This window comes from Schistosoma mansoni, assembly GCF_000237925.1.
Source record: "Schistosoma mansoni, WGS project CABG00000000 data, supercontig 0187, strain Puerto Rico, whole genome shotgun sequence".
In the NCBI taxonomy this organism is placed as follows: domain Eukaryota; kingdom Metazoa; phylum Platyhelminthes; class Trematoda; order Strigeidida; family Schistosomatidae; genus Schistosoma; species Schistosoma mansoni.
This window is the reverse complement of record NW_017386070.1, coordinates 243,508-365,403: the sequence shown is the minus strand read 5'-3', so window position 1 is coordinate 365,403 and position 121,896 is coordinate 243,508. Positions and strand designations below refer to the sequence as shown.

At 35.5% G+C, this 121,896-nt stretch overlaps 3 protein-coding genes across 4 annotated transcripts in view; 1 reads left to right on the top strand and 2 right to left on the bottom strand.

Moving 5' to 3' along the window:
- Positions 1-14,237: 14,237 nt before the first annotated feature.
- On the top strand, positions 14,238-69,592 carry Smp_132920 (hypothetical protein; the record flags this gene model as incomplete). Its single annotated transcript, XM_018792705.1, has 15 exons — positions 14,238-14,247; positions 14,296-14,492; positions 15,997-16,254; positions 22,706-22,841; positions 36,965-37,102; positions 39,953-40,081; positions 43,456-43,597; positions 44,053-44,171; positions 45,297-45,449; positions 51,976-52,233; positions 54,236-54,552; positions 58,337-58,467; positions 60,281-60,423; positions 61,828-61,936; positions 69,556-69,592. 15 exons carry the CDS (start codon positions 14,238-14,240, stop codon positions 69,590-69,592), a joined length of 2,277 nt encoding a protein of 758 aa, XP_018644146.1.
- Positions 69,593-81,815: 12,223 nt separating this feature from the next.
- Smp_019640.1 (calcyphosine/tpp, putative) lies at positions 81,816-86,001 on the bottom strand (the record flags this gene model as incomplete). 2 transcript variants are annotated; one of them, XM_018792703.1, is made up of 4 exons in its annotated part: positions 81,816-82,388; positions 84,830-84,958; positions 85,553-85,633; positions 85,671-86,001. In XM_018792703.1, 4 exons carry the CDS (start codon positions 85,983-85,985, stop codon positions 82,287-82,289), a joined length of 627 nt encoding a protein of 208 aa, XP_018644144.1. The 2 variants fall into 2 exon arrangements, with proteins under 2 accessions (XP_018644144.1, XP_018644145.1); XM_018792704.1 differs by lacking the exon at positions 84,830-84,958 and having other exon boundaries at positions 82,287-82,388; positions 85,671-85,985.
- Positions 86,002-111,623: 25,622 nt separating this feature from the next.
- Positions 111,624-121,896, bottom strand: part of Smp_019630 (aminoacylase (M20 family)) — a gene marked incomplete at both ends in the record, with an annotated part of 10,607 nt that continues 334 nt past the window's right edge. Inside the window, 4 exons of the mRNA XM_018792702.1 lie at positions 111,624-111,965; positions 113,830-114,064; positions 114,954-115,327; positions 121,892-121,896. The exon at positions 121,892-121,896 is cut by the window's right edge and continues 334 nt beyond it. Of these exons, the coding sequence (XP_018644143.1) occupies positions 111,624-111,965; positions 113,830-114,064; positions 114,954-115,327; positions 121,892-121,896 (956 nt within the window). The remainder of the gene's footprint in view (positions 111,966-113,829; positions 114,065-114,953; positions 115,328-121,891) is intronic.

Here is a 121,896-nt window from a genome sequence, read left to right as displayed (position 1 = left end):
TGTTAGACTCTTAGATTATATTACTGGAATGAGTTGCTTAAGTATCTAGATAAAAACTGGGTTCTTTCCGGAAAGCATCATGACTTTAGAACACGTTTTTGATGCTTTATAGACTTATTAGCGTGCGGTGGAGGCTAGCATGCTCTTAAAGATCAAAACGTACCCGTTGATGTAGCTTATGTTGACTTAAGTGAGGCTTTTGATAAAGTTCCTCACAACCGGTTGTCATCTAATTGGAGTGAAATAGTGATTAAAAGCAACATATTTATATAGATAAAGGATTGCCTAGTAGTATAAATGAACTTCAGGTTGCTAACTATGACATTGTGCTTCGCGCAGTGCCTCAGGGTACAGATTTTAGGCCAGTATTGTCCTTCCTGTATTTAGATTACCTTTCTGTTTCCTTACTATAACTGGTTTCGTTACATACAGACGAGGCTGTGACATGGATAGCAATAAAAAATAAAGGTGGCAGATTAGAGCTTCGAACTGACCTAAAAAATCATCTAAATGGTAAAGAATTTGGCGTTTACCGATAAGTGGTTCTAAGTACGCGAATCGGTCGCCTAATACGTGATTGGAACCCAATCTGTCGATACTTTTAAAAGAAGGTTGGATTAAATTAGAGACCGCCATTGCCAGGATTAACGCAAGCCACCCAGAAACTTGAGTTGAACCAATACCCACAAACACACGGATAAAGACAGAATATACAGAAACACTTAATCGCAATTCAAAACTATTCTAAATATTAATAAGGAAGCAGAACATCAAAATTATAAACCTGGTTAGTTTTATTTATTTATTTATATTATTTATTTGAAATTACATGTTGGTACACGAAGGTGACATCAGTGTTAGCTTGAACACATAAATGTCCCAATTCTTCCATACATAATGGTTGCCTAGTTTATATTGCCACGGTAAGTGACAACCCTGTAAAGTAACAAGTGTTGCTTAGTGATTTAGCTTTCTGCTGTTCGTATGGCACAACTCAGGGAGATCGACATGCCACAATAAGATAGTTCCATCTCAAAACAAACTTTCCATTTGAAAACTATGACTCAGTATTAGAAATTTGTTAGCTGTGGCAAGTCGATTAGTTCGTAATTTGGTACCTGATTTCCAATTATACTAACCTGAAACGAGATTTATCGCAAACATGGCGAAGTCATGCAGCTTTGATTGTAAGTGAATATAAATTTAATCACAACCAAAAGAGAAGATAGAATATCTCCTTAAAGGTTAAAGGCCTTTCAATAAATTGCTTATAAAGGGGAATAAAACAGCTGGAGCTCAAAACAGCTAAATGTGGTTGGCTATGCTTCGGTGATACATCACTCAACCTTAATCTTACCATAAATGGGGAAATGTTATCTAGGTTACACACAGTAGTAGATCTAGGACTTAGGTACTCCGATGACTTGTCGTTTACTGAACAGGTAATGAAACAAACGTCCAAGTCTCAACGCCTTATAGGTTACATAACTCGAAACCTTCATAACAGCGAATCTCATATTCTAATGTACAAAGTCTGTGTTCGACCACTCCTCGAATACTGCGCGTTTCTCCTTAGTAGCACGCGCATAAAGGATAAATTAAGACTGGAATCAGTACAGAGACGATTTACATTTCGTACTCTTGGACCTGATAGTGTCTTGACATATAATTCGAGGTGTAGTAAACTAGGGCTTGACCCTTTATGGAAGGGGAGACTCAAACTTAACCTTATCTTCTTTTTCAAAATACTTAACAAACTCTCCTTCACATCCAGTCAGGCGATTCAATATGCTAAGGCTTCACATTACGACATTCGTAACTCCTTGTCTTTAGCGAAACAAACATATTCTAGATCTTCTCTCTATATGAATTACTTTACCTGTAAGTTTTCTAGACTCTGGAATAATTTACCCCAAACTATCCGTATGTTAAACTCTCTCCCATTGTTTGTTCGCTCAATTAATGCTTTTTGCTCCTCTGAAAATGCATTAAATGCTCTAGCGCCTGCAAGTGTATCTTACTCCACAAGTGAGATTATAGGAACTTTAAATGTTTAACCTCTTACTTGCTATCATTGTTTTGTTGTTCCGTGCTCTTTGCTTTAATCTTACTTTCTCTAGTTGTAGATAATTAATAATAACTCTCTCTGGCACTGGTAATAACCTTACAGAACAACGTTGACTAATCATCAGGCTATCCACTTGATGAAAAAATGACAAGTTCCCTGGTGTTGCATTGGCTTGCCATGATATATGCCATATTTAAACTGTTTATCAATTACTAAACCAGCAAACATAAAACTTTCTTATATTTCATGTTTGCTCTCTACATTAAATGTTGATTTTTATAACAATCTGATCATGCCTGTAAACTGGTGTGAATTCTGTAAATATTATTTTCAGAATATATTATTATTATTATTATTACTGATTACCAATCGGCATATTAACTTTCAATGTTTTATTTCAATCCGCAAGAAAATAACCTATGGAATGTTTCGTGATATATGTATTTCCGAGTTTTGCATCTTACTCGAAAACTATAAATGACTCAGAGACCGGCAATCCATCTGTTTAGATAACTAGGTATCTGAGCCCTGTATTTTCTTTTGTGAACACGACGGGCAATGGATTTGATTGTTTTTCCACTAAATATTTCGTCTTCATACAAATATGTTCACCAGTTGCACTTAAACGAACGATAAATCTTACATCACCACAGTTTCGGCCGCTTAGGTGAGTTGATGATACGATTATTTGCCTTGTTTACTGCTATCACAGTATCACTGATCCATGAAGATGACTAGCTAAGTTTCCTGTTTCGGGCCAATATACAAATTTTCTTAGCTTTGTTCCTCTATAATACAAAATTAACCTGATTATGATACTTCACCATATGCCTTCTAGTTTCGGTTAAAGACAAACCAAAGGCAATGCACACGATCCTGAAAGAAAATGGATATCCGGAGAAATTTAAAAATAAACATATAGCCAATGAAAAAGAGCATAAGGAACGCCCAACAGTGAAAGAAAAGCCCCTGTTTATTTGATTACGATTCAGAGGGGATGCGCCTACTGAAATGCTAAGAATAAAGTTAAACAGATCGATCCAATGAACTTTTAATGCAGGTAAACTACAATCAATGTTTTCCACACGTCCAATGATCACTCCGGAATCGAAAGATAAAATCCTAGACTAGTCACTTCTTTTTGTGTCTATCAATTCAACTACTCCTGTGGAGCAAGTTTTATTGGCAGATATTCTAGCAGATATTCGAGCTGTTGAGCACTTCCAAGCGCGTTTAAGCAAAGGTGTAGTTAAGACTGTCAGTAGCTTCATTTCAGCTCGCTTAATTGAAACGGAACATACAGACAACATGAAACAGTCTGTCAAAATAATATGGCGTGTTAATAGCAGTTTACTCAACTTTGTCAGATTGAGAATCCCTCAGACGGCTGAAGTAATTACTATTCGGATCAAAAAGCCAGGGCTTTGCATCCAAAAGCAATGTGTTCAGCTGCTTCTTTTACCCTGACCAACTTCGTCCCCAGCTAGTTAATGATCAGTTTTATGATATGGTGGCGCGATTTGACTAATGTTCATTTTTATATCCGAAACTTATCAACACATCTTATCATTCTCATTATTATTAGTTCACTTGTTAACCTTTTTGAGAAATTTGTTCATCACCCGTTCCAACCTACTAATTATTGCCTAATTTGTAATATTCCACATATTACGTGATCTTTGATTTGTAATTGCATTATTCTCTCCATCACCCTATGCTGACCGTATCTATTCTGATCATCTGCTACACAATTTCATCTCATTTATAAACTGATTCAAGCCAACACTTCATACTAGTCACCCCAACATTAATGATTTGATTTCATATGACCAACAATGCCCGATCCACATATCACAATTTTAAATGAAGTACTTTGCCTTAAACCTGATCAATTTTATGGATCATTATTTTGGATGTATAATTATCGAACCTGATTAGAAATTATTGAAAAGAAACTTCTATATTATTTATTATCATCCCCGTTTCCCTTTTTATTCTTACACGTCGTTCCTTTCACACCGTCTGCATCACCACTTAATTAACTTATCTACCTACTTGGTTCATGAAACAACCACCTTCTCTTAGCATTCGAATTTTGTTAATTTTTACATTGCAACTAACAAACTTCTTGTCCGGTAATGTGGTAGTTGTTGGCACCAGTGAACCCTACAGCCCTGAGACGAACTCACTGAGATAATATGTGAAAGGTTCTTTTATACATACTTAAGTTGGATTTCCAGTCCCAGAAAAATATACTTTATAACCTTTTGTGTTCAGTGTCTATCACGTTTGGGGCTTCCGAAAAACTTATTCTAGGGGCCAGTCCTTTCGTTCCTACCATTGTTATCATTTTTCCACTTTTAAAGGGACTATTTTTGTTAATCTTTCTGTGAGCTTACTCAACAAATTTAAAAACACAAACAAAACATCGTCATAGTAGACCCAAATGGTTCTTTCCAGTCGACAATGGAATAAAACGTGATGGCTGTAATAGTTGCCACCACAACGTGTGTATCAGACTCACACCGACTGCAGGTAAGAGATGCCGCAAACCGCTATCATTTCGGCTGAACAAAGTATGTTTCTCTACACAGTCTTTGCTGAGTCACTGAGTGACTGGCCTGCTAAATACAGCTAGAAAAATGGCCTCAGACAAATGGTTAGCAGCAAACGAGCAGCCGTCAGATTTCAATGAAGTAACAAGCGTCATTAGGGGTCCAGCTTTAGATCTGAATGAAATCATCAGGGTGTATTCCTGTAACGTAGTTCATGAAAAATACACAGATGTGGGCACGGTCACATTTAAAAAAATTACAGAAAGCTCTAAAATATGCGTATTGACGGTTTCATCTGCTGAAACCAAACAGATACCTATATCAATGTAAAGTAGACTCTGCAACTGCAAAGTCTGAACTTAGTAGGAGATTTGAGCAGGAAACAAAGTGAATGAAATGATTGACTCACAGTAACACGTAAAAAAATTAAGGAAAAACAGTTATACCACGACCAAAATCCTAACACAATTTTGCCGAGATTAGATCTGGTGTGTATCGTGGACGCGATACCCGTTTGGAAAATATTCTGATGAAAACACATTATATGTGAACGAATGAACTGCTATCAACTTTTATAGATTATATTTACTAAACAACCCTGCTTAGGATGTATACTGTGAACCAGCATATGTTGTAATTTGTAGAACATGCCTGTAAAATGGCGTGTAATAATAATAATATATTTCTGCAAGAGCAGGTACACGCCATTTTTACAGGCATGATCTACACGTAGCAACATATACTAGGGGACCCGACTAGGGCATTACATAGCGTGAGAGATAGTAAAGTTAACCTGACCTTAAAATGTCGATTTTTTAGATATGAAGTGAGCCAGCCAATTAGAGGTGGCTTGATACCCAATCGTTTGAGCTTATTGATAAGACATATATGATTGATCCTATCAAATGCTTCTGAGAAATCAAGATAAATGATGTCAACCTTCCCCTTGCTTTCAAGGATGGTTGTCCATCTATCCACCGAAGTCAGCAGGTTGGTTATACAAGAGTGACCCTTCCTGAGACCATGCTGTTGAGGTGAGAAGAAATTTAAGGATAATAAATAGTCATGTATACCATCATATATCAGGGACTACATCATTTTTGAAGGTATAAAGAGAGAGAAGGGATACTGATCGGTAGCCCGAGGGTTCGTTGCGTCGACCTCCTTTGAGAGTTTATGTGGTGTGAGTCAGCTTCCAAATTTCCGGTACTTTGCTTCAACTTAGCAAGTGTGAGAATATCAAGCCCAGCGATGTTGCCAGGATTGAAACTTCTTCCCTCAGTATAGCAGAATGAACCATATCCGGGCCATGATAAGTGTCTTATCTTAGGTGCTACAGTTTCCTGAGCACCGCGTCAGTGCGCAGACCCCGTGCAGTTGCAGATGAAGCCTTCAGCAGTATAGTTGATGTGGGTTGGTTGAAATATCCGAGAGTATCGTTCAGCCAAAAGATTAGCGGCGTCACCGTCGTTGATGGGCGGACCATTAGGACTTAGCAGTTGGGAAACTCCAGTTTTAGCTTGTCGAAGAGAAGCTGCATAACACAATAAGCTTTTCGGATTGGAGACAAATTTATCGATTAGCTTGATCTGGTACTGAACCCTGTCTCCTCTTATTGCCTTTGCGCATATGTTCCTCATACGTTTGTATTGCATGTACGCGCTATTGTTATCATTTAGTTTGTATTCTGCCTAACAGTGCCTTTTGCGACTTATCAAACGAAGAGCGCGATTCTTGATGATTGCATGTCGCCTGTAGCTTTTGGTGATCGTTTGAGGAACGGAATGCTCTGTAGCATACAAGAGCGTGTGCAGTAAGAAATCCTAATGAGTGTCCACTTCAAGTCGAGGGTAGTAGATAGTAGTAGATAGTCATGTAAAGTTGACACATTCAACCGTTTGAAATTCCAGAGCCTGTTGTTGGTGGGGTGTATTAGCTCAGTTTTGTTGATAAAACAGAAGGCTATGACAACGTGATCGTTCCTCCCTGAGGGGAGTCAGAATTGAGAGGTTTTCAACTAGGAGTTCTTCGTTTGTAAATACCCGATCTAAGCGAGATGGTATTTGACAATTTCTCCACAGAGTTGCCGACTTCACATTTTCGAATAACCTCAGATCGTCAATGAGATTGAAGAACTGAGCTTCAGTTGAGTTTTCACCTCCAATATAGGAATGTTCCGCGAAATCGACCTTAGGAAGATTGAAGTCCCTTAGAATTAGGATATAATTGTATCCGGGACAAACAGAACGGGATAATCCCTCCAGCATACAGTTGTTGTGTTCGATGTCAGCAGCGATCCTCTTGTAGATGACATCAACTAGACATCTCGAGGTAGTAGACAATCTTACTGAGCACCATACAGATTCGTCAAGAGTGATACACTTTTGGTTGTGCACTTGATGTACCTCCAGGCACGATCGTAGGTATAAGTCGACTCCACCCCCAATTTCTGTTTTCTGTCACTGCGGAACAAAGAAATTCCGAGTATTGCTAGCTCCTGGTCCATGAACTGAGAATACATCGAAGTTTCAGATATTCCTATCAGATGAGCGTTATTAGCATTGCTATGATCACGTAGCTCATCCATTTTATTTAATAAACTCGTGGCGTTAATTTATGAGTAGTTTATGGTTTCAATTTGAAACGCGTTAGCTTCTCCTTCCTGTTTATCTGTATCAGCGCTACGTCAACGTACAGGTAGCCTACCTATACAAGGTTTCCCGAGTTGATAGTCCCAGTCCTATACACGTTCTTTTAATGATCAAGACAGTCTACAAGTGGGATGGTCAGCTCCAACTTACCTTTGTGCTTGATCCTGGCGTTATATGGACTATCCGGATGCATGTGGATTCAACGTTGGTAAGTGCCATTTGTTGACACGAAGTGCTTCCAGAGTTGTAGCCACCATATGGAGGGATGAAAATGTTTCGTCAAATGCTGCGTCAGAATGTTTTTGAGCTTCAACGATTGCTTGATGAATTTCCATTCCCTTATATCAGAGTTTGTTTGACCAGGGTTCGTGTTTTCCGGTACACCTTGCACAATGATATTTCTTCCTTGAAATAACTTCTCGTGAGATTCCTTAGGGATGTCCCGGATGAGAGTGCGCTGAGAATACGGTATGTCCGGCAGTATTCTTACATTCTCATTAAATTTCAGTAGGTGACTAGTTAGTAGGATATCCTCTACGTCGGTAGCATTAGTGAAAGTTTCGTGAAGGGGTCTCGGGTGATTTTGATGCTTAGAGTCCTTTATCCGAGTCAGCCGTGTGACCGTCAAAGGTTCTATTCTGAGAAGTTCAGGCTTCCTGTTTAACTCTCCTCAGAGCATCCTGTCATTTTTGTCCTCCATCTATGCTGGGTAACCCATGTCTGCTGAGGGAGTTAATTACCATCGACGTTATGATGGTGGTGAGTTTTAGCATTTCATCAGTAGTGTTATTACATTGTCCATCGACAGTAGCGCTGTGTCTCTTCTCATTTTCATTGCACGTCCTTGTTTGTCTACTCGTTTTGTGACTGTCTTTTTTCAAGTTAGCTGACAACTTATGTCACAGGCCTGCCAATAGGACAATGATGTTACTCAGCAAAACTTTAGCATCCATGTTGTACATGACACATACCCACCTATGATCCGACTTACTGAGTCTGTTTTAAGCAGTTGCTGTTAGGTTTGTGCACGCTTCGTGGAACCAAGTTTTTCAGTTGTCTCATTGCATGCCAGATGTAACAACAAAACAGCATCCAGGTCACGACTATATTGACGTAAACTGTTATTTGGATGCTAGCAAAAGCCTAAGACCGTAAAAAGCAGTACATTGAAAACGGGAAAAAGGATAAAAACGGGTTACGATAAACTGAAACTGGCCTCTACATGAAAAACTGAAAAGCCGATTAGTAAGCTGAGGTAAATTCACAGTTAACTATTAAGTCGGGTGAAACTCAAAAAATAATCTGCCGAACGTATAGCTCAGAATAGATTCTTTAGGTCAGAAATGGTACTTTTGTTGCGTAAGAACACAGAAAAAGTTTGACAAATGCAAATCACGTTAGGACTAGACTTCTCGTTAGAAAAGCGCGCCTAACAATAACTACTAAACTGACTGGAGTTGCTAGCTGCCGAAACTGTAGATTGTTAGAGACCTGAAACCGTAATGAAATAATAATAAGCTCGTCACAAATATATTGGATACTGGAAATTCGGAGTGTTGGTAACTGGCAATATTTTAAACAAGTTAGCAACGGTAAGATAGGATCTACTATGACTCAAGAACTAGCGAATTGTTGGTTAGTTGGACCAATATATTTATTTGGCAAGTTTCAGATAGTTTGACAATAGAGGAGCGAGGAATTCATGCGTATCTCACAGAAGTATTCCCACTAACTTCTATATAAGTTGGAATATAAAGAGAAACTTTGCAGAAATTCTGAAGATCCAAAAAATATAGTGCAAATATAGGCGAATATGCATAAAATTCTCTCCTTTTTCCCCGGCCCGGGGATATAGTGCAAGTTTTTCCCGCGATTCCTCCCATGGGGGGAAATGTCTCGAACTTAACGCCTCAAAATGCTTACTCTTCGCCGAAATCAACACAAAACTGTCTACTTTTCTTCGATAAAACCACATTAAACAGTCATTTTTCACAAAGCCTGATGCTTTAGTTGACAACAGTTTGTATACTTAGGAAGTTCTCAACCAAATCATCTGCCCACACGACATTAATCGAATTGCTGGTTTACATTAGCACTATTTGTCTAAAAATTTCTACATAAATGTTTGTTGAGAATGTTTAGATTTGGGTGACAATTAAACGTTAACGTTGTAATTGACAGAAATTTGACAAATGTTTCCTCAAAGTTGGGAGATCGGGTATATATTCATTAAGAAGGCTTCTCAGCTCAAACAGAATATTGATGTATGCTAACGTTTGCCTTCCTTATCTGTTTTGTTCCAATGTAATCAATAGAAGAAAGAAGGTTGTAATAGGTTTGGAAAAAAATTGAATAACAAAGAATGATCCAACCAAAGGAATCTACCGCAAAGCAGAGTAGTTAGTGAGGAGCAACGCTTTAATCACTTGAATTATGAAGTAGTGCAATAACCAACATTTATGGGTGTTTTTTTGATAACGCTTAATACAAATTTGTTATAAAACACGTTAAGAATCCCAGTAATATTGTAAAGAACGTATTCAGGTGTTTAAAAAAGGAAAGAAAAGGTCAACTGGCATTTGATCAAGTTGGACACTGCAGCTCATCATTGTGCTTTTATGTGTTGAAAGTTTATTGGAGGTTACAAAAGGGGTTATGCATAAACTTAGAAATATATTACTACCATTAAAACTTGTTCATTCTCACTTTTCGCTAGTTTACCACGGTTTTGTCAAACGTTATAACGCTTAATCTTGAAAATCTGAATATACAGATGGTGATGAACTACGTAAACATTACTTAGCGATTGTTTTATGAGCAGTTGAAACATCCGGAAAGGCTAAATAAAATTATATATATATGTCTTCTAATAAACTGTGCTTGCAGTAGATACTGATGTAGTATTAACTTTAGAGTATTTAAACAGTTTTGGTGCTCAAAGAGTGACTTATCATGGATCTTTTTATTAGTTTCCTGACAACAACATACTGCTTATTTGCTGAGTAAAACTAGTAAGGTCCTGCTTTTTTATGAATTATATATTTGTTTGTGTAGCCAAGACCAACGATCTTCAGGTGTAGGTTGTGTCAAAAGACCAAAGCTGAATATTCCTGAGTTTAACAACCGGTTGTTGAGAATTTTTCAAAGTATTTCGAAAGATTGTACCTACCGTTTAACGATCTAAATAGGAATGTGCTCGTTGAGAAGAATAACCGATCTCATTAACCATTCTATCGCCTAAACAATCTATGAGCCGGATGTCTATGGTTTCATGTCCAGAGTGCGTTTATAATGTAAGTTGGTTGATCTTGGACACCTCTGAAGACTAGTAGCCCATTGGTTTCGCTTTATAACATGATCTGCTAATAAAGGGTGTGGTTGTTTCAAATGGGAGTGGGTTATCGCTTGAAGATGGATGTTGGCAGTGGTCAAAAATATTCGTCATTCTAAACTCATAGTACTTTTTACTTGAATGGATCATAATGTGTTGAGGTAGTTGAAAAAACTTGATTACTAAGAACGAATTACACAATGGCAGTATAACGTCTACATATCTGAATAAAAACACTAAAATACTGCTTTATCCCGAAAAACATCCATAATGTCATTGGTTAACGCGTTACTGTTTGAATGTATGAGACAAACTGAGTGAGTTAATAGTCTAGCGACGTACTTGAAGATATCAATTGTGTATAATGAGCTAAAACATTCAAGTACCCAAATGGGATGAATGAGGGCGCAAGATGCAAGCTGTAAAGACAGTATTTGGTTCAAATAGAGGCTCTCGGTACTGGTGGATGTCCTACCACATCTTATTTACGGACCATTTTCTCCAATCTGTTGGTATTTTCACAAGTGTTTCATTGTAGGTATCATGATTTTGGAAGGCATCAATCGTAAATGCTATTAGATCGGAAAAGTGAACAACACTTATATCAATGCTTAAAAGACATTCTTTATTATAAGAAACCCGAAATGTTAATCACTTTCACTTTTGATAGATATAAAATTCCGTTTTCAAAATAATTTGATGATTATTAATATAATTTGACTATCGCATTAAACCAGTCTTGAAAATAAGTTTATTTTAGTTACTCTTTTCAATTGTAAGAGGTAGTATAAATCCGTGATTATGGAGAATAGACAATCGGACAGGGACTAAGATAGTGCTTAAACTCTGGTTTGTACGGTGAATGATGTAGCATATATATAACCAAACTTGGGTTTTAATTTGATTTTATGAGAATTATTTCAAGTCCAAAGAATATAGAAAATTTGAACAATTGTTTATTATCTCAGTAATAAGGAATAACTAAACCTGTAGAACATTAATCAAAGGATCCGTTTAGTAAAATTGGGTTAAATCACGAAACTTGGTCCTAAACTAGTATTTGCTCGGATGTTGTGCTTGCATCCACTCTCCAAATGGACATACTCAATATTCGCCTTAGATAACAAAGAATATCAATTTTCTAGAAAATTGTTACTTCTGAAGATGAACCCGAATTCATTCATAATATAAGAGGTTGACATAAGGCTTTAGGGTAATATGTCAGAATGCCGAGACTGAGATCACTTATAAGAAAGTAAACAGGAAAAGTACTGTGATAAGATGAGGGATGAATCACCCTTTCAACTGAGAGGGAGAAGTTGGATTAAAATAAAAATCCTAGCAACAAGAGCAGTTTATAAGTCACTTAGGAAATGAACGGTCACAAATAGAGCAACAATAATTTCTACAGAATTTGGAGGTCGAGTAAAGGACATTGTGTTAGACCATAATAATCTAGTACAAGTGATTGAAATCCACATATTGCTCAGAATGCTCTTTAATATATTAAGGTTTTGAAACCAATCATTCCTAATGGACTTTCACTTACATTCTTGTTTGCTATTGGTTCAAGTTGTTAAAAGGAAAAGGAAATACTTCCTCGTCCCATATTCTGTTTCCCCTGTTAGTTTCTATATGTAGAAATAGTCATCTCATTTTATGTTTCTAACGATTTGTCTTTACCGTAAGAAAGAAACGTAAATATTCTAGCCTGCCGTAGTAGCCATTACGATCGTCAAAAACACTTAAAAAAGAAAGGAAAGCTATTTTATTGAGTGAATCTTAAAGCGGTGAGTGACTTAAAATAAAAAAAACATGTGCACTGATCGTGATGTGTGACTGAGTAGTTGGCGTTTAGTTAGAAAACAAAGTTAAAAATCTCTCCTCGTCTTATTTAATCCGAAAGTACTTCCAAATAAATAGGTTTTTGTGTTTAAAACTACACTAAAAACTCTCATTATGTAGAATACAACAATTAATACAAGCAAAAATTTTGTTTTCAGTTGGAGGTAGACAAAACCGTCGATGGACAGCTCTGTTTTGCCATACTCGATCATCATTTTCGTGTGACAGATATGACTCAATCATACCAAACGATCCATCGAATACCTTCACGTTCTCTCAGTGGGTTTTAATCTCATCTCTCACACTTGTCGGAAATTATGGAAATCTGAGCTAGTAACCCCATTCTATCATTTAGTAAATGTTTATAATACTCCTGTCTCTTCCTTGGTTGTAGAAAGATTATATTAACTCTACATACATTGTGGTTCACTTTTCTCATCCTTTTGTATCTCTTACTTATTACCTGTTTAATTAGGCTGATTACTCACACTTGATTACATAATTCTCACGACAATCATTTTTATGAGTTTATGTTCTCAGGTTGTAGTATTTATTCATGCTACTTCTGTTAATCTTCACCACTGCTAGCGTACTAACAATTTTATTACCAATTTTACTCTTTTTTTAACTATGAGCAGTTGTGTAATCCACCTCGTTATCGTCTCTGATTTATAAATTTCCTTGACTGATCTATTCTTCGTATATGTGTATAAATATTGCTGTAAGTGGAAATAGAGCTTGATGAAGATCTAATTGAAAAAAGTATTGCTCGCCTACATGTTTAACGATAATTTTATTTGATAAACAAGTCACTATCAAAACTCTGACTTTTATATAATCTTAAAAAACTTGTGACACATGACTACATATTGTTAAATAATCGTGTTTTCTGACCTAACTTTTAGTTCAGTTGCGTAAGCTGAATATTGCTATTCATTACTCTAAAGTAGATGTAGTTTATGGTAAACTCTGTGGATTTTACCAAATAAATTGTTGACCTTATTTGTACTGCAACTCAATAATTACACAATCTCAAGTGATTTTAGCGTTCTCTGTGATAAGACTAAAGTAAGATATAATTTGTAATAATCTTATGAAAAATGATTGATCTAGACTCAATCAATTTTGCAAAAATTACGATACAAATAAACAGTTATATCTTTGCTTCGGGATTTGAAATCTCGATTCCCGTTTGTGATCTAATTCTTATCACCATTTGGTGGGTGAGAATGTTAACTTGTCTCCTCTGGTGAGTCGTTTTGCTGATGAAATAAAAATGCGACCGTTTGACAACTAGAAAATCATACTTTCGTAAAAGAGCAACGTATTCAGCGGTGGTGTGGGATTTTGAGAACGAATCAGAATAAAATGTTCACGTCATCGATACTAAGTTCCACACAAACTGAATTTATTGATGTAGACGTTTCTTTCAGCTTCCGCATAGCTTTAAATAGACATTTGTAAACATATTAAGTCCTTAAATTGCACTGAAAAATGAAAACACGTTTATGGACACGTTATCTTCAATGAGCTATCTTACATATTTTGGTTGAACGTAACATATTTAGAGCTTTCCAAAGATTTAATACATTTAATAAGTTACTTCTTTTTCTTATTGGTAGGATATTTATTTACTACTTTTATAATGGTTCCTCAATTATACTTCAGAACCTTTAGAAGCATCCAGAACACTTTCGTCACCGAATAAGAAAATATAAATATCATATTAGTGTCACAAACTGCATAATTTCCAAATTAGGTTGATAATCAGTACCAAAGAATCCTACATGGCACCAGGTAAATCTAGGGATTTTTAGTAATCTATCACTGTGCTGCTTTTTATAGGTCCTGAAATTTCAAACTCTTTAGAACAATGGAATACCGATTTGGGAAAAAGTGCGATTTTACAATACGGAGTTGAACTCATCAGTAATACTGTAAAAGCTGAATTAGTTCCGCAACTGCTTCTGGATTCTATAAAGGAAATTTATCAAGATATAAATTCTAATCTTTCGAATTTGGATGCTATCGCTTTTAACGAAGTAATAGCCGAACATTTTTACTGATCTAAATATATATTTGATTGTCTTAATTATGTTAGAAATGTTCAGCTTAATGTTTGAATTCTGCAAATACGTAAAATATGTCTCAATAATTAGACGAAATGTTATTTCTTAAGTAATGAACTATCTATTGGATATATATATATATTCCTGACATAATTAATCTATTATATACTACTCGTGATCTGGATTTCCAGTTACTGAAAGCTTGTATAACCAAAGATGAATTGCAAATAAGTTCATAAAATGCAGGCTATAATCGGCATAGTAAAGCTGAACAGTTTCTATAACAGTAATATTGACTGACAACAGGTTTAAATTGTCACAGAAGAAATGTTCCGCGTTCTGTAGCCACTCTGGCAGATATAATAAATTGTCTTATTTTTTAGGTCATTATTTTTCCATAATCTAAAACAAATTCTAGCAGATAAGGTTATTAATTACATAAACAGACGAAATTAGTCGAGCTTGACAATAATGATTTGAAGAATCCAATGAGGTAAGTATTTCACGAGTCAGGATTTAAAAAAGTATCCAAATTACTTTAAAAAAGCGAATCAAACATATCAGTGACTTTTCTATTTTCATAATTTAAACAGATGAATGTCTATAAACTGGAAATCTGTATACTAAGTTATGTTTAAAAAGAGTAGAACAACAGAAGTACTGATGAGAAATCTACTATCCACATTTTTGTTGTTGACAAATCAGTAAAGCAGAATAGCTGAAAAATCCTTGAAATACGTTTAATTGTAAAAATATTTATGGGACAGCATTATCAAAATTATTGTGACAAAGCTATAGTTAGCAAAGATGGATGACGACTAGCAGTGGGATCCGGGACGTGCGTTTCGTCCCACTTGGGACTCGTCAGTTGGATGGAATTGCATCTTGGAGTTGATTTTCACTCCGGGATTCACATGTGTAAATAAGAGACTGATCAATCGCAGTCCTAAAAATCAATGGTAAGATGAAAACCAACAATACAAGATAAATTTGAAGCTATAGTTATTTGCTACTTCTAAGGTTCCAGAAGTCTTTCTTTGTCACTTTGCGAACCGAATTCAACTCGTTTCAGTAGTAGTGTATATGCATGTAATTTATTACTACATGAAACCTCTTTTTGAATGTCAGTAGTCGTAACTCAAACATTTCCTCCTCCTTCAACGTGAACTAGAATTCCTCACTTTTAACGTTTCCGTGTGAGTAGTCAATGATACTTAATTCGTCTACTAACAATAATTTCTCAATAAAGCATGAATGTAAATATATATACATAAAAATGTGTACCACTGAATATCTTTGACTGTTTGATAGACTAGATGGATTCACTTGTTTACTAGGATTCATTGGTTTACTTTGCGACAGATAGATGCTAAGTATGAGTGAATTATTAGTGAGAAATTATCTCTGAAAATCTTATTTTGGAAAAAATGATTGACACTGTTTATATTATTCTTCCATGTCTTTAAACAAAACACAGAAATTAAGAAATGGTACCACTCAACGTATTATACCCAAAGTAATCATTTCTGAATTAAATAAAGTTATTCAACCTAAAGAATTGAATCGACCAAGTGATTTACACCAACCTACAGTACAAAGATTTGGTGAGAAAGTAAATAACAAGGAAAATATTTGGTGTACAATTTTGGCAGATAGAGCTGTTAAAAATGCCTTAGCATTTGACATTCTTGAAAGTATTTTACTAGAACTAATAAAGTTTACGGTACCAAGTATTGTAAGTTAATTGTATTTTTTTGTATTCAACTTGATTTCTGCATAATCTAACAGTTTGAGTCATTAGTAATGCCGAAATAACCACGTTTACTAAATTGAACTTGATTACAATAGATAATTCTAGTTATTTTATTTGACTGAATCAAAAGTGTTAAATGTATCAGGATGAAAACACTAAACAAAACGATTCATCTAATGAACTTGTACGTACATATTTAATCGGTGTGACAGTCCGTATAGAAGTAAAATGTTAGACCACGACATCGATCCGTGATTATCCGGATCATGTGAAAACGGCCGTAGACTTCGTTGAAAGTGTTGTGGTCTCTGAGCTGGATAGTTTGTTAGTTTAGCCTTCATTGTTCTTCTGAACAACATCGTCATAACTCACTTCAAAGAGAAGTGAGCCATTAGAATTTTTTTGCAACTGACTAACAGCTTATTGTGTTGATCTGGATTTGGTTGATTGTCATCCAAAACTGCGTGGTCGTTGTTTTTACATTTGTTTTGGTTGTTTACTCTCCCGACCTGAATCCTGACCTCTTCGTCTACGTTTACATGCACAACAGTTAGTTGTTAAATGACAACATAGCTTAGCATATATCAACGCATGTGGACAGCCGTGGGCATGAGTTCGACTGCGGTAACGTTGAAATATTGAACAAAGAAAACACCCAACAAACCAGAGTTTCTAAACATCTGGAATTCTAATTAGGCGCCAGTTAATAAGCACATCGAAAGCAACCATACCTGTTGATTAATAAGAAAATAGATTAGAAAATGCGAGACTGGGGTTTAGGTCAGGAGAGAAAATAACCAAGAAGAAAGAGAAAGGGGGAGAGTAGACAGCCATGTCTAACACTGGTTCTTACTTGGAATGCATCGGCCAGCTGTCCTCCATACACTACTTTGCAGTTTAGTCCGTTGTATGAATCCCGTGTGATGTTGACGATCTTCTCAGGTACACCATAGTGTCGAAGAGGGTTCCATAATTTACTCCTGTCCACACTATCGAATGCTTTCTCATAATCGAGGAAGATGATGTATAGTGACGAATTCCATTCAATTGATTGCTCAACAATGATCGGTAATGTCGCGATTCGGTCTGTGCACGACCGATCCTTGTGGAATCCACTCTGTTATTCTCGAAGTTGGTCGTCTACATAGTGCTTCATTCAGTTCAGCAACACTCTCTGTTGAGAACTTTCTCTAGAACTGATATCAGTGTGATGTCTCTGTAGTTTCCACAATTTGCTCGGATCTCCATTATTTGGTATCCTGATGAAGTGTACTTCTTTCTAGTTTGTCTGTCGTCACTTGTTCCTTAGTACTTCGGCTGGTATATTATCGTGTCTTGCTGCTTTCCCACTCTTGATTTGTCTAATGGCCGTCTTGACTTCCTCGATCGTTGGTGGAGTGACATCTATAGGAATGTCTGTGTGAGCTGCCTCGATTTCCAGTGGATTTAATGGAGCTGGTCTGTTCAAAAGTTCCTCGAAATGTTCTACCCATCGGTTCCTCAGCTCTTGAATCTCAGTGATTAGCTTACTTTCTTTGTCCTTGATAGGTCTCTCTCTGGTTTATTACATTTCCCTGCTAGTTTCTTCGTTGTGTCATATAGTTGTTTCATATTCCCTTCTCTTGAAGCTTTTTCCGTTGTCGTTGCTAGCTCTTCCACGTATTTGTTTGTCGGCTCTAATGGTCTTCTTCACTTGCTTGTTTGCTTTAGTGTATTCAGCACGTGTGTTGACTTTCTCTGCTCGTGTTTGGCTGTTGTTAATTTCTGTTTTCTTGTTCTTCCTTTCTTGAATCCTGACCTGAGTTTCGATAGAGATCCATTCCTTATGATGATGTTTCTTGCTACCCAGAACCTCCTGACACGTTGAAGTTAGTGCTTCTTTGATTCCTTTCCAGTTGTCCTCCACCTCAGTTTCCTGTTCTTTCAGTAGATCTCGTAAAGCTTGGAACCTGTTGTTGAGAGTTGTCTTGGATTCATTGAGTTTGTTAGTATCTCGAAGGAAGGCTGTATTGAACATTTGTGAGGCTGTTTCTCCAGTTGTCCAGTGTTTCTTCAGTCTCACTTTCATCTTGGCAACCACCATTTGGTGGTGATCTGAAGCTATGTCAGCTCCTCTTCTGGTTCTCACCTCTTCCATTGTCCTTCGGAATTTTTGTTGATACAAATATGATCTATCTGGTTCTCTGTGGTGTGGTCCGGTGAGATCCCTGTAGCTGGTTTTGTGTATGCGTTTGTGTGAAAATATTTTGCTGCCTATAACCAATTTGTTGAATGCACATAGATTTGCAAATCTCTCCCAGTCCATGTCGTCCCATTATATCTTCATATCCTGTGTTGTTCACTCCGACTTTAGCATTTAAATCTGCCATCAGGATGGTGAGGTCCTTTCTTGGACACTTCGCTGTGATTTATTGCAGCCTCTTATAAAACTGATCGTTATCGTCGTCGTTGTTCTCAGTGATGGGTGCATAACATTGAACAGCATTCATGGTGATCCCCTTCTTCTTTGTTTTGAATGATGCTTTGATAATTCTGGATCCATGAGATTCTCATCCTACAAGTGCATCTTGTGCTTCTCTGGACAGCATCGGATCAAGTCTCTGAGTGTGTGGAGCATTTCTTCCTCGTGACCGGAGTACAGCGGCATCTCTCTAGTACCTAGCCTTTGTTGTCCAACTTGTGTCCAATGGGTTTCGCTGATTCCGAGTACTGCCAATTCGTATCTCCCCATTTCCATTGCTATTTGACTGGTCTTTCCTGTCTCCCACATTGTCCGGAAGTTCCATGTACCTATAAAAATTGTTGCTCTGGTTGTTCGAAGGGACGTCAGCCTCGTGACTTCCGAAGAACCTTGGCTCTCATCCTGAAGCGTCATAGTTCTTGCTTTAACGCCCAGGGCAGAGTTTAAATGTTTTGAATAATTTTTTCGGGTTAGCGTTTATTTTAGCGAGTTAGTTTTCTACGGAATGGGGTCGATAACCCCATGCCCAACCCTCCTCGTTTACCCGGACTTGGGAGCGGCAGTAACTCTAGAAGATCTATAGGTGGGGTTTTATTGCCTATCGGTATGTATTAAAATATAAAAAGTTGATCCAGTAAACTACTGTCCGACGTTCTACGTCGTCCCAACATATTTTTTCTTTGTTTAAAGATAAAAGATTGCAATTTATATAGTGACACGCTTTAATAGCCTTTTTAACTTCTTAATTCCTATTTAAACATTCCAAACATGACATTTAGGTAAGAGATCCCTTGTTAACGAATTTATTGTCAATATATATAATGTTTAACTCCGTGTATAAATATGGACGTAACAGAAACATTTTAATACTAGTTTGTGTAGTGAAAATAATAGAAATGAAAAGTTATGCAACTTCTACAGGATGTGCGCAAATGAACAAGGCTTGTAAAATTAATAGGCTAACCTTCGACCACAGTTTGGATGGAGTAAGATATTTAATAAGTTCCAGCTCCTATAATTAACATTATCGGAGAAATTTAGTTTAATTTAATTAAAGACAATGATAAGCGAATATTCTTTGTGCACTTAGCCAAGGCGTCATTTTATGGCTAGGTATAGCTTCTGCTATTTTGAGGAGTTGAATGCGAAGAAGTCTTGGTATATTTGGTCAGATTCTATGGATATCCTTAAAATCGACATGTGAATTAGTTGAGTTATTAGAGTTCGATAAATATTCTGTAATGGGATTCCTAACAGCCTCTCTCACCCTACTTGGGAATGTTCTCGTATCTGTGTTAAAGCGATCGTTAGTTACGCCCTATGTGTCTCAGTTCACAGTAGTAGATAAGCTGGTAGGTGGATTTAGAGATGACTAGACTGAAGAGTCTATCCTTCACAGATACGGAAAGTAGATTTCATTTCTTAACTTTAATAGCAGTTTTGTTGCATAGATTTTTCTCTTTAATAGTGAAGGTAAATTTCTTTTAAGTACATTTGAATTTTGGTCGGGTGGGTAGATATAGAAGGAATATAGAATGGAATTTAAGTGAACATTATCATCGCAAATGGCATACGTGTTGTCCATGTCTTTCCGTAAGATCTGAATTGTTTGATGACCGGACTATTTTGATTGTCTTCAAGCATAGACGTGAAACACTTTGGTATTCGTAGCTCTAACGGGATCCTACTTTCATCCCTTCCTTTTAATTTTATACTTCCTTTTTGGAACCTAATTAGATGTTGAAAATATGAAGTAACAATAGTCCTTTCAAAAAATTATTTTGCAAATTGAATCCTGTGTTGTGTGGGTTACTCTAGTCACAGATGTAGCGCATAGTGATCATTAGAGAGCAGAGAACTAACTCCAAGGAAGACACGAGTCTTTCAGAATTTGGAGGACACTTTTATTTAACACATCTTTCATCAGGGTAAATTATTAATTTCTTTTAAAATGAGATAGGGAATGAAAGAAATACATTAAAGTACAGTAATTTGAAACACTTCGGAAAGGAGAAATCAAGTACATAGTCGTTTCGACTAAAAATCGTGCGAATTTCTCGATGGGCTAATTTTAATAGTATCACTATAGTTGGTAAGCTCTGTCACGCTTCAGTTTAAATCCCTAGTCCCATTTTAGTTTAGATAAGATTCTGATGAATATTTTTTATGTTACAGATTAGATTGACAATGGGAGAAGAATTCGTTTTTATCAATATTTTTGAGAAAACAATAAGTGAAACGATCAAAGAGTTGACTACCAATGAATATAATCTCAGTATAAAATCTTGCGGATGAATCGGCTAAAAATGGTAATTCAGTAATCAAATAAAATTTGATTGTTTTTAAAAGTAAAGAAATAATGTGTTTGCTTAGTTGTATTATAAAACGATTGGATTCCAAGAATTCTATAGTTGTATTGCCGTCTTAGTTTATATGCTTTCCTAGGATTTTTCTTCCCATTCAATCTCAATTTAATTTATTCAAACGCCGAAAATAATCTAGAAGTCACGTTAGGTAGTACAAATCAGTTATATCTGTCATTACTTCCACTGAAAATTTCCGTTGGATTTCAGTAAACAAGTAAACGTCGTTTCGTGCGCTATTTCATTCTACATGTGTTATAGTTTTCTCTTTTTCCTTGTCGCCACTGTTATGATTTCTCTTATTACGACACAGCTATCCTTATTGCTCAGTATTCTTTGACACTACTTCACTCAACTAGTCCTCAATCGGAGCGCGGTCGAACAGGAAAGTAATTATATTCTAAGATGATAATGTTGCATGGAATTAGGAATCACAATAAAGAAAACCATAGTATATTTATAATTTTTACGTAAGAAGATTCTAGAGTCTTCTACGGGCATCCTCTAGCGCTAATTGGTTAAGAAATAATCAATCAGCTTTCCCACCACAATCCTGTACGGAACATGTTCTAATCCAATCTCTATCTCGGTAATAGCATGTGAAATCTAAATGAAGGTAGGATCCCCCTAAATAAAAAAATCGTCAACATGATCTAATAAACCTACATTTTCTTTTATAAATATTTCCAAACAATTTGGTATTTATCAGTATAAGGTTTTGCAGATTGTTGAGTTTAAATTGATATCATGAATGGATCAATGGTGGTCTGTCATGGATCCATTCATGATATCAATTTTAAAATTTGGTATCTGTTCAACTGAATTTTTTATACTTCAGTTGTTTTTTGATCAATAAATAAGAAAAAACCACGTAGTATAAGCATATGAATTAATATAAATATATATGAAGTTCTGTGGTAGAAAATGTACTTACTAAATATTTAAGAGTTCCCTAACCACAGTGTTGATCATTAAAGAGGTATATTATTACAGTACCAAGCATGAAGACTTGAAATTCTCCAAATGAGTATTATATTGCCGTAATATACATTTTTGTTAAAAATTTAGTTTCCTCAATTTAGAACCCTTGATCATTCTAAGATGTACCTTTGGTTTGAAACATTTGTATATTGTTAACTACATTCAAGAGATTTTGTTTTTACTTGTAAATTAAGCATTACTAATAGCATTTGTAGCTGTGTCAAGTAAGACTTACTTTTTGTATGTCATTCATGAAAAAACCAATTACTAAACTTTAACTTCATTATTTTAATCATTAACTTACTTTAGTCCAACTAAAATTTGTACACATCCTAATATGCAGCATTCATCGGTTCTTAGGTCGGAGCCATAATGAAGACATTACAAGCAATATATCCATCTCGCCATTGTCATTAGAATGAGTTAAAATTTTCAATAGGTATGAATAGATTTTGTTTCTTTAAATAGGTTTTTTACCTTCAGTTCCTCCTTCAGATAATTATGTAAAATTAAAAAAGTAAAACTATATGAGATATTACAATTGTATGATATGTGACGCAATGTTTTTCAACTATATTAACTAATAAATTCATATTATCACCCAAATATTGGTAAAAACTTATTGCAGATCGGTAAGGTAGCAAGAAAAAAGCCTGGTGATGTACTTGTCTCAATGGCTATTGACTCATTGTTATCACTTTCAATCCCTGGTCCAATTACTGGTACATATACAAAGAATCCAATTGAAGAGAAACTATTAGAAAGTTAGTTAAGTATAATTCGAGGTTGTGGTTTTATCGTTTATGATTTTGAATAAATTTTGCTAGCTGAAATTCATGTCAACGTTATGATCAATTGATATATTTGTAATTATATTTTATGGATATCATTTTATTCTAATATTTTCATATTAAACTGCCAGCCTATTATCTCTCAAGCTTAGAACATTTAATGAATATTTCACAAGAATATTCTAACTTGCCTAAAAATCCATATTAATGAAATAGATTCCGTTGGCCTGTGTTTAACAAACTTCAAGTTGTTTTCAACTAGTGAATGTGTCTTAAATTACTGGCATCTTTTGTCTAGATGGGCCATATGAATGCTATTCAGGAGCCTACCATACTCAATATTCTACTTGTTAACCTTTAAAACTGTTCGGAGGATATGTAAAGGGAATTGGTCTATGACATACTGGTACAAGGTAGAGATATTTAGCAGACTGAAATTAATATTCTTCAGATGGAATTTCGTATTTATCGGGTGAAAATTTCAGCTTATCTAACTTTGTTTCCTAAGTAATGGTTTTTTTACACAAATATAAACAGTTTTCATGAGAGCATCACCTCAGTTACGTAATTCTCTCAAATATCGTTGTTGTGACACGAATAGAAGACCGCTTTGAAATTTATTAGGGAGAACTCAGTTAGAGATATTTTATCCTTATTAATTTAATTTGATCACATGTCAAAATGATGAACAACATTTAAGATAACAAACCTCATAATCTAGAAATAGAGGTCTTCATGATTCCTTGTCTAACCTAATGCGAGAAAATACATCGTCACAGAGATGATAATTTCAGTTATTATACGAGACAGTGACTTTTATACTTAATTTTACATGAAATAACTCTGGATAGCTTCATTATGTGTTCTGCATGCATACAAATACTTTCCAACATCGAAAATTCGGTTCTTCAAGGGTATTCTACGAGAATTTACTGCCAACAAATGAAAAAGATCCTCATCATATTAAAAAAACATTTGGATCACTAATGTGTTCATATGTATAGTGCATTATAAGCTTACTATTTGTTTTGTTTGTCAATTAGCTTTGGTTTGTGACGTATTGCTGAACCGAATTTGTTCAGTCGATGAAGCTACCAATAGAGTCCTTGAATGTCTGCCCTTGGCTACGTATCACGACATGATCAGTGAGGATATAGTGAGTACATTTAATGGATTTATTTATTAAGCTATGAATGACACTAGACTAGCAAGAAAATGCATATCTTTTTTTCTAGTTTTTACAACAATAGCTACACCTTACTGACTGAAGCAGTAAAATTTCATCTCATGTGGAACAGTATTAAAACCCCCACCATCTACGCACATTTGAAAAATTTTGGTTCAAAACATGATACCGAAATTCACAACAGGCTGAGATATTCGTTACCAGTTTAATGTAAAGTGTTTTATCAACTAATTTACTTCACTGATTTAAGTTTGATATCAATTCGTTGTGCAACGTACTATGGGTTTCACAATTGATTGATCACTGGGTGGTGATCAATGTTATGTGTGTCAAGTCCTTTTTAGTGCTGATCGAATGCTATCGATCAAGTTGCAATGTGGCCACCAGTCTAGGTGGCTCGACACTGCGTGCACAATATATATTGGGATAAGATGGTGGTTTTTTGAGGTAGTCAACAGGAAACCCTGTACCCGGGTTTTGTGCTACTTGGCACTCGTCAGCAAGGTGTACCTGTAATCCTGAGGGAACTGATGCTCCCTGGCGGATTCGATCCCGTGTCACTCAGCTTCACAGTCAGAGACGTTACCACTGAGCTATTCGGGCCGCGACCGACCTCCTGTAGGACTGAGATGTAATTACAATTGATTGATCACTGGGTGGTGATCAATGTCATGTGTGTCAAGTCCTTCTTAGTGCTGGGTTTATTTTTTACGAAGGTGAAAATAAAATATGACTGTTACACTTTTTATTTATTTGAAAATAATTAGTTTTATTCTGAACCGAAACTAACTAATGAACTTCGATTACTGCATAATTTTCTAAACTTAGTTTACCCGTCAACAGTTTATCAAGATTAATAGTTAACTTAATAACTTGACTTTTAATTTATGGTGAATTGACAGGCGCATGTCTTAGATTTCCATTTTAAGACAATTCATTTATGTAATAAAAATCGTATTGAATCACTGTCTATCTACATAATAAATATTCTTTGACTATGGTACTTTAATCGATGAGATGGTTCAGGTTGGCTTGCCTAATTAGAGTTGTCAGATTTTGTCGTTGTTATGTAGTTCATCACCAGGGAGTAAAGAGATCTTATTGATTTAGGCGATTTACTAAATATAGCTCGCTTTGGAATTATTTTTGATAGCGAATTGAGATTTTATAAACCATCAAGATAAACATTTTCTATTTTCGAGGTTGATGCTAGTTACCGATTGAAATTAATTTCCAAGACATTCTTGTCATAAAAGGTTACGATATGTATATAGGAATATTTTTCACTACTCTAAACGAATAATATTTATAAAAACGTAAAAATATCTGTTGGATTCATACATATTGGTTTGAATCTCTTCAAATGTTGAACTAAAGCAACATTTTATCCGGTGTGGTGCATTGATACTAAAATCGCAGATTCTAACAACTTGAACTTGTATTTCAATATTATTTAATTGTTAAGGTATCAGAAGGTAATTTGGTTACTTGACTCCCGAATATATTGTTACGACATTCAGACGTTTGATCTTACTTACTTACGCCTGTTACCCCTTATAGAGGAGCATAGGCCAACCACCAGCGTTCTTCATCCATCCCTGTCCAGTTGCTATTCACCCTTTGCATATCTGCTCCCAACACCCGACACAGTGTGTTCTTTGGTCTCCCTCATTTCCGTTTCCCTCCACGATCCCAAGATAACCCTTCTCTCGTGATGAAGTTTAGTGATTTACGCAGTATATGTCCTATCCACCTCCAATATCTTTTCCTAATTTCCTCTTCAGTTAGAAGCTGATTTGTTCTCTGCTACAGTACTCTGTTACTGATGGTATCCAGCCAACGGACATTCAGTATCTTGTGTAGACAATCGCTTATAAATACTTGTACCTATTTGATGATGCTTGTGATAGTTCTCCAAATTTCAGCACCGTACAATATAACTAACTGTCTTGACGTTCTTATTGAAGATTCTCACTTTGATGTTGGCTTGCAGACAGTTGTTTTGAGTTTCATATGTTCTTCAACTATAGGAATGCGGTCCTTGCTTTGCCAATCCTCGCCTTTACACCTGCATCAGATCCTTCTTGTTCATCGATGATGCTTCCGAGGTACGTGAATGTTTCCACATCTTCCAGAGTTTCTCCATCAAGTGTGATTGGGTTGGTGTTCTCCGTGATTTTGTTCAGGATCTTGCCTCTTCCTTTGTGTATGTTGAGGCCTATTGATGCAGACAGAGGCTGCTGCTGCTGCTGCATTATTTGTCTTCGTCTGTATTTGTTCGTGTGTATGAGATAGGAGAGCTGGGTCATCTGCGAAGTTCAAATCGTCTAATTGATTATGAGATGTCTATTGTATTCTGTGCTTCCCGTCAGATGTCGAGGTCTTCATATTCCAGTAAACCATAAGAAGAAAGAGAAAGGGGGAGAGTAGACAGCCATGTCTAACACTGGTTCTTACTTGGAATGCATCGGCCAGCTGTCCTCCATACACTACTTTGCAGTTTAGTCCGTTGTATGAATCCCGTGTGATGTTGACGATCTTCTCAGGTACACCATAGTGTCGAAGAGGGTTCCATAATTTACTCCTGTCCACACTATCGAATGCTTTCTCATAATCGAGGAAGATGATGTATAGTGACGAATTCCATTCAATTGATTGCTCAACAATGATCGGTAATGTCGCGATTCGGTCTGTGCACGACCGATCCTTGTGGAATCCACTCTGTTATTCTCGAAGTTGGTCGTCTACATAGTGCTTCATTCAGTTCAGCAACACTCTCTGTTGAGAACTTTCTCTAGAACTGATATCAGTGTGATGTCTCTGTAGTTTCCACAATTTGCTCGGATCTCCATTATTTGGTATCCTGATGAAGTGTACTTCTTTCTAGTTTGTCTGTCGTCACTTGTTCCTTAGTACTTCGGCTGGTATATTATCGTGTCTTGCTGCTTTCCCACTCTTGATTTGTCTAATGGCCGTCTTGACTTCCTCGATCGTTGGTGGAGTGACATCTATAGGAATGTCTGTGTGAGCTGCCTCGATTTCCAGTGGATTTAATGGAGCTGGTCTGTTCAAAAGTTCCTCGAAATGTTCTACCCATCGGTTCCTCAGCTCTTGAATCTCAGTGATTAGCTTGCTTTCTTTGTCCTTGATAGGTCTCTCTCTGGTTTATTACATTTCCCTGCTAGTTTCTTCGTTGTGTCATATAGTTGTTTCATATTCCCTTCTCTTGAAGCTTTTTCCGTTGTCGTTGCTAGCTCTTCCACGTATTTGTTTGTCGGCTCTAATGGTCTTCTTCACTTGCTTGTTTGCTTTAGTGTATTCAGCACGTGTGTTGACTTTCTCTGCTCGTGTTTGGCTGTTGTTAATTTCTGTTTTCTTGTTCTTCCTTTCTTGAATCTCCTCCAGGGTTTCAGTAGAAATCTATTTCTTATTAGCATGCTTCCGGAGTCCCAGAATCTTCAAACGTATGGTCTACCGACGTTATATTAGCAAGTTTTAACTATATCTCTCTTGAGCTTGTGTATGAATGTACGTCTGTTTGGTGGGTTATTTTGTGTTAAAAAACACCCATTGATCTTTCGCTTTTGATTAAATTAATTTCAGTGAGCTCCGTAAATCATGTTTTTGTACCAGAACACTTATCAGTCTGGCTCCTTTGAGTACTGTTCTAAATGCTAAATTTACGGGACCCAAGGTTCGATGAAAATCAGTTTCTGAAAAATATAAATTTATAAGATAAATCAATACATAATTTTATTCAATTCATGTAGTTAAACAAACACAACCTAAAAGTTCAACACTAAATAAATTCGTTTTCATAAGTTTTTTACAGAGGGATTAGAGATGCTGAAATATCACATTGATAACGACCTTGAAGACATTGATCTCATGGAAACTCATCAAGAAACTAAGTCAGGTAAATTTTTATGGAAGATCCTGTAATTTTAAATGCTGAAATATTTGATAATTTATTTCCTTTACAGAAATTAAATCAACCCTTCTGTACCTGAAAGTCCTATCACACTTGAAATCGTCGCTGTATTTATACATATTTTTGTTTAATACATGTCTTCATTTGTGTATAACTCACAGTTCCTAGAGAACACTTAACAGTTTTGAATTTTGCTGTTTACAATTTTATAGAAACCCTATTAATAACTAGATGTAGTCACTCTTAAGATGATTGATTTTGTATCGCTTTCCTTATGACAAATTGTGTCTATCTACTCCAATGGTAAATCGATGGATGGATATTTTATTCATTAAGATAAACATCGAGATTGTATGTTTTCCGTTTTGAAAAATATGCTATGGATTTCTCTCTCTTTTTTCCTTTCGTTTAGAGAGGTTATGTACAGTGAATACAATCTGTAATTGAAAGTATAAACTTATTGTTGTTGTTCATATCTTATTTGTTTCCACTAACTTGATTTGACTCAAGCATTTGTAATGATCGATATTGGTCGCGGATGCACAATTTCAGCGACTTTTGGTGGCCCTTTATCTGAATCCAATTAGATCGTGTGATTATGGTTATCGATCCATACATATCATCAATCCTCGCATATTATTATCGACTTAACTCGTGTTAATGAATAACGGAATTAAATAAGTCAAATACGAGAATAAAGTTTCAAATACGTATATTTTGTACAATCGTTGATCAGAGCAAACAATCAGAGAGACGGAGCGAAGGAATTGAAGAGGAGAGAGAGAAGCGAAACCAAATGACACACAATGGAGGAGGAGTGTTAGCCAGCTCAACTTAATCAAGCGTAAATCAATATTTATAGACATACAAAAATAAGTCACAGACATGTGAAAAGTAAGATAAGAAATGTGCATACATGCGCTTACATAAAAACAGTCAAGGTTGACAAGCCAATAAGTGACAGAGTAAAAATGTGGCTTGAGAAGAACGAAGAGATGGATCTATCCAAAAGCTAGAATAACCCACGTGGGCTTGACATAGTATCAGCCCCTACAGACTCATAACCATAAATGAATGTAAATCAAAACATACCTAGTGATTTAATATTGTTTCTTGAGCATTATATAATACTATGCCTAGTTTTCAAAAGACCATGCAGGTATTTTTATTCTATACAACTATATTTTTTTTTTTTTCCTTTTCTAGTTTTTCATAAATACGGATAATGTTTTTTATGATGATGCTGATGCCGATGAAGGCTATTTATTCGTCAACTAAGGGTTAGTTTGGTGACCCCTATTTTCATAAAGATCTGAAGTCGTCATTGTGAGATGTCCGTAGCACAACACTGAAGTCTGTTATTTTCGGAAAACTTTTTAGCACAAAACTCTAATCGTATACACAGAATTTCAGTGCTACCATACTTTTCCGCTGTAAAATATAAGTTGTAAAATAATAGTAATCATGAATTTGTTTGTATTTTATTTAAAACAGTTTTCAGTGAAATTTAGCCTTTCATTTCACGAGGAATATTACCTTTTTAATCAATGGTAAGTTGTTTATTGAAAGGAGTGAGGTTTTCTAAATGCAGCGCGCAATTGAGTTTGATACCACAGTCCTTCTTCATTGGCTGATATTCAAGAGGACCCCGAAAGGTTCTGTATGTATATGCACCTATTCATCGTTCCTTCTCGAGTGAAGTAGTAACAAAAATTCTGCTTTCCTCTGTTTTCTTATTTGCTGGAGGCTGGATAGAGAGTCTTTAGAGGTAAATTACTAGTTCGGTTGAACAAGTGGTTGACCACTGAGTAGTAACCACTGTCATATTTGTCTATCCCTTTTATTAGTGCTGGGCGAATCCTACCAATCAAGTTGCTACGTGATCACCAGTCTAAGTGACTCAACATCGCACACACTTGAGATATTAGGTGGTTGGAGGTAGTCAACAGGAGACTCTAGACTCAGGTTTTGTGCTAGTTGGCACTTATTAACAAGGCGTACCTATAATGCTGAGAGAACTAGTGGTCTTTAATTGATCCAATCCCGTTTCACTGAACCTCAGAGTTTGCATAGTTACCACTGAAATATTCGGGCTATAAATGACCAAACGGACCTGGTTTTACCACTGCTCAGTGATGAAACTATTGTAAATGTCTCTGTCCCACGAGAGGTTGGTCATATCCGAACATTTCAGTGATAACTATTCAGACTCTAAAGCCGAATGAAACGGGATTGAATCCATTAAGGACCATCAGCTCCCTAAACACCATAGGTATGCTTCGCTAACGAGTGCTGACTAGCACGAAACCTGGGTATAAGGTTTTCTATCGACTGCTTGCAATCAACTTACATCCCAAAAAAGTTCAGCTAAAATTTATTTTGGGTTGACTAATGCATTTTTTCGGATTAAATAAATTGAGGTGGGTCTCAGTGAAGCGATTACTTAATAATAATATGCGTCATTATGTCTAGTTTCTAGTGTTGACTATGACATAGATTTTTAAATGTTTAAAAGTTTCCTTTTTAAGAATATAGGAATAGATAGATTTTAAAATCATCAATTTCTGAAGATTTAATAAATCGTATATGTTTAGCGTTGAAGAGCCCAGGAAACAGAGATTGTGATTATTATTTTTTCCTTAGTTTGTAATCATTTACAAGCTTTTTCACGAATCGTCTCAAGAATAATAAAAGATATTCTTCTTCTAAATTATATTTATATATCTATAAGATTTAGTATTGCTATGAATTAAATATTTGGTTTATTTTCACAAATTTAAATGTAGTGAGAGGAGAATAATTATGATAGCTATCAAAACGAATTAATAGTTACATGTTTTCAAATTAGGAAATGAGCACTTTGTTAGATAACTGTTATTAAGTCTGGAGCAGGGGACGAAATATTTGGGAAATCAAGTGCAAATAATTTAGATCTTGAAGAAGTAATAATCGATTATTTGTGGCAAGTGTGTAGTAAGTGTGAGAAGAAAATAAAACGATACAGGCAAATTTGGGTTGACGTCGTAGATTTCGAATTTTCAAATATGAATATTGAGTATTTTTTATCAGGAAAACTAGTTACTAGCTACTGTTTCCAGAAATGAATTGTAACAGTTACTGCTACGTGGGACAAGTTTTTCAACGTAAAATAAGTATTATTCCTTCATCGTTTTAGCACATTTGAGGAACTGTTGTCTTGTGCTGTATCCGACTGTGAAACAAGCTTCCTATACACGAGTCCGATCTGCTAGATTAGTGAAAATGAAGCCATCATTCCCATCCATGTAGTGCTTGATTTCTTAAAAAAACGAAGCCACATCTTGGGCAGTCGCTTCAGCTTATCATTTAGCAGATGCCTTATTGGGCAACTGTATTAAAAAACATTAATAAAGACGCATCCAATTAAATAATACAAATTAAAAATATAAATAAATAATGCAAATTAAAAGCCATTTCACATGCTTTTCTGTTAGTTAAGTTATAGTCTTTACATAATATTATAACGGGATAATGCTAGAAACTACGGAATACATGCTGTATACAACCTAAGTAACTAATATGCACAGCAACAAGTAAACTTGTAGATGGGTGTCAAGGTTGATCAAAACAAAAGAATGTCTCAAAAATCATTTGTCGGTATGTTTATGTCATACAGCGCTCAACAAAAAGGCAGTTATTTCTCAAAAATGAAGATTTCAGCTTCTTTAAAATTCTTGCTAGTATATTTATCTTTGAAACCGACATTCATAAAAATAAGTCTTTGACAATGTAGGGAATCGTCTTTTATGATAAACTTGGAGCTATTTAATATATCTCCAAGTTTAATAATTACTTTTAAGTTAATTAAGGTGGCTTAAACAATATCTACTTTTTTCAAGCTTACTGCTAAGCATTACTTACCCAGGTATCAGTATAAGTTCACAAATCTGTTAACAGCTTTATGCACAGATGGTCGATTTTCGGTCACTAAAATTTCACCAAGGCTACTTCCAGTAGATTTAAGGATTGCTAACCTAAACGTTTGCCTAGAAGTACCATTCAAACATTTAATAACTACCTCACTCAATCAGCATTTTTCCTATTTCTTAGAAATATTCGTCACATTTTATGATGTTTCATTCACCATCGAGTTAAAATCAGAGTTCACAGGTCTACGAAATATGCTTTGAAAGCTGTATTGTTTATGTCTACCCAAAATGATAAGAGTGAGTAACATTATCATAAAGATAAGTCCTTTGTATATAAACATAATATCTAAAGAATCTTAATCGCATGACATTGTCGAAGCTCAATGCGTAATAAGTTCTTACAAGATATTCCATTTTAACAAACTTCATTTTATTTAAGTGGAGTAGCTCCCTGAAGTAAAGTGGATTATCTCCGAATAAGATCGTTGCACCGTTTCTGTGAAATATGTCACAGTAAAGTTTCACTTGTATATCGAGCGTAAATATTATTAGATACTGATGTTGAATATTGAATGCAGCTGATGAGAGACCATGAAATAATATGAATCTAAATTATCCTGCCTTAACTCCTATATTTTGCCTTATTCGAATATTGCTGGTCTTTCCCGAACCCATTCGTCTGTCAAATAGACTGAAAAAGTAATCCAAATCTATCCTCTGACTTTAAACATTGTTTCTTGTAAGCAGATGTCGAATATCATAACAAAGGTTGAGAATCCAATTTTATTTGTTTTTAAAGATTTGTATTATTGGTTTTCGACATTTATGACTGAATTTGTCAATTATTTGTCGGTAATATGGGGTCTTTTAACAAACATCTTAGTAGTTCTTGTATTTACAAGTTAATTGTATTTTAAATAGTAATTAACGGTGTCATCAAGTAAACATGCTCTGTCATGTCATAGTATAATTGTAAAGATTTCATATCTCAACCGAAACCGATCAAATTTCCGTAGCAAATATCATACGCATTTAGCAAGTCGATGTTTATAATGATTCGTTAGCCTTACAAATAACACGTTAGTGTTTAGAACGATGAACATTGTGGCTCTGGTCAATATTAACATTCACACTATGATCCAGGTACAATCAACCAACGAATCATTCGTGGAATGGAACAGAATTCACTGATTTCACTTTAAGCCACCATTAAAAGTGCCGCCAACTTTACAATCCAATAGTTGATACAGTGTTATGCGAATTAAACATTACTGTGAATTGAACTATGGAGTTCCCGTAGAGTTAGTAAATCAATACATGTACAGATAAAACGATCAGAAAAATATCTAAATAATTTCTTTAATAATTGACGAGTTCACCAATGAATTATTGAAAATAAACGTAAACATGGACCTGTGTAGTGTTAAAGGATGGTAAGTTCACGTTACTGTGATAATTTGAAGTATTTGAATTATAGTATAAAATAGTAATCCCAGAAACAATGCAATTTAATCAAGAAGTATTAGATGAGCACGAACAAATGAACTGTATTTGGAATTCAAAATTAAAACAGTCATCAATACAAAGAAATCATTGGTTCATATAAACACCACAATTACAAAACCAGTAATCTACTAACTGAGCACTCAAAAGAAGCTGATACCTACGCCATGGTTTCAGTTCAATTGCTAAGTATTATCCCCAACTGCCGCATAAATGAAAGAGACATAACTGCTCACAAGTCATCCAATAAATCAATTAATCACCTACTACTAATCAAATTGGATTGAGTTAGGGATAAGAAGAAACTTATCTCATAGGGATTTGACTGTATGATGAAGCCTAGATACGTTCATATCAATGTAAAATTGCTTAAAATGCCATATGAATATATTCAATCCACTTCATCCGATTAACACTATTATGACTGAATGAAAAGATATCTGGGTAATTTTCTCTTGTATTTCCAAAGATAAACTCGTTTATCAGGAAATTAATTTGTCACCTTGAACTAGTTGAAGTAATCTGACTATTAATAAGTTAATATTTAGAGATAAACCGTGTCGTGTGTGAGGTATTTACCCACTGAAGACAATGAGAGATGGTCACGAAATGTCATGAACTGGCTGAGGTTATTCATCAATGACGTTAGATGATGGCTCAATGGTCTAGAGATCAAGTGTTCGTGCTCGTGACTGAAGGTCCTAGGTTCGATTCTCACATTTGCGATCATGAATTCTCACTGTTGAGGAGTCCTGTTTCAGTATGAAGTGGCCATTAAGTGCTTTTAGGGTTTTCAGTGGTGGTCTAACTCAGATCGATTCAAAATTTTCATGAATATTTAGAGTTATAACTAGAATCCAGGCACTGGACACATCTTCATTCCATCATTTATTTTCAAATAATGTATTTTGCTAATGGACATTTAAACTTTTACCCGATAAATATGGGCACAATGCTTAAACATTTATCATCAGTCAATCATTGCGGAATAACTCAATTATAAGCAAATAGATAAACTCTGTTATAGAATGTATGAGGTGATATTAATAACTTTTTATATTGTTTTACAAAACAATTTTATATTGTTACAGGCGAAGAACAGGTCACCATCACCTCCCTTATTTAACCCACGTATCCATAACAATTTCATTTTGATAACTTTTTGTATTAGGAATATCTATATAAGTATGGATAACACTGATATATTCGTCATAAATTACGTGTTGAGAAAATGTATCATGTATACAACATATGGTGGATTACCGATAAATGTCCTTGTTGTTGGCAAGTTCACACTAAGTTTATAATTCAGTTTTTTCTGTTTCATCTATCATTACTTTTAAACACATTTTGATTAGTTTAATTGGGACTTACCATTATAATTCATTATTTGGTTCGTATAAAAGCTTAAGCGCAGAATCCATACTTCATATTTTTATCTAATCTGTTTATCGTTGTATACATCAAACAGAATTTTATTTTTTTTAATTATCCGGATTATCTGGAAATGAAAATTTTCTTCTATGGACATTTACGTTAACTGTTAAAATGTTACCTTTTGAATTGGTATGCGTATATGTTTTACTTCTTTGTATCATCATTCTGAAGTCCAATATTGAACATTCAGCTTTGATCATACTCGCTACTTCATGGATTACTGATAACGATGGGATTACTATAATCCAGCAAGTCCATTTAATTCAGAAACAACAAAACCTTGATATAGGCAAGTTCTGCGAGATCTTTACTCAGATCAGAATATGCATGCCTTTCGTTACTGTTTTCTTTCAATTATATGTCCATGAAAAAATTATGATCCAAAATCCAGGATCGCTACAGAAATTTTTAAGCATCTTTAAAGATGAGTCTAGCTCCCTTCAGACCCCACATAATGACTGATTAACCCTGAGTTTAGTAGTTTGCGTTTTAATCTTAGTCAGCTAGTTAAATGACTTTAATACGGATAACTTTTGGTAAACACTATTTTAAAACCACATTTCTACTATCTTACTATTACCTATTTTACAATCATATAGTGGGACAAAAACTGAACACCACTAGGTTGGTCGGGTATGAGCTGACACCACGTGACTCCCATAAATTGAATAACAGCTAATGCGATTTCCAGTTTAAGGGATGGAAAATAGATCTCTAGAAGTTCATACTTTATGAGTATCCAAACAAGATATACTGAACAGCTCCTAGTAATCTTTCATAAATTAGATACTACAGCATTTTTTATGTCTATGAAAAACATGATAATTCACGAGGGTAGTTTACTTAGAGATTTTAAATGTTATTTGATTATTTATAACTTAATGTAGAATGTATATCAATTTTCTAGCCCTTCTTAGATGTATTTGGTTTACATCTGATTTTCTGGTTAGGTTAAACCCAACTCAGATCAGCGTAATCTTTTGAAGTTATACAACTGAGAGAAATAGATTGTAATTGTATGGTCTAAATTGAGGAAAAGTAATTTTTCAGTGGTACTTTGACTTTTCATTGATTCTTTAGCTGGTTAAAATCAGCAACTGAAACTGAACAAGTTTCCGCTAACCGCCTATCTATTTTTTGTTTAATTAATTTCAACATACACTGGAAACTTTAAAGCCACTAAGGTTATAATATTTCTCGGCGAAAAATGAGAATTTATGTTTGTTCATGAACTTCTTAACAAACAATAGTCATAAAACAAGAATATTTAGTAAAAGGACACTGAAACGTTTTCTTTTGCGTTATTCAATATTATCAAAAGCGATATGTCATCTAGGCTGTTTTCTAGTCATAGAACCTTTTGTTTTCGTTCTCATAAACGCATGATGTTTTATTTCAAAAGAAAAATCAGCTTCTTTTTGAAGAATAAGAAAAGCAATATAAAGTGAATAGACCTATCAATACTATCCCTTTCAGTAATGTTAGTTATAGTAATAATAATTAATAATAGTAATAATGACTAAAGTTATTTAACCTATGCATATATATGCAACAAACATAGAGAAGTACCAAAAGAACGGATTGCTAAACAAAGAGAGAGAAAGTCGCAAAGTATTCGCTCTTTTGAGTTTACAGATATGGATGATAACCTCGAGTAATTAGTACTCAATTATATATTATATTCAACCATATACACAAATACATATTTGCATATTAGAGTATGACTTACAAGGCAAGAAATAATAGGTGGTGGACTAGCTAAACTATAGGGGAAGATAGTAAAAATGATTGTTGAAATATTCAGGCAATTACTTTTGTAAGTAAATAAGGTTTACAGTTTACTAGAAAGTCAATATAGGCTTTTGATTTTCTAAATATAAAAAGGGCAAAAATTTCAGTACCGTTTTATTCGAAACTTAATTCGCCACTGTATATATACATATACCACAAAATTAAAAAAACATACTACTTACCACTTCTGCACGGTTCTGTACTTCATATTTTTAACATAGGATACAGCTGAAAATCGATCAAAAAATATTTATGCCAGTCTTAAACAGATCTCTGTACTACTACATAATAATACTTTTCACCGTTACCTATTGTAGAAGTGATCATCTTTCATTTCTAGGCAACTGCCAAAGTCACTCAGATGATTATTGTGAATCTCATATACGGAACAGTATTTGTAATCGAATTAAAAATGATTGCTTCTGTCGACTAGGCTTCGTAGCAATTAGAGAAAATAATGAAATCGTCTGTCGACCAAGTAAGTTTATTTGATTAAGTGTCTTCATTTTGGTTATTAAATGTTTATGTTTTTGAAATATTTATCTTCTGTTAAACGTAGAATTTGTTTCTATAGTAATAATCAAGCAACCTCTATTGATGTAAGCCATCTTTTCATCCAAGATCTCTATATTTATGATTATACAAACAGTTCTACAATGTTTTGATTCAAGCTGTTGATAACATTTCATGAAGTATTCCACAAATCAGCTGTTAGGGAACAGACCGATTGTCTGTTGTCTATCTGAACGCTGATTTAAATGATGTATTCCTAAGAGAAGTTACAAAAATTAGTTATTCTACATCATGAAAGCCTATTTGAAGTGGTAAATTCAGGATTGTATTAGAAACAATTAAAAATGAAAGTGATTTTAGGATATTTGACAAACGTAGACGAAGAATACTCTTTTTAATAAATTCTCATCAGGTTCTACAGTTATGAGTTAATCATACTAATGAACAGGTAAGTTTGTGGGAAATACATAATCGCCAGAAGTGACTGATGGAAATAACTGTTCATTTCGAATCCTTTTAATAACATTTCGTCAGTGTCAAATTTTTCATGCTTAGAGTCATAATTGTTAGAAATAATGATTTTCATATCTGATACAAAAGCAACATTATCATACTCTTGAGTAAAGTAAACCCTTCACAATATCTCCTTTATACTGCTCATCTATAATATATCTGTTTTAAAAACTGCTAATAGACAATTCAGTATGTATCAAAAGTCATTCAATAAATTAATCACTCATACACTAGTTAATGTCCTTGATGCTAATCTAACATTATGAAGAAAAAAGCTCAAAAAATCTGAGTAAGCATAATCCGCTGATTATAGTAGAATAGTGTATTAATTTGTGTGTCAAAACGTGGGTATGAAAAATGTATACATTTGTAATATGATGTAGTGGATTGGGATTGTGTGTCAAACACATCTGACTTTATTTTTATTATTTTTACCCACACACACACGTACACACAATCCCAACAGGTCATACGAATTCACCTTGACCAAGTATAACTTGACATTGACATATTCAGACCTATTATGAAGCCGTGACCAGTGGAGTTCTACCGGGTATGTTGTGAGATAGTAACTTACTGAAGACAATAGTAGATAATGGCTCAATTTCGTGGATTGGTTGAAGTTAGACAATAATACCGTTGGATGCCGGCTCAGTGGTTTATAGGTTAATCGCTCGCGTACGAGACTGATAGGTCCTGGGTTCGAATCTCGTGAGGCGGGATCGTGGATGCACACTGCTGAGGAATCCCACAATAGGACGAAACGGCCATCCAATGCTTACAGGTTTTCCATGGTAGTCTAACTTAAATTTACTCATGAACTCAACTATTCAATTACTGCAATCTCCGTAAAACCCCGTTCTGATAATATGGTCTCGATTGTGCTAAAAATATTTTGCATTGTTTCATTTGTACTTTTTAAACTTGTGTTAGTTTAATTCGATTATTTATTTACTCTGAAGAAGTGGCTTACGTTAAGTCACGAAACATCAGAAATATAATTTTTCTACTCATTGGGGTATAACAAAAAATATATTTAATAATGACTACGTAACGTGTTTAAAAATCCTAAATTCACATGCTATAACTTTAAACGATGCATTTTGCCGTAAACCTGACCACTTTTCGGACTACTGATTTCAATATATAAAAGTAAAACCTAAAGAGAATTTATTGAAATGCTTACTTTTCATGTATATATCGGTCTTTAATATGATAGGGATTTTTAAACAAATAAAAGAATTTTAAAGCAATTAGTCTCTTTGTGGTGTTGTATAAGTGTAAAAAGGCGTATACTATGGTTTATTGAAACCTTAGCCATACGAAAATTCAACCCCCCTTTGTGTATTAAAAAACAGTTTGTTCTCACCTTAAACCAACCCTGGTAATATTAGCTTATTATCCAGAGTGATTAGGTTTCAAATTGTTTTCACATTATTATTATTATCCTTGTCTCCTGTTGCCCCCCATTTCCAGTCTAGTTGACCTTTTATTTTTATATATAAATGTTCTTAACAAGTATATGTGTGATCAGATTGTTCGAAATACATTGTGCTAATATATCATCACATAGTTCTGATAATCTTCGTCTTCTTATTACACTATCGAAATAAAAGAATGTCTTAAATTTTAAGAAACGTAATTAATGAGACGCTGTACGTTATTAGGTCAGCAAGGGGATGATCTCAGTTTTCTTTTGATCATAGGAGTGAACATCAACTCTGGAATGTAGGTACATCCAGCAGACGAGTCCCAAAAAGGACAAAGCTAAGTTAATTGTTTAAAAAAGCGAACATCTAGCCTAAGCTTAGACATCAAAGTAAATAGAATTGATCACACAATATTATTTCCTAATAAATAGATCTTTAATAATTAGAGATAATTGATACTTTAGAATATTTTGTGACATTGAGTCATTCAAACAAATTGTTTACACTGAAGTCTTCCGTATTGAAGACTAGACAAGATGATGTTTTCTACTTTGAACGTTTGGTTAATTTACTGTTCTAAAACAAAGTATAAAATTCATGTGTCTCTGTTAATCGCATAATGAACTATTTTTGAGTATTTCAGAACTGTAACTTGACAGCTTCTGTATTAATTTTACCGAATGTTTTTAAATACTGATTAAACTTTTTGTGTTAAAATTTGGATTCTCGTGTACGAATTCACTTATAAAGTAGTCAAACGCGAACGACAGTACCAGACAAACTAATCGTTCTTTTCTTCATTTTTGTATGAAAAGGTTGTCATTAATCATTTTTGTTTGACAGATTTTGTTTTATTTTTTGTTCTCATTAAGTTCTAACTGACCTTCCATGCCGAGTCGATTCAGACTGCGTACACGTGGATTTAAGTGTATGTCATCCTGGAGCTGGAAGATGTATATGTCCTGGAAATACAGTTTATGTTACACATTTACATGCTTGCAGTAAGTAATTTTAAAGCTTTACACTTTGAACCAGCTTTTTAGCACTGCAACAGTAATTTATACAAAATTTCCAGGTATTCCACTGCTAGTCAAGTTACTTCTCGACGAACAGTTTAATGTCAGAAGGGGGGGTTTGTGTAGATTTCAGTAATTTTATAGTTGAAATCATGAGTCAATTGAAGCTAGACCACCATGGAAAACCTGGAAGCACTGGACGGCCGTTTCTTCCTATTGTGGGACTCCTCAGCAGTGTGCATCCACGATCCCGCCTCACGAGATTCGAACCCAGGACTTATCAGTCTCGTGCTCGAGTACTTAACCACTAGATCACTGAGCCGACATAGAATGTTAACTTGTTTATTGTACTGGCTTTTATGTTTTTGAGTAGTAATCTGTATAACTCATATCTAATGGACAGCGTGTTCCATTCGTCAAATTACACTTTACTTATATCATATATAAATATTGATTCCAAGAGGAAAAGATATGTTTGTCAATAGTAACCAACAATTATGAAAGATAACATTCATTAAGTTAAAGTAACAATTCTGTTATTTATTTTACTCAGCAATACTATTTGATTTAAAAATAAACTCACACAGTATGTCATTCAAAATGTCAGGAAGATGTTTCTTAATTATTCATGGAAGCCATTAATAATGATAAACTTTATCATTACCATTCATGAAGTAACTAAGTAGCCTGTTACAAATAAATAAGTGAACAGAATAGTGTTGTAGATTTGAAGGAAAACGGACCAAATGTTCGAACAGAGTTTAAACTTGGCTGAGCATATAATCAGTCTAAATCATAGTGTTAAGTCTTCAATTTGAACCGTTTATGATATCAATCCAGAGAAGGTTAATCATCTCAGATACAGGTGATCTAAAATAACCACTACCAGTCGTTCCTGTCAACCTGTCATCAGGAATTAATAGAACCTTTGGAAATGATTGCCTGATACAATAATATTTTAATAGTTTAGTTGCCATCTAGAAGTTTAGATGGATGATCTGTTTTACTGAATTCTATTTGCTTTCAGTTATATAAATTTATCTCTTGATAATAGTTATGAAATGCCTAAGCTACTGTTGCCCAATGTAACAAAATTTTATCTAAAAGATAACATCTAAATTGTGAAATAAACATAAACTGTGACTATAGTCAATATAATTGTAGTATAAATGATGGCTTGTGATATTTATCATGAACGTTTGTGAGCGAAATTTGTAAAATCTGATTAATAATCAATGATAAAGGAATTCGTAGTTAATAGATGTTCAGAACCTTTGTAATGTTGTTTTTGTCGAAATCTAGGCAAGACAATCAACTAATCGATAATCTTCAAACATGTAATTAATTAGTTGGTTCATATGTGCCTACAGTTATGCATCGTAAATATTTCTACGTAATCAAATATAAACACAACAAAGCTTTTAAAATAAAGTGCACATACTAAAACAAATGAACGTTGACTCGTAGTCGTGATAGTTAGAAAGAACTTCAAAGCATTCATAGAGTGAAAAATCCGTTTGAAGACATAGTTTCGCATATTTTTTGGATCTTTTCTGAACTAAATTTTGAATCTGACAACAATTGGTTGAGTATTTTACCTTAAGAAATAGTCCACTTATCAAACAGATGTTTTATTCTCAATTTCGCTCCTCTCTAGATAAATAAATAGCAAATAGATTGATATCATGAATAGATCAATATTAGACCACCATTAAAAACCTGGAAGCACTGGACGGCCGTTTCGTTCTAGTATGGGACTCCTAATGATACCAATCTAAACTCAAAAAACTCCACAACCCTATATTGATAATTATCATATGCTCACTAGTGAATAGCTTCAAGATGAATTTCTTGGAGTTCTAGTGAGAAACTGTGACCATTGGAGTTCAACCGTGTCTGTTATGAGCCAGTTACTCACTGAGGACAGTGGTGGACGGTCGCGCCATATCGTGGATTGGTTGAAATTAGACATTAAAACCATTGGATGCCGGCTCATTGGTCCAGAGTTGGGCGGTCGCGTGCGAGACCGAAGGTCCTAGATCCACGTTTGCGCACTTCTGAGGAGTCCCACAATAGGATGGAACAATACCCAGTGCTTCCAGGTTTTCAATGGTGATCTAACATTGATCCATTTATGGTATCAATCTAAACTCGACAGTCTCCACAACCGTATACTGGTAAATAGAAAATAATTTTACTATTTCTAGTGAATCAAACTTAGGTTTCTTTAGTGGTGTCTCTGCACAAATCGTCATGAGAATAACCAGTTAATGCCCATTTTTTTAAATCATAAATTTTACAATTATTTGTTACAATTTTGAAGATATTTATTTTAGTTGTTTATCACCCGATTCAAAAAAGTGATTTTGTCCAATTAAATCAACCTCTATAGCCCATCAATCTAAAAGTAAATCAGTGGCCATCGGTCAGTATTTTCAAAATATGGTTTTAAAAATTTTAATGACAAGCTGCAACCAGGATGGTAGTGCGTTAGTCACCTGCTGATGGGATTAAGGTAGTTCGTCTTATATCACGAAATGATTGAAGTTGAGAAAGTAAACCAGGGAATTCGGATTGCATAGGCTGTATGTATTTTGCTTGTATTGAGACTCAAAGGTCTTGGGTTTCAACGTATGTGTATATTTAAACGAGGAATCATCTCATAAAACAGCTAACTAATCAGATAATCCACACTGGATGTTGACGTTTTTAGTTGTAAGTAATTGAATCTAATTTAGCTTAGAGTATTCAGGTAATCATCTACCTCTTTCTTGGTAGTCCATCATGCAAATGGATTGCTTGTACACGCTTTCTTCTACCAAGGTAAAGAATTTCACAACTACCTGCTGTTTCCCTCGAGTAAGTGTACTAGTCAAAATCCATCAAAGCTCGTAAAAGTTTTAGAGTTATGAATCTTTTGATTTTGAAGTATTCAGCTTTCTACAAGTAATATCTAACTAAATAAAAACAACCAATTGCTCCTGCCTTTTGATCGGATGCCGAGAGAACAATCTTAACAGAAAATTTCAATGAACTACTCAGTTTAGTACTTCCGGCGGGAATAGTGACGCTAACAATTTCCTTCTACTTCAGAATATAAATTATTTAAAAGAAACATTATCATAAAGAATTTCACTATATATATTTAAAAACAATTCTACTGTTTTAAACCAGTTATTTGAACAACTGATAAAAGCTATGTGGACTGAACACCTCAAATACTGCATTTTGAATATATCAGTAAAATGAATATAACAAAGTAGTTTTTCCGTCAGTCATTAGTTTATTTTTCAGTTGTTGCATCATTTATCTAAACGAGTTTTATGCTCAATATTTGTTGCCTTATTTTTTTAAATTAGGAACCAAGTTGTTTCATCAAAATTATGATGCTTGCAGAATGTGTGATACAAATCATGTGTGTCATGAAATAATGTCGAGAGATCTAAACCGTGTAAAGGATTTAAATATAATAGTAATAAAACTGGATGGTACTCTAAATAGGTAAGTTCTTTGTGTATACGGACAAGAGGATCAGTTTTAAAGCTACAAAGTATGTATATACTACTTTCTATTCATGGGATAATTTTGTTTTAATTATTGACATATAAGTTTAAATGCACCACACAGCTGAACCATATCAACCTTTAATTAAGTGTTCTCACATACTGATTTTCAGTGTTTGTTATGCCCGAGACATGTAAATTTATAAGTTAGAAAAGTTAAGTGACAGAGTGAATAACTCTTAAGAGTTTAGATCTAATCCATACTTCTTATCGGCCTGTTTTTAAAGTATCATGATTTCTGCGTACGGAGATTGTGTCCGCCTTTCATTTAAAGAGAAAGTTACTCAAATTAGTTACAAGATGGTGATAACATAGTAGATGTATAATATATTTAGTCAATATGGAGAAAACATAGCCTTTGAAGTAACAATACCTTCTATAATTCATTTCCAGTTCAAACGAACCTGCGTTTGTTGGGTGTACTTGTGAATTTAACCCCGTTTCAAATCCGACGATAATACCAACTGGTTCTCAAAACCCAGAGAAAAATCATTTATGCTCCGTGAATCTGCGTAAGAACTTTTCTCTTGTAATTAAATATATTATTCATATCTAGCGAGTAGTTTGTTTTATATGCCTAAATTTCACTGAATACTCATCTTAAATGCATGATAGAATTAAATAAATTTTCTGTTAAATCTGGATAATTGCTTTCCGCTGAAGCGAACGGACCTTAATTTTTCAAAAATATTATGACAAGCGCTTGGATGGGACACAATTTTTTTCATTCTAAGCAAACGTAAAGTCAAATATTATTAATTCGTACACTACTTCGATTTTGGGTATATTCGAAGTAAAGTAGCAATATAATTTATGACATTCAATTTTCTTCGTGGCGACTAAATGAAGATCTATGATGATGTTTTGATGTTGGTAGTAAAGCCTATATTTACCATTTTTCATCATCTAAGGTCAGAATCCCAAATTCTGTTGATATTCATCGAAAAATTCCACTTATAATTTTTTAAATGTCTATGATAATCGCCCACTACTGACATATTGACTGCTCACATAGCTATTTGAATGAGGTGTTTGGATATATCTTGAATTTTAGTCGTCACTTAATTGGTAAATGGCTCTGCTAAGAAGTGTACATGTAATGTAAAAACTTTGATTAGTATCGTAGGGTCTCTGACTACTCGTAAACATAAACCAAGTGAAGCAAACCGAATAACAGCTATCTGGATTATTCAACTCATAAAAAAAGTAAATATAAGCAATCTAATGGTTTCAGAAGTTTCAACAATCACAATACTATCGGTGATTAGAATATATTTGTCAGGTACGATCAATTATCGTGGAGCCTCGCACAGATGTGCTCTGGCTTAAGTTCTCATATCTGATTAGCACGATGAGGTGATATTGGCAAGACAAATAGCAAAGGAACATCGAATTCACGTGGTTAAAATGCCAATGAAAAGGACTTAGTATTGAGAATGTGGTTCAAGAAAACAAAGTGAAACGGTGTATATCAAGAAGTGCTGGTCTAAAGTAATTCATCTCTAAGAGTATACATTATCATTTGTTGATGAATTCAATTCGTTCCTATTAGTCTTCAACTTTTATCCATCATATTTGTTCACTGTTGGGACTAAAATTTAGACCCACAATTCCTTTCTAAACTGTTTTTTTAATAGCTGATATTGGCGAAGCTTGTGGTCATTCATATTTAGTGTGCAGATCACGTTCCGCTCAATGTGTTTCAGGTGATTTACCCAACACAAAGGTTTGCACTTGTCCTGAAAACACAGTTGCAGTTTACCAAACATTCCTAAACTATTTTGAATGTTGTAAGTCTATATATATTAAGTATTATTTCGACCGAACGTTAATGTCATTAAGATAAGTATTGCACATTTTCACTCTTAAATATTGTTTCTATCTGATTTTTCAAAATATTTATTCTGCTTTGCTAGCGATGAATACTATCAAGGTTTAAATAAAATTAGTGAACAAAACATATAATCATAATCCTTTCCATTAGATAGGTCGGTCGTCTAGACAATATAGAAGTCATGATGATTCTCAGTTACTTAGTATTCTGCATTAAATAAAAAATTTCGGTGTAACAATTCAACTAATCTTCGGGTATAAGGATGTTTATGTGTATATAAATGAGACCATTTGCAGTCCTAAACATCAATGGGAAGATTCAAACAAACAATACTAAATGAATTTATACTTCACCCCATCGCACAAGCAAATGGTTATCAGGACTCAGTAGCCGAGTTGATAACGCGATGGCGTTTGAAGCGAAAGGTACTGGGTTCGAGTCCTAGAGTGAACATCAACTCTGAGATGCAGGTACATCCAGCTGACGAGTCCCAAATAGGACAAAACGCGCGTCCTGGATTCCACTGCTAACCACTATCCATCTTTGCTTACAATGCTTGAGAAAACAAAATAGTTTAAAATTTCCCCTCACTACTGGACTGCTTGAATCATATCAGGAAACACTGCAGTAAGCTCATCCAACTCCTTTATTATTTGTCTATTCTCTGTAATTTAGATATTTAACCCACTATGTGAATTTATGTGTGAGTCTGATTGAGCTCATTTCTGCACATCAATATTTATCTATTCTCCCATTGGTTGTTAACACAGACAATCAATAATTTATCCACAGTTGATTAACGCTCGTAAATATACATGGACTTTTAACACACATACTAACGCACACACTCACTGGTTTCCCTGTGTGCTTGCTTTTTTCGCGGTTGCATATCTTTTCTAATCATTAACGATAAACTATCTCTATGACTGATGTTCTGACTTGTGAATAATCTCGAGTAAATTCACAATACTATTAGGAGATTTAGCTTGTGTTAAATACTCAGTTAACGGAATACGATTCATTGGATTCATATATAGAGAAATTAACCTCTACAAAATACTGTTCATTATAAAAAGAAGTTCCATTTGAAAAAGGAGTCGACGTAAACCGCCTGTATGAAGAATTGTTTTGTTGAATGTAGTGCGTTCATTTAAGTTTATGTACAGAGAAAATAACCAATTAGTTCTGTTGTACCAATTTTATGTCCAAATTCAAATTTCGTAGTTTCGAATTCATACTGTTCAAACGAAACATTAAGTATGGAATTCCATCTTAGTTACTCATCAAATTTAGGTGATCAAAAATTCAGTCAATAAGCTGACTTTCTAAGGGCGATGATGATATCAAAAAAGTAAAGAAAATGATGCCGGATGAGATTAGCAATCAGGCACCAAATCTCCGACCCGCACAATATAATTTTAAACCAAAACATATAGGAATAGGTAAGAAATAATTATCTGTTCTTCATTTCACAAACATCAACCAGAACTAATAGTTTCCGTGAGAAAGATCATATTAGTTTGGAAAGTTAAAAATTTCACTAACAATTTTGTCCATAAGTAAGGTTTGTTTGTGTCCATTGGCCATAGTGACCAAACATTAAAGTTTTTGTTTCTAATGTGATCACATATTCTATTGTAGAATATATATATATATATATATATATATATATAAACTTAGCGAACTTTGTTCTAAGAGAATATATCTGATTCCCTTTTTCTTAATATAGAAATATTTTAGTAATTGATAACAGTTTTGCAGATTAAAACACAGTACTATGACGGCTTAACTCCACCAGTAGATCTAGGGTTAACTGACGGTCCAAAACAAGGGTAAAGGAGGGAGAAAACAACCGTGCTAAAAACGTGAAAAAAGATTAAACAAATCAAATCACTTAAACTCTGTCCTTGGAGTAAAAGGATCTTCTTTCAGAAGAATTATGACACCTCATGGTGAAAGGCGAGATTCTTTTCAATTCATGGGGTCGATGCCTCTTCTAACAATAAAAGCAAAAATTAATATAGCTTCATGGAATGTTTGAACAATCGCTGTGGAAATGAGCAGATATAACTTATTGGTGCTCGGAATCAGTGAAACCCATTGGACACAAGTTGGACAACAAAGGCTGGGTACTAGAGAGATGCCGCTGTACTCCGGTCACGAGGAAGAAATGCTCCACACACTCAGAGACTTGATCCGATGCTGTCCAGAGAAGCACAAGATGCACTTGTAGGATGAGAATCTCATGGATCCAGAATTATCAAAGCATCATTCAAAACAAAGAAGAAGGGGATCACCATGAATGCTGTTCAATGTTATGCACCCATCACTGAGAACAACGACGACGATAACGATCAGTTTTATAAGAGGCTGCAATAAATCACAGCGAAGTGTCCAAGAAAGGACCTCACCATCCTGATGGCAGATTTAAATGCTAAAGTCGGAGTGAACAACACAGGATATGAAGATATAATGGGACGACATGGACTGGGAGAGAGAAATGAAAATGGGGAGAGATTTGCAAATCTATGTGCATTCAACAAATTGGTTATAGGCAGCAAAATATTTTCACACAAACGCATACACAAAACCAGCTACAGGGATCTCACCGGACCACACCACAGAGAACCAGATAGATCATATTTGTATCAACAAAAATTCCGAAGGACAATGGAAGAGGTGAGAACCAGAAGAGGAGCTGACATAGCTTCAGATCACCACCAAATGGTGGTTGCCAAGATGAAAGTGAGACTGAAGAAACACTGGACAACTGGAGAAACAGCATTACAAAAGTTCAATACAGCCTTCCTTCGAGATACTAACAAACTCATCGAATTTAAGATAACTCTCAACAACAGGTCCTAAGCTTTACAAGACCGACTGGAAGAAGAAAGTACTATGGAGGACAACTAGAGACGAATTAAATCAACGTTAACTTCAACGTGTCAGAAGGTACTGGAACGTAAGACGCATCATCATAAGGAATGGATTTCTACCGAAACCCTGGAAAAAAATCAAGAAAGGAAGAACAAGAAAACAGCAATTAACAACAGTCGAACACAAGCAGAGAAAGTCAAGGCAAAAGTAGAGTGCGCAGAAGCAAACAAGCAAGTGAAGAAGAGCATCAGAATCGACAAGCATAAATACATGCGAAAACTAGCAACGACGGCGGAAAGAGCTGCAAGAGAAAGGAATATGGAACAACTATATGACACAACGAAGAAACTAGCAGGGAGATGTAGTAAACCAGAGAGACCAGTCAAGGACAAAGAAAGCAAGCTAATCACTGAGATTCAAGAACAGACGAACCGATGGGTAGAACATTTCGAGGAACTTTTGAACAGACCAGCTCCATTAAATCCACTGAACATCGAGGCAGCACACACAGACATTCCTATAGATGTCACTCCACCAACGATCGAGGAAGTCAAGATGGCCATCAGACAAATGAAGAGTGGGAAAGCAGCAAGACACGATAATATACCAGCCGAAGTACTAAGGAACAAGTGACGACAGACAAACTAGAAAGAAGTACACTTCGTCTGGATACCAAATAATGGAGATCCGAGCAAATTGTGGAAACTACAGAGACATCACACTGATATCAGTTCCAGAGAAAGTTCTCAACAGAGAGTGTTGCTGAACTGAATGAAGCACTATGTAGACGACCAACTTCGAGAATAACAGGATGGATTCCGTAAGGATCGGTCGTGTACAGACCGAGTCACGACATTACCCATCATCGTTGAACAATCAATTGAATGGAATTCGTCACCACACATCATCATCATTGATTATGAGAAAGCATTCGATATTGTGGATAGGAGAACATTATGGGACCTTCTTCGACACTGTGGTGTGCCTGAGAAGATTGTTAACATAGAGGATTAACAACGAAATTTTCAATATTTGTACGATTGAATATAACGTTTATATTTAATTCCGGTGCTACAAATTATCCAATAAGTTCAAATTAACAAAAGTTTGTAAACAAGTGGTTATTCTTTTATGGTTTACGAATATTAACAATAGAATCAATAAAAATCCCAGTGAACTGAATAGCTCATTTATTCGTATTCTCGACTCTATCCCAGTTTAAAGATGGAGATATTATGTCTTGTGTTTAACCTTTTGCCGTTCACCAACTTTTCAGAATTAAATAGTTCATATTTATTGAATTGTGGTTCAGAGTTTTCGTAAGTTATAGCCTGATTGATTCCACAAGCCACAATGATGTATGAACTTATTTAAACTTGTGATAAAATAAGCGAAAATGGAAAATGGCTAGCAGTGAAAACTAGGACGTGCGTTTCGTTCTATTTGAGACTCGTTAGCTGGGTGTACCTGCAACTCAAAGTTGACATTCACTCTGGGACTCGAACCCAGTACCGTTCACTTCAAACGCCATCGCGTTATCCATTTAGCTACTGAGCCCTGGTAGCCGCCTGCTTGTGCAATGGAGTGAAGTTTTAAATTCACCTGGTGTTGTTTACTTGTCCTTCCCATTGTTATTTAGGACTGCTAGCCGCCAACCATCTTTGTTTATAATGCTTGCGAATTAAGGCAATATCCAGGCAGTCCGCACAGGATGCACATCTGCCAACAAGAGATCGATCAATCGCAGTCCTAAATAACAATGGGAAGATACAAGTAAACAACACCAAGTGAATTTTCCGTGATAAAATAGCCTGCATTTAAGCGGAAAATCAATATTCGGCTAAATGATTTTTTTTTGAGAATTTATAGATTTTAAGTTGGTATTCATCATGAATTTCCAGGGTTTCCTGTACAACTTATATTTGATATTGACAAAAAGGATTAAAATTGTCAAAACCTTAACCAAACGGCTCTCCAATATTACCTGCGTTTTAATGATCAGTCAATCTGTAACGCATTTGAATTTATCTCTTCTCCATAAACAAAGTAGATGATCATTACTTCTCAACACAATTAAATTTTATTTTATCCTACATGCTGCTTATCATATAATCTTTAGGAAACTGAGTAAACGAATAAAACAAAGTAAGTAATGGATAGATGCTAGTTGTTAGTGCGAAACACGATGTTGTATTAAGAGAATTAGTTTACTTACGAGTACAAAATACTCACAGTATATGTTCGTATAATAGTTTGAAATCCCAGTGTGGTGTTTTGAAGTATAAACAAATACAAGTTAGTAGCAGAATAAACCGATCAATAATTATGACATACGAAGACAATAAAATAATCATTGATGAGACTTTATTGAAATGCATCATTCCTTTCTGTGAAACCAAAACCCTACCAAGCAAATAAATAATTATAGAACAGTAAATAATCATTCTACAATAAGACTTTCAAGAAGCCTCGAGAAAGATGATAAACAACCAGATCTGTTCAAAAATGTAAAAATGATTGAAATAAAAACTGAGATTTATGTTTTCGGTTGAATATTTTGTTTTCATTTTCGATTAGATCATCAGTGACACTTTAGAACTATGCGATTTGTTTGCACATTCCAGTTAACCTGAATAATAAAGTAAATATATGTAGATTCACAAATATCTAAATGGCAAAACAAAAAGCTTAACTTTTACACTCGTGAATCAAACAAAATAACAAATACCTAATTCACATAGTTTCTTACTTCAGTAATATTGATTGTATTTAGGGTATAATCATCAGAGTTAATAATAATTAAAGATAAAGTAAACGTATATGCATTCAGCGAACTTTATACAGACTGTAGCGAATAATCTTCTATTCTGAAAACAACTTCTAGTTTCTATCAAATAAAAGTATGTCTCAACCGAAGTATAATTCAAAAGTTTGATGAAATCAATTTACAAGTTAGTGGATATTTAGGATTTTGGGGTTTCAATCACATTTAGAACTGATTGTATAGGGTAGAAATATTCCAATAGAAAAAGCATTTAGGAAACGTACGTTTCATACCGTTCAACACCGTATGAAACGGTGTTGACTTTGAAAGCTTTAGACTTTATGAAAAGTATTTGAAAGTATTCGTGTCTATTTCGGAGTGAACATATCCCAGCAGAATATAAAAGGTTGCATAAATTACTTTTGAATTTTCATCCATTTTAACAGAATGTTTACCTCAGTTTTACTTGGTGAACGATTTAGTCAACATAAATGCCTACTATAGCAGTATTGTGGTGACCTGTTTACTTTAGATGTAATTGAAAGCATCCATTTTTGCTAGTGTTAATGGTGATATTAGAAGATAGCTTCAAAAACCGAAAAAAAACAAATTTGAAACTAAAAAATCCTACATATTAGGTTTCATTGAGTTCTTTAACCGTTAGCATACACATATATGACAATTTTTAGTTATTAGTTTAAACCATAACTGGCAGCTAGTCTGTGCATAACAATGACTTATCACTTCAGATATCTTTGAGCTTAAGTGTTTATTTTGCAACCGTTTGTCCTTCATTGAAAATAACTATTAGTTTTCATTTAAATTCAAAAATTGTTTTCAGTTCCTGTCGTAAATAAGTCAATTTCTCACCTAACAAATACAAAAAATGTTGTAAGTGATGATTGTCAACCTTGTCAAAAAATTAATGGAACATGTTATGATCAGAATAATGATGGTATACCAGATGGATGCCAATGTCCACCTGGTAGGTCGTTTATTTATAAAGGTGATCAACATGAAAACTCACGAAACATAGCTGGTTCAATGAATCTTATTCAGTACAAGGACAAATTAAAGTTTCCTTGTGAATTGAAACACAGTAAGTGTTCATTTAACTGATGAATAATTTATATATTTCGGTTTTCCAAAGGGTTTTTGTTAATAACAAGTTTCCTTACTTTTGCTTCCTTGATTCAAAGTCAATTTGACGTGTACCCAACAGTTTATAGAATTTAACCGATAGAATTCTTTCAAGGAGTTTGAGGAGGGGAAAGTGACTTTTTGGATTGTTACTGAACACATAAACCATTGTGTATTTTTCCCCCAAAAAATCCATCAGTGTTTATTACCAAAATTTATGAGGTAAAAAATACAATTGTCTTTTTCAGTAGTATGGTTGTCAGTACTCATGTCTTATCTATTTTATGTATTTCCAATTTCACAAAATAATAACTTTTGATAACTACGACTAATTAAAAATATAATAGAGGCATCGCTGAAAAAAATTAGTGGTTTAGATATCATGTGTATAGCGAATAAAACTAAAGCAGTTAGATTGAATACGCTTAAGATACTGATGAAAATATGTTTAAGCAACTATTATTTATCATTCTCCACTTAGTTCTTTCAAGATGTATTTCACTGTACCGTACGTCATAGTACTTTGTCATCTATATCCTATTCTTGGAACTAATAAAAAAGATGAAAAACTACTTAAGTTCAAGTAAACATAAAAATGTATGTCAAACTGCTATCGCTTCAATGCACCCATTTAACTAAGTTACGTAGCTCATCTTGGTGGTTTCAATTTACTAGGGTTTTATAATAAATTTATTCGACTAATTTTACATATCCAGTCTTAGTTATATGAAATAAGGTAAGTTATTGTTTAATGAAAGGCTAGTGGAAACTTTAGCGTTTTTCGGTGATATAAACATTTGCTCAACATAAATGTACAGAGTATAATTTTTAGTCTATCCTTCTGGTATATTCAGATTCGTTTTTAAATAGCTTAATAGGTACCAAGAGGTTGTCTTCATTGGAACTCCAAAATATTCCTGATATTTATTAGTGACTGGTCCAATTTAGAGGTACAGTAATTAGTGAATAACTGATTTTCACACATTTATTAAACCTTATTGCATTGTCTACGCGAGTGGAATGCCAGCATTAAGAAAAAATCAAAGGAATACACAGTGTTTAATATGCCAGTGTTGAAATGTCAGTCCTACATTTGGTGACCACACATTTGTCTGTCCATCTCCAGTAATTTACGTAACGATCTTACTCTTTGAACACAAAAGTATGATGACCAGTTATATTGCTTTTATTGGATGTCACTAATGGTTGCCTTTAAGGTTATCTATCTCGGAGTAATCAGATGAGATTCTGGCTCGATCTTCTTACTGAAACCTAAAATCAGTATCACTTTGACACCCAGATGATTATCTATTAGAATATTGAATTATAACAATATTAGACAGAGTAGTAATTATCAAAAAAGGTTAAAACTTCCTACTTCTTATTTGAAAGATTGTTTTTAATAACCCACTACTCATTGTACGAAATTCGGACTATTTCCTTTTAATATATTTTCGTTGCTACAAAAATAGTACACAAGAATATTTTCAGTAGAATTGGATGCAACGTGTCGAACAAAGTGATTAAAAACTACCTTAATAAGCAAATGAAATAACTACTGTGACATAAATTCAAATGTACCAAAGCGCACATTTTACTTATATCCCATCACAAAACCGATACAACAAAACTAACTTGAAAACATGTTGTAAACTTATGTAAGCATACGGTACGTACTTGTTAACAAAAATCATGATGTATCATCATAATCTCTTACAACTAGTCTGATAGCTGAACGTCGATAATTAATCTTTCAACTTATTCTGTGAATTCTCTATTTTAGTATAACTTGATCCGATCACAGAATAAACTGAGAAAAAACAACTACATTAAATCTTAATGTTCTGTAATTATCTGCAGAGACTATCAGACACTGCAATTTGTTTGTTTTAGACCTTCAGTAAAGAAGTATTCACCCTCACTTAAATTTCTTTGACAAAAATTGAAATATTTCTTTCTAGCTGAAACAAAATGTGATGAGCGAAAACTCACAGTCTGTTATTTACCTCATTCTTCTGGAAGATTTCAAACACTACCTTACTACCTTCAATTAAATATGGTTCACGTTTCACTTGTGCAGTCAATGTATGGAGAATCGTTTGATCGTGAGCAGTCTTGTTCATTAAGCTCACAATTAAACCGAATATCAAATACCTTGGTTGCTAAAAAAATATATCCATCGAAATTCGAATGGTACTGCATTACATTGCTCAATGATCAATTATTAATGGACACTTGCAAAGTTAAATTAGATGTTGACTCAACTTGTAGTGAACTTGTAAGTTATTTTAGAAATAACATGTAATTATCACCATTCCTAATATTATTGCTTGGATGTATTCTGTAGTGTCACTGTTTCAAGTATTTGTGTTTCGTGTGCATGTCGGAATACCTTAGATAATCAAAATAATACGAACTTTGAGAAAGCTCTTGAAGTTATAATGTTGTTTGACGAGAATTTAAAAAACAACCATACTATCAATATTAAATTTGAAAGTGTCCGGCAAAGATACCTGTCAAACACCTGGAATCTGATTGGATTGAAAACGTTTTAACCTAACTGTGATCATATGTATCTGTGGTATTATGGCAATATTCAGCTTCATAATTAGGCTAACTTCAGTTCAGTGACTGATAATGTAATTGTACACACTAAATACTCAAAAAGCTTACAACCAGGTTTAAAACAACCCAGGACGTCTGTAGAGTTGCTTGTTAATTTCAAAGCTTTAATTTTGTTTGTAAACCATTCATTGTGGTGGACCAAAAATGTATACTAACTCAAAAATAGCAATAAAGTTATTACGTCCAAAAATCAATATAATAATATGCAACTTATAAGTGATGAGCACAAATACAAGTTAAGGGACGTTACTTAAATCAGCTGGCTGGTGCGTGTTCTGTTGCGTTTGGTACCAGAATCCACAATTATAGATAATTAATAATCCCAGTGAGGTTGATATGACTCCAGTAGTATAACCGAACGTTGAACGTAATGTGAATGTTACAACAGTCTATAAATATAGATGATAGTTAATTAATAGTTTGGTTATCATAGCCACAAGCATTGTAAAACGAGAGGCGTGAGTATAAAAGTGTATTTATTTATGTGCTATGTGGGATTCAAAAACGGAAGTAAGTAATCAAGGTCATACCCTTATGCAAAAAATACAATCGTTTAATGATAAATGTACAGATTGTGAAAATTGACAAAATAAATGCAAAAGATATCGAAAACTATTAACAAAGTAAGTTTATTAAGCCTATATCCACATCATCATTGTTCTACGTAAATTACTGAATTAAGACTAACTTATGTAATCGTTAAGCAATGTTTGTGTTGACTACTCATGTCGATGGAAACAACAAGGGTGTATATTCACAGGGATTTTTACATATAACAAATATTTGACAAGAAAATGATGTTTAGCCTGTGAAACTTACATGAGATCAAACCCAGTGATGAGCTGAAAAAGTAAATGTCAAAAAGATAAAAGTATAGAATGAATAAAAATTGTAATCAGCAGGACCTTTTCAACTATACCTGCTTTGCAATTCTTACATTCTTGTTCTAATGACGAACGGTCATAATACTAATAATATTAAAGCTCTATTTAATTCCGTCCAATACTTCCTTCTAAACTAGCGACAGCTTATAGTATTAGTTTTAAAAATCTTCTTAGCTCAGATGTAATTTTTTTCTCTTGAAGTTCGAACGAAGTTCACAAACATTATTAGATAGTAACCAAAATACCTTGGTATGAGTTGGCATATTTTATTGTCAATCAATTCACAGTACGAAACACTGTGCCTTCAAATTCGATTACAATAACCTATCACGTTTTCAATAGTTTCATTTTTCATATCACGTTCTTCACACATACCAATGTTTTAAGCGGACATTGATAATCCAAGCAATAGTGTTATTCTTACAACTTTCAGAACTGCTAAAACTTCCTAGAAATAAACGAAAACCAATCCTTTCAATTTTAAGAGTCAAATAATTAGTTCATGTCAAAAATGCTAATGTGGTCCGAACGAGCCGTAATCGATTTCCGGAAACTCTAAAAAATTCTAATTACCTAATTTGTTGTTTACTTCTGTTTCGAAAGTTCTGTTATGTGATTGAATACTGTATGCTGACTTTATTAGTCCTTTGAATTTGTAAACAATTGTATTTAAAATAAACAGCATACTTACAAAACAATTGTTCAGTAAAACAGTTGCGATAAAAGTATCTGATAGCTGAGTAAACAAAAAGCTTATATATATATATATATATATATATATATATATATATATATATATATTCTGGGAAAATCTTATACTTCCAGTTATATCTTTCTTAAAGCTGAACTTTGAATTAAGCTGTTCGCATTGTGGTGTGGGAAGTCAATATGTTATCACGCTTAACTTATTCTTGTTGCTTATGTAACACAGTCAAGACACCAATCCCAACTAATAATGCGTTCTTTCATTTATTACTGTCTTCCAGATAAAAACAGACTGAATATAAGTTTTATCGATAAACTGTAAGGATACTACTTCAGACCTATCATGATACGCTTCCTCAGGAAGTTTGAATTATCTGCTGGATACGTAATCTAACATTTGTAACTGCAGTTAATACGTAGGAAAATTATCCAAATGAGAATCATGTTAATGATCTCGACATGTAACATGGTCATGCGAATGATAAATTTATGTTGTTGAGCAGAATTCTACTCTGGCAAAAAATAGTTTACTCAAAAAAGGATTTGTTTTTATCCGTCCCTTGCCTTACTAAAGTGATTAGTGGCAAATTAACTGACTTATCAAGAATGATTGTTTTGTCACCGATGCGATGTATTACATCTTGTTATTGAAAAGATCAAAATTACTTCCTTGATTATCACTGAAGCTAATTTCAATCATGTGCAATATGATGAAATAAAAATTCTATCTCTAAAATTTATTGTGTATTTTGATAGCTTTAATAAATAATTTGTTTATCTCTGAAAAGTTAACTTGACAACCAAACAAGTCATATGTAATGAGGGCGTTTGTTTGTCTACATTTCATTTTGGAATAGTTCGGTTCATAGGGTTTCAACTCTATCATATCAATATCGTCCTAATTTCCACGCAATATTTATTCGTAGGATCGATCTATACTAACAATGACACATTATGACACCTACTCAAATGGAATAATTGATTATCCTTAATTTTTGACACCGATTGATGGTCTCTAACGTATCACCGTATCAAAACCAAGGTAGAGAGTTATTTCTTCTACATCTAAGTTTAGCATCATAATAAGTTAACAGTCTGAATAAAAATTATATCTGGGTACAAATACCTATAATGGCTTGGCTTCGAGATAATTTCTTAGGCTTCGTACATCATCCACCATGATAACCGTTATTAAATAGATCTCAACCGTATTTGGATTCAGAAAACAACACGAAGCGCTGACTACAGTTTACCATTAGGTAGCTCAGATAATAAAGTAACAAGCACACTAAGCGAACTCGATCAGAAAGGCTAATGAGTTCGAGTAAGCGAATAAAGAGATGAATCTAAAGTTGAATCAATCAGTGAGAATCAAGCTGATGTATATGGAAAAGCGAATGAATCATCGAGCGATATTTAAGCAACTAACGTTTAAGTTATGTGCGTAGACTATCACATGTAATCAACCACACACGTTCATACAGATATGACAGTAATAATAAAGATACAAGGATACAGACAAACTATCGCATAACACTGTTAAATAAGTTGATTGAAAGGCTTGACAATATTAACCGTAAACAAATTTGGTCGATTGATATTGAACCAAATTTCGGTCACGGTTGGCAAATACGTTTCACACACATTTGAATATTTAAACGGTTATCTTTAATAATCAACTGATAGAAATCCCTAAAACAAAGCGGGTCTAAGGTGTTCTGATCTATGGGAATACTATCTATAAATTCTTTATGCCTTGATTAAATAAGTCGTTTGTTACTTGGGTACAGTATCTAAAACTATACACTACTTTTGCAAATAAATCATCTTCTGCTTTGATCTTCTTAGACTAACACACAAAATCTTCGATATTCTGGAAGTGTATACCTCCGCCTAAAGAATCAAATCTATCCGGATGACAAAGCAATACTTGAAATACCATGGACGTGTACGGCTAAAAGAATATGTAATTTGGAACCGTGAGTGGTTTCAATATTTCAACTTAATATATATGTATATGCAGTTTTTCAACGGACTCAATTTTTTTAAAAATTATAAAGATATTATTTAACTGTTATTACCGTGTATCACTACCACATTGAAAAGATTTATGGAAAATGTAAAGATAATCATTTCTTTTCAAAGTAGCTATGAGGACAAAAATAATTTAATCTACCAAAGTACGTTTTGTAAATTATTATGGAAAAATACCAGTACTAATTACCCCTCATAAGCTTAGGTTGTTGTGGTAATCAAAGTTCTAATATTTTGTTGAATAGAGAACATTCACTGTTTTCTTTGATGATTGTTTGAAATTAGTGTTTAAGAAGCCTATTTTCAACGCTTTATTTATCTGCGCTCACCAGCAAGATACGTATGGACTTTCTAGGGATTCATATAAAGTAGAAAAGAAATTTATAACGCGTTTTCAATGCAGGTTATTTTCCGTAAGTATTATTTTATTTAATGGTTAAACATTGACTACAATTACTTACTTACGCCTGTTACTCCCAATGGAGCATAGGTCGCCGACCAGCATTCTCCAACCCCGTCTGTCCTGGGCCTTCCTTTCTAGTTCTATCCAGTTTTTGTTCATTCTTCTCATGTCTGTCTCCGTTTCTCGGCGTAATGTGTTCTTTGGTCTTCCTCTTCTCCTTTGGCCTTCAGGATTCCATTTATTGATTACAATAAGTAAACTTATAAAGTTGAACTCAATCATTTTTATATTATATGCTATTCAAGAAAATTATATATCGACAGGTAATTTTAAAGGCTGTTTGGGATGCATTTTAATAGCAGTATGACTGTCTAACGATCTGTTTGTTCACGGTCAAAGTAACAACTAGGGAAGAAAATTTACTTTTCAGTATAATTTGAACCGCACACATCCGATTTATTGGTCATTTGTGTTTCAGATTATGTTTGTTTAAAATTAGTTAACAGTCAAAGAGCATAATGATGTTTCAACCACGTTAATTAAATGACAAACAACAAATGATTAATGGTGTGATCTTCGAAGTCCAAGAAAACTGGTGCCTAGTAGATAACAAGTCGATTCCATAAATTATGAAACTCTTAAGTAAACGGATAGTTTTTTGATTCCGTTTTACTTCAGTATTCTGACAGTGTGCAGTGATTATTTCACATCTAATGTCTGAAATTTATTGGTTTTTTTTATTTAATATGTGGCATAAAATGAAGTTTGGGTAACTCTAGAACACCTAAAAGGAATAATGAAATATAAGTGAGTTCGGAAAACTTAATCAAATAAAATGACAGTTTTTAAAAACAGTTGTACATAATTACTCAACGAATTAGCTACTGAATGTTGATTTTAGTCATGTTTCGGTTCTCGATATTGACCAAACTGTGTCTATTTTGGAAAAAAATGGACATAACTTTCACGCCACTTCAGTAGAGACTTCTGGGAATTCAAACAAAAGTCATAGATCTGGACTTTTTGTATTTTGAAATACTTCAGTAAGGTGTTATTATAGGTTAGAGGAAAGTTATTTTCTTTTAAACTATCAGTTAGATGCTTTATAAAGCTTTCTATGATCTGAATCACTTGGCTGTAACAGCACAAATTGTAGTGAATTTAAGTTGTAAAAAAAGTACGACTCATGGTACTGATAATGGTCTGTCCTGGTGATTTCTAGTAATCACGATAGTGTCTAACCAATCACCCACTAACCATCTAGTTATTTTATGCCAGCCTGTAAAGGTTGTCTAACTTTATTTTATATCAGTATCTTCCGTCCAACTGTTTACATGTTTTTCATCATTTCTAAGCAAACCAATCAATAAGATAACAAATCAACAAGTGGAAAATAATTTGCGACAACTGTATGTCATGAATAAAAACAATGAGATCACTACAGAGACTGGTGAAGGGGAATCGGTGTATTTAGAACTTATATCTAAGTATGAAAAGTGTAAGTTGAAATTCGGTTTATATCAGTATAAAATGATTGTAAATAATAACTAGTTAATTGCAAGTTATGTATAGTATATATTTAAACTATCTCACCTTAGACTGAAGTGGATACTTCATTTGAATTCCTACTGTTATTTACTCTGTTTCTGAATGTTTTCTATTCATTAAGTTTGCCAACTTCTTCACTGTATGATATGTGTATTGTTTTCAATCACCTGTCATTATAATAAGCTTGTGTGTAATTAAATTTAAAGGCAACTCACTCTATGGATAGCATGTATTTAAGAGAAACAATTCTTTAGTACAACACACTTTCTAAATAGGTTTTACTTGTTCTCATAGCTTCGAACGCACGACTTTTTTTTAATTTGAGCTAAATAGATTTAATTAAGAAATAATAATTTTGGTAATTTCTGGAACAAATACACATGAGTGAGTGTGATCAACATGAAACTCACAAGTCTCACCATAATATTAAATAACTGAACCATTACAGAGGTAAACTAGTTTAACTTTCCAAGATAGTTTAAAATTAACAGTCTCATATACATCTCTGTTGTTTAAAAAAAAAGTGGAAAGATGTGGATGTAACCTGAATCTGGATAACTGTCTCCTCGTCAGGATTCCTGAGTCGAAAAAGAATTAGTTTCAGTTAACTGGTTGTTTTGCACGGATGGTGAGTATGAAAATTACTCAATTATAGTTTCGTATGCATTAGTGAGTTACATAAATCTGTCAAGTAGTCAAAATTATCTTCAGTAATACAATTCAGCAAACTGACTTTGATGCAGTTTTAGTGGTGAGAAGTTCCTTCATTTTATATGTTACATATTTTATTTTTAATGCCGCTTATGTCTTGCACAATTTAGTTAGTTTAAGTCACGCACGAGTTATTTCATACAATCCATCGAGTCCAATTATTCTTATTATTTGTTAGCACGAATAAACAGAAATAAATTTCGATTGTGTGAACATTTCTAAGTAGCATATCTTTTGTCCTAACATATAGTTCATGCAGGGCGTTACTTTCACCTTTTTAAACGTAGTTTCTGGTGTACAATGACAGAATATGTGTTCGTTCGGAAGCAAAATGGTAACTGAAACCATTTTACAGACTAAAATAGATTACTAATAGACTTAAAGCATTTTCAAATAGTGAACAACTAGATTTCTACATATTCTAGGACACTTGAGGCTAGTTATTGAGGGTTCCTACAACATACTTCGAATTCAAAGAAATATTCTGAGTGACGTTATAACTTCATTGAGCTTTAAAACTTAATAGTTATTTAACCCTAATTTTGGAAATTACAATTTAAAATTTGATATTTTTTCTGAAATTTCACATATACAAAAAACATTTTGGTTCAGTACTGACAGTAAATGTTTTCTTTATTTACAGTTGCCATAAGCACAAAAATGTGCGCAGTAGCCAGCCTGAAATTTCCAGAGAGCTTCAATTCTGAGTCAGTTATTGACATTCACTTATGTCAAGCATTTTACCACTTCAAGTAGGTTGTTTTTTGAGTTTGTTAATTACTTATTTGTGGAAGTAAACTGTATTTTTCTGCTGAACAGTAACTAATGTCGTGTACTTTGATTTTTACTGTTTAATCACACTCATCATTCAAATGTTTGGTATACCAACCAAGTTATCTAACATCTAGTCAAGCTAAACTGAATTTGTTGTTTTAGATTAAAAACACAGAGTCCAATGACAAAACCTTCTTTGGATTGGAGGGTGTACTACAGAACTATGCATACAAAATTCTCTTAGGACAGGGAGGCAGGAAATTAAATATAATCGGAGGATCAATTGATATATTGAGTTCGTTCTTACAATAAGCCAATGATAGAACCCATCAATCTTGGGCTAAATCTGCGGGTATAATTATTCTTGAGGTTGTAAAGATATACCTCTGGCACGTCTCAATAAACTTGAAATATCTGTGTATAGCTTTATGCTTGTTGACAGCTAGCTATCGCTAATAAAACTGGAAATTGTTCGGTAAAGTGGGTAAATATGGCTGTTATATCTCCAAGCTAAAATATCTAATTCGATTGACCACAGAAAAGTATGTACTCGTGAACAGTAACTTTCTATTCATGTTGTGAGTTTTATACTGAGTTCGTCGAAGACTGAGTAGCTCAGTGGTAATGTTTTTGAAACGATTCTTCAAAAAGCATGTGAAAGAGAACAATATTTATCTTAGAGTCATAATAATTATTATTGATAAGTGCAGAAATATAAGTAAGTTTATTTGAAAGCTCTCTATTAATCTGTCACAAATCCCAGTTTAACTAGAATCACCAACTGTCAATTTCTTAAGTGTTTACTGTTGCAACTATAGAATTCCACAAGTTTCCATAAAAATCTCATCTTGGTATAAACTTACTATTGCTAGGATGTTTTCTTACATTTTTTGAGGTTTAGCTCTTTGATTTGAAATTTTGCTAGATTATTGTCTGTAACCTAGCACAGAAGTCTTGAAATTTCGATTGTAAGGAGGTCCAGTAAAAGCATTTCCAAATGTTGAGTTAAACTTAAACCTTTTGATTAATTACGATATATGCTTTGATATTGTTTGTAGTTTTGTTTCTCTCCATATACATTTGTCATTCTCTGACAGGTTGCTAGTCTTATTGCAGCTATTTTCTACTAGGACTGTGTTTTCATTTTAGTCTCAAATATCAAAGCTATGATCAATTTTCTTCCCTTTATATTCTTATCCTTTATTTAATGAAGCACAATGGATAGCCGAAAGATTAAACAATAAATTTATTGGGTCAAGCATTAGAATCACCATGAAATATGAATAACTCACTTATTCTTATTCAATATATTGTTTATTTATTTAAACACATAAATAGTGGTACAAAGGGGCACCAGATATATATGCGCCCCGCACAAATCTCATTTGATTTGTGTGAGGGCTGTGATACTGCCCAGGTGCTCAAACTGAAGCAGGTGGTTTTCTTAGGAGACCACACCCCGAGCCTTTGACCGAAAGATCTGATCCACAAGGTAGTGGAGCATCGTGAGGAGATGCAGTCCCATGGTAGCCGGTGACCAGCGATTGATTTATACGCCATTTGTTCCTTCAGAATACTGGAGCCCATGTGCACCATTGGTTTGGAATCAGGGTTTTCCAACTCCCCTGAGGATTTTCCGTGTCTACCAACCCGGTTAAGGTGCCGGACATTCACTTTTCGTTCTCTCAATTTTGTAAACAACACCCACGCCACGAGAAGGCAGTGAGTAGTACTTCCCTGGCAGAGGCTATATACGCGTGGCCATGTGAGAGCATTTCGAGAGGGAAAGCAGACTCTCCCCACTCTCGACCGTATCAGGGCATTCGGGGGTAGGAAAACTGTCATTATTCACTAGGACAGCTAAATGAAACTTTGTATGACCTCAAATTCTGTTTAATCAGTTCGATGCAGTTCACATAATCGATGACATTCAAACAGTTGTTCGTTTGTCGTCAGCACTTGCTTAAACAATTAATGTCTAATTTCACAATAATTATGCTATGTGAATGATTTATTGATAAAATATACTTGTGAGACATGAGATTTATAAAGAAAAGCATGATGAGTCAATGATTAATAAAATATGTATTCATTTCACTTAGAGTGATGTTGTTAATCGAATTAAATGGTGGTAAAACACAAAAATAATCAAGCAATCTAAGCTTTAAATGATTGACTTTCGCGAACTCGAAACAAGGTTGGACTCATTGAAACTCTACAAACTCAGACTAAGAACAAACTACTAGGCCGTTGTGACACTTGGTTGATTCAGTTCTTTAAAACGATGTCATTTGTAAACACAAAAGTGTTAAGTGAACCTAAAATTCACGTGATAATGAAAAATACAATGTGACAGTAGTTTAATGGGTTCGAATCCCAGTAAAAATGACAAGTACCTCTTTTCAACCTTAAGAGTTAATATGGTTATGCTAACGATATTCGTATGATATTATTTTAGTAAAAGTTACCTATCTTACAAATTTATAGTAAATACCTCTATTGGATGAAAGGTTTCCATATAACAACAATTATCATTAAGTCATACCTGTAGACTTGAAGATAATGCCTTCTTGCTGTTTAAAGTTTTATTGCCAGACTATTCAAACCTGGTACTCAGTAGGATGAGATCGGTTAAAAGAACGAGTTTTTAGAATATCTGTAGTTCGGTTGTATATCAACCACTGTGCACAAGATCTGTTGTTTAGATGATCAAGGGTTTTTATAAGTTTAAACTAAAATTTGAAATGTCTTCATTTAGGAATGATATTCGAAACGCTTCAAATGTTTCCGAGTAGATTAAAGTTGTGTGGGCGAATAATAATAAGAATCAGGTTAATTAAATAACATACTGCTTACTCTTGACTACATTCAGCAGTGACCGGGGTCAGAGTACACTTTGCTCATTTCATTTTGTTTAAATTCTGTTTTTAAGTTTTGGCATCAAACTCAGAGCTCCATTCATGTCATATACACAGCATTATTTAAAAGATTAATGGACCGCCTTCTCTTCAGTGAATTTAATTTGACAAATTTTAGTAGGAGCGATAGCACTTCATAGACTGCGAACACGCAGCAGATGTAACAGAGTAAAAAATAACGTATAGCGAATATTGGGAACATTAAACCTACCTTTCAACGCATGCTGATTAATTCATTGTCTAGTGTTTTCAGTCTACAAAGACATGAAAATTTGTTAACCAAATACCTTGTATATAATTATTATCATGAACTTTTTTAAACCAATTACGTTCTTAGATATATTTTTCCTTTCATTTAGATATTATGTTACAGATCAAAGCACAGTTAATTCTTACAAGAATCAAACAATATTTATAAGTGATATCCCTAGCCGAATTCAGAACAACAATACGTCATTCTATCGAGAAAGTGAGATATTTCGAGCTTACCGACTTACTCCCCAACAAAATACTGTATATTATATTTGTCACGTTCCTCCATTAAACGCATCAATGGGATATCGCATCAACAGTAGCATGATACGAGTAAGTATTACAGTAAATTAAACCATATATATATATATATTTAAAAAAATATTTCTCAGAAATTAGGGTCATTTCTTATTGTGTGTTCCTAATCTAGGTTTTAGGGTAAACTCCCATTTTGAAAGTTCCTATCATCTTTATTATTTTGGTATCCATAGTTCAGGTTAATTATTCATTCAGTTTGTAGAATAACAATAGAAATAGTTAACTAATCCCATTGTTTTGGGAACTAATAGCGTCGTTTCCGTAGTTTTTGATTACAAATAGAAAATTTCAAGTCACCAATTATCCAATTGATTGTATTGATCATTCTCTAAAACTGTCTAATACAATTGGTTAAAAGTTCAGTTGTGTTTGAACATTATTAGCGGAATTCGTTAAGATAATGAAGAAACCTTACAGCTCTTCACATAATTAAAATAACCCATTGTGTCATTGAATAAAAATAAAGGAGTATTCACTGAAGAAAATTTTCTTTTCGATGAAATGATTTATTTAATGTGTATATTTGTATTTATAATTATATGGAAAATATATGTCTATAGAAGGATAGAAAAGATTGCGTCCTATCATGGGACTCCTCAGCAGTGCGCATCCACGATCCCGCCTCGCAATTATCTAACATGTAAATTATTTCCAGCCTTATATTCTTCTCTTAACCTTTGATTATTGCGTAACCTCATTTGGTAATAAGAGTCTCGAATCAATTTATAACGCAATCTTTTCTATCCTTCTATAGACATATATTTTCCATATAATTATAAATACAAATATACACATTAAATAAATCATTTCATCGAAAAGAAAATTTTCTTCAGTGAATACTCCTTTATTTTTATTCAATGACACAATGGGTTATTTTAATTATGTGAAGAGCTGTAAGGTTTCTTCATTATCTTAACGAATTCCGCTAATAATGTTCAAACACAACTGAACTTTTAACCAATTGTATTAGACAGTTTTAGAGAATGATCAATACAATCAATTGGATAATTGGTGACTTGAAATTTTCTATTTGTAATCAAAAACTACGGAAACGACGCTATTAGTTCCCAAAACAATGGGATTAGTTAACTATTTCTATTGTTATTCTACAAACTGAATGAATAATTAACCTGAACTATGGATACCAAAATAATAAAGATGATAGGAACTTTCAAAATGGGAGTTTACCCTAAAACCTAGATTAGGAACACACAATAAGAAATGACCCTAATTTCTGAGAAATATTTTTTTTAAAAAGATTATTGATGTTAGTGATATTCTCATGTAGTTAAATTATGTGAAATGAATGAGAGTTGATATGAATATTGACTGGTGAATGCTCATTGAACGAAATGTTTTGTTTCTAAACGTAAACTATTAAGGTTATTGTGAAAGCTAACCTGTTAAGTACACTTTGTTTTACTTAAAACAAACGACTTTTACAAGGGTTAATTATGTTAACTAGATTTCTTATTCATGACAATAAAATTAATGTAAGCTAACAAGATTAATTTTTCAGTTACACTATATCGCATGACTGAGTTGATTGTAGGGGAATTAGAAGAGGGAGCTAGATGACAAGACGTATTGGTGATAATCTCTAAATGTTTTAAGCAAATTGACACGGCAAAAGTACTTTAACATACTTTCCATGTACTACAGGAGACGAATCAGTGTAAGTAAAGAAAGTTTTTCAAGTCTGTTGTCTTTGTCATTGAAATATTGTAAGGGTTTACAAAGCCTTAACATAGATGCATACTGAGATAAGCTATTTAATCATATAATCAACAAGCTTCGAAATTAGAATATGAACAAATAAATATCAACAGAAGAAAATAAATTCTTTCTGGAAAATAAAATGGTGTCTTATAGTGTTTAAATGGTATGGTTTGCTGTCAAATTCAGTCACCTAAACAAACGTCTAACGCTACCTTGAATCAGATGAAACAAATAGACGGCTTAGAAACCGATATTTCCCGGATTCTTGAATAGATAGTTTGTATTTACAAGAGGCCACGATTAGCCAAACTGTGAGAATAAGGAAAATGACCTTTGTCAAACAAAGAATTCAGTTAGTAATTAAAGCTCTTTTACAAAGACACGAAGACATAATAGACGAAAGACTATTTCGACTTCGATAAATACTCATCAGAAATGCCTCCTCACCCAGTTTTATTATTAGAAATTTAACACTAAGACAACAACCTGAAAAGTAATCGAAAATTTGAATGAAAGCTCTTATCATGAATGTAAAACATAGAGGTACTGTCGCGGAAATCTTGAGAACATGAATTTCAACATCTCTCATAAAAACTTTCCATTCTTCAAAGCGCCGTACTGTCTTATCCAGATGTCTGATCATTCATGGATACGTTAAGAAAAAGTTTTAGCTTTGTGCCACATTGATGTACATTTAAAGGTTAACTTGTTCTTGTGAGGCAGGTTACATTGGCCAAAAGCAAGAACACTTTGCAAACGCGTATCAGAATACTACTCGAAGTGAATTTAGAGCGAAATTCAAAACAATCAATAGCTCAATACAGAAACATCTGATCAAATATGGGCACGTTTCTTGACCAGAATCATCGTTCAAAATAATCTACGCTGTCGAATGAATAGAATTGAAAACTTATACATCACCAAGGCAGTAACATTTCAGTAGTTCAAGCCCGAACTCAGTGTGAAAAAGCAACACATGGAATCGCTACTTCTCCAGTGACCTTAACAATCCTTGCAGGATGCTTTTTTCTCTATTATTGTTTTACTTTTGAGTCCATAATCGGTTACTATTACCTTCTAAGAATTTTTCATACTCATTATTAAATTATTATTATTATCACCTTTAAGTTTTTCTTTTGTTCTTCATATCTGCTATGTGGACAAATATCTCTCGTATTTCCAATTATTTAATTATTTTAATCTTACTATTTTACTCTAGATCATTATGTAGCCTTCTTTTGATACTTGAGATCTCCGAAGAATTCACAATACAATCCATTCTCTTTTTCTATAGACTCATAAGTTTATCAAATCACTACAAATATAATTGTGCAGCTATTGTAAATAGTGTCAACGTAAGGAAAATTTTCGCTGAATTATCTCTATTCTCTGTTCGCTGGCATGATTAATTTCCCTCGTTAATAAAAACATACATTCACTGAATATTTTCATATCAAAACCGAAAGGATAAGATTTTATGTCCGATTGCGTTCTATTACGTTGGTCTACGAAAATGAAACATAAAATTGTTATCCTTAATTTGATAATCTACCAAAGATTATGAATTATTTAGAGTTTAATTTTGAGTACAGATTTGCCTGCAGATTAGGTGGTCTTTTTTTGCAATTTATTGACTAATGAAATACAATTGTGAGTTATTTAAACGTACCACAATGAAACTGTTGAGAAATTTTATCCTCCAGATTACCCCTATTGTATTTTTTCATTCTTTAAAATATTATAAAATGGTAACGATAGTAGATGCAGAATGAATTATAGTATAACACCAATATGTTTCTTTCTAATTTACTCAGACCATTTCAAATGTTTAATTCTTAAATGTTCGCATTTATTCTAGGATTGGTGTGATATATCAAACAAGCAAGTAAAGTTATCAGCAGCCGATCATTTATTTATTACGAAACTGATCATAAGAAATTTAAGTTCATCTCATTACAGTAAGTTATTGCATTTTCGATTATGGTACATCCGCTTGAATCGTATTTACCTCAGTTGATTAAAACTATCGATCAGTTTGCGCGTGCATATATGTTGGTGCCAGAATGTGAACACTTTGTTAATCCTGAAGCATTTTGTAGTGTAATTTGATATCAGTTGTAGGACCACACATTTAACTACATTTTTATGGCTAAGATTATAATATATAATATATAATATAATTTCAATAATTAGGCTGAAATCTAATTCAGCAAAACTCAATCCCGCATATCTTGAAACTCCAGTCTATGTAAAGTACAATTCGATCATCATTAGCTTTGTCATGCCCAACTTGGGAGATTTTAAACGTCTCTTTTTCTTATGAAAACTTAAAGATATCAGCTTGAAGTCTTGTCACTAATAAGCTTTGTTTAATTCAATGTTTTATTTAGGATTTTGGTTTTCAAGAAAACGGTTAAAAAGGACTAAATTTCTCACTTGTTCTGCACCTGTTTCAGACTTTATTTTGACGGCATTTGTACACATAAACTATTGTGACTTGATTAGTGGAATGACGATTTTGCGTCATCAGTTATAATATTCACCTTTTTACCTACATAGTTTACCAGTAAAATCTTAGTTTAAAATCACAACCTTCTGGTTACAAGCCGAATTTTAACTCAGTTTACTTCCCTTCAACTATCAAAATAGTAATGAGTAAAGTCCTGTAACTCACTGACCAATACCAAATGCCAAGTCAACAAACAGAATCTGAATTCCAGGTTGGACTATATCGCGTCCACTATTTCCTTGAAGGCATAGTGTCCTCAATTAGACTAACTACCCGCTTGACCAGAACTGCTAACCTTGAGTCGACAACCCCTAGTTGGTCTGTTATCTGCAGGCCATTCTTCATACCCTAAACTGAGTTCGAAATTATATATTCATGCTCCACACAGATGTAGTTTATATACTGACGTTACGAACCGCTTCACAAAGTAAAATAAAAAAATATCAATTATAAACTAACAAGCCAAAAGTGGCTGTAATTAGAGGAGACTGTAAGTAGTCGACTGAAAAATTAAGAATAATAAATCATGTAGTCGTACTCAGTGGGTTAACCAAAAACCAATAATGAATGAAATAAATACATAGTAATCTAGTTACTTAGTAATCGTACAATGAAATTGCAATTAACGATAATCCGAAAAAGCATTTCCAATTTTTACAATATCTGTTCCGTCATCACATAATGTGAACGAGTAACAGAACTTGTGAATTACAACAGTCAGTTATAAGTGTCACAGAGCCTGTCACATGTGTGCATCGGCTCAAAGTACCACACTTCACATCAGAATGCCCACTTGATATCAACAAGTTGGACAGCAAAGTGGTGGTAATGCCAGTGATAACAAAAAAGTTAGGCGAAGAGAATAGGAGAAGTAATTTACACACAGAATAAAGAGTATATAATAGTTTCGGAAATCAAAATCTATGGATAGGCGTATAAGAAAAAAGGGAACAATAACGAGTAAAAATTAGTGTATGATAACGAAATAACAAAGGTACAACCAGAAATTCTTTTAGTTAAAGAAGTTACATCCATTTTTATGAAGAAAGTAAAATAAAGTTACAGCAGGATCGCCACTGGTTTCCATTCTGAGCCATGTCTGATAACGTCTCTAGTCACTGTGTTGTACCACCTCCAGAACCACAACCAGGGATTCGGGAAGGACTAACAAAAGTCAGTCCTGTACAGTCTTCTTTCATGCTACGACACCATGTCATACACTGAACACCTCTCCGCTTTTTCCAACCGATCCCAGCGTCTTCAAATAATGCACGGCGTGGAATTATCTGCGATGACACTCGTAAGACATGTCCAAGCCACTGAAGTCAATGTTTCAAGATAGTGACACCAATCAGATTATCATCGCTTTGCACGAACACACGATGGCGAACCTCTTCATTGTTAACATGGTGTTGCCACTGGATTTCCGTAATACTTCGAAGACAACGATGGTCAAACACAGAGTCGTCTAACATCCCCAACTCGGAGAGGCCAGGTTTTACAAGCATAGAGCAAAACCGTTCTCACTGACGTGTTGTAGATCCGACCTTTTGTAGTCAGACTAACATCACGAAGGCGCCAAAGATGGCCCAGATTAGCATAAGCCGCTCTGGCTTTCATTAGACGTGCATCAATCTCATCACTCACGCCACCACCAGCACTTATGTAGCTACCTAGATACACGAACTTCTCAAATACTTCAATCTGCTCACCATCCAGGGTGAGTACAGGATTAGAATCCTGCCAGTCTCGTAGGAGTACTTTGCACTTGGAGGGTGCAAAGCACATGCCGTACCTGCGGACACTGATTGCCAACTGATTAAGTGCGGATTGCATGCCTTGGGCATTATCACACAGTAAGACAAGCTTTTCGAAGTGACAAATGGAGAGCGAATTCGTATTACTTCACTAAAGTCTTGAATACGAGTCTCGGATAGACAACAGACGTCGATATTAGGACTTTCTAAAGACATAGCCAGCCCTATGTGTTGTCCAATCTGCATTAGTGGGCGAACGTTGAAGGAAGCCAGTTTGAATCGTATATGTGGTTTCAGAAAGACTGTTTCAGTATTCGTATTAGGTAGTAGCATTCAACTTTTGATCAGTCAATGACTAGAGGTCGTTTAGATAGAACAGGGTTCCCACCATAGGCGAGCTGATGTATAAGTTGAAAAATAAGGATACACAAATTGATAACTGAAGAGAGTAGATAAGTGAAGTAGTATATTAAAAAAAGAAAATTGAATGTTATCAAATGGATGTGAGTTGTATGAATTTTAATTGGAGCGAGAACAATATTACCAGTAATTATTGTCAGTTTATTTTATTTGTGTGTGAGGTGTAATACTTCCCGGGTGCCCTGGCTGAATCAGGTGGTTTTCTTAGGATACCCAATCCGGAGACTTTGACCTAAAGGTCTGACCCACAAGGCGATGGAGAAACGTCAGGAGATGCAGTCCCATGGTGGCCGGTGACCAACAACTGGTTCATACGCCATCTGTTCCCTCAGGATCGTGGAGCCCATAAGCACCATTAGTTTCAAATCAGGGTTTTTCAACTCCCCTAGATGGACCCTCCGTGTCCGCCATCCCGGTTAAAGCGCTGGACATTCTCTTTTCGTCCTCTCAATTTCGTAAAGAACACCCCAGCCGCAAGAAGGCAGTGAGTAGGACTTCCCTGACAGTGGCTGTATTACGCATGGCTAGGTGATAGCGTTTCGAGGGGGAGAGCTGACTCTCCCCACTTTCTGCCGTACCAGGGCTTTTCCTCTGGTTAAATATGAATAGTAATTAAGTGTATTCAATAGGATCTTTATGATTATCTAACGTAGATCAGTTCATAGTCCCAGTAAAGTTTCATTCTCTCTACAATTCTATACTAATAAATATCTTTATTAACCAGTATGCAACAAATTTTCAACCAAAAATTGATCTGGATCAGGTAACTGAAATCTAGTTTAAAATAATAGTTTTTAGTAATTTTTGAAACTTGTTACGCTTCGTATTACAGCTTTGAAAATGGCTTACGGGATTTTATGAATGCAACGCACTGTAAATAAATCTTGAAATGAGGAATATTAGTGAGCTTGTTCTAACCGTTCAAAAAAGTTGTCTTTCTAAATAGTAAGGTATAGTTTACACAGCGTCATACTAAGAAATAACCATATCCTATTTTTCCATCTGAAAATAGTGCTTTTCCTATGATTTTTAGATCTGATTCTCAAGAAATTTATGAATGTTCATTGATTTTTCAAACATTTTGTTCGAGATATTATCTACACGATCAACTAGATCTAATCAATTCATTCGTCTAATGTTTCTAATGATAGATTTAGGTGATGGTTTCTTGAATAATAGTTTTAAAAATGTAGTTACAATGACTAAGAGCGGCTACATAAGACAAGAAATTGCATCGTTTAATAAACAGCATATGAGTGACAGTTGAAACTAATTTCTATATAAAGCAACCTGATAGTGAACATGACAGTATGGTTTTCACATTTCACTCACTGGTATTCTTTGCCATATCGCCTCGTCACTGAAGAGCCCCCTCAATATTACAGATAAAACATGGGTTCAGAGTCACTTACTATCAAACAATGTAAAAATTTACATGAGCCCAATAAGGGATCGCGCAACGAACATTATTCTGTTTTAAATTGACAAATGAATAAAAATAATTTAATCTATTGGGATGATATTGTTCAGAAAACACCCAAAATTAATGAAAACATTTGAGTGTTCATATCACCAGTTATATTAGCGTATTGTGCCTATATCATAAATTTTTAATTAAATCTTATACATGGAATGGTGACCTTTATACGCCTATCTGCCCGTTTATCATGTTTGTTGTTCAGTAGAACTATGGTTACACATTCAAAATGATGAAGAATATTAACTTATTTCCCAAAATCATACTTTGTTTAGTAGGATATTTTTCACAGTATTATTTTCGAGATCATGTATTTAGGTTAGGCTTACTAGGGAGAAATTGGAATAGTTTTAAAAAATTGAAGTACTACATCACCTGACCACTTGATCGGAAGGGTGTTTTATGATATAAAATTACTTAAAAACGTAAAAGCATGCTCAATCAAATGCTACAGAAAACTTGTAATATTTAATGATGTTCAGTCATATAGTTCGTATAACTGAAAACCTAGCAGTATAAAAAGCAGTTACAATGAATACATGTTTGATAGTTTATTTCTCATCGAAATAGAAGGGATGATGTTATCGTAAATTACATTCTTACGTAACTATTTTTCCGTTTCAAGTTTTAGAAGACTCCGTCCTTAATGAAAATCAAAGTTAAACACAGGCTTTAAAATAGAAATTAAAAGTATCAGTAAACTAATTAATCAGTAGTCATTAATCATGTAAAGCTGCAGTATGGCCACCAGAGTAGTCGAATTTATTTAATAACCTAAAAAATATCAGTAAAGTTAAATCCAAAATTGGTAATGGTCTGTGTAGATGATTAATAGCATTAACCTTTTTTATAGTTATTATGACTGTACAGTGAATAAAATACACATGATGAAACAGCTGGGAAAGTGTTAATAATCAAGAGTGATATATACTAGAAAACAACAGAAGAACAACGACACTTAGTGACACATAAAACTATGACTCTGAAATTACTTATAATTTGACTCATCTAATGTCATTATCTTATGTAGTCATAAAGAGAAAGAGCTTTGACTAATAAAATGCACTCTCTTAATACTACACGGTGCGTTGCTTTGTAGATTTATCACAAAAGTAAGTTCAAACTAAGTACACTAATGTAGCCTTATTTGCCTTCGTGAACTAACATGAACTGAATATACAGAGCAGTGCATTGGATAGCTGTCATACATACTTCTTGATTAATTACTGACAATTTGCTTTACTGTCATCAACAAACCGGAACCATCAGGTTTTTTCACTAACACATTACGACTTTTTCATGTATTCAGTGATCGAGCCTTTAGGCTGGGATGAGTGAATAATAAATAACAGGCTTAGTACTGTATTTATCATTTTGTAATGACCATTATATTTATACTACCAAGAAGATATCTACTGGTATATAAAGTACGGAATGCGCAGAAGAACATTATTTTGTCATAAATAAATGATTCGTGCTCGTTTGAATTGAACGGCATATGTGTTTCTGAAAGTCGATTACTTCTTGACAGCATTAATTTGTGGAAGAATAATGATCGGAATAACACCTAGGTTTTCTGTTGAGAAGATAAATTGATCGGGTAGGTTAAGAATTCTTCTCGGCTGTTGTAATTAGTTGTTGCAAATGGTAATGGCAGCTAAACTCACTATCTGTCAACAGCTGAATATTCCGAGTGGTGTATACACGTCTTTAAACCAATACGGAGAACGACCAACTTTTTGTATTTCAATTTATTCACTGAATTCTTCAGAATAAAAGTAATGTGACTGAAAATCAACTTTTTTCAATAAAACTCTATTTTCCTCGCAAAATTTTAACATCCAACTTTTGAAGTTTGTGTACACCAAATTCTCCTACTGATTTCATTTAATATTTTGTCGCGTTCTAAGTGATATGTTTTAAAGTAAGTGACTAGTTAGTAAGCTATTATAGTGCGTTAATCTATTCAATTATAACATGAATTCGTTTGGACTAAATATTAATAGATGTGGATAAAACGATAAAAAGACGAAGATTATCGGAATTATGAGATAAATGCAATTCAAACAGTTTGACCATATATATTTGTTAAGACATTATATAAGTAAAAATAAAAGGTTAACTAAACAAATGACGAAGTACACAGTGTGAAAACCACGCCTGATTTCAAAAAGTGACTTCAATAGGCTTTTACATAGAAAGTATAACTGAGTATAATCAATTTTCGACACTAGGGTAATATAAGCAAAAATGGATAGTGGCTAGCAGTGGAATTCAGGACGCGCGTTTCGTCCTATTTGGGACTCGTCAGCTGGATGTACCTGCATCTCAGAGTTGATGTTCACTCTGGGACTCGAACCCAGTACCTTTCGCTTCAAGCACCATCGCGTTATCTACTCAGCTACTGAGTCCTGATAGCCACTTGCTTATGCAATGGGGTGAAGTTTAAATTCACTTAGTATTGTTTGTTTGAATCTTCCCATTGATGTTTAGGACTGCAACTGGTCAGTCTCTAACTAGGGTAATATATTACAATATTTTATTAAAATATAATCAGCAATAAAATTATGCTATGAAACAGCAGCGAAGTTTAGAATTCATGTTTGGTGTTTATGACAGATATGTTACAATATAGACTACCAAATGACTCCAAGCTATATAAACGTACAAACAAGTGAGGAACGAATTTCACAGAACAATTTAGTATTTTTTGTCATCATTGATATTACTATTGTGAAGTCATATTTTTATAAGGTCACCTACCGTAAATATTAGTAGTTCTTGTCAAAAACTTACAAACAGTACTAAACATCAATTCTAGTTATTAGTTTGACAAGAATAACTTATACTTTGGAATAATAGGTTGGTTTATATTCCGTTAAAAAAAAAGTAATAAAAACCCCGTAGGAGAGTTAATGAGCTGAAAACAGAATGGGTAAGGTCAGATAAAGATCCTGAGTATTTAAATATGACTGTTAGTCTATACATTTCATTTACTGATAACCGTATCATCCTTCGCAGGAAGATCAACTTAAAATTATTTCTGAAAGGAGTGATATATATATATATATATATATATATATATATATATATATATATATATATATATATATATATATATATATATATAAACAACTGTTGGGTCGCACTCAGTTGAAGTCAGATTTACAAGTTGAACGAACTGTCTCCAACTAAGATGCCGGAGTTAGGTATTCTGCATCCAGCATATCCTAATTAGGCTTAATGAATTTAAACTTTCTATCTAACATCAGATTGTAAGAGAAAAACTGGAATGTTTATTTCTTGCAAAATCAATCTGTTAGTAAGTTTTTCTTTCTAAATAAGTTTAACCTTTTACTGAAAGTTTTCCTCACTGTCAGCCATAACTTATACTACTGATTTTATCAAGATTATTAAACCATTGAAGTATACAGGCTATAGCGTTTACTTTCATACTTGAGTTTTCAAAAACTAATGAGATTGTTGAAAGCAATTAGTTCCTTTGATAAATTTCGATAGTGTAATAAGAAGACGAAGATTATCAGAGCTATGTGACATATTAGCGCAGTACATTTCGAACAATTTGATCACACATATACTTGTTAAGAACATTTATATATAAAAATAAAAGGTCAACTAGACTGGAAATGGGGGGGGTAAGAGGAGACAAGGATAATAATAATAATAATAATATTAATATTAATAATAATGTGAAAACAATTTGACACTTAATCACTCTGGATAATAAGCTAATATTACCAGGGTAGGTTTAAGGTGAGAACAAATTGTTTTTGAATACACAAAGGGGGTTTGAATTTTCGTATGGCTAAGGCTTCAATAAAACTTACACTTTTATACAACACCGCAAAAGCTAAGTTAAGATCAATCTTATGGCCTTTTTCAATTGTATGTTTGGAAACAGAGGATGATGAATATTTATCCTCTATTCTTATTGGGTTATTTGATTCTATTTGTTTCTGCAACCATTTTGGTACTTGTTCACACACCCTAATTTTGAGATCACGATTGCGCATCCTTATGGATGTGTGACCACATATACATCTAAATTGGTAAACACAGTGGGATGTGACACAATCGTATTCATGTCTTTTAGGTTTTGGATGAAGCATAGACCTCGTTCTTTTTTGACCTTCGCTGCACAATACGTTTTGTTGATGACTGATTTAAGCCTTTGTTTCAATAAAAGGCTATTTGAATCACCTCCAAATGGTAAGGTGATGTAGACGGGCTTTTTTTCCGCCAAGGCTACAGTAGGTCTCATTGTACCATGAACTTTACATCTATTTATGAGTTTAAGTGGATAACCATTCCCCATTAATGTCTTGTTTAACAACTTAACATCATCAGTAGCGTCAATTGAGCAAATACTATCCTACCTGTTAAATGGGCACCTTATCAAACCCCGTTTGTATTGTACAGGGCAATAACTATAATAACTAAGGTATTGGACTGTCCAGGTTGGCTTTCTAAAAATGGATCTTTTGATTGAACTATCTTCTCATCTACTTAGAAGTATATCCAGGAAGGGAAGTTGGTCGTTCTTCTCCTCTTCACACGAAAGACCGATGTGGTTTTGAATAGTGTTAAGTTTATTCAATAAACAGTTCATATCCTCCTCGGGCGTGATTTGAAACTGTGATCTAAAGGTTGAAAACCGAATATTTCAACGACTAGCGGCCATCTAACTATTAGGCTAACGGTAAAGATGTCTTTTTATTTTATTGAGAAAGAACAATGATCTAAACCGAATTCCTCTTGTAAGGTTTTAGAGTTTTCCAAATAGTGAAACAGAAAGAAGTACTACACAGCTGCAATGGTATGTATATTGTTATCACCAAGCATGGGGGAAGGAAATAGGTGAAGGATAAATAAAAGTGGGATAAACTGCACTTAAATGAATCGTCAAGGGGGATTCATGCACTGTCAATTAGTGAACTGAAAAACATGGAGTATTTAGACAAGTCTTTTTTACTGAAAGGAACTTCCAGTATTAGGCCGTAATACCAGGAACAATTTTGTCAGAATCACTGCTTTATCGTAGTAAATTATATAGAACAGGATAGGTTTGTTTACTAAAAGCAAACTAATCGAATAATTTTATCTCAACTTCGAAATTTTTGTCCGACTTAGATTAATGATAATAATAATAATGATTAAATTATTATTTACTCGAATGATTTTCGATAACTTGGTCGATTCGAAAACAGATAGCCGTTTATTGAAGAAAGGTGAGAACAACAAGGAAGAACTGGTTACTTATTTCTCTAACTTCAAAACCTTTGTCTAGTGTACGAACTCACTAAAATGAGACTAAACTCAGAGTCATCGCATGACGATTCTGTCAGGATCTAAAGACCCATCATTTAGATAGCCACAACGTATTATCAGTTGTTTACAATTCATACTATTAATAAAAGTTGTGAATTATTTTTTTTGTTTTCTCAGTCAAATGTACTCTACTATCGTGTCTCAGTTTGAACCAAGTAGCTTTTATCTGCTGCTCCTTGCTACTAACGAATTTAACTGTCTGCGTAACAGTGATTTGGGTATGCAAACGTAAGCAACAGTTAAAACAGCACCAACTTCAATACACATTTAGTCAGAACCTACATTCGAAACAGCTGTTAAATGATTCACTGAGATGTCCCATTTTATCTGCTACTACACCACAAGAAGTTGGTGGGACACAGCAGCAACCAGTTTATCATGATGAGTTTGGGGCGTGTTTGAACTATAAAGTGTACGATGAATTTGAACCATTTAGCCGTACTAATTGTCCAAAGTGTATGGCTTCCATGATAGATCAAACTAACTCCTTATTACCTTCTTATCAAACAACAAGAAGTGTCAGTCAAGTATCAATGAAAGAATCATTGAAACAGCCTTCAAATGAGGATCTCATATACCTTGATTTCTTTAATAGGCATTCAAATACAGCTCTCCAGAAATGCAGGGTACAACCAATATCGGGAGCATTGACAAACAGACCAACTGAAAATTCTAACATTTAGTTTGAAGTCGGATTCATCGATAAGTCATACAAATGATGGTGAAATAGGACATTTTCACACTGATGAAACTGAATGAATAACTACATAATAACACCATGCTTTATAGCTGCAAACAAAATACTTATCAATATCCTTTGATCGTCACTATAATAAACATATTTCCGTCAAGAAATGTTTTCTCGTGAGTAAAAGTTTAATTATATTATCTACCCGAAAACTATATAGCTGAAATCTCCCGAAGTACCTAATCACTAAGTAATGCTCTTCATACTGCTCGACACGGTAGATTGTCGATGTGAGTAGTAAGACCTTTCAGATGCAGCACTGATTATCTTCAGACGAAACTGACTAATACACAGCATACTAAAGAAGTGTTTTATAACTAGCTTGATTAAAACGATTTCTGTAATCTAGATAATCAGTTGGTCGTAAACGTCACAAGACATGGTACACATGCTTATCAGTCCATATTGTCAGGCTTTGTCATCATATCAAGAAAAATTAACAAAGTGAGAACCACATGAGGAAATAAAAATATCAACTGTCGTAGGAAGCTAAATACAAGATATGTAGTTTAAGAATATAAGAGGCGACATAAAATCCGGAGTTTAGAGTAAGATAAAGAATGGGTGCATCTAGGACCGATTTTAGGCTGTCGATCAACACCAGCCACAAATGAATACCATTCCATTGAACAAGTCCGGGAGTATACCTATACGTCTTGATGTTATGCAGTTCAATACAAAATAATCCCATGAAGTGACTGTCATCGTACTCCCTCTAGTTTTCTCCAAACCTGCTACTTCGCTACCTGAGTGGCTGGAAGGCTCGTTAATTATCCTCACGTGCCAGCACTGAGGGGACGATAGAGACTTGGTCAGTACATCAACTCCCAGGTCTGAGACATCTCTGACTCTAGCATCTACCGAGCCAAAACCCTAGTTAAGAGTCAGCTGATGACCGAAGCTAGAGTCCTACGCATAATTGGTTGAGCTATTTCATGTGGTTACCAAGAGGACTTATACCTTTTCTTGGGAACCAGGATGATCAATGACCGCATCCATTCTTGCGAAGTTGTTTATTTACCAAACACAAGCTAGCATCGTAACCTAACAATCGGAAATTGAACATCAAAACTAAGGGTCTCCACAAGTCAACCCACAATGGTTTAATGCGTCCCCTTTAACGGATAATTCTCCTATCCCCTCTTTGAATTGGAAGCACGATTTTACGCTAAGTCTGATGAGCAGTCCACAGATAACTAATTGTGAATAAGACTACTTGATTTTTAGAAGTATTCTGCTCATTGTTCAGGCTTTTTTGAAAGTATACTTTATTTCCATCTTTTCCAAAGATAATTCCGCAAACTCTTGACTCGGTTCTTTTCAGTGTCTAAACAGTTGTTTAACGTGATTTAATTGATTTGCTGGAACAAGCATAGAGTTTGGGTTGCATCGGATATACTTTAGTATTGGGAATCCCATTATAGCATCAGCTCTTGTGAAATCAGTTCGTGGTCACGTCCCAAACCAGGAAGGCTATTAGCCTACTACTATTGACTACTAAGGTTTCATTGAAGATCAAGAAAGAAACTTAATTTATACAACTTTGGTGACCGATAGGCTGCCAAAACACTAGCCACTTAAGACAGGATGTGTTATCTATTCGTAGTCACTGACCCTTGAATTGCAGACTACTAAGTTGGAGCACCCGTGAGTCACGTCCAACAGTTTGAGGTTTTACGTGACATGGCTTGAAATTGGTCAAGGTGGTAAAATATGTGCCTCTTTCCTCCCTCTAGATTTAAATTAGCAGTATCATTTCCCACTCTTATCCGAAGGATCAATCCCAGCTTTTTGAAACATATTCTACTTAATTGTTCTTACCATCATTGACACTATTACTGCTTCGCTCGTCACCTCAATTTTATCTCATTGTGATGATGCAGTGTGGAGAATTCGTTAGACCGACCAGCACGAAGTTTTAAGTAGATAATTGATGAGTAATAATAACAATCCACAAAAGTCGATGACAAAAATGCTTGTGTGGTATGCCAACTTACAGTAGCACGCATACGTACCAAGCTGTGTCGGCTATGATCTGGTTAGATGTTTTGTTAACAAATCCTAATGTTTTTACCGGGGGGGGATTGTGTTGATTAAAAAGGGACTGTTCTTTAAAACCAGGATTTCCGAGCCTGCTTTCGTTACATGTGACCGTATAAATCATAGTCGCTAACTATTGATAGCTACGTTATGTAGTGTCATGTACTTAAAAATTAATATCGCATCGTCCTTTTACTACTGATGTTGGTCATTAAAAATAATTGAAAGTACTATGCGGACCAAGCGTCACAATTTACACCTGTGTCCAGTGGAGTATATTGGAATATAGGATCATTCACGATAACAATCATGAGGAACACTACTAGTCGCAGGTTTAAAATCCAGAAATTATACGTTTGAACATCCAAAATATTATTAAAAGTATGATAGAACAAGCACAATATAGCTAGAGTCAGGAGATTAAGTACCTGAATACAACAGTAATGTAAAGGAAACAAAACAGTTCTAATATCTAACATATAGTTGGAGACAAATACCAAGAGAATGAATGGTCCTTTAAAATAGAATTAAGTAGAAACACAACTAAATCTTTTATATACTCCTGAAAGAGACTAGAAGACTACCAACCAAAGCGCGTTTCTGAAAATAAATGAACATGACGATTCAGTGAAATCTTTCTACAACAATAAATAGTGCAATGATATTAGTAACATCGAGGAACGAAGTAATTCGAAAATATTACGTTCGGTGCAGTAATCCTGTTAGATAAAAATAAAAATATCTGGAGTGAATAAGTATTCCCAACAGAAAAGGTCGCATTTATAATATTTCATGGCATTCTGAGTAAATAAAGTAAGGGTTTATAAACCATATGCCTTCCACATCATAAGTTCGAAATAGGAATCCGAATCTATCGACGCACTAACACCGCTGTAGTAATTCAGAAATTCTTCCCAGGTGACCTGAAATAGTGCAATTAAAAATATTTCAGTAAATTCACATTAAAAAGTGATTGTTATATGGGCATTCATATTCGCAAAGGATTCCATTACAAAACTACATAAAAATCACATTAGGTTGATGGTAGTGACGACTACGTGTTTGCTCACAATTACTATAACATGTTTAATGCTTCTTGAAACAAAAATATGGTATGACGAGGACGCAAAGTGGTCCTAGGAACAAGCATGTGACAGTTTTAAGAACCACCTCTCAAACCTCTAACTGACTAATGATGATGAACGGAAGACAACAATAGTGTTCATTCTAATGACAGTCGATGAATACAAATTCAGCACATTGTGTTTTTAATTTGAAATTAAGGTTTCCAAAAGATACCGAAGTTCTAGCAATCAGGTTTATTGACAGTAATTTGGAAGATAATAACCACAAATATGCTATTATTTCCTTTGTGCTTAAATCACAAGACCTGTGTAAGTAAGAAGACCATAAACTAAGATAATCTTTTGGTCGTATTAGTGCTAAATAACACATTAATAGAATGCCACCCTATGAAGAGTTATGAATGTTACTTTACCCTGGAAACTATCAATGAATATCTTTACAGGTTGGGAGAAGTAGAGGTCATGTACTAAACGATATTCGTTTCTCGAAGTAACAACCGTACATATCGTTCGAACCATGCAACGAAATATGCTTTTATATTTGGGTATTGTTCTCAAAAACAGTACTTGTGAGTTGATTACAGCTCGTTTCAACAGTGCACCAAGAAGTATGTTACACTAGACGAAGCAGCATCAGTTTTTTTAAAAACGGAATCGGAAAAATCATAGCATTAAGGGATGTTGGTGCATTTCTATTTTTTTATAAAGATTATAATAGAGAACGTAGTAAGATCACAGTTGGGATATATTTCGAGTTGTGCCCGGTACCAGTTAAAGCCACTAAATAGCACGATTGACAGAAATCTACGGGGCTGTAAGAACTCAAGGTTGTCAATAAAGTTGTAATTTCCCTTTCAGAGCATTAAAATGAACTTTGCATTCTCTGCAAAAGAGCAAAGTTCCTATTGTCAGATACACTCAACATTTGCCAACACAGCGAGACTAATATCGTGTCACAAGTAGTACACGTTAACGAATGTTCCTTTGGCTTTTGCTGTACACTGATCAACATTGCATACCATAACGACATCCGATGACTGGTCACATAAGTTAATGAACAGATACCGATGACATCTGGAATGAAAATGAAACTATCGAGACTGGAGAAAATAATACTATCAACAACAAGGTTTGGTGAGTTGCGATACATACGACGTTGTTTAAACATTCGAAAAAAAGATATGATTACTTTATCGGCTATGCCTAATTTCTTTACTATCACCAATATACTATTACTTCACATGCTACACTTTTATCTCACTATGCTATGGTGTGGCAACTAGGTTCTCCCAACTAGTATATTTGTTCCTCAGTGTTGCTTAAGTTCTTTTTTAAGATCCTTTGGGATGAACAACAATACCATTATTCTAGAGTGATTAGACACTCAGTTGATTAGTTTTCAGTAGTTGTTTCCAGATTACCTCTACTTACGGCGGGATAAATTATATCTGCGTGAATTTACTGGAGCAACTGGCTAGTCGAATACTGTGTCCAGTGTTTTGGGTGAATTTGTAGGTTTACAACTGGTGCACCATCAACCTCAGACTGCAGCGCTGACATAAAATATATTCCAAAAATCTACGAAAGAATTACCGTCTTGGCAATAATAAATAACTTTTGACCAAATCGGCTTCTTTTCAACCGCTCTCAACCAGGAATTATCTTGCTCGTAAGATCAAACCTTCGGGAAACCAAAAAATTTAAAAATACCTTAAGTGGTACCTAAGTGGTATTTTTATTTTATTTTATTTAAACACATATATTGGTACAAAAGGGCACCAGATACATATGTGCCACATACCTGCTTCGGTTTGGGCACCCGGGCAGTATCACAGCCCACACACAAATGACATGAAATGACGCACTACACTAACTACCTAAGTGGTATAACTACAGTTAATATTATGGAAAACAATCTCTCCTAAGTTTACCAACAAAAAACCTATTCAGTTAACGGTAAAACTATGAGCCGAGATGTCATAGTAAAAAGATCGTTTTATCGATGTTTACAAGACTGTCGCGCGACTAATAGCACCAAAGTATATTCCTGGGTGTAAACATCAGATTAGTGATGGTGAATATACGAATAATTTCACGAGATAGTGAAAGGTCTTGTTTGGTCTCTTATCACACTAGTAACCTTGATTACAAGGTATAATACAACTTAAACTGAATGGACAAGATAACTGACTCTAAACTTGTCACAGAGATACAAAAAATTGCAAACGTTTAGTAAGATTTAATGATTTCAATAAACGTGCACAAACCAAATTACTTACGACACCATCCACAGACTTTTCGTTTTCAAACGTTTTTAGAAACTCTCTTAGAACTTGATCTTCAGTCGCTCTCCCAGATATGTACTTGGCATCATATTTAACTTGATACACGTTGCGTAGATCATCCAACTGAAAGGGAGTTGTTGAAAAGTCACTCAAGTATTGTTTTCGAACTCCACAACTTCACATACTAAACTGAGACTACTTATTTTGCCGTGGCCTCATGTAAAAGACTCTTACAAGTGATAACATTACTAGACTTACTACCGTTCCATTAAAGTTTCCACGTATAGTGTCGAAGCCATACCTGTAGTAATTCTTGGCTAGTGAGGCGTGAAACGAAATAACACTTGGATCTCTATTTGAGATAGAAAGCACAAAAAGTCAGTATTTGACTGCATATAGTGGGCGTAGTAAAATATGTAGATGTTATCCAGATAAATTTAATAGTGTCACCCAATACCTAGAAAGTAACAAGCTGAAGATGTTCAGCCAAATATAGGTTTGCTTAGCCCCGGAACTACGGTCGTATTACCAAAAGTTAATTGGTTATTACTTTTTAATTGGAAAGGCAAATGTGTGATTTGAACATTTTCTCGTAGATTAGGCCTTAATGATTCTAATAGACAATGCATTTACCACAAATATTTTCCATTGAAGAAACATATCCCGTGTTTTGTACGATTATTCACGCTTTTTATGATACTATCATAGTTTAATTACCGTGATTTTCCCGTCTCCAGTTTTGTCCATTTTATTGAATGCCTTCCTAACAACTTCTGTCCGTGAATTCGACATTGGTGGCTAAAAAAAATAACTGTGCGGTATTTAGCAAACCTACCCTTAAAGCACGTAAAAATTCGTCGAAAATTATTGTCCCACTGCCATCTTTATCTACCCTATTGAAAAGCACGTCAACCTCCTCTGGAGTCAAGTTGCAGCCAAAATCATGGCAGCCCTTCTTGAATTCTTCTTTAGATAAAGACTTGCTTCCATCGTCATCCATGACACGAAATTGTTTTCCGAATCCATAGATACCATTCGCTCCACGCAGTAAGCATTGACATCTGAGTTTTTCTAGCGGGTCCTTGGTAGAAGTGAGTACTTTACGGACGTTTGATTGTAAGTCACGGATGTCTACCTCGCTAGCGGTCATATTCAGCCAAAAAACAAATATGCGCGTTTATGACTACTACTTTATTAATTACTACTATATGCATTATAACACAAAAGTTCAATGAACAGTGTCCGTTTCCATTGGTTTTATTTGTTGCAGAAAAAATTTATTACCTTTTACTCCAACAAGGGCATTTGTTTAGAAGTAATGGGTCAATAACACTGGGGCTATAGACAGATTTTTGATGCTAAAGCATCAGTTTCTGTCTTCGAAGAACGGAAAGTGACTCGTTTTTGTCCTGGTGATAGAGTCTCTCAGTTGATACTACTTCCCTTTGAACGCATTCACAGATGGGGCCACTATCATATGTCTATATGAGGAGCTTCAATCGTTGATTCGACTTGAAAGTCGGTAGTCAGTTAACAATAATTAATTCTGGGCTTGTGAGCTTTTTTGTAGTTGTCTTGTAAATTCCCTGTCATGCATGACAAAGAGAATTAAGACATGCCAGATGCATAACCATTAGTAAGTAGTCGATAAGCTGTAGTCGAGTGACATATATTGCTTCGATAGGACCAGGAGAATAGGTTAAGTATAGTCGGTCTTCCTTCATATGACAGCTTTGAAATTCTGGGAATAAACCGAGTCGCTTTATTTTGAACCTTTTACATTATCCCACTGTCTTCCTGAGGCAGAATTAGCTGCTTGTATTCACTGCGCTAGTTTTGGATGAACAAACGCTGTGCAAAAGGGTAATAACGTCTATTTGGTTAAAGGCTTGAAGGGTTCCTAAAATTTCAGCAGTGGTTTTTGTTTCCTAGTCAACACTTAACCCTAAGTCAGTGTGCGTTTGGTTGACAGTTAGTTCAACGCTATTTATCGTGTGTGTTTCCGTACCTTTGTAATTAATATACATCATTATGTAGTTGGAGGTATTTATCGGCAACTCCCGAATGCCATGTTATTCAGCTGGTTCCCATGGGTTGTTTGAAAGCTCTAATCTGCCGGCATTCTTTTACCACTTTCCATACCTTGATGCAGTCAGAATGTAAGAAAACCGAGGATGACGGGTGACTTGGATGGTTCTTTATACATAAGTGAAATAATACTGGTCTCATGACTGTACTTCTAGGTACTCCACTAAGCACTGTCTTCCAGCTGGACACTTTGGAGACAGAGAGTGAGTGATTGTTAAGACCGGTTGCCTAGCCGAAATCAGCAAGAGTAGGTCAATATTTTTGTAATGTAGATAATGTTTAAATCACAAATATCTAATAAGGGCAAAAAAACAAACACACAGACTAGTCACACATGGCACACATTAGCTCAACTATAGAAGTCATTGTAAATAGAGGAATATGAAATCGTCACCGAATATTTGATCAAGTTGAAATGACTCATTTAATTGATGGTGGTGTTTGACGATAATCATACTGCACAAAGGTGCAACAAGAACCAAAACAAGTAGGACATAAATCACATTACTTCAAACAATCTTGTCAGAAAATCAGAAAAATCGGACTATCTGAAGCCTAAAATCAAACACGCTCATGACTGATAAAAAGTAGGAATGCCTTTGCCTGGAAGTGATCTAGAAACAGATAGTAAGAGACAAAAGCAGTTTGAAGTATTGATTTCTGTATATCTAGACTGCTCTATTTGATGATAGAGTTCAGGAAATATGTAAATCTTCGACTAATGAGTACTCGAAAGTACGATGATATCGGTTATTAAATAGGATCTGGTACCACATCAGCCAGAACCAAAGGGAAAATATGTCATGGCATTGGGTCGTGATCACACAATCTTCAAAGCTGAACAAGAAACAACTGGGAAAATAGATATTCAACATTTAACGTGGAGGAAAACTCAACAAAGGAGAAGGAGGGAAGAGAGAATTCAATTGAATCCAATCGTGTGGCATGACTCAGCTTTACAGGCTTGTTTTTACTTAACACGACAAATCCACAATTTTAGGATTCGTTCTACCATTAGGGCAGTACTAATAACGAAATAGACCATAATTCTACAGACATATCAAGAATAGATTCCAGTTTACCTAGGATTGGTAGAATTTTGAAAAATTCCGGTGAATGTTGAGCGATCCCGTAAGAAATGAATTGAATAGGAAGAAGGACGGCTAAAACTGGAGAAACTGTCATTCAATTATCCAAATATAATTAGACAGCACACCAAATGCTACTAAGCGACTGCAGAATTGTCAAAGTATTTGAGGCTAATTTTAATGAAGAGTAGTCGTAGTACTTTTCGTTACATCACTCCATGCACTTCAGAACTATGATCTGGAACAGTCACCACTCAATGATGACTGCTGGACTACCACGACTGAGAAAGGCCGAATTTCAAAGATTGTCGAAAGTACCAGTATTAGGCCAGTACTGACAGCAGTTCTGGCTAAACTAGTACCCGTGCGACAATTCAATTTTTAAGGAGCCAATGCTTGAAAGTCAATGCTACCAAAGATTATGTGCATAAATTGTTTTATCTAAGAATTTATACACCGATTCTCATAGTGGATGAACTGCTTTATAAATCGGCGTTAACAGTCGACAAGTTAGAAGCACATTTATTGTGCTTGAAATTGAAAATTAGTTAGCTCATGCCGAGTTCCAGTTACTAAGGACAACAACATTAACATTGCGAAATCTTTCTCAGCTGCTATCGTACTTCTACGTTGTGCAACGCTAAAAATTTAAAGTAATTGTGAATGCATCCTAAAAGCAATTTATTGATACATCAACTTAGTGGAATGGGTTTCCTCCTGAAGATACCACAGGTATTTGGAGTTTGACAACGTTTCAACCAGTAACACCTATTATGAATCCTACCCATCGAGTGAAACCAAAAGACAGAAGTGAGGCGTTTCGAAGATATATTTGATAGGTTAGCAATATGCCGTGGATCGACTGATCCAATCTGGCTGGCGATTGGAGGGGATGTTGAGCACGGCGTTTCCACTAGTGATCTGGTGCGGATGCATGACCGAGCGCCTTCAGCTAGGTGAGTCTATTAAAACCAATGTGGTAAGCATGCATTGTCGAAGACTTACAGATCTATTTATTTTGGGGATTTATTTACCTCTACACTACCATTGACGTTTTTGGTATCACAACGTCCGTGATATTTCATTATTCTGGCGTGTCTAGAACAGATTTTCCAAGGGTATCATCCTCACCAACAATGATTTTCACCCAGCAATACACTAGAAGTAGACTCATTATTCGGTTGAATATGAAATAATTTGAATGAAATATATATTATCACAAAATCAGTATTTATTGACAAGGATACTGAAACTGTGAAAAAACAACGATATTGACTTAAAATTTTTATGTTTTGTCTTCATATTTGCGACATGACTTGGCTTTCACCATTTCGTACTACTTTTATGTGAAAAACAGATTAACATGGGAGATACAAACTCTCTCTAGGGTTGTAATCGTTGCATATCTGCATCGGACGATAATTAATACCGGGCTGTGAACATCACGAACCCTGGTTATGTGTGTACGTAACCAACTCATTATATTACAGAAAATAAGTCAGATTCATGTGCGAAAATTCATGTGTGACCTGCGTATGATAACAGTTTGCGGTTTTTAGTCAATACTCATCTAATGTCATCACTTCATTTACAACACGAAAGGTTTCTTTTTCATCACATCAATATAAGTAAGTCAGTTAGATGTTACAGGTTTTTTACATTTTTTATAGATGTTAGTAATATATTTCTGCCGATGCAAGTGCACACCATTTTTACAGTCATGACCTACAAGTTACAACATTTATTTGCTTAAAGTATGCTTCCCAAGTAAGGTCGTTAAATAGGTAAAATAAATAAAGGTGAATAATAGTACTTTCGTGCACATTTATTGTAGCGTTAATGATCAGGCTTATGTGTGTTAGAATTCTGGCCATGCTAAGTATTTATGTAGGACAAACTTTTAAGTTTATATTTGTTAGAAAGTAGATTTGTAGGGCGCTTGGTTTGAACTATGACCGTCAGACAAGGCGTATATCAAGTTTGTTCCATGCATCAAAAGCTACATACTATGCCCTCAGGGCAAGATTCCAAAAAAAAGAGATAGAGGAGCAGCAAGGCACTTGGATATGAACTCTAAACAATGCTTATCATTTTGTAGTGGAACAGACAGAGGTGTGATAAATTAGTAGATCAAACCCATACTAGCTCTTATTGCTAGAGTGAAATATGATTACAGCCTCCAGATGAGAGAATGCCGAAAGAATACCGAGACTTGACAACGAGTACAGGCAATGAGGGCAGAGCGTAAGAATGTTCGAAACAAACAAGGCGGATAGCGGAACGAGAAGTGACTTTGATACAGTTAAACAACAACGAGTACGATAAAACAATCACTGGTACAATTGGTTATAATAATTGTTTCCATTATTCCAATCGTGTTCTCGTCGGGAAAAGCAGGTCACTACAGATGCAAGACCAACTGAAGAGAATGTTGAAAATTACCGACCCATAAACATAACTTCAGTGGTGTCTAGAAAGATGGAAAAAGTAGTTAAGGCGGCGTTAGTCCAACATCTAATTACTAATAATCTCATCTCGGTCTCCCAGCATGGATTTCTTGGGTTCAGATCATGTGATACATGCCTAGTGGACTACATGAATGATATAACTCTGAAACGAGATAATGGACTCCTTGTATTAGTCATATTTTTAGACTTGAAGAAACCTTTTGATAAGGTTCCACACAAAAGGCTTCTAGCCAAACTACGGTCCTTCGGAATCAACAACCCACTCTATTCATAGTTTATTTCATTCTCAACGGAACGTTAACAAGTGGTTAAGTACAATGACTGTCCCTCACTACCCAGACCAATAACTAGGGAGTCATCCAGGGAAGTGTATTAGGTCCACTATTGTTTCTTATGTATATAAACGATATATGTAACATCATAAAATTTAGGAGACCATACTTATACGCTAGTGATCTCAAAACAATATACAGCCATAAGCGTGAGGCTCTAAGTGAAAGTATACCCCTGATTCTAAATGATCTCAATAACCTAACTATCTGGTGCGAAAAATGGCAATTACCATTTAACCTCAATAAGTGCGGGATCATGCATTTTGGAAAACATCACTATTATGTACAACTTTACTTAGATAAAAGTAAAGTCCAGACACTTAAATCAGTATACGATCTAGGAGTTGATTACACTGGAAGCCTAAACTTTGAGGAACACGCCTCTCCTATTATTTCTAAAGCTAGACGTCTGATTGGCTTCATAACGAAAAATTTCTTCACGACAGAGGCTAAGCTTACCCATTACAAAATATGTGTACGACCTATCCTTGAAAACTGCTGTTTTATCTTCTCTAACATGAATATCACTGACAAAATAAGAGTAGATGTTGAAAGACGCTTTACACGCCAACTGCTAGGAAGTGACTCCACTCTCGATTACACAAGTAAATGTAAGCATATCTCTTTAGAACCTTTATGACACCGTAGCTCAAGGAACAGTTTGATATTTCTCTACAAAGCAATAAATGGACTATCATTCCTAACCTCCTGCCCAACTATGATCCATGACCCAGCCTATAGACTAAGAAACAACGCATATACAACGTTCACCGTAAAACACCAAAAACAAATGAGTTGTAAGTTTTTTACAGTGCAGTATACTTTATTGTGAAAGAGGTTGCCGACACCTATCCGTAACTCTGACACTTTTACCAAATTCAAAAAGCTAATAACTTTGTTACAAAACTCTGGAGAGCATCATCAACTATTCCTTGAACTCCCCCCAGCAATGGGTAACTTATAATGGCCGCCTAATATCTAGACGGGACAGGAATATAACAAACCCCATTGTCGTTTGTATGAATATAACCGAACTAAAGAAAACATGCTTTATCCTCCCCCTTTATTTATTGATTATTAATCATGGCCTTCTGCTCCTAACCCTCACTTTCAGTTTCCGAATCTCTCTAATGGTTAAAAACACATTAATCTTCCTAAGTGTCATGTCCTTTTATTTTTCTTATTGCAAGTAGACAGATAACTCACTAATCTTATGGATGTTGAACAACTAAGGCCAACCGATAGAAGCTCATACGTCATAAATTCTTGTGAGCTGTTCAATGTTTTATTTTTTCTTACCCTGAAAATTTTACAATATTTACTATCATATCCTCTGGTCTGCTATTAGCCCTTACCATCTCTTAATCACATATAATCTGACTTGTCTCTTCTAACCTTTACCATTAGTCATATTCATAGTAGTACGATATATTAAATGGATATCTAACCCATAATACAAATGCTATTACCATCTGATTTGCTTGTAACATGGAACTTGTAGAGACAGTGTATTCCAAATATGGTCCTTGATAAAAGTAATATTCATACCGACCACAAACGTAAGAGAGCCTAACATCATAAAAGGAGGGAGGGTGGCGTTACTGACCAGCAAACATGATGGTGGGGAGATAACTTCAATCCACCCGTGTCTGTGGGGCAGAACATATTAATTACGGCTCCTTATGTCTAGTGGGATGTCACGAACCAACGGTATTGATGCGAAATTATTCATGCAAAATACCACTTTGAATCATGTTAAAAAAAGCTGAATTGGTTCCACTTCCTACCAAGTAATCCTAATACAAGCAAACTAGACAATTGGTTAAAAACGAAGCCCACTCCATACCCTATAAAATCTAAAAACAAAAAAAAGAGTTCAGACAGCTTCTAAAGTAAAGGGAGATATCCATTTGTACCGGAATACTGTTTTCATCACTTTATTTTATAGTTACACATAATTACACACTTCTTTCTGAACTACCTTCATTTATGCAGTTCCTTATCAACTCATACCTTGTTCACACTTCTTTTTCTCTAACACATTAATATGCTCTTGCCTAATAAGTACTTCAGTAACAGACAAATAGAGTAAATGGTTATACCCTAACCATTCCTCCATGAGTATTGTGTGCTCTGCTTTTCATCCTTACTTTTTCTTACACCTTTTTCAGCCCCCCGGAGATACCCCACCGAAAACAGATATAGCACGGGTGACTTCTTCCTACGCCGTTATTAAAGCCTCAGATATTCCGGAGGGATATAAAGTCGAAGCTCCTAAAAGCCCCCAACTTCGCATGTGTCTATTCTCGACCATCAGCTGTATGTTGCAACGCTACCTTCATAAAGTGCGCTAAGTGTGATATTGACATGTTTCTTACAAAATCCATTTACACTCATATCTTATAAAATACCAACCCAGCTGAGTAATTTTCTACAGTGAAAGTTGTAACTTCTGTAACAATTTGATCTTGCCTGTAAAATGGCATGCCTCATGTAACAAACTGTTATTTGAGAATAAATTATTATTATTGTTATTATTATTATTATTAGTCCTAAGATATGGCATCGGGAACTGTAGTCAACAAGTGAGTCGTTCTTAAGTATTTGGCGAATGAAATCGCTTTGTATCCCTTCTACCTTATGTATATCGGACAGGCGTAGGTTGGAAAATAAGAACGGACAATATTCAACGATAGGTCTTACACATACTTTGTGAAGAATGATTTTAGATTCATTTTGAAGGAACTTACGAAGAATGAATCCAGGTAATTTCCGCATTTCAGATACTTTGGTCGAGATATGTTCAGAGAAGTTAAGACTGTGTGAGTAATGTACCCCTAGGTCAGTTCCTGGTGTCAGTCTGGGAAGTGTGTTCTTATTAAGTGCTAGTTTTATTTTAGGAGACGTGTCTCCAATACATAAACAGTCGGAATTTGTCTGTATCGAGTCCTAACCTCCAGCGTTTGCACCAGTTTTACACTATGATAAGTTCAGTTTGGATTGTTTGTATAGTACTACGTACATCGACAATGTCAGTTTTATAGGTGACTTTCAAGTCGTCAGCGTAAAGATAGGTCTTGCCTATACTAAAGCATTAGCATATATTATTGATGTAGATTGTAAAAAACAATGGACCCAAAACACCACTATGCACAACACCGCTGGTTATTGGTCGAGGAGTAGATGTTGTAGAGTTAATATTGGTTATTTGGTATCTGTTCATGGGAAAAGACTTGATCCATTGCAATAGGAGGTTTGTAATTCCAACTGACTGAAGTCTGTTGATTAGGAGGTTATGAGATACTTTATCAAAGGCTTTCTAAATATGGAAACTTAGTATAACCACCGGTTTCTTTTGGCCACATGTGCGAGTGACCTCGTGAAAGATGTCTATCAGGCATGTGCTGCAGGACCTTGTCCCGATGAAACCGTGTTTTGAAGGATCTGTTAGATTTTCCTTAGATAAGTGATCAGGTAGTTGGTTTTGTATCATTTTTTCCCATAACTGTAGTGATATTTATGGATCTGTAGTATTCAACCAGGTCTCTCGATTCTGATTTGTGTTTTGGGGACAACATACGTTGCCATCCATGTTTCGGGATATGTAACTGCCTCTAATGATAATATGAATATTTTGAATAATAGCGTCTGTATGTCCGGTCCTGACATGTTATATAGAATTGATGGTGTGTCATCGGCACCGGAACTCGCATTCGGCTTAAGGCCTTTGATGGTGTTGTGTATACCACTATGACCAAAGTTAATGACACTAAGATGAATTTTGCTGATGCACATTACGTTAATATCTGGGGTATGAGATGTATTCCCATTGTGAGAAAACCGTTTTCTCAACAGTTCACATATGACGGTTTGGTCATAATACGTCACATCATTGCGCAGTATATAATGAATGCTGTAACTGGCGTTCTTTCTTATGAGTTTTTCAAGGAGACAATATAAGTTTTGGGCTTTAGATGTAGCAGTGAGAGCAGTACGTTCCTCTTCCTGTTTATGTCTGTTGTGCTGACTTTCACTCCTTGAAGTACACAGTATATTTGGTGCAGGGCTTTGAAGTCTTTTGATATATAGTACGTTGTTTTTAGTTTCCACAGCTTAGACCTAGTCTTTTGGTTGATATAGGGAGTAATTGTTTTAAAATCAATCTTTTGGGGGATAGTAGTGTCCAGTGCATATTTGGTAGTAGTATTGAATATTCTTAATGTTTTTAAGAGGTTATTACTAGTAAATGAACTGTTCCAGTCAGAGTGCTTTATTAGTTATCGGAGGAGAGACAAATATGTCACTGCCCACTAGGTCGGAGTAGAGTGACGACGGTCTTGAAATAGTGGGGCTGTCGCCCTCAGTTTGCTGTCCCGGAACTTGTGGTGGATCGCAGCGAAAGAGTCTACTGAAGATATAACAATAAGCAAAGTTACCAAGAATATACCAAAATAATTAACACTACAAACCTAAGCGTATGTCTATGAGTAACGCAAAAAGCACAAATTACAGTTTTAATATAAAAAGTTATACTGAACAACAAAATGGTAACAGTTGTAGTAGAATGAATGTTACAAGTAAGCTGCTCTCTGGGATAACAACCACAAATGAGTTTGCCTGATTAACAAAGGTTCCTCTGTATGTGGTGAAATCAACAGCGAAATGAAGGAGTCCGGTAGTATTATTTAATAGTGATCAAAGCCAAAGCTCCAACGTAGTGTGGGCAGGCCTAAAAGGATGTTATAATACCACTATATTCTTCAATCAAAGGCCAATTAAAGGTCAATAAAGCAGAAGAATAGACGGCGGACATAGCGTTTATATTTCAACTACCGCGGCAGTGTATGTTAGATATAATCAAACAATTATATGTTTCCTTACCCTTGATACAGAGAAACAATAGATATTGAATATAAATGTGGTTACATATAAAGTGTGACAAATAGGAAAAATATGTGACCTTCATTTTGTCGTTACGAAAAATCACTGAAAATACATGTCAAAATAAACCCATAACTCCGGGTTTTGACGAATGTCTGAGGAATTTCCGGAAAGTTTCGGGAAAACCCAGAAACCAGAGTCGCGAAGTTATGTGAGCGAAATTTTGAAATAAACCCTATCTCTTGAACGCTTTAAGGCATAATTAAAATAAGTCATGTTTCTCTCTTGATGGTAATTGAGTTACTTACACATTAAAACGTCAGTTCTTTGATCTCGCCAAATGGACCTGGGGTACCTTGCGTAGACAACTGTTTACAAATACCTGCACCTTTTTGATGATGGTTGTGGTAATTCTCCAAGTTTCAGCTCCGTACATTAGAGCTGTCTTGAAGGTCGTATGGAAGATTCTCACTTTGATATTGCTTGACAGTTGTTTTGAGTTCCATACGTTCTTCAACTGGAAGAATGCGATACTCGCTTTGCCGATCTGTGCTGTTACATCTGCATGAGATCCTACTTGTTCATCGATGATGTTTACCAGATACGTGGAAATTTCCGCCTCTTCCAGAGTTACTCCATCAATTGTGAATGGGTTGGAGTTCTTCGGAGTTTTTTCCAGGATCTTGATTTCCCCCTTGTGTATTTTGAGGCCTATTGATGCAGAGGCTTCCGCTACATTGGTTATCTTCACCTGCATTTTTTTGATGTGTGTGGGATAGAAGGGTCAGGTCATCTGCAGAGTTAGGGTCGTCCAGTTGTATCCAACCTGTAGATTGTATCTTGGGCTTCTCCTGAGATATGGGGGTCCTCACAATCCAGCTAACCACCGGAAGTGTTTGACATTGGATGCTGACAACATAAGTTTTAATGGACTCACCTAGCTGAAGGCGCTCGGTCATACATTCGCACCAGATCACGAGTTGGAACACCGTGTTCAACGTCTCCTGCGATCATTAACCAGTTTAGATCAGTCACTTATCGATATATTGATAATTTACCAAATATATCTCCCAACCTTCTTGCTTCTGACTTTTGATTTCACGGGGTGGGCGCGATTGTATTATAGAATGTGTTGTCAAACTACAATACATGTGGTATCTTCACCACGCTTGAACAAAAGTATCATACAGTTCTAATCTTTGGTTTCCTTATATTTGTCAACAACTAGCATGTCAGTGCAACCCAGACCTAACGTCTGGAAAGCAAATATACGAGGTACTATACACCCATCGTCCTCAGTAGATTAGTCGAAAGAAACGGAGTTCCCTGTATTCAAAACGGCTTGAGGTGTGTTCAGAAATTCGTTCACATGAGTTACTGCACCTCACATCTCTTAGACTTTACCAAGGGGTCTGAGAAACTCCTTGCGGTGGTTCAACGAATAGTTTTGCACCCTTCTCCGTAAAGGGAGAGGAGTGTGGAAGAGATTTAGGTCACTGAGTACTGACGAGACAAAATCCTAATATCGAAAAGCTCGAAATATCCGTGGCTCGATCCTGCGCAAGTCTAGAAGGTTGTACGATGAAAGACTTATTCAGGAATCTATAGTGAAGATACGACCGGTATTGTAGTTTTACAACTAGCAACCAGCAACACCTTCTATATTCGAAGCGTCCCCCAATCGGTTAAAATCAGAAGTCAGATGTGAAGAGATTGGAAAGATATATTTGATCCGTTATCAATATATCGAGAAGCGTCTACTCTAATCTGGCTAGTGAGCGTAGCAGCTGTTTCCCACGCTGGGTCGTAACGTGATCTGGTATGGATGCATGACCGAACACCTTCAGTTATTATTATTATTCACAAACATCTTATGGGTACATAAGTGCTGTGAAGAAACCATTTCAGGTTTCTTCAAAAATGCAATAATACACAATTTTCAATAATGTTAGCATTACATTTGCCATGTTTGAGAAAGGAAGGAAAAATAAAATATTAATAATAGAATAGTAATAATAAATCAGGTTCTGCGTAATTGGCAAGAATTTTGAATTGATTTTGAAGGAGGAAAGGAAAAAACTAAGGAAATAGAAATAAAGGAGTCGCGGAATACGTTAATATCTTAACGCAGAACAAGAATAAACAACTATGTATGTATAGCAAAAACGAGTAATAAAATTAAAATAAAACAAAATAAATTAACAAGTAAATAACTTATTATTGCGGTAAGATATGACGTTAGAATAAGTGTTTGTGCGTGTACAGTCATAGTTTTGGGTGATGCTATGAAAGTCTCAATTAAGTGCGAAAGATAATCAATATGTATGAGGTGTATATACATAGTGAAGATAAAACGAGTCCGATAAGTTGAATTCAACGTAACACAAATTATTGTCTTAATCCAAAGCTTCGTAATCTTAAGAATAATATTTATTTAGAAGGAAAAAAAGAAAGAAAAGAAATGAACACCCAGTGAAAGGGTGCAACCATGATCATAATAGTGTAATGGTTATAGACTTTTGAGATAAACGAATAATTTAAAAATAATAATAATAACAGCAACAATAGTAACAATAATAATAAACCTTTACTGCACTCGGATAAATACGTGTAGATTTATGTACCAGTATACAGAGTGAAACCGGGTATTAGTATAAACATTGGTGCAATAATAATTTAGAATGATGCTATAATAGTCACAATTAATTGCAAAGGATAATTTAAATATAAATTTCTATATGTTATATATATATATATATGTTGTGGAGATTATAAAAAAAGAAATCTGAGAATTTATTTGTTTAAGTGTAACATAGGGTTTTTTGTTTTTAATTGTAGACTTTGGATGTTTAGGAATAAAATATGTTTAGAAGGACAAGAAGAGATGGAGAGAATATCTAATGTGTCGAGAGACCAATAATGATAATAATAGTAATAATTATAAATACGAACATAAGCAGACTTCATATATTAAGATGAATAAAAGTGAAATAGAATAGACATGAAAAGTTTCAAAGGTTTCACTTTGCTTTTCAGTCAGTTAGATAGATGACGGACCATTTTTGTATAAATCGTTGTTAAGCACGTTGATATTCAATAGGTGACACAATCCACTCTCGGAAAGAAAATCATCAAGAAGACTTCGGAACCGGGTTATAGTTTCACTGCATCGGAGGTTCATTGGCAGTCTATTCCACATGGTTGATAAGCGAATAACGAAAAAATTCTGACGTAAATTTATGTGGGTTTTTGGAATCGCTAGAATATTTTCCTTATTGCGTAGATTGTGGGACGGTATCATAGAGTATGAAGGGGTAGATAGCGAAGAGTAAGAAATGCTGTTAAGAAGCCGATAGAGAAAGATAAGGTTTAATTTGATACGCCTGATGCAGAGAGGTTCTAGTTTGAGTTGTTGACATCTTTGGTGATAGTCTTTGTTGTCAGAATACCCCAAAACAGCTTTGGTGAACCTTCTTTGAACACCTTCAATTTTAATCAGGTCATTATGCCTGCAATTACTGTAAACTAAAATACCATGTTCAAGAATTGGTAAGATACATTTTCTGTATAATAATAATCTCGATTCAGTATTATTGAAATTAATCATTATGAACCCGATGAGCTTTCTAGCTTTGGATACTTGAGATGCAATGTGTTCAGAAAAGTTCAAACTGTCGCTATATCTTAAACCCAAGTCACGAACAATGTTGAGAGGTTTCAGTGTATGTTTGTGTATAGCCAGATTTAGGTTAAGGCAGCGGCCGATGTTAATAAATCCACTTTTGTCAACATTAAGTGGCAAATTCCACGAAATAGTCCATTCGTACAACTTGTTTATTTCCTCTTGGATTACCGTTGAAATATAGATTTCTTTGGTGGGAGATGAGAATGAATAAACCACTTTTAGATCATCGGCAAAAAGAAAAGGTTTACCATATTGAAAGAGGGAGCAAACGTCATTGATAAAAAGGAGAAATAGTAATGGACCGATTACACTCCCTTGTATAACCCCACTGGTTACATTCACAGGTTTGGAGTAGCAAGATCCAAAGCGGACAATTTGGCTACGTTCTTCTAAAAATGACTTGAGCCAAGATAAAAGGAGATTCTGTATTCCATATGAAGAGAGTTTTAAAAGAAGAAGTTTGTGTGAGACGCTGTCGAAAGCCTTACTAAAGTCGAAGTACAGAATTATCACTGACTGACCAACATCTCTTCTCTGGGTAATTTGATCGAAAAATTCCAGGTGCGATGTGAAGCATGAGCGTTTGGTCATAAACCCGTGTTGGGATGGGCTAATCAGATTAGCCGAAAGCAAAAATGATAATAGCTCTTTGTGGATTATTTTTTCCTTAGTTCTTGACAGCACGGATGTCAAATTAATTGGTTTGTAGTTAACAATATCACTGCGTGATCCGGTTTTGAATCTGGGGGTGATAAGAGATGTTTCCCATACAGATGGATAGGCCCCATATTCCATAGATAGGTTGAAAAGTTTCAAACAAAATAATGGGAATTCTCTACTACCATATTTCACAAATGATGAGGGAATCCCTTCAGGTCCACCATCATAGGACTTTTTCAAGGCAGTTATGGCCTGCTTGATGTTGGAGGGTACGAAATCAATTTCCGACAGGTGTCTGCACGTCAGCATTGGAAATGTATTGATACAGCTTTCAGTTCTAGTGTTATAGCACTGCGAGAAATGCTGACTGAATTGTTCGCAAATAATATCGGGGTCATCAATAATTCTTCCGTTAACTATGAAGAATTTGGTCACGCCAAGAGAATTTGACTTCACACGCGATTTAAAAAGCCGAAGTATTGATAATTCTGGGTTCTTATTACCTAGGGCTTTATTTTCTATATTCATAAAATACTTGCGTTTAGATGAATCACTCTTGTCAATTAACTTAAGTATACTCTGTAGTGTATACAAGTCATTATGCTTGTGGTAACGGTGTTTTAATTTCCTCAGTTTTCTTTTAAGTTTTAAAATTATTCTGGCTCCTATTGGCGTTATAAGCCACATGGCTAATAATTGGAGCAGTGCAGTCGAGGCAGTGTATCAAGTTGTGGTATAGATCAGAGATCGCAATGTCAATATTATTCGTGGTAAAATAAGTTTCCCATGGTAAACAACGAATAAGACTTTCAGTCCGTTTCCTGGTTTGTTGATCAAAATGTCTACTCTTGTACATCATTCCAGCTTTAGAATTCAATTGTATGGCGTCGAATGGATGAATGATACACAATATTACTCCGTGATCACTCTTAAAAAACTCTTGACCAATATGCACTGAGATAGAATCTATGTTGATTGTAAATAGTAAATCAAGTATATTATTCCTTCTAGTCAGTTGTCGGACCTGTTGGACCCATCCATAAAGTTCTAGTGTTTCAACTAACTTGTCATGTCGACCTGAAACCGGAGTCGAATCCCATGTGATGCTTGGCAGATTAAAATCACCGCCGATGATTTTAAAAGTATGCGGTTGGTGTGAAGCAATGGAAAACATATTTGTTAGTAATCTGTCAAACCTAGAGTCTGCATGTGGTGGTCTGTATATGCATCCCACCAGTAGATAATTCCGAGATCCACAGTTTACAGTAACCCAGGTGGAGTCGTCTATAGCATCAAGGGATTTATTCCCAAATTTGCAGGCCTGAATATCCGAACGGACATAGATAAGTGTACCGCCCCCTAATCCATTACATCTATCGGTTCTAAAGAAAACATAGTTATCTATATGCAGGGAGTGATCGGATATAGATGAATTGCACCACGTTTCCGTAATAAGTACAATAGTTGGATTTACAAGCAATAAAAGGGTCTTGAGGTGAGTAATTTTATTGGGCAGAGAGCGGGCATTGAACAAAAGAATAAGAAATTGAGAAGTACTATGGTGAATCAGGTTAGAGTATAAATCACAATCGGTATTTACATGAATACTCGTAGGATTGGCTAAGGTGAGAGTTGTGTTGCGATCGGAAATAGATTCGACAACTTTGTCAGCATTTGAAGTATGTTTATTGTTGCCGGCAGAAAAGCCGGCGGAAGTACAAAAAAAGTCTTCTCACTATTATTGGATATAACATTTGGTAAAGGAATAGTATTCATATTGGGAGCCGGACCAAGAAGGCTATCAGGTCTATGTGTGCGAACAAGTGGCCGTTTACAATTTAGATTACTATTTATACCTGACGTATAGGGAATATGTTCTGAACGCTTATTTCCAAAGTTTGTGGTTGATTTTGGCTTTTTCGTAATTTGAGGAGGGTCGTGTGTTGTTAAAGATGCTTGAGATGGTTTGCTAGGTTTGAGTATATCGACGTTAAGCGTGTGGTCAGGCAGATGATTTTTATGACCAGTTTTCCCGTTATCCGTTGCACAGTCACTGTAACTGGTTGTTGCACTAACAGCGACTTGGACTGTGTTATCCCATTCGAGATCAATACAACTACTTAGGGGTCAACATTCTTAAAAGGATGGGCATCACCTACATTGGGACTACTTTCTTTTGGGCTTTGAACTTTAGGAGATTCAGGAGAGTTTTCCGGTGGTTGCATATTCGTAAAGTTAGATGTCCGCTTAGGATCGGACTTAATTTTATGACCTTTAGGATTATGATACGCTTGGGTGTTTGATGCTGGTAGTCTGTGGTTATCTCGGCCTGCTTTTCGTTGGCATGGTGTTCTATCTGGTAGAATCTTAATATCTTTGAAAATCTGTTTCTGTTTCAATGAATTGGAGGAATTTAAAAACTCACTAGCGTCTACAGATGAGTTGAATTTGAACAAGATCGGTGAGTGCATATCAGGGTGACTTCTTTTTAATCTTGAGCATACACATGGTACGTGTGTCATATTGCTGGCTCTAAGCAGACTAGTTTTGATATTTTTAAGGGCATATGAGTCCGGTATATAAAACACAATTGCATTGCTAGATCGCCTTATTCTTTCAAATACCTCTGATGCAACACAATCTAAGAAGTTATTTATGTCATTCATTTGATCTGGAGTCTCTGTGAGGTTAGGGTTGATGAGATACTTGAGGGGATTGAGAATGTTCATGTCAACTTGCAGCCTTTTCATATCATTCGTATGGTTGCGGTTGTGATTATCATCAGTGTTTACCAACAGAGTCTTCAACACGTCTGGAATGGATACAACTAGTAAAAGCTTGTCTGCTTCCGGATGGACGCCTACAAGCAGGGGCCTTTATTTTCTTTTGTTGCATGATAAAAAAGTGACGTATAGCAGATGGATTGAACAAAATATTGGAAATAGAGATGAAAGAAAAAAAAATCAATGCCGAGGACTGAAGTCTAGTAATCAAAACCTATGCTTAACACAAGGGTGGATGTATCGTGAGGATCGGTGAAAGTGTAGAAAAACAGTGGATAAGAATAGCAGGAAGATATTAGTGGTGACAAAATATACTGTCATAAAAAATAAATAAATAAACCTATGACAGACTCACCGAATTGGACAGGTGATTCCGGAGATTAAGTGAGTTATAGTATCCAAATACGATTTTAATGAAAGTATATGGAATAGTGAGTACAGTGCTTTGTCATACACGATTATATATTTCTAGATATTAGGTAGAGATCCGAACAGATCCTGTAAATACATAAAGTACGTGTGTTGTAGCATACAAACACGATATAATGAGTAGAATACAAATATGAAATTATATCCCTCGCCGAATATGATTATATACGGTTTTTGGAATGACAGAGGAAAGTTATATCGTGCAGCCAAAATGAATATACAATTATTTGATTATGAGTTATTGTATGAATGTGATCATATATACCATCAATAAGTTAAAATTAAGATCTTATCGTATAGCATAAAATTTGCAGCTTAAACGTGAACAGATCAGAATTGGGTTGTCTTCCGTAATTCCAAGAAAAGATAATCCATCCAGCTCAGTGAGAATCCTAGAAAAAAGAAAAATGTAGACCACGGCCAAGAAGTAACGACCCCTTCGTAGCGCGCGCTTGGATGTTCCTAATAGGCACTGCTTCTGGCCATCGAGTGAAACGGTCTACGCATGTTAAAAGACAAGAGTGTCCGTTTGAATCTGGTAAGGGTCCTACCAAATCCAGATGAACATGGTCGAAACGAGCATCAGGGGTTTTGAAAAAACCTAAGGGACATTTGTTGAGTCTTATTACCTTAGAATTCTGGCAGCTTACACAGGAGCGTGCCCACTCCCTCACGCCTTTATTCATACCAGGTCAGCAAAACCTTTCGGCTATAAGCTTGATGGATGCACGAACACCTGGGTGAGAAAGATTGTGCAACGTATTGAAGACGTTGCGTCGATAATGTTTTGGCACGATTGGACGATCCCTACCTGTAGATGTGTCACATAGTAAAGTTTTCTTACCTTTTCCCATCTGTTTGATACGCAGTTTGAGGGTTGTCGAGGATAACTGATGCTGAAGATCAATGTCTTCTTTTTGAAGCTGATCGAGTATAAGAAGGTCGATTTCCTGGAAACTGTTCAAGGAACTTATTCGAGACAAAGCGTCTGCGACTACATTGTTTGCTCCAGAAATGTGTTGCATATCTGAAGTAAACTGCGAAATGTAGTCGAGTTGTCGAGACTCTCGCGGTGAGTACTTATCTGAAGATGAACTTAAAGAGAAGGTAAGAGGTTTGTGGTCGGTGAAAAGCGTGAATTCTCTTCCTTCGATAGAATGTTGGAAATGCCGTACAGTACGATACATAGCTAGGAGTTCCCTACCGAACGTGCTGTACCTAGATTCCGAGTCTAGCAGCCGTCTCGAGAAAAATCATAATGGTTGCCGAGAGTTGTTAACCCATTGTTATAAGACTCCTCCGATTGCTGAGTCGGATGCGTCTACGGCGATACTAATAGGAGCTTGAGTGTCTTGATGCGCAAGCAGGGTTGCCTTAGCGATATGTTCCTTAACTGTGGAGAATTCTTTTCGAGCGGTGTCGTATAGACTAATTGATTTCGCATTTCCACGAAATTGATCGGTTAACGGTTTCATAAGAGATGTGCATTTGGGTATGAACCGTCTATAGAAACTTACAAGGCCGTTAAAAGTGCGCAACTGCTTAAATGTGGTCGGTTCGGGGTAATCCAGAATGGCTGCGACTTTGCTTCTAAGAGGTCGGATGCACTGAGCATCAATGGGGTGTCCGAGGAAGTCTAAGGAGTTTGTTCCGATTTGGCATTTCTGAATGTTGACGGTAATGCCATGCCTTTGGAGTCGATCGAAAACAATGTCCAGATGCTGGAGATGTGATTCTCTGTCCGGACTTGCTATGAGACAGTCATCAACATACGCATGTACAAAGTTGAGACCTCGGAAGACATCATCTATGAACATTTGGAAGGTTTGAGCAGCATATCTTAGGCCGAAAGGCATTCGTGAAAATTTTTAAGGGCCGAAAGGAGATATAATGGCGGTTTTCGGAATGTCGTCAGTAGTCATAGGGATTTGGTTATAAGCTCTAACCAAGTCGATTTTCGAAAAGACAGTTCTGCCTTTCAAGGTAGCTGTCAAATCGTGAATGTGTGGCAACGGGTAACGATTGGGAATGGTTTTAGCATTCAGACGCCGATAATCACCAGTTGGCCGCCAATCATTGCTGTCCTTTTTAGGGACCATGTACAAGGGGGATGACCGAGGGCTATTTGATGGTCGAATGATTCCTAAGTGTATCATGTGATCGAATTCGTTTTTGGCCAACCTAAGCTTTTCGGGAGCCAGTCATCGTGCTTTTGAGGATACAGGTGGTCCTGTAGTCGAGATGTGATGTGTAACATTGCTAGTTACACGGCAATTTCGGTTGCGGTTGGTATATCCCGGGGTATTTGTCGGGTAATGATTGATATAGGGGGTCTATGGCGTGCTTAATTGTGACTGGGGATAATCTGCAACCAGAAAAAGGAGTTACGCAAACGGATAACTTAGTGTTTCCGTCTGTTAACCTTCGTGAGCGTGTGTCGATGAGTAGATTGTGGTATTATAACAGATCTATACCAATGATTGGCATAGAAACATCTGCAACAACGAAAATCCAGTGAATGGGTTTGCGTAAACCCACGTTAAGGTAAATGTACCTTTTACCATACGTAGCAATCGGTTTTCCGTTTGCCGCCTGTAAGCTTAAGACAGACTCGCGAAGTCTGTCGTTGGGATTCGCTGGAAGAATGCTAACTTCTGCGCTGGTGTTGACGAGGTAGCGAACTTTCGTAGTCACATCTGTGACGTATAACAGACGGCTGTGTTCACCGGCCACGGTTACCGTTAACGCATGCCGACTGGGAAGTTTCCCGAGTTTTTATTTGTGCCAGTCGATTTAGAGTTCGGTTAATTGCAGGGTTTCCTGCAATATCTGAGAGACTCACCATACTGTTTATGATACCAGCACCAGTCGGCGTTGTCTGTCTCTCGTGGTCGAGAGGCAGATCTCCTACGTGAGACACTTCTACGTGGAGTTTTTGATCGACTACGGTCATTACGAAATCTAAGATATCGTGTGAGAGTGTGACATAGTTCGGACATGTCAATCGGGGTCAGTTGAGGTTCTTCTTTGACGGAAAAAACCTCGGCGCTAGTCGATTTCGTAATTTTCAAAATTCGATCAGCAGATGCAGCCAGTTCGTCTACGGCGTTGTTTTGAAACGAGACGAGAACTGCTTGCACCTGTTTCGGGAGTTTGGATAAGAAGAGCTGTTTAAATAGGCCATCATCGAACGTTCGTTGACTTATCACTTCTCTCATCCTTAACAACATGTCCGTCGCGGAATCATGTTGCAGGTCAATATTGTTAAGTAGTTGACCCAACCGTTGTCGATCGGTTAGATCTCCGCGTTTTAGAATTGACCGTTTAAGTGTTTCGTAAGGTTCTGGAACATCACCAGTAAACATACTAGGTGTTACGTACCTGTCAAATTCGCGCGGTTTACCTTAACGACCGCAAGGAATTGTGTGTGCGAGCCCGTGATTCCGTGCCTGCAAAAGTCAGCTTATGCGTAGCAGAACCAGGCTTCGATATTGTCAGGCCAGAAGGGAGTTAATTGAATCGATGGTGGGGGAATAGTGTTTAACTTAAATGCCTTAGGTGTCTGTTCCGTCATAGTATTATTAGAACAAAAAATACATAATTAAAATATATCCGAAAAACTCGAAAAAAAGGTATATCACAATATATAAAAATCAAATAAAAACAATGAATAATGAAGTTCCAAAAAGGAACAGACTCACAGTTTATCGATCGGTGTACCAGATCACGTCGGTCTCACCACTAAAGATACGACCGGTATTGTAGTTTTACAACTAGCAACCAGCAACACCTTCTATATTCGAAGCGTCCCGCAATCGGTTAAGATCAGAAGTCAGATGTGAAGAGATTGGAAAGATATATTTGATCCGTTATCAATATATCGAGAAGCGTCTACTCTAATCTGGCTAGTGAGCGTAGCAGCTGTTTCCCACGCTGGGTCGTAACGTGATCTGGTATGGATGCATGACCGAACACCTTCAGTTAAACAAGTCCACTTAAAACAATGTGGTCAGCATCCAATATCGAACACTTAAAGAGCTACCATAAACGCTAATATACACACGCAAACCAAAGAGCCAAGAGAAGAGGAAGTATTTCACCACCATGGGGTGACGGCAATACCTCATCATTAGATGAAGGCGACTTCGATAAATCGCAGGCATTCTCATACTACTTAAGCAGTGTATGTATCGTAGAGACATCCTTCCCTCCAGTTCATACAAGCACACCGCACGAACACATCTGAAACTGTGACCCTTAAAATACTCAACGTCTTTGGTTTGCCAAATCAGCTCGACATAGGCAAATCCATGGGACCTTATAAAATGCACCCTAGGTTACTAAAAAAATTAGCTAATTTTGTATGGAATTCCTAATGTACATGTTCTAGTCTACTTTTAACCTAGGGTAGATTGTCAAAAGACTGGAAGAATGCTATAGTAAGTTCTATCTTCAAAATAGGTACGAGATATAAACCTGGGAACTATGTACCTGTAAGCTTAACCGTAGTGGTCTTTAAAGTTTTAGGAAACATTCGGAAAGAGTTGTTTAAGTATCTCGATGAAAACCGGATATTTTCTGAAAAATGGCTTGACTTGAGAACAATTTATTCCTGTTTTTCATTAACTGATTAGTAGCCCGTTAAAGTTGGTGCACTCTTAAAGACCAAAAATTACCGAAAGATGTAACGTACATTGACTCTATCAAGGCTTTAGACGAAGTTCCTCACAGCGGGCTACTATATAGGTTAAGTAATGTTTGGATTGAAGGTAAATAAGGAACAAAGAACTTCCTAGTTGGATGTCAACAAAGAGCGCGGGTGAACTCAAAGTTGTCCAGCTGGGAGACTGTGCTTAGCGGAGTACCTCAAGGGACAGTCTTGAGGCCAGTGTTGTTCCTTTTGTATGTAAATGACCTTCCTCTTTTTTAAACATCATCAGTTTTTGTACATGCTGACGTTGTCAAGATGTGGAGAGCAATAAAATGTGAAGGTGAGAACCAAGAGCTTCAACATGATCTGGACAAATTAATTGAATGGTCTAGAATTTGGCAGTCGTCGATAAACGCCCTCAAGTGCATCGTGATGCATTCTGGTCATCAAGATACAGATAAATACATGGTTAATAACATTGAGCTACATGTTGTCCAGACATTCAACGACCTAAGATTCAACGTTAGCCAAGACCCAAAAACTACTGCGAATTGTCGTGCGATAGTAGCCAACGGTTTTAGAACAGTGTTCAATACGTAAGGCTTTTATCCACGTAGACGCTAAAATCTTTTTGTTTTTGTATACAGTTTTTTTTACTTTCCAAACTCCAGTAATGCATACAAGCATCTAGCCCCTGAATAAAAAGGCGGCAAGCTATTGAAAACGTTTCAAAGAATAGCAAGTAAGTTTATTCTCGAGATAGTAAAGATTTCGTATGATTAAAATAAAACTATTTCTATGGTCATATAGAAGAATCAGATGCTACTTGGTCTCAGTCTTTAAATTACTTGGTAAAAAAGTTGCATCTGGTATCCCCCTAAATTTTTTGCCCTCCAAAGCAGAGAACTTGCAAGGCCAGTCAAAAAGCGTTCACAAGCTCAGAATAAATTTCCTGTCAGCCGACAATAGACTTTACCATCAAATTGCTGGTTAGTAAGCGATTGAGAAGACAGGTGAGAAGAAAATACATAGTACGAAGTAATTTCAAGACAAACCTTTAACAGTACCTAACGAAAAACATCTTCAAATATTCAATAATACATCCACACTGAATAAGGCTCACTTTTTATTTGGATTGTCGTCTACGTTTATTTGCTAAAAATCTTGCATCGTGCAAGAAGGCCTAGCTCCCAACATCCACTACTGATGCTATTTTGCTTTCGAGACAGGTCGCACTTTGGAACCATGAACAGGACAAATGACAAAATATAACGACTACTGTCTTAACTCACTGAGAATTTTATTAAAGTTGGACCAATATAATGAGTCAGAATAACATAAATTCACTATATTTCATGTTTTCTCATCAGCTGCTTACGATCACATATGTATTTAATGACAACATTGAGGTATGATATAATGTGCAAACACCTGATGAGAAACCACGAAATATAATGAATTCACACTATTCTGCCTCAAGTGCTGTTCTAATTTTATCCCAATTCATAAAGGGAACCAATTGCATGGAACTACTGCGAATTGTTCTGTAGAATCAGTAGTTACTTACATAGATTTCGCTTACAGTTTTACGAAATTTCTAAGCAATAGTCGGTTCAGGCATCAACACGTAAGCCAAACAAGCTTTTGTGGACTTCCATAGATCATCACCAATGATATCCGATAATTCCATCACTTGAAATTTAACAAAGAACTCTTATGACTAGCAAACTGATCACGGAATTTTTGTTTTTTCAATACAGCTCCTATAGTAGACAGTTATTCAGGTGTTTTTAACGGGAATGTGAAAGTCAAATATTCCATGCTGCTGCGATACCAGTCCTTAACAACGGCGGATGAGCTTCTTATCTGAGCAGTCGGTTTATCGATCTTGCTAGGCCAATGAGTAATCGCTTTAAGAATCATTTAAAATGTTCCGTTATCAGTGTACAATCTATTGGTATGAAATGTGGTATGCGTACAACGTTCTCTCTAACAACAGCCGCAGACGAAAATGGAAGTGGAGATGAGAACACCTCTGTTTTGAAAGAACTGCCTGATGAGCATGTATTTAATTGATTCTTGCTGTTATTAGTGAAGAGTTTCAAGTCAAAACTTTGACAACTCAGCTGGAACACATCCACCTTCTATTTCATCGACCTCTAGTTATTCAGAGGTGTACAATTAGTCGTTCGGCTTTCTTTTGACTTCCCTAACAATGAAGTTACTTCATTCGTTTATCAATCCACCCCTTTGGTCTTTCGGTTTCACACAGCAGTGTGTCATCTTGGTGTGCATAGTGCTTTTGTGACTGAGTACTCCAATGAATGATACCTTTAGTTCCTCAACTATCATGCAGTCATCTGAAAGCAATTACTTCTAATTGATGACAACTTACCACAATGATGCAATACAGTGCATGGTCGTAAGGTAAAGCGGCTATCAGGGTCTGTACGATGAAGAATATCTCTGTAGACGAGAAATTGCTTGTTGAGCAGTCGATTGCCGGGGATGACTAAAACGTGTTTTCGTTCCTTGCTGTTGACAAGGACATACTGCCTGAATTGATGCCGTTGTAAACTGGTTTCAGTTTACCATGAATGGAACTAAAACCAATCAATCAATAGTGACCGAATACTTACCATCTTAAGCGGTTTGATAAGTTATTCATAATTAGTCAGATCAGTGGTTTCGTAAATCTGAAATACTTCATTGTCCTTAGCATACGTAGTTCTTCCCCTCACTTCGGAGCATTTGAACCAACGTCGACGTGCTTGATATTTGTAGACAAGTGGTTCATAGTTTTTGCAGCATGCTTTTTATGTGTGACTGCTCTTGGTGTAGTATTGCTTCCACCTTAACGTATGCTTCTGTCATCGCAACCTAAGAAGAGAAGTCTGTGGTGGGACTAGTTCCCAAACACACAGTTCTTGAAGCTAAACATACAATAACTGGGAACACTCACGTTGGTCGTCAAACGCTCAAAGAAAGTTAGAAATGATGAGCTTGTGAGCACTTAGTCAAAACGTCTTGGCTCGGTTATGCTGGTGTGGTAGCTCCATGTGTCAGCTTGATCTTTGTATTAAATACCTTTCTCATTGCTCAGGCAGAATGTCCTCATCAGAAATAATCACTAAAATTGCTGACTGTCACGACAGGACGAGTCAATGTTGACAGTGTTGTGACTTCGATGTAATACCTTATCGATTAGGTAGTCATGTCATGGTATATACACCATAGTTAACCCCAGAAATATAGCATATTTCTAGGGTAAAGAGTATAGTTCAGACGCTTTGTCTCCAATATTCTTGCTAATTAGCGACTAAAACCTGAGATCAAAAAATAACTTGAACGCAAAATACATTTCACGCACCGCTTCAAAAGTATGCTGCAGCATAACGATGAGCACAACAACAAAAAGACGAAAATGTATTGACGATGCCTACTGGGAAAGGTCTAGGTAATGATGGATATTCGATTTTTTTTTCAACGAAATATGAATTCCGACTACAGTCAGTAAAACCTGTCTTATTTATGATGTATCATCATAAAAAATTAGTTCTATTGGTTGAAATAACTCACATATTTATTTAAATCACCGGATACAACTATGCAAAACAATGACACTAAACTTTAAACTACGAGTAATAACTGTACGGAATTCAGTCACTAATTAACAAAGAACAATGTAAACAAAAGCAATATAACTGAATAAAAATCACTGAATCAGGGTAATTCAGCGAGAGCTTGAACAAGATCAGAGTACAATCGACATCCACGTAAAAATTCTGTTTTATCTAACCATTCATCATGATCATGCAATAAAACAGGAGTATTTCTAATCGGCGAAAATCCAATTGCTTGTATTGGTTTTTTATTAGTAGAATGTGAAAGTAAATGATATTCTCGAACAAATCTGGCATCTGTACCACCAGGAAATATCCTCTTTTGAACTTTACTGCCGTGTTTTGAGCAGACATTAATTAAAGTAGCCCACCAAGGATTAGTTGATTCATCTGGGGTAATAACTGAGTGTTTTAGATCAACGCCAGTATTGACGAATTCGAACTAAATTACAAAAATAAGCGAATATGAGACCGGGAATGTCCATTCCATGTATACATCAAGAGTTCATTAATTATAAACAGTTGTTAAACTTTGACAAGGAAATAAGAGATACTTCATCAGACTTACGAATTCACTAAAATGTTATGTTTGATTGCATATTGATCAATGTTTACTACGAAAGTTATTTAACACACAGAAAGTAGTATTTTTAAGTCCCGATGTATAAGTTAGCAGGTGATATGAGGACCTGATGCTTTGTAGTCAATCAACTTACAGTGACTAGGTAGCTGATTCAAACACAAGACTTATGGATAATCCAGAGTAAATCATTTACCAGGTACGGGTTAATGTAATTTTCTTTGAGATACTGCTTGTGAAAGAGTTAGTGATAATAATTGGCTTCCAAAACCAAAGTAGGTTGAGCGGAGTTTGAACTTACAACGAATTGACTGAAAGTCGAGTCCTTTAATCACTAATCCCAGTAATGTCTTCGGCCAACCAACAAAGTGTGATGCATGGCTTACTGTATAACGTTGTATCTAATAGTTTATTTACATACTTAAATACACGAGCGATTACAGATCTTCAACCGTTACGGAAACTAATTGTTTGGACACGGAGTTATTTAATGATTATTCAGACTTTATTCAGTAAGGTAACAAAATTTAAAGACATCTTAAGGGAGATATCTGATGATGGTAAATGATACTGATAACTAAAACCTAATTATAGGAAAAAAGTAGTAGTATCACTGAAATAAAAATTAGAAGGATACTATTCATTCCGCATATAAATAAACAAAAATAGATAGGTATGTCAAATAGATATTCACAAAGTATCACTAGCAGAATTGTGTGAATTCATTAAACCAGTACTATATAACCTTGGTGTTCTTTACATAATATACGGACAAAAGTTAAATGTAATCATAAAATATCATTTTACTCAATCACATGGGATTATCTCAAATTCATTATTCCGCTTTTAATAACCATAACATAGAACTGTTCCAAAAGTGAAATTTACGCACAAATTTAATGATTCAAAAAGGTATTTTTCTGACGAAACCACTAAATTTCCAGTGAATATTACAAGAAAAAAAGAACGGTAAAGGAAATAGCGTAGAAACGAGCTAATCAGAATCGAGAAAACGATACTTGAGTTCTTGAGCGAAATTCAAGTATGAATAGATTTTAACTTAAATAAATTACGTAAGCTGAGTAGTAGAATTATCTTTTTATGATGGTTATACCACTTAAAATGATAACGAAGAATTACTTTTTTTTTACCATACAATAGCAATGACAGTTAAATGTACCGATTGCTTTATTCTCTCTGTGTAGATAGATTATAACACAAATCGACCCTAATGCCCTAACTGGAAACAATGTGAGGACTACTGAGAACCTATTTGTGTGATTAAAAGGGTTCAAGAAGACAGGCAATCTACTTCTATATGGACTAATTAATATGTTGTTGTTTTATTGATTTACAGGCAAAACAACCCGGAGATTCATCAAGTACTGTTAAATTTTTATATAATTTTTCCCCTCAAAACTATTCAATTATGGTAACTGCTTTCTAAATGGTTAAGAACTGGCTGAAGTTTGTCGCAGTTTTAAGCTTATTCCTGTAGTATGCTTTTACCGAAAGCACATCAAAGCGAAACAGTAATACTACTACTAAAAGTTTCGGCAATTATAATGGAGTTTTATATGGTGTAGAGGTTCGTACACAGCAGCAGTAAAAAAAAGCGATTTACACCCATATTTAGGCGATTCTTTTATTCTCCTGAATTTGACTATCTGGGGAATAATAGTAAAATAAAAGATACAAAAAAACTGTTACTTTTTCAAAAACTAACTTCAATCTGTCCACCAGCATTTAATGCCCACTGATCTAATTTCTTTTTGAAGTCATCCAGTGACAATGACGGAGTTAATCTAATGTCAAATGATGCTGTCAATTGTTCAGGTACAACATTATGCTGTACGCCTCCATTTATCATTGTCATATTAACTGTTGTTATATCCCCCAATGTTAGTTTTCCTAGAGAGTTTTCTAACCTTAATTGTTCTTCATTACGAAAACTGTAAATACTGAAAATTGAAAAAGACAAAACTATATGTACGAATTTCGTCTGAACAATTTTTTACTTGGAGATACACATCACGCTAGACAGAATTCATTATAGTTTAATTTCTTCTGTGCTGTTGGTCTCACTGGGAGAATAGTAGGGATTCCAACGCTTACAAGCTTTTCACTCCAATTGATAATTCTTTGACTATAAAAGTGACGCAGATCCATGAAGTGTTTTATTTACTATCAGTAAATAATAGAAAATTGGTTAATGTAAATTCTAGGTTATGAAGTTTGTCCTAGTAGAAATCGAAGATCAATAGTTCAAAGATAGGTATTATACTATGTGAAATGTTCAAATGACCTGGAACTAACTCATAGAAGCCAAACTTATTTATTCAAATAATAGTTAACTATAAGGAGTTTCTATTGCAACAAGAGGAAAATGTAGACATTAACTCACTCACACTTACATTTCAAGTTAGGAAGTTACCATATTTAGGATTAACAGTAGCAAACAAGAGCTACATAATTTATCGTAGCTGCTTTCAATAGATTTACAGACCTCCAACACCTGCTAATCAACATCATCAATAACTTTCTGAAGGTGACAGCGATTGGTAGTGGACTTGATATTCAGTGGGTACCGTTAACGATAAAAAATGCAAATAGATGTAGTTAGTGAGTCTGAAGTTGGATAAAAAGTATATCATGCATTCTACTATCAGTTATCACCGACAGAAAAACAAGAGATATCGTATTCAATATATATATATATATATATATATATATATATACGTGAGGGATCTATATTTTGACAGAAACTTACTAATTTAATACTTTGAAAATACGATATGGAATCAACACAAACCCAAATAAAAACATGGAAGACATTTTAAGAAGTCTTACTGATTTAAAAATATCCGGAATTTTTCAGCGGCCGTATTTTCAATCAAAGCAAGACCATGACCAGCATTACCGTGAAAGTGTACATTTATCCAAACTGGACGACGTTCATCATAAAATGCTAAATAATCTTCCGAACAACTTGGTATACCCTCATCTAAACAAAACCCAATATTCATATCTTGAAATCTAATTTCTTCGGAATGATGATTATTACATCCATTATGGTTTGATACAAATGGTTTCATTCCTTTCACACCACCCAACTCCTCGTCAGGTACAAAAGTCAAGTAAACTGTACGACGTAACTGGTGGCATCCACATGATTTTAATCTTCGAATAGCCTCCAACTGTTGAATACCAATTGATTTCATATCCTTCAACAAAAGAATATAAATGGTATAATAGGTTAAATAACATTTCAAGACAGAGTATCTAATGATGTGTTCCAGAATTTCAGAAGTAATAAACAAACTTTGCAGTTTACATTACGAACTGACGTTGGTTAAACAACTATTGAAAACATCGATTACATTCCAGTATAGGACTTCTAAGTGAGCACTGAGGAGGCTACCGGAGATTGAGCCGAAAACCTCCAGGTCTCGCAGTGAGTCTTTGAATTTTAGAGAATTGAATTGGGATCCGATGGTTTATATCACTGATTTTATTCAATTCGTGATATTAGTCGACCATTTTCCAGTCCGATTAGTGGACAACTTCTTTACTCTTGGCCTGGTTGGACTGCGCTAGTTACGTCTTTACAAGGTATATAGAAAAATGATTTTTGTAAATTAGTTACTAGTATGATGGGGAGTATCATACTAGGATGAAACAGTTGTCCAGTGCTTCCCAGTTTTTAATAGTTAGATAGCTAATGTCAGTTTGTGACGTAAAGAGGAAAATTCGAAAATTTCTACACACACCCTACACTAATATTAAAACAGCAAAAAGATACATAGAATTTGAAAGTTTTCCGAAAAAGTATCAAATGGGTGATATATGGATAGTTTATAGCAGTTTTAAAAACTTATTTTAAAATTATTTATTTTGCAATAAGATATGTACGACTGATTTTTAAAAAATATGTTGACAAACTAAATTGTACATAATACTAAAGTATCCTAATCCTAGCTTTGATCTACTAAGCCATGAATGTAGACATTTTGCTATGTCGCTTTATAATCCCCAGTTAAGAAAACAGGTCTTGAGTATTAAATTTGTAAAAAGCACTGAAAAAGATTTAAGTAGGGTAACAACTATTACGCATAAATATAATTACAATGTCCTCAAGAGTAGGGAGAAAAGTAAGTTATCAAAAGATGGAAAAATGATAGGAACAAAGCGTCTTTAGTGACACATGAAATGAGTGAATTTGGTGAAAAAATCACAAGTTGTAGTTTGCAAAATAACAAAACAGTAAGTGATGAGGGTGGTTTGCGATACATAATAGAAAACTGTTACCATAACTATTAGGTAAACTACACCCGTTCTAAAGAAGATTCGGAATAATAATAAATATATTTTTGTGATATTCCAATCAGTAAAATATCGTATCTGACATTTTGTGACTTAATGAAAGTCAATTCACAAAAATATATTTATTATTCGCCTTCCACCCAATTTATTTGAAACTATCGAGGTAAGGAACAGTTCTCGAAGTGTAAAATGTGAACTCATCTGATTAAGAACATAGTCACAAAATTTTTATTGAACGAAACGTTCAGTTTCAAAAGGGGTGTTCTTAGTGTTTCGTTTCGAAATCTATTCTACAGACTAGGACTATTAATACGTATTTACACAGTAAAAAAAATAGCAAAAGATTGTTAGATTAGATCATAGCCAAAATGAATAAAAAAAGCTAAGGCAGGCAAATTAAGGTGAAGTTCCAGTACAGGAAGTCAATGACCGTTGGTCTAAGGTGTGTACGTGAAGACCACCTGGATAGGGTCTGAGCAATAATCGTGACTGATAACTAGCACCCTGAGGTGCCATGGCTTAAGACAGGACGTATGTTTATTATTTATTTATTTATTTATTTAAACACATATATATTGGTACAAAAGGGCACCAGATACATATGCGCCACACAAAATAATGAAAGTAGGAAGAGAAGGGATGAAAAGATAAGGCGGACTGAAATGTACAACCAGAAGACTCTTTCAGTTAGGAAAGTTAGAACCATTCTTTATGTAGAAAGTAAAAGAAGGTTGCAGCAGGATCGCCACTGGCTTCTATTCTGAGCCATATCTGATAACGTCTCTAGCCACTGTGTTGCACCATCTCTCGGACCCCAACCAAGGAGTCGTGAAGGACCAACAGAAGCTAGCCCTTTGCAGCTCTCTTTCATGCCACGACACCATGTCATACACTGACCTCCTCTCCGCTTTTTCCAACCAGTCCCAGAGTCGGCAAATAATGCACGACGTGGAAGTCTCTGGGACGACATTCGTAAAACATGTCCAAGCCACCGAAGTCGGTGTTTCAAGATGGTGACACCAATTGAATTATCGTCTCTGCGCCCGAACACACGATGCCGAACCTCTGCATTACTAACATGGTGTTGCCACTGGATGTCAGCAATCCTTCGGAGACAACGATGATCGAACACAGAGAGACGTCTAACATCCTCAACTCGGAGAGGCCAGGTTTCACAAGCATAGAGCAAAACTGCTCTCACCGACGCGTTGTAGATCCGACCTTTTACAGCCAGACTAACATCACGAAGGCGCCAAAGATGGCCCAGATTGGCATAAGCCGTTCTGGCTTTCCTTATACGTGCATCAATCTCATCACCCACGCCACCACCAGCACTTATATAGCTACCTAGATACACGAACTTCTCAACTACTTCGATCTCCTCACCATCCAGGGTGAGTACAGGATGAGAATCCTGCCAGTCTTGTAGGAGTACTTTGCACTTGGAGGGTGCAAAGCACATGCCGTACCTGCGGACACTGATTGCCAACTGATTAAGTGCTGATTGCATGCCTTGGGCATTATCGCACAGTAAGACAATATCATCCGCATACTCAAGGTCGAGAAGTCGTTCTCCAGGCAACAGATCCACACCGCCATTACTTACATCCACCAGAGCTGTTTCCAGGATGTCGTCGATGGCAAAGTTGAAGAGGAATGGTGAGATCGGGCAACCCTGCCTAACCCCACTGCTCGAATGGAACAAGGGAGAAAGGTGGTTGTATGCCCTCACTCTGCCTGTGTTCGTATACAGGGCCTTTAAGATGTTAATGAACTTCTCAGGCACACCCTTCTTCAATAGACAATCCCAGAGAACAGTCCTGTCCAACGAATCGAAGGCCGCTCTGATATCAAGAAACACTACGATTGTTGGCCTGCGATAAGTATGACGGTGTTCTAACATTTGGCGGAGGGTGAAGATGTGATCAATGCATCCTCGACCAGAACGAAAACCAGCCTGCTCCTCGCGAGTCAATCGTTCTCGGGTTTTAAACAACCTACGAAGAATGATAGAAGCCAATAGTTTGGACGCAATCGAAAGTAGACTTATCCCCCGATAGTTATTGCAGGAACAACGTGAACCCTTTTTAAAGATAGGGACGACTATTGACTCATTCCATGATGTTGGGACACTTTCTTGCTCCCAAACCTTTCCAAACAACACAGTCAATTCCTTAGTCAGAAAGTCGCCACCATCTTTAAAAAGAGCCGGAGGTAAGTCATCTGGGCCAGGTGATTTGTAACGTTTCAAGAGTTGGAGTTCCTTGCGGACTTCCGCCTCGTTTGGTGGATCAGTCGTCACCGGCCATGGGGGGCAGGACAGGCTGGTTGATGTTGCCGGAGCAGCAGGCCAGTTGAACTGCCCTTCGAAAAATTCCGCCCATCGTCCAAGACGTCGGGAGATGTTAGTGATTGGCATCCCATCATCCTCGTAGATTGTTTCACTCACACCAGACTTCTTGCTGCCAGTGGCTCGGATGAGTTGGAAGAGCTTCCGGCAGTTACCAGATGCAGATGAGGTGCCATGGCTTAAGACAGGACGTATGAGTGTGAAATGTATTCAGTATTTACGGACAAAAAATATTTGAAGAAATTAATGTTTCCAATAACGCGATCATCAGGTTTTACAGTCGTAAATACATAATTATTGCATTACAATAGACAAAATGAACCATACATAAATAAGTAAATTAGACAATCTTATGTGTTAATATAATAAATCTTTGCATCCATTTCAGCTTAAATACGCTCGAAATGTGTCATTAGTCAATTTATCAGTCAGTCAGCAACAACGTAGAACTTCGTACATACGTACATCAGTTCAAGTTGCCATACCACATTAGCACAGAGATACAACTGTCGATTCAAATCCCATAGCGGTAGAAGTAGTAAGAGCATAAGCAGTAATTGGAAAGATTAGTATTTGAAGATGCTGTTCAAGGAGTATAATCCAGTGAAATAAATTTGGAAAAGAAAAGAAAAAAGGTACATGAAGAATTCAGAAAATTAGAATTTGGGAGAACACAAAGAGTGGATGCACCTTCGCCATTGAAACGATTTTGAGCCATGTCAATCAAGGTCTCTAACCATCGGTTGCTATCATCTCGCGGATACCAACCAGGTAGTCTACACCTACCAACATGGCTCAGTCCAATTGTCAGTGACTTCATGGATTTGTGCTACGTTTTGGTCTGGCCGCCTCTAGCTTTCTTCCAACCTACTCCTACACCATAAAACATTTGCATGTCGGGCAGTCGGTGGTTGGGCATACGTAACACATGTCTCAGCCATCTCAACTGATGAAGTTTCACTACTTCATCAATTGATTTGCCATCCTTACATAGTACCCGTTTCCTAACAACTTCATTACTTACTCGGTGGTTCAAGGATATACGAGCAATGTTTCGAAGCCCCCAAATGCCCTGATACGGTCAAAAGTGCGGAGAGTCTGCTCTCCCTCTCGAAATGCTCTCACATGGCCAGCGAATATATAGCCTCTGCCAGGGAAGTCCTACTCACTGCCTTCTCGTGATATTACTGTTGTTTACGAAATTGAGAGGACGAAAAGCGAATGTCCGGCGCTTTAACCGGGTTGGTGGGTGTGGAGGATCCACCTAGGGGAGTTGGAAAACCCTGATTCCAAACCAATGGTGCACATGGGCTCCAGTATCCTGAAGGAACAAATGGCGTATGAATCAACCGTTGGTCACCGGCTACCATGGGACTGCATCTCCTCACGATGCTCCACTGCCTTGTGGATCAGATCTTTCGGTCAAAGGCTCCGGGTGTGGCCCCCTGAGAAAACCACCTGCTTCAGTTAGGGCACCTTGGCAGTATCACAGCCCTCACACAAATCTCATTTGATTTGTGAGGCGCATATGTATCTGGTGCTTCCTTGTACCAATATTTATGTGTTTAAATAATAAATAATAATAATGATCGAATACTAGTAACCTACGAATATCCTCTACTCTTACAGGTCATGTTTCACTGCCATAAAGTGGGACGGAATGAACTGCTAAGCAGTAAACTCGTCCTTTGGTTGCTAGACGGATATCTCGCCTACGCCATAAATAACGAAAGTTGGCAAAAGCTAGTCGAGCCTTCTGTATCTGTACTGAGATTACGTCACACACTAGACCACAAAAGCTGATGAGACTCCCAAGTTAAGTGATGCGGCCGATACGCTCAACTACTTCACTCCCCATTATTAGTTCAGGTGCCAATGCAACCCAATCGTGAAGTAACATTTCGCATTTCGACGGGGAGAATCGCATCCCGAGCATGCTTGCATTGTTGCTTATGGTGGTCACAGGATTCTGCATTTTGTCAGCGACTTCACTAAATAGAACTACGTCACGGGCATATTCTAAGTCAACCAGTGGATCTCCCGGTAAAAGTTCAACTCCTGGAGATTTAAATGAAGAAAGTGTTATCTCTAAAAGCATGTCAACGAGAAAGTTAAACAAGAATGGAGAGAGTAGACAGTCCTGACGAACAACACTTGAGGTAATCAATCCTGATGACACTTCGCCATAAGCTCTCACTCGGACAATTGTGTTCGAGTAGAGAGCCTGTATAAGGTTGATGTACTCCTTTGGTAAATTTATATTCTTAGTGAGAAGCAGTGACCAGTAGAGTTCAACCAGGTCTGTTGTGAGATAGTAACTCACTGAAGACAATGGTGGACGGTTGCTCAATTTCGTGGATATTAACACCGTTGGATGTCGGCTAAGTGGTCTACAAATTAGGCGCTCGCGTGCGGGACTGATAGGTCCTAGGTTCGAATCTAACGAGACGGGATCGTGGATGCGCACTTCTAAGAAGTCCCACAATAGGACGAAACGGCCGTTTAGTGCTTCAAGGTTTTCCATGGTGGTCTAGCTACAATTGATTCATGATTTCCATTATAAAATTACTAAAATCTCCACAAAACCCCCTTCTGATAATTTATAATCCCGCAGAATTTAGGTTCCAATACTACCCCGACTATCTTGCTGTTGATTTCTTAGAATGGTGCTGATATTGTATGGGAATTAGGGTTGGTGTACAATATTTCAAGGTCTTAAGTTGATGACTTGTTTGACACGAGATCACTCGAAATTTACGGGAAATTCGCCGCTTGGTTTTACGAACGAAATGTTAAGGTAGCAGCATTTTTTGTTAAAAGAAAAAACTTGTATTAACATGTAGACGACCACCCATATAACCGAAATTCTATAAGATGTATATGACTACAGGAATAGTCGAACCAAGCCTGAACAGAAAACTAGTCACCAACATGCACCGAAAAAATTACAGTAAAATACTTCTTATAATCACAATCATATCGATCCACTGGTTCAACGATAAAAAAGTTTATCATAGTAACTATTTACATTTGAGTAAAAAGTGAATTTTTAATACAATCATACTAATTTCTTTATGGTGTTCCAGCGAACAGTAGAATCACGGGATTTAATTACCTGAG